Source organism: Neodiprion lecontei, chromosome 5 (genome assembly GCF_021901455.1).
Source record: "Neodiprion lecontei isolate iyNeoLeco1 chromosome 5, iyNeoLeco1.1, whole genome shotgun sequence".
Lineage (NCBI taxonomy): Eukaryota > Metazoa > Arthropoda > Insecta > Hymenoptera > Diprionidae > Neodiprion > Neodiprion lecontei.
Genome location: NC_060264.1, coordinates 18,546,099 through 18,690,277, shown reverse-complemented (window position 1 = coordinate 18,690,277; position 144,179 = coordinate 18,546,099). Strand labels below are relative to the sequence as shown.

The 144,179-nt window shown below is 37.5% G+C and overlaps 5 protein-coding genes and 1 long non-coding RNA gene across 7 annotated transcripts; 5 read left to right on the top strand and 1 right to left on the bottom strand.

The window, feature by feature from the left end:
* Positions 1 to 22,030: 22,030 nt before the first annotated feature.
* LOC107217387 (calpain-B) lies at positions 22,031 to 25,399 on the top strand. Its single transcript, XM_015654892.2, has 9 exons — positions 22,031 to 22,216; positions 22,363 to 22,453; positions 22,552 to 22,737; positions 22,825 to 23,012; positions 23,115 to 23,418; positions 23,930 to 24,093; positions 24,322 to 24,548; positions 24,664 to 24,824; positions 24,924 to 25,399. Exons 2-9 carry the CDS (start codon positions 22,403 to 22,405, stop codon positions 25,215 to 25,217), a joined length of 1,575 nt encoding a protein of 524 aa, XP_015510378.2. The 5' UTR covers positions 22,031 to 22,216; positions 22,363 to 22,402; the 3' UTR covers positions 25,218 to 25,399.
* Positions 25,400 to 36,206: 10,807 nt separating this feature from the next.
* On the top strand, positions 36,207 to 62,950 carry LOC107217382 (lysosomal thioesterase PPT2 homolog). 2 transcript variants are annotated; one of them, XM_046742195.1, is made up of 4 exons: positions 36,207 to 36,239; positions 58,495 to 58,744; positions 59,608 to 59,726; positions 59,834 to 62,950. In XM_046742195.1, exons 1-4 carry the CDS (start codon positions 36,222 to 36,224, stop codon positions 60,185 to 60,187), a joined length of 741 nt encoding a protein of 246 aa, XP_046598151.1. In that variant the 5' UTR covers positions 36,207 to 36,221; the 3' UTR covers positions 60,188 to 62,950. The 2 variants fall into 2 exon arrangements, with proteins under 2 accessions (XP_046598151.1, XP_015510373.1); XM_015654887.2 differs by lacking the exon at positions 36,207 to 36,239 and adding an exon at positions 55,282 to 55,886.
* LOC107217380 (venom serine carboxypeptidase) lies at positions 60,550 to 67,196 on the bottom strand. The gene is made up of 2 exons (XM_015654885.2): positions 66,714 to 67,196; positions 60,550 to 65,008 (listed from the first exon to the last, which is right to left on the bottom strand). The coding sequence occupies exons 1-2, from the start codon at positions 66,993 to 66,995 to the stop codon at positions 63,893 to 63,895; spliced, it is 1,398 nt and encodes a 465-aa protein (XP_015510371.2). The 5' UTR covers positions 66,996 to 67,196; the 3' UTR covers positions 60,550 to 63,892.
* A 1,835-nt stretch (positions 67,197 to 69,031) lies between these two features.
* Positions 69,032 to 75,797, top strand: LOC107217384 (leucine carboxyl methyltransferase 1). The gene is made up of 4 exons (XM_015654888.2): positions 69,032 to 69,368; positions 71,847 to 72,030; positions 72,118 to 72,469; positions 75,421 to 75,797. Exons 1-4 carry the CDS (start codon positions 69,159 to 69,161, stop codon positions 75,623 to 75,625), a joined length of 951 nt encoding a protein of 316 aa, XP_015510374.1. The 5' UTR covers positions 69,032 to 69,158; the 3' UTR covers positions 75,626 to 75,797.
* A 1,868-nt stretch (positions 75,798 to 77,665) lies between these two features.
* Positions 77,666 to 79,031, top strand: LOC124294828. Its single transcript, XR_006904765.1, has 3 exons — positions 77,666 to 77,914; positions 78,136 to 78,243; positions 78,311 to 79,031. It is a non-coding gene; the product is annotated as an uncharacterized LOC124294828 (long non-coding RNA).
* Positions 79,032 to 81,384: 2,353 nt separating this feature from the next.
* Positions 81,385 to 124,244, top strand: LOC107217386 (homeobox protein Nkx-2.4). Its single transcript, XM_015654890.2, has 4 exons — positions 81,385 to 82,952; positions 91,486 to 91,775; positions 109,499 to 109,585; positions 119,455 to 124,244. Exons 1-4 carry the CDS (start codon positions 82,292 to 82,294, stop codon positions 119,785 to 119,787), a joined length of 1,371 nt encoding a protein of 456 aa, XP_015510376.1. The 5' UTR covers positions 81,385 to 82,291; the 3' UTR covers positions 119,788 to 124,244.
* The last annotated feature ends 19,935 nt before the right edge of the window (positions 124,245 to 144,179 follow it).

The following is a 144,179-nucleotide window of genomic DNA, read 5'->3' as shown; positions in this document are numbered from 1 at the left end:
AGTGACGCGTCTACCGTTTTGTCGTCATTCTACTCGTCGATCCTCTCATGCTTGAAATCCTGGGCGCAACATTAAGTTTACATGCTGTAGCATGAAAAAAAAAGTAAAATAAAAAAACAACAACAAAAAAATACCCACGAACAAGTTTCATTGCAGATGATTTGGGAGTTACACCTCAGATGATTAGCATCGTGTTAACTTTGATTTATCTTCATCTAATTCTTTCCCCGTGTTTGTAAATGTACGGTTTTCCACATTTATGAATAACTTGTGCGCGTTCACTTCAATGTACTTGACACGGAGAGGATTTAGGGGGCCGGGAGATGTCTTTAAAACTATTCTTAACTGGCCACGATCGTAGCGTGCTTGAGACGGTACCCGTCAGATGGGGAGTACAAACCACATCAATCATAGTCACTGACTCACGCTGCACACAAGCTGACTTAATGCGGACACCCAAATTTTACCCAGGCCCGCGTCACTCGCTTTCCATTTTACTCCCACAATCAGCGCCGGAACTCCATCTCGGCATACTTTTATACAACCCCACATTTTCGATCTACAGCGACAAAAGACATAAACGCGTAACTGACTTGCACCCCCTTATATTCGGATAAGGAACTCGAAATTATGCGTGTCCAAAATTGTTTGAAAATTAATTTGAACGTATTACTTCCTTGGCTTTGTATACTCGAGGAGTCAATTAGCTCGCGGGAACGACTTTCGAGCCTTCGCCACCTGGCGGAGAATCCCGAACTAAGACGTGCCAGCTGCATAACGCCTGCAATCTCTTCAATCACTTTTTTATCGGCACCTAAACGATTGAACAACTTTAGTTCATACCTCGGGTGACACTAATGTAGAGATGGTACAGAAGTTTCTCAAAAATTTATCCAGCAGTTTTTAAGATCATCGACAATAAACAATCAAGTAGTAATTGTAAATATTGTAAATCCGTCTATTACTTAAACGAATAAATTGATTTGAAAAATTTCATTCAAGCTCTACCCGGAAAAACGATCTACTTGAACACGAATCTAATATTACAAAAAATTTCCTATATATAAACAAAAGAATCATGTTTCCGTTGCGACAAATAAAACTCACCTGCTCATATGTGCAATAAATAAAAAGAAAGATCAATCTTCGTTTCAAAGAATGTTATACATCTTTTTTAAAATCTCGGTATCGTTGTTGTTGTTGTTTTTTTTTTTTCACCCATCCGCTATCCGTCGGCCCTTTTTATTCGCGAGTTTAAAAAAAAACTGGACGCAGAGTACGGGCCTGGTAATATTTGTTTGCATGACAATGCGGCAGACGTGATTTACAGGCTGTGAGATAGCCTAATCCCTCGTCGCTTATACGCGAGAGGTGAGCGGACGTATTGCGATAGCCCTGCACCTCACACGAGCAGCATTCGGGCAGAATCTCCGCGCCTCTCTATCGTTCTGACGAGGAGGAATTCTCGCCTGTGTAAATGGGTGAGAGCTGAGCGGCTGTATCGTCGGCTTGGTTAGGAACCGCATCCCCCGCTCGCTCCCTCGCAGCCTGCCTTGCGCCATAAATCGGGGCTCTCAAATATGTACCGATAACGGTCTGTGATATCCGAGCTTTCCGATTCCCTCTCACGCAATCCAGACCCGCGTATCGCGCTTCGGTATCAAACGTGTCAGGAAGGAAATATTTTGTTGTGTGCTGTTATTTTTTTTTGTTTGCTCTTTCATACTTGTTACGGGGAATTACAAGAACATCCGATAAAGTTACTAGAAAATTCTGCAAAATACAAATTGAGATCCGTACGTTTGGTTGATTACGTATTTTCAGTCTAATCCAAGCGTCCGGATCGGTTTATTACTGTACCGACACCAAATTATCGCAATTGTTATAAAGAAAATATAGTTACAATTACCATGATCAATGGTAATCGTACCTGCGGTAATACATTTTTCGGTTACGGTAAAAATGAAAGCAGTTGAGAAATGTACAGTAACGTCGACTGGAAATTTCGATGAAAATCGAAAGATAAATATTGGACTGGAACGAATTTTTATGTATATACATATACATATGAACAAAATAAAATCCTGATAAGCCGAGTCGAAAAATTTTATTTTAAGAATATATGAATATATTTCGATGCATTTTATTTGGAATGTTTTCACCCGATGCCAATCTTGATTCGGGATATATATCGGTAAAATTTATCGAAATTGAGATCGACGGATCCAAAATCAATTCATATCAAAATATACAATTATATCCCGTAATTCGTGGAATACGCTTTTTTCCGTCTTTGCATATTACTAGGAGCTTTCTTTCGTTCGTTATTGTATTTTCAAATTTATGCCAATAATGATTTAACGATTTCAATTACCTTCGGAATTTATCTTTTTCCGTTCACGAATCGTGGAATAATGTGAATAAAAAAATGAAATAAAATATTGCGTAGATCGGAGCAGATCTGAAACAGCATCAACCGTTCACGAATAAATGGAATCAAGGTTATGAAATTGAACAACAATTTGTTTGTAATTAACAACGGCCTACTTATGATTTCCCGCTGACCTTACAGTATAACATAACACGTATTGCGATGATGTATTTTTTTTCACCGCGACAACGAGAGACACCAAAATAAACGACAAATTTTCAAACACGATTTTTGTTTATTCATCACATTATACGCGAAGAAAACAAAAGGATAAAACGGCCGGATCGTGAGCCAGCAATAGATTAAATTATCAAATAGTCTATCCGGGATTAGGGTACTAATCAAAAACGAAACGGTGAAATCCATCTTCGTTTCTCGTGTGTGCTTAAATGTGAGTGTTCGCTGTCACGGCTATAAACGATATTATCTCCTCTACCGGTTTCGATTATATCGACCATAGTACCTACATGTATGGTATATGTACACATATATGGCTACACGGTTTCACCCTTCCCTTTACGCACACAAGCGAACGACATTCCGTTATCGAACACTTCGCTATGAATAAGATTTCCTTTTTTTTTCTATCATATATCCGCATGTCTTTAAAATTTCTGTAATTGGAATGTCAGGATTAAAACAAGCGATTATTAATTGTATCAATTTCTTATTTTAATATACTTGCATTTCTTGGATTTTCAATTTTTCATTTGTTATGCCATTGCCAAGGTGTTCACCTTTATCTCTAATTTATTCTTGTAATTTCATGTCTACTGAAAAATACATTTCTTCAAGCAAGTGTCTTATTTGGAATTATTGAATATATCTAATTCTGATTTATGACAATTAGTTGCTGTCATATTTTGATGGTAGGAAATCAAATGAGATCTCAATTGAAGAGTGAACGGAGAAGAGTCGTTAAAATACATTTTTATCGTTGGAATTCGTTTGTTGTTGTTGCTTTTTCTCGCATCCGAATCAAATAAAATACATTTTTTTTACAAACATTTCTCTGATGGTTTCACCGCGTAATTACACATGTTTAATTCGTAAGAAAAAAGTTGAACTGTTAGTGGAACAATCGTGGCATAATTTTTGGAAGACTGAAAACACCTCCTGCAACTGTATATCGCATAACAAAGAGGCAAACTTGTTCTTTTCGGGCCGAGCCTAAGCTTGTAATATGAGTTGTACGAAGACGAATATTGCAAATACGCGAGGTGATAAAAACGTCGGCTCCATGTTTCACACGATTCTTTGTACCTACGTCAAGAGCATATTACGCGTTTTTCACGAAGCACAAAATTGAGGTTAAGATCGCGTAATGTCAGATTTGTCGCGACAGCGCATGCGCGCCGTATAGAAAAGACTACTTTTAACTCCTAGGACTGGAAAGTGGCCTTTTCGATACTCCGCGCATGCGCATTCCCGGAGTTACTCGACCGTAATAGAAACGGTTACTTTGTGCACGGAAAACACGCATGGAAGAACTGAATCGTGTAGTCGAAAACAGGTGACCCTCGATACTTGCGCGACCCTAGAAATTGACGGGAGGGGAATCGTTCGATGCCGGATGCTCGAGGTTAGTTGTTTGAGGTTTAAGGCTCATTGTTGTGGCGCCAGAAATTTAATAAACTTGTCCCTCGGTGGCGATGAACGTCTGCAACGGAGAAGAGAGAGAGTGGGCCGTCCGGGAGACCGGGAGTGAGTCACTCTCAATCAAGAAGCAACTTATTAGTGATTGTCTCTTTACCAATTGTCATGTGGGTGATGGAATTATTGCGTAGGAAACGGGGATATGATACGGCCGCTTCGCCCCTGTAAACACAGGCACACTGGGTGATTCGAAAGAGCGAATAAATCCATAAAAGAACCGGAGGTTTTTTTTTCTTTTTTCTTTTTTTTTTTTTCTTTCTCTGTTTCTCTTTCGTTAGCCAATTCGAGGACCTCAGAATCGAGACGTTTCAGAAGCAGAATAATTTCTGAACTATCTGACAAGTCTGCGGACGTCGTGGATGGGAGTGAAAAAAAAATGTCAAAGTGTTAGAAAATAGATGTATCGCTGTATCAAATTTTCAAAGAAAAGCAATTTTTTTTTCTTACGACAATTTTTAAATGTAGCAAGTTACTTTATGCTATTATTTTGACTTTCACGTATTTCAACTGGTTAAATTTCCAAATTCTAGGAAATAGATTTACGCCTCTTTAAAAATACCGTATTGTCACCTTTCTACTTTCTGATCGTTCTACATCCCTGCATTTTCACTTGGACTTATTAATGGGGTAAATGACACCGTGTCGGAAATGGGTTTGAATTTTGTGTTACCTCAGGCGGTTGAAATTTGTAGGAATTAGTTTAGAATTTTACACCCTGTATACCAATGCACGCTGCAAGTATATTCATTCAGGCTCGATAAGCTCATACGGTGCGTTAAACGGTGTGTATTTTACGTTTCTAAACGCAGTGTAAGCGCGGGAAGTGAGCTGCGGATGGACCCCTGCGGGTTCAGAGACAACATTGAGGAGGTTCGCTGACCGAAAATCGATGCTTCTTATTCATTTTATTACGAGACAGTCGCACGTTGAGTATTCGTCAGATCGTTGCGTTTGGAAGCTCTAAGAATCTTTCTAAAAACAAAAACATGAAAAATACCGAAATTAAAAATAAAATCTGACATATCCGTGTTTTGTTTCGAATCACTCATATATTGCCGAAACTCTAGTAGATTTGTTCGATTTTATCTACGACCGATTATTTTGTACACATGCACAGAAACAAATTTTTCTTCAATATATTTCTACGGTGATTATTATTATTATTATTATTGTTGTTGTTATTGTCATTGTCATTGTCATTGTCATTGTCATTGTCATTGTCCTTGTCCTTGTCCTTGTCGTTGTCGTTGTTGTTGTTATTGTTTTATTATTATTATTATTATTATGTTGGCATCGTTGAATATTTAATATTACAATGTTGCATTTATAACGAATGGATTGAAAACGGTACAATACAATGAATGTCTTTCTCATATTACAATTTTTTATTGTCAAAAATAAAAAAATAAAAAAAAACTAGTTCTTACGATTAATCCATTTCGCACTGTGCGCAAATTTTTTCCAACTGAAATTTGACCGCATTTCTCCAGATTTCCTCAACAATTGGATGTTCTGGATCATGCAACAAATAATTTATTTCAGGAATTATACGAATCGAATCAGTATTTTTTATTTATTTTTTTTTTTTCATCAAAACCAAATACCGCCGAACGACTCTCATTGCCGAACATTTTCTACATAACGTCGAACCCGTCAAAGCCTGCAAGATTGGAATGAAAAATAATTGTCGTCAGTGTGTGCGGATCCATTGGCCCCGCGAATAAGATCGTTAAAAAGCTCGGTGGAAAATTGATTTTCTGTTCTCCGAAGCGGACGATGTAGTCGACAAAAATGTTTTTCATTATTGGTGTAAATCGCGAAGGGCGCGCCCTTCCGGGTTGCGAGAAAGGGCGGCCTGCAACTTGACACATGGCGATTCGAAGGCGGCCGGGCGAAATCGACGCAAATATTTTCGCGACCTCTGGGAGCTGACATATGGCTCTGCAGCCCTCAGGTCCCGCAGCCCTTGCTCCTTTCCGTCGGGCGAAAATTAGAGCGTGACTGTCGGCCAAGCGGCAGGTCACTCACTGTTCGTCTCTCCGCCACTGAAGATGAGGTGGGGGATTTCGTCAGAGTTCATACGTGGCACATGTGCATGGGACATTCCGTGCCAAATCGCTCAGCCTGCAATCCTCACCGTCACGATTTATTTTTTGTTCATGTTTCTCATACGACAGTCCTGACTTCAAAAAGTACGCACCGCAATGAGAAAAACTTCATTTGTCACAGTAACTAGAAAAATTCAGTAAAATAGGTGTCGTTAAAAAAACTGTTTGATTGTCGTTGGAATTACGAAAAACGAGGTAAGCGTAACCATTTTGCGCTGTTGTCGATCTCGTTTTGGTAATTGCAACGAAAAATCATTTTGTGAGGTTTACTGTACTTTTTTGTATCTAAACAAGGCTTTAACGTCAAGTTATCGTTGCGCAAGCATTAAATTTTCGCAACGGTTACAAGAAAATATAGTAACAGTGAGCATGGTGAGAAAGAATAGTAACGGATACTAGACTTTCTGGTAACAGGTATAAAACTAATTTTTATTTTTTACCTGGAACTATATTTTTCGATTGTGATAAAAAATGAAAAATGTTAAGGACTGAGCGGTAACCGGAACTAAAAATTTCTCTCAGTGTAGAGAAATAAAAAGAAATTTCGGTTTTATGTGCGGTTTTTTTTTTTATTCTCTTCCAATCATCTCAATCATTTCAAAAACCTTACAACGATTCAAATATTTGAGACAATTTACACAAATTTTATCAAGCGAAATGACGCGGGTTTTACGATCAAAAACGAATGTGGGATTCTGTTTTTATATAATATTTGTTTTTTTGTTTAAATTGCTACCGGAAAGTTCTTACTTCAAAAACTGCACGAGGGCATTTTGAAAATGGGAAGAAATTGTTTTTAGTCATATTTTTTTTTTTTTAACTTATTTAAGCTGTCTAAAAACGACGGTAGTGATTCAATTTATAAGATTTAAGTTACACTCACTTTATCACGGGAACATCGATGATTTTTAAGGTAAAAAACGAAAATCAAATTCTATTGTTTGCCTATTCTTTCTTTCTTCAATGATTCAACTTTTATCATCTCCACAATTGTGGGCTCAGTAATCATAAGTCTGGAATTTTTTTTTTTTTTGTTTTTTTTTTTTGCGATCATTTTTCTCAGGATTTCGCAAAATTGAATAATAATATATCACAAAACAGAAATCGGTTTATTATAATTTATTATGTCAAAATTATTATTGAGATGTAAAATTCAAAACCCGCTGAAAATAATAGCAAATATTCAGGATCCCACTTCTGTTTTGATCTTAAAATCGTCGCTTCATGGCATAACGTTTATGTAAATTTTCTCAAAAACGACGTCATGATCGTTTCTGAAACGATCTGAGTAATCTGTACGAAAAAAAGATGGATACAATTTTTTAGAAAATTTACACTATTTTTGCAACGAAAAATGGGTAATCTCGAGCTGGCCAAGAACGGAAGTGGAATTTTAGTTTCTTTCATCATTTTTTTCTTTTTTCTTGTTTACCCGATGAATCCAAATTTCACATCACCAGAATTTCGACTCGATAATGGGGGTTTTTGAAAATTTAATAATGATACACCACAAAACAAGAAGAGAAACTAATCTGTTGTATGCAATTACGACGTAAATTATTGATACGAGAAATTTAAACCCCTCGTGAGAAGAAAAAAGACAAGAGAAAAACAGAGTCTCAGTCCCGTTCGGTACTTAGAATCACCATTTCACCTCATAAAATTTGAATAAATTTATTCCAAAACGAAATCATTCAAGTTTTGGGGTACCTTAATACCTCATAATGTGTTAAAAAATGGTTGTAAAAATATTCTCTCCTTACGTATTTGTGCAGTTTTTGGAACGAGAACTGGCATGTGAAAAAAGAAAGGAAAATCCAAACGGTTAGGGTCGCAGGCTGAGTGATTTGGCAGGGAATGCCCCATGTATACCCACCTTCTAACTGCCTAGGGGAAGCAGCAGTGTGTAATCCGTCGTAACGCGCCGACATATGCACCCCGCTGACTCCCTGAGGACTGATATTTAGGGCTGATATTCATTAGCAGCTTCGCCGAGGGTGGTCAACGGTCAATCGACCGTTCAACGAGCCGCTCGCGTTTCTTACCCTTCGTTCAATGCAATCTAATCCAGGGTTACCCTTTCGAAATATCTACCCAGCTTCAAACCTCACTGCAGTAAAAGACGTGTTAATTATTACATTTTTTTTCCCAGGATTGCAACACTTATCTCCAGATTATTTTCAAAAATTTGCCCAGTCAATATCTGGTATATTGATTCGTAATTTAGATAACAATTTACTCTCGCACGATTCGATCCATACTGTCATGTCAAAGTTCACTAATTAGCTTGATGAAAAATCATCATTTCTATACTGATATCGATTTCTCAAAAGCAATATTGCATGCTTTCGGTATATTAAAAACTGTTCCAGTCTCTTTATTTGTTATTTTGTACTCGTTAGCCCGCATAATGTTGTCAAATTTATGACAAAACCATTCTTACGAAGGTATAACACCGTAATAAACAGAAGAAAGCTTGAGCCAAATACAAAACACGGATAGACCTTGACTTTGTGTTACATATTTGGAGATAGGGATTTTACGACTAGCAAGTATATTTGAATACCTTAAGAAATTTCAAACTCAAGCTGAGACAATTTATCCACTCTTAAACGGATTGGCAGAGACTAATTAAGGAATTGTTACGGTCTGAAGAAATTTCATTTCTAAGCGGAAGTTTCACCGTAGAAGAATATTAGAAACATAGTTGAATTGGATACTTGACATAACCCAGTATTGTGAAGCAACTACCGATGTGGGATCGATTTTAAGCTTAATTACCTGCTGTAAAGCTGTTTTTGAGCAGTTATTATATGTATAATTAGCTGTTGACGCTTCATTCTCAGTCAGTATTGAGTCGGGAGAAAAACGCTGTGGAGGTAGAAAAGCTTATTTGACAATCGCGTGCTTCGTCGTTCAAGGCTTCAGAGGATAAGGATTACACTTTGCAATATTTTAACATACTTGAAATCTTGCTACCGTAAGCTTAAGTTGTTGAGACGTAACACGAACCGAGATTGAAGAGACTCCCGGAGACATCAGGACAGCAGTAAAGTCAACCACCGCAGCAATAAACTCAAAGTTGGAAGCGTTATGAAGAAGAATCTGTTCCAGTACCGCAGCATTGTCATGATTTTAAAGTAATTTATCATCAAGAAGCAACACTTCGAGTTCAAGTGTAGTCAAGAGCCGAATTGATCATTGGTCTGAGAACCGAGGATGAACGGACTGCTTGCCATCGGTATACCAGTACAATTATCCGCCACAAAATATAAATTCAAAGTTCGAAGCGTTGTGAAGAAGAGTCAATTCCATTACTACAGCATTTTCATGATTTTAAAGTAATTTATCATCAAGAAGCAACACTTCGAGTTCAAGTCTAGTCAAGAGCCGAATTGATCATTGGTCTGAGAACCGAGGATGAACGGACTGCTTGCCATCGGTATACCAGTACAATTATCCGCCACAAAATATAAATTCAAAGTTCGAAGCGTTGTGAAGAAGAGTCTGTCTAACTATTCCAGTACTGTTATGATTTCAAAACGGTGTATCCATAAGAAAAGACGCCCCGACATGCGACACCGTGAAAACTCAAGAGCTGAATTGATCTTCCGATCTGGGCACTTGATTAGGTGAGTAACGTGCGGTTGGCCAACGGAAAGGATGTCGCGCAAAGGGAATGTCGATGAAGGGTAGCTGGGCTGGATTATATAAAAATTAATCGTTTTGCCCAGTTTCCTAATTTCTGCTTAACAAGCGGTCGTAAAATTAGTTTGTATGCATCAGGGTCTGTTAGCTCATGGCTCTGGGTGGCAGCCGCTCAGATGCGGGCTGAGCTAACTGATCCGCCACGCACTCCACGCACTCAACGCACGCCACTATACAAGCTACCATCAAGGCTCGCACAGCGTTAACCCATCTAACGTAATAATCGTTTAATTCCGGACCTCGGACGCCCCTGTGCTTGGCGCCAAGTCAATCTAGCGCATCCCGTCAACCGGATATGCCCTGCCACCGACTGCTTTGTCCCATTGTGACTGCAGACCGTGGTGACGCAATCGAGGAGCTCCGGCTGAACCTCTTCCTCAAAACGTTATTCATCGGTTTGGTATCTAACGAGGATGCATTTTTACTCTTTACGGTACCGGCGAAGAAGGTTGGAAAGAGGAAGTTCCATGAAGATGCTAAGAAGGGGACGCACTTCGCTTTGAAAGGACTCCTTGACATATACTTTCTGAGGAGAACACAGAGTGCAATTTATATCTGACTTATAGTGCCAGTAACATATGAAGTCAACTGACCTACGACACGTTATTTTACATAGAAAAACGTGTTCAACGTCAATAGCCGACACCGCATGCCATGTATAAGTTCGCGAAAGTCTTCTAGATCCTCGATTTATAGCCGATAATATGAAATTTTATTGTCAATTGACTTGTCCTCATCAAATCGTAGTCGGGAAGAACTTTGATTATAACAGTATTTGTGCATCCTGTAGGAGGCACCATAACAACTCGTACTATTCGATATTTATTTTTCGATTCAAGTTTGTGTTGATTTTAAGTTTTAAAAAGTATTTGCAAGCTGATGGTCAGTATAGCGAAAGCCAACTTCATTATTTTTACTCTTTACAGTATCTGCGAAGGTAAATCGAAAGAAGAAGTAAAAAGACGTCGGTAACAGGCCGACGTACTTAACTCCAAAATCAGTCTCTTATATTTTCTTTCCAAGTAATAGAGTGCAATAATTGTCATAAAAAAAGACATTTTCGAAGTCAATAGTTGACATCTCATGCTAATCGTCTAAGTTTATGAATGTCTTTTAGATTGACGATTCGCAGTCGATAGTATACAAAGTGATTATCCATTGACAAAATGGTCTTTCGTCTGCGCTAGTTTAACGCGCATGCGCTAAAATTCGAGAACAATTATTTGTCAGGGCGGACAACCGTCATAAATTCAGATGACAGATCGTCATGATGGATGTAACCTCAAAAATGATAACAACAGTTGCAGTTTTTGAGGTTAGGTTCATGAAGGTTGGTCGCCCTGGCAAACAATTGCTTTCGGATTGTAGCGCATGCGCATTAAACCATATCAGATGATGAACCATTCTATCGATACATAATCAATCTGTCAAAGTTGAGATGTGAATCGACTTTTCCTCATCAAATAGTTATAGTCAAAATGAACTTTTAGACTTTGATGATAACAAGAATTTGTTCGTTTTGTAATACGCACTATAGCAACAGACAACTACTATCCAACGTTTATTTATTGGTCTAGTTTTATCTTGATCTTGACATTGTCAAAGACTTTTGTGTACATATGGTCAACATATCCAAGGCCAAATGGAATCAATAATTTATATACGAGGTCTAAAACCTCTGTAACGTCTCGGTAATAATTCCTGAATTCTATAAATTTTCTGAACCACGTGTAAAAATGCAACCGTCTTGTATGAATAATTGAAAAGAAAAGAACTATTCCAAGTCATTCACCAAATCTTGGCCGCGAACGAACTTTGCCAGTGAGCGAGTACACGCGTGAAATATACGGAAGGTTTGTGTGTTGTTAATTTGTCCCGTTATCGCTGAGAAATGGGTGAAAAACGGACAGGCGAATTGGTTAAGCGAAATCTTGATAAGCCCGCAATTCCGTTCCTCTTTAAACGGAGCGGGTAGCAGATTCCTCGAATTGTAACAATTCCAGGCCGCAGTGTATCATCGGCGGCATGATGACGAGCCCACGCGAGGGCGCCTGCGGCGTAGGTTGCACGGAGCAAAGCGCAGATCAAAGTAGTTTTACCAACCGACTGCGCGCCGCGGTCTCATCTGAATTGATAATTTCCCCGTCAGCATATCAAAGACTCTTGTGCTGAACCCATTTCCCTCCCTTCCTTCCTCTTGCTTCCACCGTAGGTACCTACCATATCAACTTTGCACACCGAAGTCTTCAGATTCCAAGGCTGCTTTTGACTCACGTTGATACAACTGCTCACCCACACATTTCGAACTCGTGAGAAACGTCACGCTGGTTCCTAGGACAGTATCGAACTCTCGAGATGACGGTACATATTTAACTTTGCCTTTGACTTGCGAGCTTGCGAGTCTGCGGTCGGTTGAGAGAAAAAAAAACCTGCGTTATTCAACCGTGAAATTTATAGCCACTATGGATACCCAGATTCGGTGGGTGAATGGACCGCTGAAAAACAATTGGGCATCGCACGTATGTTTACTGTTTTTCAAATGTGCCAGTTCTTTAAAGTAAACTTCTTAACGCGGTCCAAAAGGACTGGTTTCGTTTCCGGAATTTATGTATCGACAGCCGATTTTTCAACTCAAGTGAAGTTTGCTTTACTCAAAAGTACGTAGATCCAATTTCAACTGCATATTTTTTTTTATCAGAATAAATTAACATCAAGCATTGTTAATAACAAAAACGTAAACCATTTCGTCCAGTGACATGTTTTGAAAACTGCTTAACTGGTTTACTTTAAACTTAGAAACCCTACTCTTGGATAGTTCATCCTCTTTGCCGCCATTGTAATCGTTGTTTATTTTTATTTCTGGAACAAAATGACGATCTTTTCAAGTTGAAACTCAATTTATCGTTAAAAATTTACGCCGCCTCATTTAATCGTCAGAAAAATGTGATGAATAAAGAAATGGAAAATCAACTATACAAGAATATTGTCTCCAAGTTTGAAGTAAGTAGGTTGAGCGGTTTTGGAGTTATCGTAGGCATCGCAAGATATATCCGCGAGCGAAATGGTTGACGTTATTATCAATAACAATGTTTCCTGTTAATTGATTCCGTTAAAAAAAAATATTTCAACGATTCGTACACTTTTAAATAAAATAAACCCCAAAAGAATTGAGCAATTGTTTGTAGAAATATAAATAGCCAAAATTCATCCACTTTTTTAAACGTCAACTCGTATATTTACGTTTGTTTTAGTTTTTGAATAGTAAAGTAGAACAGGTCTTATAATACTTTGAGCATTTGACTTGTGTAACAATAAAGCATTGGTTTCAATTCCGCTTTGAGTCACGATTTGACGAGTTGGCATTCTACTTTTTAATCAAACCTAATTATTTAACGGTTTCTCCAGCTCAAAGTGTTGTAAATTAGGGTATTAAGTACCCGGAGTAAGCCTGGGGGATTTCGACAATCACACACCTGATTGATATATCTCTCTCACAGATTATCCCTATCGGAGATCATATTTCCATTCAGGATCATAACTACGGTAAATCCATTACGCGCAAAATAAAAATGGACGGAGAGGAAGAGAAAAGAGTATTAAGGATCAAAAATTAACCTGACCTAACAATCTGTCTTCAATTACGAAAACACCTTGGATCGATCTATCATCACTTCCATTGATTCACTACCGTCGACAACTGCGGTGGATCAATCTGCTAGGAGTTGCGTTCTTTGGTGATAACAATTCGTTTTACTACATTATGCGCCATTGCCTCTATCAGTCGGCACTGAAAAAGTTGCATTTTATACCAGAACAAGTCAACGTCGAGAAAAGAAAATAAAGAATACCGTTTCAGCACTTTCAACAGTGTTAAATGTCCGAAAAGTGGGCCTTTGATTGAAACAGATATGGAGAAAGTCTTCGAAACCTTGAACAATCACACTTGTGATCAGTGTAGACACCGTTATAAAATATCGTTTTAACAATCAAATTTATCATATTAGACCAACCCAAGAGAATCGACTATTTTTTTTTCAAAGTCATGCGTTTAATAGTTGTAGGAAGAGTGAATAAGACGCCTAGGCGCCTGTGAAAATTTGATCCCTTAATGTTGACATTTAGCGCTCCCTGAACGCTATTTTTCATTTTCCATTCGATTAATACGCGAAAACAGTTTTAGTTTCATTCTGAATTTTGTAGCTCAGCGAAGTTGGCAACGTACATGAATGTCCGATAGATATTTTTGTGCCATATATATATATATATATATATATATATATATATAAAATTATACAGGCTTTGTTCAATTAAATTACAGGTATTTATACTTACAATATTTATCAACACGCGTTGTTAATTAATCGGAAGATTGTTGTTTTCGCAGGATATAATTTTGAACTCATACCACAGCACAGCAGCAGCTGAGAAAATGAGAGAAACGTAACTACGCGTGGTTCAAAAAGTCCAAGAATTCGGAGGCTCAGATTAAAATTCTATAACTCGGTGATACTGGCAATAACCGAAGTGCTTTCAAGTAATGAAAATTCACGAAAGCACAGGATCACTGTGCATACCCGAATACTCGAGAAATCCGGTGCCAATCAGTGCGGTCTTTTACTCGGCTGGATATTGCGACATATCGCTTGTGCGCGATAATGCCGAGCATAACCCTTTAAACGGGACAATGCCACCTGAGACGCTAAAAGCTCACACGACATAGAGCGCTTCTCTCTACCCACTCACACTCTCACACATACGTACACGAAGCGTAAAGAGGAAGGGCAAGATTTAGAGCTGATGGACCCTTAAGAGTCCATGCCGACGTACGTACACTATGAAGCAACTAACGATGATCTGATACTTGTTGTACCAGCAACTAAGGATTGACATTTTCGATTCAGAGTACCCGTATAAGTATCGCGTTCAGAAACGTACGATACAAATGATGCGTTGATTCTTGTCATATATTGAACTCTTTCTCGCCAATTCTTGAATGTAAAAGATCGCCGATGACATCGTTAGTTTCACCGTTCAGACAAAAGTTTGCCAAAATTGAGCTGCTTTGAATATATTCCACTCCTGAATTTTGAACTTTCTAGATGATCAACAAAATTCAGTAATGCTTGCCAACTGTGTAATTGCTTGGCAATTGTATGTAAGCCTTGTGTGATAGGCTTGTGAGATTGAATAAAAACGAAACAGTCTTCAATTTATGTGATGTGTAATTCAGAAATGGTAAGAATTTGTAAGTATGAAGCACATGGTATAAAGGGTTTTTTACAGTTCATCAATCGGATCATGATAAATTTGAAGTACAGTTCGTCTATTCGGAAAACATTGAACTTGATTCTTGATGCACTCATGGTCAGGTAAGTAGAAAATCCAATTTTTCAAGATGTCAATTCTTACAAGAAGTTTGCCGATACTCGGTAGACTTTCTAGTTTAAAAATTAGCGTTCATGCACGTAGATAAAAGCACCTCTGTGCCATTTTCAACTATATAACTTGAGATCAAACGTATAATGAATATGGTCTACTGGCACTTATCTTCGAGCCGAAGATAACAGTCATCAACGAAGAAAAATGGAGAAGAAGAAGAAGAATGAACATGACCGTGAACAATTGGTAATAAGGTGAACGAAACTGACACGTCTACTCTGTGCCATAACTTTCTATGATTCAGGGTATGACTGACCCGAATGAAGGAACTGCGTTAGGACGAACTTGACGTCCTTCGGAATGGAATACGGATGACGGGTGACATCAGCGTGCAGTGATTTTGATACGACAGAATTGAAAGTGCGCGTGTTCAGGTTCAGCGTTAAATCCGTGATGGGCATAACGAGTATGATGAATTGTATTAATGAAGGATCAATGGGCTGCTGCCGCTGGCCACTTGCAGGGCCATCGAGGTCAAGTTGACCCGGTTAAGACGACTTCCTCCTCGAGTTGACCCACGGCCACGCTCAATCTCGACTCGGCGTGACTCACCGCGTGATCAGTGCCTTGGGTTCTTGGGCCTTCCGACGTACCGTCGACGAGCAGCCTCGTCCGACAAAGAAGAGTCTCCGCGACCGAGTGGCTTGGCTCGCCCATGTTTGTGGAACAATCAAGCCCAATCATTAACCCCCTGAACGCCACCGCGTGGCTCGACTACTGTGCACACACGAAACGCGCTCCGTGGCACCAGCCCTGTGTGACCTGGGCAACCACACTGGGTCGACTCGTGGACAGGAAGTCGAGCTAATCAGGGGTAGTGAGTGGCAAACAGGGGCGCAGTTGGCTCCGGTGGTCGAGCGAAAGGCGAACTTTCGACCTTTGCGTTTCAATTTTTACTCTGTTTGGAAAGATGCTTCGCGGTTTGTTTGTCGAATTAGGTAAAGCGCGAAGTATCGCGGAGGTAAATTTATGGCTTTGGTTACCGTTGCACGGTCCTTGACGTTTGTTTTTGTAACCGATAGACATTCTACAGTGCTGGGTAAAAAATTTAAATCAGTATTGTAACTCTGCCTAACCAGACGATCTGGTACAAGGGTATCTGGTACTTCAGTTAAGAAAGTCATAAGTTCACCGGATATGGGAATTGAATTGTATGAATTGGGGGAACTCAAATGGCTTGAATTTTCTTTGACGTCACGAGATATCAATTGAGATCACTGATGTTATTGCGAAGTCACTTGCGATCGCGTAATTTGACCGAGGAACGGTTTTCATTCGATTCGATGTCTCAAGGGTTTTTCTTTACACTTCATTTTCTACCTTTTGTCGTTGATTTCTAGTTTACCAAATGATTTCCACTGTCTTCTAATGATTTTCCAGCGCTATGGGCGATTTCCAATAACTTCCAGTAATTTGTTGTAATTTCATGTCGTTCCGACAATCGCTAAAAATTGCCCATAACGGTTATAAGTAATAATTACTAGACAGAGGTAACCTTTGTCAAATCGGTATAAAATAACAATAAGCACATGATATGGTAAAAAACGATGGTAATCACTCGAAATCAATGTTCATGAATTGAAATATCGCATTTGATTTCCAAGTGAATAGCCTCTGGGTTTTGTGTAAAGAAACAAAAACCGGATTGGTTACAGTCTTCGGAGGCCTTGCTAAAGCATATTACGTAATGTTATAACAGTCGAGCCCAACTGCACGATTCGTTCGTCGCACATATGTAATACACTACGCATTCAACTCCGTAGCCTTATATTTTGACTGCACGCTTTAATAGCCGCCCGGACCGTTAACGACTTTGAACGTGTGAACGCGAAAACCCGAGCTCGGCTAATTAGCACGGAATTGGCAAAATGAACTGAATTGCGTGCATCCCGTTGTTCGCAGATGTTTTCCTGTGCCGTAAACGGGCGAACAAAAATGTCACAAACTTGCGCCGGAGCTTTTCCTCAACGGTTGATTCATTGTGTTGTAATTGAAAATGTGTGGCTCGAAAAATAAATGAACAATCTTTTAAACTGTTTTAGTAATTATAAACCAAACCAGTGATAAATAAAATCACAAACACACGGTGTTGATATAGTTTATGCGGAAGCAGAATTTTGGAAATTATACCTGTGTGGTTTTCATCCGATTGTTTCAATATTCATCACTCATGTGGACAATTCTATTTCAAATCGGACAGGAATTGACTTCGTATTTTTCGAATCGATTTAAAGTTTTTTTTTTTTTGCCACAGGATATACGTAAAAAGTTACGCGTTTGTTCCTTCGTCTAAGATATTTCGTTTCCGACAATCACAAAATATGCAATTTTGGGAAAAGTCAACGTACTGTCTGATTTAACAGTTAATATCTTCGGTTCCGAAATCGCATTTCGAGGCAAAGAGAAATGATGATCGTAGAAAAAAGAAATACAAATCACTGAAATAGTAAAGATTTCGAATTATTATGAACAATTGAAACGTTTCAACACTTCTTCACCAACTATGCATTTTAGAAAAATGAACACAGAATATTTATTGAAATCTGTCGGATATGGATATTTTTTTAGGATGAAATTTCAATGGATTACGTATCCAAAATATGCGCCTTCCCTTTTCACGTATTGCTTGAATGAAAAAAGTTTTTATCGATTCAAAAAATACGAGGTTAAAAAGCTTAGAAATGTAATTGATGCGATAAGGCATTGCTTGTATAAATTATAACACATATCATTCCGGATTTCAGATGAACATATGACTATTACCATACAAGAGGAGTAAATTGGCGCATTTGATATATTATGACAATCATGCTAATTTTTTTCCTCGGCATATTTGATCACTCGAAGCTTTCGGAGCTAAAATAAATGCGACTAAATAATTGTTTAAACCAAATTCCTGCGCTCTGTAACTTTGCAGCGTCACTGCCACACTGTATTTTGATTTCACATTAGAGTGCAGGAATGAGTCACCAATAACACTTGACCCGTCAATAAGGAACAGTAGTGTCCTCACGTTTCATCTGGAGAATGTTTAAACGGGCTCACCGTGAACATCTGAATTAATATACGTTTTGATTATGGGATACAAAAAAATTTTAACTGATCTTACTTGCCGAGCCGTCCGATGAAAAATATCCCAGGAGATATAACGAATTAAATCAAGTAGTTGAACTGTGTTTTTATTCATGGTTGTAATGATGTTTCAATTAATTACCGGCATGGTCGATATTCCATCAGACCTAAAATCTTGTGTTTCTTTTTTCTATCCCGCTTTGCAATTCTTACTTGACGATCCCCAAAATTTATGTTAATTGCATTTAATTTTTCATCGCGTCAGTGTCATCGCGGACTTGGCGATGGGTTTAAATTTGATCGTGAATAGTTTATGCAAACCAATGAGATATTTTGTCTTCGACAATTATACAGACTCGATTAGTTAGAACTTCTTGCACGTAAATCGAGTCAGGAATTGCAGAAAATTTCGTTCCCTCCGGGGAAACTCAAATCATCCGTCACAAGACTTCATGTACAAGGGTAACAATTACGTTTACCAATTTGACAGAGGAGTCTTGTTCACTGAAATATACTGAAAAAATTTCAAGGTATTGATTGTGGGATTAAAATCTTGATGCGTCAGATAATCAGTGACAAAAATTTCACAGTCTTTTGTTTTTCATAATAAATGCGCATGTTTCTGTAACGAATTTGTTGAGATACGTGTTGGTGTCTTTTGGTGGTTTTTCCAAACTAAAAACTGATTAGATTTTGGCTTCGATTGGTATATTACTCTTTCAATTTATATAACAAAATTCCAAATCATAAAATGAGAATGATATTTTGAGAATGAATGAATGGATTTGAATGAAAATTAGTACCGTATCATTTTTTGAATCGCTGACTACGAATCTGAAGTCAGATTGCAAAATTTAAATTTGGCGTATTCGATAGGCTGAAAAAAAAAATAAGAACATTTCAATTTTTATAAAAATTGGTACTTGAGGATTTGTTGTTGGGTGACAGATCACGAATCCGAGGTCAGATTTGCGAAATTCGAAAGGGCGAGTCCAATATGGTGGGAAGAAATACAAAAATATTCGGATCTTGTCAGAAATTAGTATGCGGAGGTTTTTTGAGTTACCGATAACGAATTCAAGGTCAGAGTTCCAAAATTTGTAATGATGGATCTAATATAATAGTTTAAATTAAAAAAATGTTCATATTTTAATGTAATATGATGCCTAAGGGCTTTTAAATTGTTAATCACAAATCTGAATTTGCGTTTCGAAATTGTAATTGAATACTAATATTTTATTTTTTCTCGGAAATTCGAATCTGCACTGTAAAAATTGGAAGCTCGAAGGTTGGCTCACAGCCAGTCTAAAGCCTCCTGTTCTCGGTTAAATCTTTCAGCAGAACCTTGCCACGTATTTTGGGAATGCAAATATCAGGTACAGTCAAATATGAATTTTCGAAACTATACAAGACAAATGCAATAAACAAATGAGCAGTACTTTTTTAGCAAAATCGTCTTCACCGGATAATAATCTTGCGATCTTTTGTGACAAGAATTCCCAGCTGCTTGGATCATCTTCTGACGATGGGTCAAGATTACAGTCAGAAAATATCTATACATGAATACATAAATATTTTCGAGGTACGATTGATCGATAAATATTAGAAATGACTTTCGCAAATGTTGACATTTTGCCATGTTAATATTCTTGTGTCACAATTATAACATCTTTTAAGTCGATCTGACATCTTCTGAATCATTAAAAATCGCAAATTCAAGTAGAATACAGATGAATGTAAAGTACGAAGTGATTGTGTGCAAAGTATTCGGGAATAATTTTTTTCATATTCGCAGAAACCTTGTCTGAAAGTCTCCAATATCGCGTAATACAGGAGAATTCAGATCAAGGGGATCAAAAGTGGAAAATAATTGTGGCATTGCTGCAAACAAAGGAAAAATTGAAGGAAGAAACGATTCAAAAATCGGAAGCGCGAAATCCAGGAACTTGTTTATAACAATGAATTCAAACGCACTAGAATCGGAGACTCGTTACACGAAATTTTATCAATTGTTAAAAATTCGTATAATCTGAAAAATGTTTGGAAAATTTGAGACAATGGATCAGCTATTTGTTCAAACGTAAAATAGACGAACACTTTTACTGGGAATAGAGAAGTATAAATGATCACGATTCTCCTGAGAGAGCAGTTGACTACTGTGCAGTGCATATTTTTAACACTAGAAGAATTCACAAATCGTAATTAGACTGTCAAAAGTATGAAAGTTGCCAGTTTTATTTTGATATCAACTATAAAGTTAAACCTCGAACCTTGATTCGACCATTTCAGACCAAGAAACAAATTTCCAGAACTCGCGTTGTTTCTCTGCGGTTATTCGAATGCTATAATAAGCCGCAATCAGAACAGCGAACAATGATTATAGCGCGTGATACAAAGCCTAATTAACCGGCCAATAATAATTTTATTACAACGAGAAACCGCAACATACGCAGAAATTTATTGCCAATCTAATCTAATCGACGGCGGAAAATTTAATCTAATAAAGAAATGAACATTGCTGGAAAGTTCCGTAATCGTCAACGTTAATCGCAAGGACTAGAGGTCAGTGATTGATGGGAATTCTGATACTTGAATGCACGCAATGACGTATCAAAATTGTAGCTAAATCCAAATTTCGACACCTGATTACTTTATGAAGATATTTGTGGTGGTTGGCTATCATCGGTGAAGTTTTTTTTACAAATTTCAGTTTTCTATATTTCGTTTTTTTATTTATAAAAAACGGTGCATAAAAAATCTTTCCAGCAATTTTCATTATCACGAACATACTAGGTTGTATAAAATATACTATACTCAGAGTTTGATTTGGGAAATCCTCACAAGAGAAGACATAAAAAAAATACTTTCCCTTCGTACGTGAATAAACTGACCGATGGAAAGTACTGTAATAAATAAAAATTGGATGTGATCTCTTATTTTTATAATTACAAGTGTAATAAGTGCAATACGGATAAAATAAAAGTTATGAAATCATTTGAAAGCTGTTTGTTTTTTTCATTCACCTGGTGTCCGTACGCACTTTATTTATATTATATGAGTGCGTGTGTGTATATATATATTTACATCACGTGACCTCCATTTTCCGTATTGTGATTTGGAAAGATCGCAACGCGTTTATATCGAAATGTACAAACTTTAATTTCGCTCTTTGCAAAGCTCTGTACTAATTTTTGTTATTCGAGTCCATTACAGATTTTAATATGAAAATTTACATACGCTGTAATTCTTTTAACGTAAGATTCTAATAATTTTATAAATTATTCTAAAAAGACAAATCAACTCTGGAGTTTCATAGTCACTATATATGCGAATTTTTGTAACAGTACCTCGATTATCCCTAAATTCATATATTTTATGTCAATTTTGCATACGCAATAAAACAAATATTCGTACTTAAAGTCTCTCCGTGTATTTAAAAGAGTCGAAGTGAGTATAATTATTATAATTAGAGGCCAAAAAGTGGCCGTATCGAATCCCCTACTTATCCAAAGATTGCGGTTCTTGATTTCCCGAATTTCTTAGTTATCGGTCGAGTTTCCGGTTGTAAATTCTTTATAAACCTCGCTCGCACCGAGTTCCTACAGTTCGGTGTTACCTTGCAATCCAATAGACTCGTCCATACTTGTTTGTTTAAATTTGCTGGAAGTTATTCTGGGTGATTATTCGACAAAAGCAAAGATAAAAATATAAAATGAAATAATAATTGAACATTGCGAATTTGACTATTTACATTAAAGAAATATTTCTGCTGAATTACAGTGAAGCGGACCCGAAAATCTAGGTGAGTTTAAAATGATGCTTCGAGTCGTAGCCCGAATCGCTGTTTACTGAGATTCATGTATGAAAAATAGGCCGCAAAATCTAACGATGTGTAATTTCTTGCACTTCACGTTCGTAAATTATAAATATTTCGTTCTTTCTTTACAGAAGCATCAAGTTACCCGAATCGACTTTTCGGTCAATTTCTATGTCTGGAAAAATGAACACTGATCGCAAATCAAATGAAAAAATTCCGAAGGTACGTTCCCTCATTTAATTAGCTTATTCTTCAGCGGCGTCTTTTTTTTCTTGCCATTTTTCTCTGTCTTTAAAAAACTGGAATTGATTCCGAAATAGAATGAAGCCGGTGAAGATTTTTATAAACTCAGAAAAGAATGGTTGGCAAAGAAAACAGACGAAAATGATACGACAAATTTGTTTGTCGACTTATCATTCCCGGCGCAGGATTCTTCCTTATTTCCGAACGGGATACCAAATGACAAAAAGAAATTCCCTGAGAAGATCGTATGGAAACGTCCGTGGGTAAGTTGCACTTTTTAATGCGCGTAAAGAACTACACAAAATTTATTCCCTGCCACGTATGTGAATTTGAATACGTTTTTCTCCTAGCAAATAGTAAAAAACCCGCAATTCTTTGTCGACGGAATTTCACGATTCGACGCTCAGCAACGTGCGTTCGATAATTGTTGGGTAATCGCTAGTTTGCCAATTTTAACAACAAACCCCAAATTATTCTATCAAGTTGTACCGGAGGATCAAAGCTTCCAGGAGAACTATGCCGGAATATTTCACTTCAGGTACTCAACGCATAAAGAATTTATTAGCGAGGAAATACCGGGTAATAATTCAATCTGGCTGTTCGAATCGCCTGATTGTGATTTTTTTTTGTGTATAAACAGATTTTGGCATTACGGGAAATGGGTGGAGATTATGATTGACGATTTTTTGCCGACTGATTCGAGAGGCTTGTTATGTTCACGCTCACCAGAAACTAACGAATTCTGGATTTCCCTGGTTGTCAAAGCTTACGCGAAACTCTATGGATCCTGGGAGGCCTTGGAAGATGGTCGAGCTTCCGAAGCATTGGAAGATTTTACCGGAGGACTAGCGTTGTTCTACCCTTTGGATGAAACCAGCCAGCTTTCTTTCGACACTTTGCTGAAAGCTCATGAGAATCATGCCCTCATGGTGTGCGGCTCAAAGGTGAGTAATCGTAAACCTGACCGATGTTGTTTTTCTTCACCTTACTCGTCTTTCACACCATTGTCAAAGTAAATTGAGTAATTCAAGTTTCCCTGTAAGCTTTTGCTTCCGAACGATTTGTCCGTACATCGCAAGAAAAATCCAATTGTCATGACCCCTTTAATTTCTTGACCACTGAACATCATCGGCACATACAGAGCATAGTACTTCCTCGTTATAAGAGAATATGAGAGCGGTCAGAGGAATAAGATTCCAAGAAATTAGTCGCCGAAGCGTTCCTTCGTTACTGCCTGGAATATATGTGTGAGTGTGTCGATGATCATCACCACTCCTCGTTGTAAGAGAATGACACTTGTGTAAACTAATTCGGTGTCTCAGCAAGTAAGATTCAACGCAATCGCTCGTTCGTTTATGAGGAGAAGTCCGCGACAAGGTTGGGAGATCTCAGGAACGAAGAGGAAATTCTCTTATAACGAAGCAGTACCGTACCTGAGTGTGATAATTCTTGCAGTGCTTCGAACGGAAGAAAAAGTCATGCGGAGGCTTCTACAAGAGCATTTGGCCGCAACACGGTTACAGTATCACCGGAGTCGTGAATTACAAGGGACAACAGTTACTGCGGATGAGAAACCCGTGGGGTGATCACCGGGAATGGAGTGGACCATTTGGGGACAAGTAGGCATATTTCAGAAAAATTTCCCACACCCAATTGTGACAATACGTGGTAGTGAAGCACTTATGATTGAAGATTTTCTTTCATGATTCCGATTCTTAAGACATTAACACGAAGGTTTGAATCTTAAAGGATATTACCTGAACCATTGAAATTCCTCTTAACGGTTGTTCTGTACGGCCAATCCACAGCTGATGAGTAAATCGTTGGATAAAACAATTTTTCGACAGGGACGCAGTTTGGACTGTTGATGCTGATATGAGAAAGGCACTTGATTTTAAGCCTGACGCTGACGGTGAATTTTTCATACCTTACGAAATGGTTCCTCAATATTTCGCCAGAATCGAGATTTGCCACTTGCCCTTTCTTGGCGAAGGTAACGAGAATCGTAAGTCAAAGGTGTTTGAAGGAAAATGGATACGTCGCACACAGGCACTCGAAAGCACTAATTATTTGGGTACGGTATCTCGAAGCATTCGTACGATTGTGAATTTTGTTTTCCAACCCGCTTGAATCGTCTAAGACCATAATTCATCGTTATTGAATCTTGTGGTTTGCTTCACCATATTCAGACGCAGCATCAAAGATATTGAGCCAAAACACGCAGTATCGTATTACCTTGAAAAATCCGGACACGGAGGAGGGTAAATGCGCAGTCATAGTTGCACTGATGCAGAAGAATCGAAGAATAAAACGAGCTACTGATCTCACAGTTGGACTGGAAATTTATCACGTATGTTTGCAATTTCAATTACTATGAAGAAACCCGAAAAAATAGAATCTAAAGAATCCGACAAGTGAAAACTAAGCACTGTGAAATATTTTCGAACAGCTGAGGTATCCGAATAAATTACCGGAGCCATTGACTGCCAATTTCTTCAAGAAAAACCAGCCGATTTCAGGATCCGGAGCAGGAGCACCACTCCGTGAAGTCTACAATTTGTTTAAATTGAAACCCGGAACTTATTGCATTATTCCCTGTATTTACAACCTCGAAGGTGAAGAATACGAACTCAGTACCAATGAAGAAGAAGAATTCTTACTCAGGGTTTTTTTCGGGAACATACCCAATGTAAACGAAGCGTTGATGACCAGTAATTTAGCACCGCGAAGAAAGTATGAATGAATCTTATTCATTTCCGTTATACCAACTCCAACGTCTGGGATTTCCTACTTTGCAAGGGCTATGATTCAGGTTACTGAAATCGATCGTAAGCACAGGACGCATACGGAAAATAATAAGTTTAACCTTCTAAAATGAGACTATTCATTCGTTAAAATAAACTTTATCAGATTGAATAATTTTCACACTGAAAGTTCATTTTGCAATCCTTTCATCTTCTACGACTCGCTGATTTACTCGGTTGATGTGATGATCGAACAACGAGCAAAGCAAAGTAAATGAGAATTCTGCACCCTACATCAACTCGCCATCGCAATTCGCAACACTTTGTCTGTATCTTTAAAACCGTTCTAGTTTAACAGTTTACTGATATAAAACCGCACTGGTAAAAATGGGGAAAGTGCCATCAACCTCGCTTCGAAAAACGTTTTTAGCAGCTGAGCTATTAACGACAGCAAAAATTGGAATGACAAAATTTTTAGAGAACTCAATTTCTACAAATTGCTTTACATTAACCTCTTTTCGGCCGAATTTTGCACGTATCCCTTCCAAATATGGAACGATGGCCGGGAAGAGGTTAAGTTCATATCGTGTACTTTGTTCGACTGGTAGGAATTTTTTGAAAAAAGTTATAACCTCCTTATGTCAGGGTAGATATGCCGTTTGTGACCATTGCGCCATTTTTGAATAATCTTGTAAAGAGTTCCATTGTTTCTGGTACTAAAAATCTACTCACTAAGCGATTGGACGACAAGACTATATTCTACAGTAAATATCAGTGCAGCTGTCGACTACTCAATTGTTAAGAAATCAATTTTACAACGCTGAGAGCCAGCCAAACACCATTGTGCCACTTGTGACTAGAAATTTTTGAAATGGTACGACTGATGGTACTGTATACGGTACCTACTAAGGTGGGCAAAAATGACACTCCCGCCCTGTTAAAGCGGACCTTTTCTAGTTCCATCTCGAATTCAAGGGACATCGTTCTTTTCTTCTTTTCTACCGTATACAACAAGTTCCTCACATGTAAGGGAGAGAAAGAAATGCCTCTTCGAAACGAAACACCCTAATGTACCCTCTCGTCGCTGCGACCGGCGGCTCGACGATCTCGGAGAGGCTGTTACCTCCACGAATGTACCGCCACGTGGAAGGCCAGGACTGCTGGTACCTCCGAATGAGCTTCTCGTGGGATCGAAAGACGCACGCCATCAAAGACGCACGGCGATGGCGTGCGTGCCGGCAGTTCGTCGGGCATCCGCTGACGGGAGGCCCGTCGAGGGCCACTAGAGCCGGCTAGTAACCCGGGGCTCGAGAAGCCGTCCGTCCGTATTTCCGAGCTCACGCTCGTCTCCGGGGAATCCCGGGCGGCGCGCCCATCCACCCCTTGGGAGCCGCACACCCACCTTCGTAATTGTTTAAAATCTGACCACGACGCGCGGTCACTAATTAACTGATAGCGTTATTCGGAACGCGGACTGTCTGATTTACGCGCCACTATCGTCCAGGGACCTCCTCTCCTCCTCTCCTCCTTTTCCTCTTTGTTGTCCTCTTCCTCCATCAACGAATTAGGTTCACGGTCAAACGATACGGTGTAAGTCGTAAGAGAACGAAATATAGAATGGATGTTCAGCGGTTTTTGTCAGGTCAACTGTATACCAGTTTTGGACGTCGTTTGATGTCCGGTTATTGCCATATTATTATATTCGAAACTAATTGATGTAATATGGCCGGTACGCGGAATGTTCAAATGATACAAGTGTTCCATTAAAAACGAGGGGTTACCCTGGTGAAAATAATCTGTACGCCAAACTATACAATAAAGTGCGGTTCGTTGAAAATTGTAGGAAATATTCGAGAATCATAGAAAATCGTCAAAAAGTGTAGAACATTGTAGAAAATCGTAGAAAATGATGGTATTTTGCATAGAAAAATACGAATTTCGACGAAAAATTATAAAAATCTATAATTTTCTATAAAGGATCATGACAATTCCCGATAACGAACAAAATAGATTTTCTTCGAAGAAACTAGTGGAGTTTCATAAAAAAAACTACGAGTTTTTTACATAAAGTTATTAAAATCTACAATTTTCTATGAAAGTAATTAGAATTTTGGACCCAAGCAACAGGATTTTTTTTGCTTTTACCGTTCTTAGAATTCCGTTAAAAAGTACAACTTTTCATGAACTCCATGGATCCTTATAAAAGAGTACGAATTAAAAAAAAAAATTGCGAGATCGACGATTTTAGAATTCGATTTAGATCGATGAGAAATACGAATATACGTATGAAAAAATTTGAAGTTCTACTTTTGAACCACCGCTGGATGTTATATCTTTGTCACAAGGAAAACTTATTGCAGACAAATCAAGTACCTGGCAGAATTTGGGTCTACATCCGAAGACTGATTTTCGAATCTTCCGAGTATGATCTAGACGGATATAGAGAATCCGCCGTATACTTTTGAACTCACCTTATCTTAATAAGTGAGTCTTGTGAAAAAACCAACATTCGATATTTCACTAGACCAGGAATTCTACGATATTTTACCAAAAATCATATCCGTTTCAACATTTGATATACAAAAAAATAATCGCATAATGCAAGCCACTCTACACTTGTATATTAAAAACGTCGATAATACGTCAATAACTACGCGGGAGTAAAATATATTCAAAAAAGTACGATAATTTACAAAAATCCTATACCAAAACTACGACAGCGTTAAATCAAATTTGTAGTCAGGCGTAAAAATTATTTCCACCAGAGTAACAATCCGTTACTTTATGTATACACCAGATTTCAAGATTACACGATTTCAAAAGATTTTACGTAATTTCAAATATTTCACAGAATCCAAATCATTCCATAGAGATTTTAGAGGATTTGGGGAATTGACAAGGTTTCGATTGATTTAAAAAAATTTCAAAAAATTTCATAGCGTTCCAGGGATCGGATGGTTTTAAAGATTCCAAGTGACATTTTCATGATTTCCGAAAATTTCAAATGATTTCAACAAATTTCGGTAGATTTCAAGGGTTAGAAGTGATTTCACAGGAAAACGTGAGTAATGTTGACCAGACTTCAAGGGTGGTCAACTTCTAGTTTGATCGGAAATCAATATTTTGTAAAAGTATGCAATAAAAATTAACTATAAAACATAAGAATACGAAAAACAAATCACTCTAATACAAGAGTTCTTATAATTTTATTTCTTACGCACACAGGCTATTTATTTTCACCAAAACTCATCTGACTAAAATTTTTTCCGCTAAATTTTAAACACTCGAAGATCATTTCGAAAACAAATTTACATATTTTAATAATTGATGACTCGATCAATGATGTTTTTTCTGACTTACTGCTGATAAGACTTTGAGCAAAATCGGTTAATTTTATCTCGAGTTCGTCTCAAAAATTTGTATTTTCTTATTCGACCATAAATCAAAAACCGTTTTACCGACTTGCCTTAGATAAAACTTGGTTCATTGGATTGCATTTATTCAGCTTCCAACAGCTCAGATGTTAACCAGAATTGGTCGAACCACCTGCCAGTTATTTAAGAAATCAAAAACTTTTCGGTTGAAAAACCATACTTTCATAAATAACCGAAATATCGGATTTTCTTGTTCCCATTTTTGTTTCCGCTTGTTTGTTTTCTTACTTGTGATTTCTGCTCTCCAAAGTTGAAGTATGTTATACACAGACCTAGCAGTGGGACGTCGTCGATGATTTACTTCTTTATTACCTGCAGATGCGAAGTCTTGTAGCTCGGAATGAAATTTCACTGCAAACGGTGGGGGCGGCTGCCATCCGTATATGATATAGAGACAGAAGTGGGGAACCAGGGGAATCAGCCGGGAACGGATAGAAGCGGAAGCGGCGATGAAAATGGGATTGAAAACCGCCAGACTTAATCTCTGGTACACTCGACGCACTCCATGAGACTGAAGAAGCTTTAAAGGGTGTGTTCAGCCTCCAGTGTTGCCAATTTCTATTTTCACTATCTGACTGGAGGATTTCACACACCCCGCAAAAGGCCGCTTACGTAGACTCTTTCATATATATTCTTCATGCACCTATATTTGTTGAAAAGTATTAAGTCGTAAAAACAACGGTTCTTGAATTATTTTTCACAACCAAACGATTGCCAGTAATCGATGTTCTCAGTGTGAGCCACGCACGTAATTTAATATTAGTGAAAATGTTAAATAAACAAAGTCAGAAAACTTTTCGCTAAAAACACGGAATTATTTTAAAATCACTAAATTTTCCACCACAAACGACAAATTGTCGTTTTCAAATCGAGAAAGTACCTTTTCGCCTCATTTCGATTTTCTTCAGTCCTCTTTGTGACAAACACATTGCACACGACCTTGTCCCGCACAATATTATTCGACACGCATTTTTTTCTACACGGATATTATTCGACCCAAATGTGTTCTACACGATTTTTCTCTCACACGAATACTATATTATAAGTCACTATTCGACGCGACTAATTTTATTGTGCCAAGTATTATTCGACACAGATTTATTCTATGCGAATTTTATTCGATACGGACTTATTCTACATGGGTGATACTTGACATGACGTTATTCTACTGGGACATAATTGCACACTAGGTTTGAATAACTTGTGTTATTTGGACATGCGATATAAACAGAACTTACGTGATAATGAGCTAGTGAAGTAACACGATGTCAAGTATCACGCGTGTAAAATAAATGCACGTCATATCATATTAGTTATAAATTCGTGTCAAACAAAACCTTTGCAGAATACGTTTCTGTCAAATAAAGTCTGTATCGAATAAGATCCGTGTATATAATGTGAATCCGTGTGAATAACATCCTGTCGCATAGTACCATATAAAATATAATATTTGTGTGATCGGACCTATTTCCTTCAGATCATTTGTATATTTCCTGCTGAAAATACCGATTTATACCTTAGGATCACTAGATTTCTCGCTGATCGCTGAACAAATAAATCTCCCCCGCCAACAACAATCCAAATTCACCAAATTCAACGAAAAAACCATAGAGACTAGAGTAAAGGAGTGGACACAGGGTGCTTCAGAAATGTACACGAAATCCCGGCCTAAAACGGCGGTGCTGCGATCAAAAAGATCGTAGTCATATCGTAGTCATATAGATCAGACACACTGTTACTACTTATTTCCTAACCTCAATGTGGCAAAATTCGTGCAGTGTCTATGTTTACATGTGTAAAACTGTTTGTTATTAATGTGCGGTTTAATTAATTTATTATGTTTATTAAAACGGGTGTATCAAATTTCGTTGAATAAAAATAAGCCGAAACATTAGGATAAACATCGATGTAACGCTCCCAGACAACAAACGAAAAGAACATACGAACACAAAAAAATAGTCTCCTTAACCTCCAATATACTATCGTTTAGGTGCGTCACTTTTCATCCTACCGCGGATCGGTCACTTTCATCGTATGGACTAATTTTATTACTATATTTACGATCCTTTCGACCCATGCGATGCTAGTGGCAGAGCGAAGAACTAATTGAAGGACGAGTTTTTGAGGACGCCGTTACTACTTACTCCTATGCTGTATCCACTCCTTTACATTAGTCTTCGTGGAAAAAACTATCAAGTTGGCAACACTGGCTTACCCCGGATCGTTTCGACGAACCACCGCAGCGCTGCGCGCACCTGCAGCGTGCGCATCTCGCTCCCTTTTTCTTCTCTCTCTCTTTCCCACTCACTCGCTCATCTTCCCATACGCCGTGCGCGTTGCGTGTTTTCGCGTATAAGGCGTGAGTATAGAGGAATCCTCGACGTTGCAAAACGAACGTACAGCAAGGAGCCGCCGAGTGGAAGGCTGCCATTTAAATAAATGTTTAATCTCATCCTCCGCAGCCCGCTGTGCGATACGTATGCATGTGTGTGTGTGTGTGTGTGTGTGTGTTTATGTACATCCATCGACTTCTCCGAGAGAGTAAGAGAGAGAGAGAGAGAGAGAGAGAGTGGGAGGGGAAAATGGGGAAAAGAGGGGACAGGGAGGGAGAGTAAGCTGCCTTGGAGAGTAAAAAACCAATCGGGTCCGTGCATGCGCCCCCCAGGGTATCCCAGCCCCTCGCCGAGCCATTTAACCTCTGCATTGCAAATGCCACCCCCTCGTAGTGGTGTAAGCGTGCGGGAAGGGGGGCCTTCAACTCCGCCGCTGAGTCGGGACTGTTATTTTAACGAAATATCTTTAAACGCGGGGGCGAGGATCGGGCAACCGGAGATGAAAGGATAGCCGCACCTAGTTATACGAAATAAAGGCTCGTTTAAGGGATTACCTACCATTCCCCCATTATTTAAATGTATGCTAAATTTCAACGGATGTGATATAACCTCCCATAATACTTGCATATATATGTATACTAACTTATCTATGTAACATATATATATATATATATATATATTATATATGTGTTACGTGTACATATATATACGTATGCACATCGGAAGAGTCGGTATTTTCTATCATTGGTTTTAAGCTTTCGAAGTACTCCACGGGGATAAGAGGCACCTGATTACCTATATATTCGGGGTATAGATCAAGTTTAGCAATGGGTAAGAGCTGGGCAAAATGGGAGCCCCCTGTACAATCTAATGGGATTTCAAAAAATGTCGATAACGCTTGAAATGTATTTTCAAGGCAAAGACAAAAAATTACGTTGCCGAAATTGGTCTAACGTTATTCCTCCCTTGAGGTACCCATTTTGTCCGCCTCTCCCTTATACATCTTCAAGGGATTAAGCTTTCACTCCCGGGAGAGAAAACATTTAGGCGTTTCATACGAACCTGGTAAATTTGTATTTACCCGTACACAAATTGTTTGATTCGGAAACAGAACAAATTGTACCTTGAATCAAGTAAAGGGTTCAACTTTATCCTGGTTTTTGGTCGTATTATCAAAATATTTTGTCAGCCAGTGTCCTTCCGAGAGGAAATCATCAAACAGTGATTTCATTCAAATCATTTATTCCCAAAAAAAAAGAAATGCAAAGCAGAGGACCTTTTCATCGTAGGTTGAAATGTACGACACACGACTGAACATCTTTTCACAGGAAGATTCGTAAAACGAATAACTAAATTGGGAAAATATCCACCGCTCATGGATCATTCAAGGCTTGGGAAAACAAACAAATGCAACAACGTAATCAGAAATCAGTGTCTATTACGGAAATCAGCTCTTTCAGGTTTTATGGCTACAATTACGTTTCTACAATGCTTAGAGTTGAAGTGAGGTTAACCGTTCACGTGTAAAATTCCAGTCACATCATTGAAACTCTACACTGCATGAAACTCTCTGCTATATGTAAACTGTTCCAATGTACATCAATGTCTTTGGTCTCGGAATGTAGTGCTATTTGTAAAGAAATTTTATTATACTTATAGCCATGTCAGTATCAGGATATCACATAGTTATGTGTAACCATTGTGATAATAGAAGCTCTTTGCAATATTTCACAACCCCAAGGAAAGAACCAGTGAAAAGCTAATACCAAACTTTCCACGTTCTATTTGAACGTGAAGACTTGTCACTATCTCGCCACTCTTGAAAAGAGAATATTTCACTGGAAGCTTTGAAGTTCAATGTTCGAGGAGCTTTTCGGAGAATACCAATATTTGAAGTTATTCAAACCACTATCTGTAGGAATGTACTGAATACAATTCATCAAAAACAAAAAAGGAAAATAATTCTAATGCCTTAAACTACTTTGATATTGAAAGTGTGATGTCATTATGAAATGTTTCAATTTATACTGTCACGTCCTGACCTGTTAATAACATTCTTCAACATGAATCCTCCAGATCATTCCAATACCAGTACGCTAATCAACTGTAAACAGACGATGATCTGTGTTCTCATTCCATCAAATAGAGTTTGACTGACTTCCGGTAGTGTTTCCTTACCATCAGATGGTATTAGGTATCTTCTCTATAAGTCTAAACCGAACTTGTTCTCACATTGTACAAGGATTTTTCGTATCCGATCTGTGGGAAACTGAGTTGCGAGAAAAAAATGCTTCCAAATTTCTCGGGGTATATTTCGCCCGACGCTTTTAACCGCGCGATGAAAATTGCGGGGGATATTCGGAGTTTCGAGAGTCGCTGCAGAGCATCCCGTGTAACGCGTAGCATCGTCGGTACACTGGTCAAGCGGTCATCTATCTCGGTATCCTTGTGCCGAGCTTAATTAAAACGAGAAACCCTTACCGGGGTGGCCAGCGGAGCCATGGCCCTGCGGTATTTGGTAGCCGAGTATAACACCATGTTTCCATACTCGACCGCATGTATATCCGGAGCTCCGGTCGACGTTATTAACCAACCAGGACGAACGAGACACGCGGGACTCGAAATTTCCACTACGTTGCGCACGGTATTAACGGTCAGAGAATTCCACGGTGCCGGGAAAGGATCTGCCCTTCCACGGAACTCACCGCGGTCAGCTTTTACGAGTTTCTCTTGCTGGCCAAGACATGATTTGGTTTGTTCCGATTCAGCTTTCCCTATAATTAAACCCTCCGGACTTTTTTGTTTCACTTTTTTTCATCATTTGCAATCCCTTCGTCGCTTCTTCGAGAGAGACTCGCGAGAAAAGTAACCGTGGTGTAACTCTCCGATTTTCTTGAATCTGTAATATGTAGTAGTACATAAAAAAAAAATAAATAAATAAAAATGAGACACGAATTATTCTCACCCGCAAATCCAGTCGTTTGAGAGGTGAAAACTAGACTTGCAGCTTACCTCTGAAACGCGGATGCAGCCCGTGAGGATAAAAATACTGCGGAAACTATCAAAAAATATTACGTCATTATAGAGAAGTCCTATGAAAATGGATTTTTGGGGGTTAACTTGAAGGGTAGATTTTATACCTTTAACTGCCGTATTGTCACGTAATAAAAAATATGTATCTAACGTGTTTTAATTTAATACAACATATTGCAGAATGAAGAGAATTGGTGCAGAGATACACTTCGGGTACTTTTCTCGTCAGAAACTTAAACATCCACATGCAGACCGCGTGGAAGAAGAAACAAATGATAAAGTTTTTGATGACTGTATACGGTAGAGGTCTCTCACTTTAGTGGCAATAGTTTTTCGTTCGTGTCACTTTTGATTCGATAATTTTTTTCCTTCTTGGCAATTGATGGCAACTTAGAAATCAAAAAGTCTTCGAAATATTCCTTTCGCATCGTGCATTGTCGTCATACACTCAGAGGAAAATTCTAGTTGTGGTTACTGCATGGTTCTTAGCTGTTTTTATTTTTTTGCCCATAGTTAAAAAATCTACCTAGTTCTGGATAAAAAAAAAAAAGAAAAATAGAATTTGTAGCTTTAACCGGGAAATATATTATGGGTTCCTATTTTTTTGCAAATATGGTCACTCGTACTATATTTTTTTCTAATTATTGAAATAATTTGACGCGTGCGAAACGATGAATTGATTTCACGGCTTTAATCGGTAGAAGAAAAAATAAAATAAATAAATAAATGAACTGGACAAATTTTGTGCGGCAATAACTAGAAAGTAGTGTAACGTGACAATTATAATTACATCAAATATAGTTACTTTTATCACATTTTCTTGTGGCGGATCCGGAATCGTAGATTTGATCAAAATTCGGAAAATAGTTGGATTTCATGAAAAATGCAAGGTATTTTGCAATTTTTGAGGCAACTGAATCCGAATCTGAATTGAGACATTCAGAATTAAGTAGGTAGCGTATCAGACTGAAATTCGAAAAATAGTTCAATTTCGACTAACGTGGGTACTTCGTGATTTTCGAGGTCACTGTATCGGAATCCAAAGTCAGATTTTTGGAATTTAAAATGGGCGATCCACAATAATATCGAACGACAATTAGAAAAAAATCTTCGGTCTTCAATGAGAATATGCAAATCGAATTATCATTTGTAGGGTGATTCTAAAGACCTTGGTGACGCTCTTTCCGGAATACGAAAAAAAGTAACATCTCTAAAATACAGGTATAGAAAAGGTGCAACAACTGAAAAAGGGTAGTAAAGTAGTAAGCCTCACTTGCACAGCTTGCACAGCTTGCACAGTTACACCAGAAGTAAGAAGAACAAATGAGACTAAAAACGAATAGGAAGATAGGAGTCAAAGTGCGCTCATAGAATTTGACCGAAGCAAGCAGAGAACGGGAGTCGGAGTGCTCGAGTAGGTGATCTCGTGACCTTTTTACTTTTGTAAATGTCAGAATGACGAGAGGTTGAGAAATGCACAACCGCTGACCGCGGGCTGGACACGCGAAAAAGTGAAGAACGGATCGCGGTGATTAAGCAGTGAGCGATTTAACGAGGATGACCTCACGCGAGTCTTGGACCAGGGATGGCAGACGATGGATGAGGTATAGAGGGGGAGAGGCGTGTGTTTTTGTGGCTCAGAGTCAGCAGCGAGGCTTCGTTATCTCGAAGTTATATACGCGCACTAAACGGATTCTCACGACAATTGGTAGCCGCGAGTCAAGTGGCGGGAATTGTCGGCAATTGTTTCCGAAATCCCTAACAGTCGCGAGAAGAGAGCTCTCCGCCAGCTCTATAGCATCGTGGCATGCGCGGTAATGCGGCGTTACACGTACGTTACGTACGTTACGTACGTGTATGTAAGTCGTACGTACGTACGTACGCCTGTAACGCGAATAAGATACATGTATGCAACTACTCACGCAGTTGCCGTCAGCAGCGCGCGGCTGCACAACGACTCGACGTGTGAATCACTCGACACAATTACGGCAATTACCGCAGCGGTCGCAAGTCACCGCTATCACCGGCCTTTACTACACTACACAGTAACGCCACGCCGTTCCCACGCCCTCTTCCCTGCACGACCATCCTTCTCCGGGGCCAACCCTTCGCGGCGAAGACTCCGAGGATACACCTAGCAATAACCTCGGTCACTTTACGTATCGGGATTGTCACTTTGCAGCGCGCCATCTGGTGGAGAAAGATGCTCATGCATCTCAAGGTGCGAGTGACTGCAATTTATTAGAAGTAAGGTGTGCGTATTTAGATGTTATATTTGTATCTCACAGAAATTTTAAGAAGTTTGCGATGTTGACATTTTAAAATAACTATGAACGTTGACTGCACTTGTGTAAATAAACCAAATTTAAGTAAGTACGGCAAAATTATACACCACTATCAATGATTAGTAAATCGAATTGAATTTTACTGTTCAATTCGTGTCGAAATATCCACGCACCTCTGGAATAAGTAAACAATTTTGTCAACCACGGGTTTTTGACGGTATTGTAAACATTATTTTGCCAGTGAGGAAAGAAGATACAATTTATTATAATGTAGTACAGGGAAGTAAAATCAGTATCTGCCGATAACCGGTGAACTTGAAATCCGAACGTTACCGAGCCGAAATTGGACTCGACGTAAAATCGTTGATCTCGTATACTTCCACGATATATTTATATAAATCCATTGTCCATATCTCGCATGCGAATCGCGTCACGGGCTCAGGATATCACCGCAATCCTGGGGCTTTATTTTGCCGATTGAAATACTGCAGCACAGGCTTCGAGTTCCCGGCGGTAAAATTGGATCAGGATTCCCTAAGGAGCTGACATTCGACACCTTGCGAATGCCGTGGGGTATTTTCACCCCATTCTTGATTGGCTGATTATGATCTCTCGCTAATCTAACAAGTCGGATTCACTACGCATCGAGGGTGACCGCCGACGTTCAGCTCTTCTGCAAATAACAAACACACGGAGCCGAATGCCGAGCGAACATTTACACATATGGTTGCAGAAAGGGATACATATCGGAGTCATTCAGTTGCTACTTTGAGAATATATTTTTTATATAGTTATATTGAATCGCAAAATCTCTTTGTTTATAAGTTACCTGATTTTTTTTCAGCGGCACTTGATACAATAGATATTGAAAATTCAATAAATAAAATTCAATCACTTGTCACTGAAGCTCCAAACTTTTTGCATTTATGTCAAATTTTAATTATGAATAAAGTACATTGAAGAAATTATTTCTCTGCCTCTGTGGACTGATTGTATTCAATAAGTTGCAGGATATTTGTTTGGTGTTCACCAAAAAGCTCCTTTCGTCGCAATTTTTTGCATGCAGATATTTGAAATAATTTCATTTACAGTGTGGAAAATAAAAGTTACTATCAAATTGGCAATTTGATGTTCATAACCATGAAATTGTATAACCAATTATAGTTCCAAATGAAAGTATTGTCATAAATTTTGCACTGAATAAAGTGTCAACCATCTGATTTCGGAAACAATTTTGACATTCAACCTCGACGTATTTTTATTAATTTATTGTACTTCCGTTTTTATTTCAAACTTTTTTGCTGATAGATCAAATAATTCAAATTATAATTGTGATCATCGGATTACAAATTGGATAATAACTTTTTTTTTTCGTCCTGTGTACTAAGATAACTTTGGAATTATATTTCAAATTCTTACTTATAATATCAGAAATATCGTGACCCAAAAAGCTTTTCGAAGATCACCATATTTTCAACGTTATTCGAACGAATATCTGTATACCAACATAGTGAACACAATAAATTCAAACAGTTAAGAGAATACTTGTTTCATAAAATTCGCTCGATATTCGTAAAATAAAATTATCAAATTACATGTTGGAGTTGTGATGTGTTCCCTTTAATTATAATGTAATTCAACAATAGTAGATCGAAAAAAATGAAGAAATTATAATAAAAGTTGCAATCATTGATGTGGAAAATAAAAAATTAAGTCCAACAGGAAACGATTAATCCCGACTAGTTTCCCTATTTCCTCATTCTCTTTTTCTCGAATTTCTCGACTTCAATTGCATCAGCGATCGGAATATCCAGAACTGGTAATGCCAAATTCTTGCGAAAGCTCGTTAATTGGAGCTGGCAAAGTTCTCGCAGTGCCGCAATCAAAATGCTAATACCCTGCAACAAGGTGTAAGTCCATAGAAATTGGATGTAAGGGGCGACGGAAGGGGGCGGATGGGGGGAAGCTCAGTGCGATGGATCTCTAAAGAGTATTAGACAGGATTAACCCCCGTTAAGTGGGACCCAAGCCACCAACGGAAGCCCGCGGTGCAGGAGTCTTGACAAAACGGCGGGGAGGGCGATACAGACCTTCTGTAAATATTGTTACTACCACCCCAACACTGCGACAGCCAATTTCATTTGCCATATGTGCGGAGAGCGCGATTCAGCGATGTTCTTTTCTCGCTGCTAACTTTCGGAACCGGTGATGGAGGGGGTGAAAATGATAGGAAGGTCGGAAATTGGTCGAGTCTTAAATAGTGACGGGGAGTTTTCAAAGACGATTATCTGTGCCGTAGAGTTTTGAAATGTAGAAAACCGAAGTATGCAAAAGTCAAAGTATAGAATCGTCAGAGTTCGCTCGCAAGAACGCCAAAATGTGAACAAGAGTAAGATATGGAAAATTAAAATATAGAATCATCAGAATTCTGTGTAATGGCGAAAGGTTTTGAAAAGATGGTGGTGAAAATGTAGAAAGATTAAAAAATAGAAGGGTTACAGTAACGAACTTCCAAAGCCGCGAATATCTGGTTCGAAGAATTTTAAACTGTAGAAAGTCAAAGTACGGAAATATGAAAATTTAAGAATGGTGAAGTGCAGGAAACCGATTCTGTATGTCAAGTTTCTACATTTAAAAACTCCAGCAAATTGATTTTCGCCCTTTTGAAAATTAAAAATTTTTTAGATTGTGTTATTCAAATTTGTTCAGAATCATTTCTATCGCACAGAAGAGATGTTACTTTATTCGTGTTCATGATCATTGGCATAAATTAAATTTCTTCTTGTTTTTTTTTTTTTTTTCGCTTCCTTAACCGGTAACGAGTCGCTTCCTGGATTCATATTCGCGTTTACGTGAAGAATATAACAAAGCGTAATTTCTAATATTGGAAGCCAAAAATGGCTATGGTTTTTCTAAAATGAAGTAATATGTTTGTGATTATTCTATGAACCGTTGGACAGAAAACTCCATCCACTGATCATGGTTGTATCTGATAAAAATCAAGCCTTCTCGTCCAGTTTCATAACCACAAGATGGGCATTGAAACGAGGTTTTATTCACTCACAAATCACGTGAGAACCGATTTGGAATAGGTTAAAACTGATAAAGTGATTTCAAGCAGTTTCGAAATAATTATGAACGGTTTGAGTTAATTCGAAAGTGGTTCGAAGCCATTTCAACTGGGTTTGAAATTATTACAAACTGTTCGAAACTAATTTGAACGTGCGTTCGTTTTTCAACGTGGTTTCACGTGATTTCTATGTAATTTCGACCGAGTTCAAGTGATTTCATGCGATTTTTGAGTATCGTCAATCAAAAATGGTTTGCAATTTCATCGAGTAAATAACCCTTCGTATCAAAGTATGTAAATTACGTCACGCAAGGGTACCGTTAAAATCATATACACGTATATAAATCGTCGGCGCTGCAGCAGGGGTGAAGAATTAGCATTGCTTTCAAGTCGCTTTCTAATCTTACTAACCGTACAAATTGGTATTGAATTGAATAGAGAATATAACGAATTAACGAGTGGACCAGCAAAGGCGGGAGCAGATTGCTCCCGGAAAGGGGGAGGAGTAACTGATGCGGTTGCAGCCTCCGGCACGTGGCCCGGATTACGTCCGTATTACACGGCCAATTTCGGACATCCGTTGGACGGAACCTGCTCCGGCGAACACGCTCCTCGTCCAAGCCTCTTCGCGAATGTTCGATCGGCGCGTGTGTTGCCGGTATTTTCCCCTTTGTCAAGCCGCCAAGGGGTGCAGGATTTAAATTTTTAAGTGTCGCCGATGTTCCTGTCACACCGCAGAGAGTGATTCATTCAACTGATTTGTTCGGGTCCGAGAGACTGATGGAACAAACTTGCATCTTGCATACCTACGGTAATGAATCGTTGAATTTTAGATCTAAGCTACGATTAAAGGTCTGAAAAATAAGAATTCCGTCGTGTAATGTACACTTGGGGACAATGAATCTGAGACGCTATTTTTTTACACTAGACAGTTGGCAACACAGAGAAACCTACCGCGCCACAGTCGGCCGAGCGCGAAACAAACTCAATCTCAATAAACGTAACACAACCCATGACCGTCGAATCTAACCTTAGAATATGTGTCAATCCAATCTAAGGTTAGATTCGACGGTCATGGGTTTATGTGACGTTTATTGCGATTGAGTTTGTTTCGCGCTCGGCCGACTGTGGCGCTGTAGGTTTATCTGTGTTGCCAACATAACTGTCTAGTGTAAAAAATTAGCCGTCTCAGATTCATTGTCCCCAAGTGTACACTTGTCCGTAGTGATTCTGAGAAGGTTGATGTTTTGGACAAGTCGGTTAAGTTGGCAACGCTGAATCAGACCGCAGCGTCACCACACCGACTGGCTGCGAAACAAACTCAAGCTTTGTAAACATAACATGTCTCATGACCGTAGAATTTTGTATTTTTTGGTTAGATTCGACGATCATGCGTTAAGTTATGTTTACTATGGACGGTAGAGGCAAGGAAGACTATTTCCATGTATAGAAAGTGTCGATAAAATAGAGTACAATTAAGATGGCGTTACTTTAGCAAAAGTTCCACATTTAAAAGAAAGCGCCGATCGGATTGAACACTGATTACTTCTTAGCGCCATTCTGGTGAATATTGTAAAATCACTATTTGTTGCTTTTAAGTCGCCAATTATTCAGTTGAAAACCCATAATATTTACAAAGATTGAGATTGTTTCACGGACAGCCGACGGCGGCGCTGCAGGCTGATTCTGCATTGCCAACGTAACTTCGACTCGTTGAATAAACTGGCCGTCTCAGAATAACTGCGGCCAACGATATATTGGTTGGAATTTTCAACTATAATTCTTTTAATAGTTTCATTGTTTCATTTTATACACCTACAATTCGATAAAAAAAATGTTAGCTTTTAACAAGCAAATTTGGCGATAGGTTCGTATTCGAACGTATCTTTTTTCTAGGTGCAAGGCTGCAATGTGGTAACGAGTAAAGATTTATTAAGCGTGAATTGGAGGGTGGTTAGAACATATTGGGGCGCATAGGGACAATGCCGTGTCGGAAAATGGATTGCCAGCGTGCGGCTCGCAACGTTAATGGAGAGCTGAAAAGAACAAGTGTGAAATCAGGTGCATTCGCAACAGGGGCTACAGCGGAGGGCGAGGAAAATAGAGCGATACGCATATGCATGACAAAATCCCGGGTGTGCCGACATGCAGGATATATACTGAAAACCCTCTGTCGGATACGGTTTAATCGCTGTGCTTGCAGTTAGTTGTACACGCGTATATATTTTTCTTTTTTTCGCGTAAAGGGTATCAGTTTACACTTTACATCCGTGAAAATCGTTTTTTTTTTTTTTTCAACAGAACTGATGTATCATGCGGACGATTCGTTCGCCACGGCACAACGCATGGGGAAAGAAAGTTCTTTCTCTGTAATTGTACAACATATGATTGCTATCACGGAGTGAAAGATAATATAGCAAAAAAAAATTGCCATTTTTTTTTCGTTGATTCAATGAAAGAACAGTCAAAATAGAAATTTATGTCATCGAATGAAACCATATTTTCCTCAATTCAAAGGGCATTTTTTTTTGTGTTCATAGTAATTGTCTTGATTAGGAAGATCTTTTTGCCAACCGTTCTTCTTTACGCAATACATAACTGACATAAAATTCGAATAAATTTTCAATTGAAAGATGTTTTGAATTTGACTACCTGCATAACTTCAGGACCGATTTGATGAGTTAATTGATTGCCAACTTCTGCAGGATTACTATTTTGAATTTTAATGCATTAAGTCATGACTGTACTCGAAATAATTAGAAATAATAATTGAAATTTCTTTCAATGCCGATCTGTAGAGGAACAAACAATGCATTTTCGAAACGAATTACGGGAAAGTTCTATGAAGAACTGACTGCAAATTATTTTCCTACACTGTTAATTGCAAAAAAAAATCCTATAACTAGAGGAAAATCAAATCATCGATTTTATTCTCGTGAAATATAGATCAATGAATGTTTTTGCGGGCAAAAATATCCAACGATTGATGATTTGATCAATAATTCAACCGATTATCACTGTTTTATTAATTGTACAACAATTGTAGAACAATAGTATCTATTCCAATAAACTCAATCTATTCTGAGGTTATTTTGATTGTCTTACAGTGACGTCAGCTGTCTTATAGTGTATCGTACATATGAGCAATAATTTATGGCTTACCACCGATAAAACGATTATTCTCGACACGGCTTTTCTTATCCAATTGCGAAATGTTCTGCACGTATAGAGTGACGATAAGTATAAATTACAGTCCATCACTCTGATTGATATTGGTCAATGCTAAGCGTCATAAATGTTGCAACACGAACTAAGTAATTTCCTTGAGCTCGAAAGCTCGGAAGATTATGTACCGAATTGTAAAACAATATATCCGATTTACTATATACTTACGTTTCGCCGCATATGGTCAGATGCCGATTTCACTGCTGTTCGACAGTTATTTTTTCAAATTTCTTCTGATTATATTTTTTTAGTTACTTAGTATTCCAAAGATCAAGTCATTGTCTCAAAAGGAGAATCCTGCACGTTTAGCTAGCCGAGATATTGACGAAAAATTCTGCAAGTCGTCTAAAAAAGAATTCCGAAATCTTGCATCATTAATTACGTAAAGAAGATAAAATTTGAAAAAATTTAATTCTTGTTTAACGAATCCAAAACGATGATCAAAGCTGATTCGGAGTGACAATGAAATGAAAAAAATTGAGTCAACAATTGATTATACTTACAGAGCCATACATGGAGTTTTTAGTTTGCATAATACCAATATAAAATTAATCGGAATTAACATTATCTATCGAATCAAATCATGTTGATAAAATATTTGTGTACAAGGACTAGCGATATAATCCGATAGAAATCAGAAAATTAGATACTTTGATCCCGATAACGATAGAACAATAAATAACATCCGAAATAAAGACGAGGTTGAGTTATAGTTACAGCATAACGTTAATATGTAGCAAAAAATTGATAGAAAAATTATCGGCTTTTATTTTTACAATGCAAACTTTAAAGAAGTTGAGTGTTTAAAATTTGATCATATACGTAACGTCTCTTCCTATTTATCACATTGCTACCTAACCGATTTGACTTTACGACACCTTTTTTGTTTACATTTCTTCTGAAAACAGAAATCCAGCGTAGCATCAAAGTTACAAAAATTTGGTACCGCACAAAAAAAATGTTTAATTATCTTCTATACATTGGTGTACATAGAAGAATGTAGATCTGTGCATTGTTTCCATCGTCAAAAAATTCATGAAATAGCATAAAAAAGTATAAATGAATCAATGTACTGCAGTTAAACAAAAATGCATCTCGATTTGTCAGTTTATTGCGTTATATTATTGCAAGTGTATCGCCTCGCATAGAAGCGGAAAACAATTAGAAAACTGGCAGCACTGCTGCAGTCGGGTCCCCTATCAACTTGTCCACGCCCCGACTATTAGTATAATCGCTTGGGGTTGGTAGCCTTGCGATGCTCACTCCCTTCAACCTCCGGCAATTCGGTTTAATTCTTGCCAAGTCACGAGTTCCATCCCTTTCCTCTCCCCTAACTTCATCCTATTTTGTACTTTGTTTAACTCGCATGAAATTTCAGAGTATATATTCTTTGAGCTAAATTCTTACATTGTAAGAATTCTTTTTGATTTTTTTTTTTTTTTTCGCTGAATATAATAAATCAATCAAGCAGGCTGGTCATTCGAAATTCGATAAGTTTTCGTTTATTTCTGCATATTACGAGAAATAGTTAATCATTCAAGATTTGGCAAATTTGTGTATTCATAGGTTGAGATGGTTTTCTAACAATTAAAGATATACAGATACTACGATTGTAAAAAGAGCTTAGGTGTCGATTTTTCTCTACGAGCAGCTCTTGAATGATTGTAATTCTAGAAGATTCTTAAAAGTTCACCCTACGGTGAGAAATTATTTTGTTTGAAATAGTAGTTTTCACAAGTTTACTGGAGTAGATTTTTTCCTGCGATAAGAAGTTTTATGTATTTGTTTCTGTAAACGAAATCAATATCACTGTAAGGTTGAGGGATTTTAAATCTTTTTTAAAGCGATTGGAAATTAAAAATCGATATCTATGAGCTTTAGTTTATAATTTTAGTGTTTTACTTGTTCCTACAATGGTAGAAAAATCTTTGCAGGGATCACGAATGTATTGAATTAAATAAATCCTCAATATAAAATATAAATGAAAAAAACCTCATTGAAATAGTAACCAAAAAAAAAAGAAACAAGAAAAAATCAATCTCTCAATTTTCAGCACCGTACAGAATTAACATGTTTTACAATCGTGTGTATAACTATTCGTTTTCAATTGTGAAAACTTACATTCAAGCGAGATCATCTACTGACAAAAATTTTGTACGATATTTATGACGTAGAAACAAAATGTAGACACGTCACTTACACAATGTGAAGAAAAATGTTCACCGTTTTCAAATTCTGATAACGAATCTTAGCTTTAGTCATTTTTATTAATCAGAGAATTTTTATCTGGCTAGTTACGTTTTTTCACAAGTTATTCTTGAATTTTTATTTTTGTTCCGTGTATATTGAACATGAATATTAAGAGACCAGCTAATTGAGGTGGGGGGAGCAATCAAACGTGTCCACAATATATAACATAGTATACTATATCTACGTACCCACGTGAAATAGACAGGCGCAATTATAGTTATATAAAAATAAACCCCGGAAAAGGATTTTTCAATTTAATTAAACACAGCGGAAACAGTATCGATAGATTCAACTAAAAAGCGATCAAAACAGCAATTTCAAGTTTATTATGTTTTTTACACAATTATTGGGATTATAAACAATATTAGTTTCATCAGATTTGGTGAATTCGGTTCGGAACTTGAAGTTTTTATTTCGTTTTGTCGTTGCATGTACTCAAAGCGTTATTACAATTTACCGTGAAATAGTTAGATACATGTTTAAAACTTTGCGGGGTTCAAATGAAAAGTTATTTAGCCATGCTTGAGCCTCGAGCGCGAGTGAATAATATCAGCGATTGTAACTGCAGTAAGTTTATTAATACTTTGTTCAATCGGTTTTTATTTAATGAAAACTAGAAATTTATATATTATCATTCTACTTCAATATTCTACAAAATTCATGATTGAATAAGAAAAAATATTTTGATGTCGAAACATTTCCAACCACAATTTGTACGAAAAATAAGTTTTTCTCTTCATCCATAGTGCTCTCGCTTTTTTTTTAAATATATAGGTAAGTAAATTCTCAAAGTTCCAACATTATTATAGAGTAAGGCGAATGAATAATGTTCAAATTCTCGGAATGCCTATAATTGATGAAAATTAATGTTTTTTGTTTTCGTACAAATCTGTGAACACAAGTCTTTCGGCTAATCTATCGTCGGAAACTTGGCAGAAAACCGAAATCATATTGAATTGAAACTGGTTATTATTCACTGCTCTAAATAGTTACTTACAAAATTTTCAAGTGCTATGACAAGATGGATTAGTTATACTATAGATTTTTGATAAACATATATATTTTTATGTAAAATGCGCTATTATAAATAAAATCTGCAGCTTTCTACTAGAGGTGAAAAATGTTGTTCAATATTTTACTGTTTTTTTTTTCTTAATCTGGGAGCTGAAAAAATTGCCACATTCGAAAGAGCTAATTTCATCACGTATCTAAGATGGTATAAGTTATAAAATATGGTTCGAAATTAAGAGTTCATTTCTCGACAGGTGCTTTCAAAAAAGAAAATTGGAGAAATTGTAAAAATATAGATCTGAAACAGACACGGAAAAAAATTTCTATAGTTTTGGTTAATACACAATCCTTAACTGTTTTATCATTTTACTAAACCGAAAAGTTCAGTTCTGTGAACAAAATGAAAATAAGTTTACAGCTGTAAGCAGAAAATTTAATACGATATGTTACTTGATTATCATGGTCATTCGTCTTACATTTTCATGTAACTATTACGATTGTTGATTCGTGCAATAAACAACGCTGAGGCTCTATTTGTCTAAAAAAAAAAATTGTCGGAAACTGAACGAACTGACTGAATGTTGCTGAATGATGAGAAAACGTATCATTGAATATTATAATAACAATAAGCAGTAACGTCAAGTAAATTTTTTTCTGTAATCCAAGCGATACGTAAGCCGTTATCCATACGATGCAAATTTTACTACAACTTTCTAGCGCAGTCTAAACGTCCAATGAAATTTCCCCGAATGTTATAACCGTCCGATCTTGATCGCGACTCGTGGTGAGAATCCCCGAAAAATAGAATGAGTGAACGAAGACAGAAGATGCGAGGAGCAATAAATGAGAGGCCGAAAACAGTTTGAATAAAAAAACAGAACTGCCCGGGCGGAAGCGGATGGATCAACGTTTGCGGTGCGACGTCGATGATGTGGAATAAACTCGGCGAGAGCTGGACGCTGGGATACACAGGAGCGTAGGAGTGAACAATGGCGTTTGCCTTGGCAGGTTGATCCGTGTTGAGTAATGTTGAAATCTGGGGCGAGCCTGGGAACGGGCAGCTGACCTCCACCTCCGCCTCCACCTCCGCCCCCTTTAACCCCAGAGGCTCGTAGATCCGCAGGGCCGATACAACGGGCATAATAATAATTACCACTGCAAATGTCATTTCTCGGCTGCTATTCGGCTGCGATACATTCTGTACGGTTCTGTTAAGGTATATATGATATACACACGTCAATTGTAATTCAAATTTGGCGCCAGAATCTAGTTCCTTTCAGTTCGATCTAGTTCTTTTTATGTTACTATAGGTATACTACAGCGCCGCTCACACTCTAACTCGTCGCAAAAAGGAAAACGGGTCTTGTAACAAAAAGATAAAAATTTACGTAAAGTTTAATTGATTAATTGGTACCAATACCAATGTTCATTTATTATTACCTGCTGACTCGTATTATATAGAATAACAGGTTCGTATAGTGTAAAAAATTTTGTGTTCAAATTGGCCAGTGTGAACTACTGAGAAACAATTTTTGGGGCAGATTCGGAAATTTGACACCACATAGTAGTAAATTAACACTAAATCGTATGTGTATAAAAGTCCAAGCAGAAACGATTTTTGCAGTCTATAGCCACCAGTTTTTGACTGGTTTTAAGGTTGGGAATTTCGATCTGGCTGCAATTTGGATTTATTACATGGTGCACATTCAAATGCGAAAACCCTCGCATTTTCGGGACGTTTGAAGTATTTGAAAGTGGAATTAAAATGGCGTCATAATTGAATCAATATAAATATTTCAAGGATAAAAAATCTATTTAAAAATTCGAGTTCCATTCTACAAATTTCGAGATATACTAAAAAATGTCTATATTTTTCGCACAAGAAGTATGGGAACAATTTTTTGAGCAGTTCCAAAGTTGTTATTACCGTTAGAATTAATATCATATTTGAAAAGACCATACTTTTTTACGTCCAAAACACATGAGGTGATATTTTTTTCGATTTATCCAAACAAAATTTTACCGTATTCAACAAGACAATTTCCGACTACGTAGATGAATTTTTCTGACATAGTATACAGCATATCGATGGATGTAGACATGTAAATACTTACACCAACAAAAATTTCCAGTTGTGGTCACTGTGCAGTCCTTCAACAGTTTGAAGTTTGATTTTTAGTTTTTAAAGATATTTAAACATACACAACTCCCAGTTTAAGTTTGCAGTGTTCTGAGCATGTTTTATGGATTCTCAATTGCATCAGTTCAATTTCTTCCCAACCGACAACAAAAATTTGCTATAAGCGTGTTGGATCACACTGTGTGTTTGACTAACTATTTTTCTTTGACTAACAATAACTCAAAACTGGGTGGAATAATTTAATCAACATTTGGTCCATTTGTTCCGTTTCGTTTAGTTTGAAACTGATCAGATATTAAACGAACTCGGTGGAGCTACATCTGATTTTGTATTTTATTTTTTTGAAAGTTAGAATATCGTAGTCCAATATTCAGCTTTTCCGTTACACTTCACAGCTACAGGTTCGGTTGACTATAACGTGTCTTAGATGGATTCGATAATTGATGGTTATCAATAACAGGTACTCGTGTATATCTTAGTCCATATGATTTCACGTTGATGTAAATACAAAATTATACTTCCCGGGATATGGTATACATTGGAGGGATTAGGATAAATAAAAATAAATAATAATGCGCGCTATTGGGGCACTGTCGAAGTGGTAATTGAAAATGGTAAAAATTTAGTATGCAGGGTTGAGTTTATTTGAATTTTATTGGGGAGTGAGTTGTCACGTGAGGAGGGAACAGACCTTTCCACTTTATCGGATCGGAAGACGTTTCCCCGGATCCCGTGGGGACACTTCCGCCCGACCAATATCGCCTTTCCTGGCCGGTTCCAATATCTTTCTAAGTTCTAACCGTCCATGAATAAACTATTGCCGACTTTGAATATGCGATCGCTTTCGTTCGCCACGCGGCACCCGCCGCACTTCTATAACGGGGAAAGTGCCACATACAACCGAATACGAAATGATTGATCGGGGAGAGATATTCCCATCCATTTCCTCCCGACCCCCAACTTACCGTCAATTTTTTCCCCCTGCCGATGAAAAGTCTCGCTGTTTAAGTTTGTAATCTCAATATTTCCTCTTTAATATAATTATACGTATACATATAAAATCTAAGTTCACCCCATCTGCTTATTATAGGTATACATGACATATGCTGTATTTTTGTTTCAATTCGAACAAAAATCGGAAAAATGATTGCGAAATAATTGAAAATTTTTTTTCTTAATCTCACACCTTGAAAACCGTAAGATTTTCTTATTCTTTCTACGTCTTCCTTGGGTTAATAGTATTCAAACCTTTATATAATTCCACCTTTTTCAAATTTCTGAAAAATTGCAGTTATTGTTACGATTATTTCAAGACGGGTCTCAAATAATATAGTCATCTTATTGCTATTTTTTTTCAGCATTCAGAAAGTTTCAGTCTCACAGAAATGAGACATTTTAAATGTATGGGTTACGTGTCTTAATGCAGTTTGAATGAAATTTAAGCAATTGTTTCAGGAGTTATGAAAGGCAAATGTGAACATGTTAAACTTTCAAAACCCCAAACTCTTGTTTTAAAAAAAAAAAATCGAGAAAACACTTTCCGAGGTTCGAAATATTCAAACTTTTCAATATTGTTCCACCTTTCTCAGAATTAAAAAAAATTTCATCTACAGTTTCAATCATCTCAATACAGGTCCTATATATATATAACAGAGACATTTTATCGCCATTCTTTGCAGCACTGAGAAAATTTTGCGTATCAAAAATGATAAACATATGCCCAAGTCCTTTTTGACTCTGCAATAACGAATAAGTTTGAAGATTAAGTAGAAGCTGAAATTGCAGTTTTCAATAACATCTTTTGGAAAGACGATAAAAAGTAATGTAAAACTTAATTCGAAGTTCGAAAATCGGTTTCCAATGGTGGCCGGGAGTTGCGTTGACAATTGACACGATTCACCAAATTAAGTATATGTATAGCAAGACTCCGCAAATGTGTCTCTAAAGTACAATTATACCTATGCATAAACAAGGCTGCACATTCACAGTCAGGTATTAATATACCGATCCGGTTGATTAATTTTTCTTCATCGTCTTGTCAGCCTGATGAAATCAAGCTGCGGGGATACCGAGCAGCTCGTCTACCTCGCAATTCATTGGACGCTGGGAGGGTTATTAATATTCAGAAGCGGGCGCGCGACTTGAGCCTCGCCGAGTGACAAATACCTCACTTCATCCCAACCCCGACTCAACTCTGTAATTAACACTAATCTCCGGCGTGTTCTCCGACACCTCTCCAGCCTCTTCCTCCGCCTCCTCCACAGAGTCTCTGGCTCACCCTTTCGCTTCCGCTTTGTCTTCTTCTTTTCACCCTTCTCCGTCTCGCCTCCATCCCCCGCAAAGACAGCTCCTGCACACTGAAAAATTATGCTTTAGTATTGTTGAAGAAAATCTACTTGTAGTTGAAAGTTGTCTAATTGTGTAGTACGGAATTTTTTTTTGGATCAGATTCGTATTTCCTGGGTGGACAAAAGACTGATTATTTTATTCTTATACTCGCGAGGAATGTTTTTGTAAGATCGAGTGAATAGAAAAGTATACTTGCGCGTGAAATAAATTGATACTATACTTCTGGTAAAAAATTAATCCTTCAATTTTTTGCGCTCAATGCTTCATACAGCGGGAGGAAAATGTGAGAAAGCAACGACAAGAAAAACGCAGGTTCGCAACCACTCGACTACTCATTTCACCAATTTTCCCTGTAAGCGCAAGTTCACGCGACATTGAATTTTATCTTCGGGCCTAACTCCTAATACATAAGCAAGGAAGCTGCGCTCATTTTAGTAGCTGCGGGTTTCCGTCCCCATTAGACAGATGAGCAACAGATCCAGTGTTGTTTTCGGTCTCTCGTCTTCTGTATCTTATAATAGACGTGTACAGGGTGTTCAGTAACTCGCGAATAATAAGTTTATACACAAGCGTATTATGCATGAAATTTGAGGGCAGTTAAGTACGAGTGAAATTTTTTTAGCGCGCATATTGGCAAAGCTTGTATGACGATGCAAAAACGCTGGTTATTTACTTTATCTGAACAGACTGACGAAAAATTTGAAAATGCCGAGTCCTCGAGGATTACGAATAAAGAATTTAACCTCAAAATTCTAGAATTTAAAATGGGGGATCCATTGCAGTGGACAATAATGGAACAAGTCGATTGATTTGTATGAAACTTAGTACCCGAGGATTTCTAAAATCGCTGATTGCGAATCTGAAGTCAAAATTGAGCAATTAAAAATGGCTGACTCTTTGAATCCTCTATTTCGATCATTCCAATTTCTAGTTCCAACACGTATTCAACGACTTAAAAAAAAAACCTGGATTCTCAAACTTCAACTCGTTCAGAGGTGAGAAGAAACGCAGCTCAAAATGGGCAGATACCACAGCTGTTTGGCATCATTAATATGTCACTATGCAGCCGGGTAGGAAAATTTTCCTCATAAACTTGGCAACTGTGCTTATTTCCCGTGGAAAACAACGCTGCTACTGACTTACTATTCGCGAGTTACCGGACACCTTGTATAGCTATATACATATATACCTCCAACTACATACCGTTAAACAGTGGATGTTACCTTTGCCGTCTTGCGCCCGCCTCCCGTCCCCCCCTTTTCCGTCTCTTGCGGATGGCCACTGCCTTAGTTGCCTTACTTACTTCGGTTGGCTAGAATACGACTGCCAAGCCACCCGACCGCACGAATACCCTTGATTAAACGCAAAAACAGCAAGGCGAGTTTCTCCGGCCCATATGCCCTAGGTAAATTGTATATCTATGTGGTGTATAGCTTGTACTCGTGAGCGGCATCGTGGTATACGTATATTATATACCTAAAAGCTACAGCACGTTTTTCTAGCCTCTTTTTTTGCGACGGCTCTAACTCTGTCGCACAGAGAAATTAAATTACCTTTCGTGCTCGGCTGAGATGCGGGGAGCAAAAGTAAAAAAGAAAAAAGACCGCAAGACGATGTTTAATCACGAGTCGGTGTAACACCGTAATGAATTCTTCCCACAGACCACGTACTCGAAATAACAAAGTATTTGCGAAACGATGGTTTTTGCGTTTTGAACCTACTCGATTACTGTTCTTTAGAAATTTCGTCTGTACCTGCTGATCGAAGTTGCATCATTGGACAGAGCTTAAAATTTTTGATCTTAGCTCCAGAATTTTGGGTCTTTTTCTCTCAAGACATTCGAATGGCTTAAACTTTAAAATTTTTTTTTGGATTTTCAAGGTGAGAATGGATTAAGGTAGAAATATTGAAAAAATCACAAATATTATTTTGTATACAAAGAACTTAAATACCTAGAAATGGTAACTGTTTAACATGATTCTAGTTGTAATCTGTTTGCTCAGTTTGTCACATTTTTTCAGTTATATCAGGTCTGATCGACATAATTTCATTCTTGCACCAGCATCAAATAATTGCACTCATAGTTAGAAGAAAATATATTATATGTAGTCCAAACGACTATATGTCCAAAAAGAATGGTGTCATTGAAAGATCGATTTTCTGTTTACACCTACCCAACTCATTTTCAATTTTTACCCAGAAACACCATGTAAGAGATAAGCAAACGGACCTTGACTCTTTTATTGTTACAAAAATAACGAATGTAACTGCAATTATAAAAAACTTGATTATATTATAGTAAATTTTAACCTTGACAATCAAAGATTGATAGATGTCGTTTAGTTATTGTAATATTTCGTAGTTACTTAAACTATGACCCAATACGAACAACTTGTTTTGCTTATGGTCAAAAATTAAAATGGTATGTGACATGTTTACAAGGACTGCATAGTGACCACTACTAAACCTTTTGTCGTTGCAGGTGTGCCAACTTTTCATCCGCGTTTTTAACTAGGCAGACCGAGCGCCGCGTCCTTCCCACAGGATTTCGCTTGCAATGTTGTTTAAAACTGGGGAAATTTCTCTCACGATCACTGCGGCCAGTTTGGCTCTAGGGGAATAATGTGTGTATAGGTAATTTACGAGTGAAAATAAAAAGTAAAGTTGAAAAGATTAAGGAGGTTGGATTAAGACGTGTCATCCGTACCATTGTTCGAATAAACAAGCGGCAATAATACGCGGGCGGCCCCAATGCACGGGGGACGGGGAGAGACCGTGATAATCGGGGATGACGGCGCCCGAAACAATGCGCTAGGTATTCGCTCGGCTGGGGCGTGCATGCGTAAAGGCGCGAGGAGAGCCTTGGCACTGGGGGTTTCGATGTCAGACCCCCGTGATGTATGGCGCCCGGCGCACGGGAAATGCCACGTGCCTTCCTCTCCTGCAGCAGAGCCCGAGAGTTTGGGGTGCGCGGTGACGGTTTCCCGGATGACAACTGCCTGCCGCCTTTCCGTTTCGCCGACAACTCTGCGGCTCGATATACCGATTATCGCCCCATTCTCTACCGCGATTCCTTACTCAGCAATTAAACTTGCCTCCAAGATCATTGACCATCTTTCATTTTCCCTACAGATCTTGCGTTTACTCGATTTACGAGTACGTAATTGTCCGCCCCTAGATAGCGATATCTTTCTGTTTTTTTTTTTTTTTTTGTAGGTTATGAAATGGTTTTAATTGGAAACTTTTCATGACCCATATATTTACGATGATCGTACACAGTGAGATTATCTAAGCGAGAGAGTCTATAGTACAATCAAAATTGTATTTATGTAACATTAACTTCATTGGTTAAGAGGGCGCTCTGGTCGATTTCGACGTTGACGTTTATATCTCCAAACATCGAAGTCCAAGTATCTCAAACGCGAAAAACGATTAACAGCCCCATTCAATACGCAATTCTCAAACAAACACTCCAACGTATTTTCATTTGACGCAGAAATAAAGAAATGGCATGGATTCTACGTATTTACTGTTGCGATTTCGTAGATCGCTGCTATTTCTTTATTTCGTCGTCAAATGAAAATGAGTTGGAGTGTTTTTGTTCAGAATTGTATACAGATTGAGGCTGTTAAGCTCTTTTTCGCATTTGCGACACGTGGACTACAACATTCAGAGATGTATACGTCACCGTCGAATCAACCAGGGCACCCCCTTAAGGTGCTTGACCTTATTGACTGATTTAAGGTTATTTACGGGATTCAATCACATTTTTTTTGTAAAACTTCATTTCGATTTAAAATTTTTTGTTACATGATCATTCAGATGTTAAGAACTGCACTCTGGTCAGCTGTGAACGATAAATTATCATATGAAATGATGAATTAATAATCGAATAATTTCCAAAATATAACCTCGATGCCTGTCTCGCACCAGAGCGCACTTTCTGACAATAGCACGACCATTTTACATGCAAGAAATTCCAGATCGATCCGAAGTTATCCACGAAACACACGCTTTCAAAAGGCCATTTTTATCTAAAACATTTTATTTTATCTTTATATCACTTTTGAAGACGTTGGAAGAGATTATTAGAAATGGAACTATCTGTAGATTTGACGATTACGCTAAATTTCAGGAGTCTACAATTAGCAACTTACATAATTTTCACACCTCGTACAGATCTGATAACACTTTGTCGTGATGTTCTTTGCATCGAATTGAATGATGGATAACTTATACGATGAAATAAATACTGCTAATTATATATTGGACCAGCCAAACGCGTTATACCAAGTTCAAATCGCAGTCCATACTAAAGTCTGGAAATTTGGAAAACATATTTGTGCAGTAACCCAACGTAAACTGCTATAGATATATAGAGAAATGTAGCAGATTCCGAACGCTTACGAATGCTCGACTACGTACGACTCATGACCATGATCGTGATTGACTTTGACCATGTACCCTTAATCAAAAAGCTTCCGACTTCTGTTCATAAAGACCACAGATTTTCAAGGAACTAAGGAAAATTGCGTATTCCTATGTGATTTACTATAAATGACCATCATTAACATAAATCCTATATGCATTTCAGCAATGCAGAAACCTAAGATTATCCTCGGGAGCCACCGAAATTCATCACACGTTTTAACCCAGGATTGGTAACCTTAGTGTACTCTCAGTCAGTATTCCAGAGAAAACCTTTTTTACCGACCATTGACCGTCGGTAACAAGTCATCCGTTGGCGGATAATCTCCAGCTTCTACACTGGGTAACAAACTGTTCTTGGAGTAGCTCCTAGTTTACCGACAGAGCAACCCTTATCAACAACTGACAACACGAAAGGTGTAATATAAAATAAGCAGTAAGATGAGGTTGGGTTAGGTTAGATAAACTAGATGACATTCCGAGTAAAACCGTGACAAAGGTGGGTTATAATCAAAGATCAGTGTGATGTAAACAACTCGGAAAAGAAGCTAGTACTAGATAATTTATCAATCTTCCGTACGATTAGAATGATAGTAAAAGATAGTGTTCTCCGAAACAGTCTTTGTTCATTTATACTGAATCAGTATTCAATAGTGGTGTATTTTTTATACATATATACATACAAGGCCCGGTAATTGAACTTGAACTGATTGTGAGAACAAAGAACGGTCAGTTTCAGTTTATTGTATCGCACAGAAGTGCTCTGGCAAATATGAAAGCACTGCTGACGGATGTTTAATGGCAGTTGTGTGTTTATTTATCATATCCAAAGACAGCTGACAATGTATTAGACTTGTGTAGCAGAGCCTGATATTGGCAACAACATCCTGCACATTTCCCTGACGCAATCGCAGAATGCTGCATATTCATTCAAGTTCCAAAGCGCGAAGGAACACGATGTGCTACCGCAGCATTTGCTCCGTTCTCATTTTTGCTACTCTGTTAGCCGCTCCTAATTATGCGGCCAAAAAGTACAGAGCTGTTGTACTCATTCATGGAGTCCTCACTGGAAGTGAGAGCATGGAGTTGATAAGCAAACGAATACAAGAGGTATGTTATCTTTCACGTGTCGACACGAGTTTGACGATTGTCGCGTTAAACAAATATTTACGAATCAAGTGGTTGATTTCGCTCATCATGACTAACCAGCCTACAAATTCCACGTTCGGATACGTTTAACGTTGAGAAAACGACGTTATATATATATGTATATATATAAAAAAAAAATTCTTTATTATTTTGTTATTCAAATAAATCGAACAATACCGACCCGATCAAACGTAGAATTTCATTAGTTCTAAGTTGAAAAGAGTCGCGTCGATTGAGGCCATAATCATTAAAATCCGTTCATCCGTTCTCAAGATGTCATTTGAATTATTTTCCTAATTTTGTTACTTGAATAACTCGAAAAATACTGGACTGATCAGATTGGAAATTTACTCAGTTATAAATTGAAAACAGCTGCGTCTATTCAAATGAAAATTATCAGAATCCATTGACCTATTTTCCAGATGAGTATCATTAAATTTTTTTTGTAATTCATTATTCGAATAACTTCGACACTAGTAGACCAAGCGAATCAAAAATTTCATCAGTTCTAATTTGAGAAAATGGTCAGAGGTGATTCTCGACATCCCAAATCGTAGAAATCTAGCAAAAATTAAGTTTTTACATTATCGAGGTGATTATAATAACTTTCTCTCTTAAAATTCAGAGAATTTAAAAAATTGATGACTGACATTCGCAACGTTATTACAATGATGCGTTCTCAAAAACCATCATTTCGCTACTTTAGAACAGTCTGAAATTCAGCAAACGACAATAGAGCAAAATACTCTCATATTCGAAGCATTCAACTCCTTGAAAATGTCATTCTAAAGTTACAACATAATGATTGTCTTGCTATTATCCATTACGTTAAAGTCAATGCTGTAAAGTATCTAGGTACTTTCCTCAGCAAATATCTTGTGGTGGTACCCAGGTACATTTTAGAATTACCTATATCTTTTTATAGGTACAATGTAAGGTAGGTACTTTATTTGCGTAAAAATTTCCCAGTAGAGCGTGCGTTCAATGCTGGTGGGCAATACTAAAGGAGGTTTCTACTTTGTTGGTCCGAAAACGTTCGATTTTTTATCAATCTTCTATGCAAAAATTATGAAATATCGAATGTTGATATTTGGTATGTTTAATAAGCGATCTTTATTGAACATGATAATACTTTTTAAAGTTTGATAAAACATGGTACTGAGCTCGGGAGGAGCCGGTGATATTCTTTGCTTGCGGAAGTGCTCCTACACATCCTAGATAAGCAATCGTCATGAAATTTGGCAGGCACGTATACAATAGTCTTCATTACTTGACCCAGAATGAATAAGAAATATTGAAAAATAAAAAAATAGAGAGCTATCGAAGGGGAGATTAGTTTTATGTCAAAATTTGTGCAGTTTTTTGTTCATAAAATAAAAATTTTTGAATACTTTTGGATAATTCTGGTTCAACTAATGAAGACGTTTGTTGTACACGTGCCTGCCAAATTTCACAACGATTGCTCATCTAGGGTGTGCAGAAGCACTTCCGTAAGTGAAGAAAAAATATTATCACGTTCAATAAAGACCGCTTAGTAAACATCCCAAATATCAACATTCTATATTTCATGTTTTTTTGAACAAAATATTGATAAAAAATCGACTAGTTTTCGGCTCAACAAAGTAGAAACCTCCCGTAACTCCTCCGAGAGATAAATTATATGATGACATTTTGGAATGTCTACTTTTTCATAAATATAATAAATTTCATAACTCATAACTCGCATAAGACAGATAAGTGCAGTACTGTATAAGTATATAACTGCTTCATATCACTCTTACATATGGAGAAAATAAAAATAGATTCTACTCGAAGTTGCATCAACAGAGGGTCACATCAGGTTGTTCGGTTAAATATACTTCGTAAAATGCCGAATTTACTTTAAAAACAGTAAAAACTACTGTGTACAGAAACTGCTGTGTGCAGACTAAAATCTGCTCCATTTATAATAAAAAATACAGTCGACATTTGTATTTTTTTTTATCAAAAACCTTCATGTGTCCCTCTCTTCTTGCGATTTTCAGTAAAATTGGCTGTTTTATTCTCTCCGTGCACTTAACGTAAATAAAGTACCTAAATACCTATACCATAGTAGCCGTTTAAGTTTTTCGCCATTTCCTTGCACCACACACAGTTAAAGTATTTAGCTTCATATTCGTATTTTACTGAATCAGTTTCATAAATTCGACATCATTCCAAGGATTCATCGATTTACTGTAAACTTCAACAATTTTCGTTCGTACGGCCTTTTGACTTTCCTGTAACGCAGAAAGATTTTGTTGTAACAATATATTCATTCATATGAAATGATGTATAAAATCCATGCTTAAAATTAAAGCTCATTATTTTGAAACTCCACGGACTTGCGGTGTCTATTATATTTCGTGATAATGGAGGACGCTAAATATGTAGAACAATTCGTGATCTACAAAAATTATACGATTTGGGATTTTCGTCTGTATATTTTCGACAGGGTATAATGAAAATTTTCACATCGCCATTTTCACTCACTCATACAGAAAAGGAATTGAAATTCTAGGGTTTTTCCCAAGGTTTCCTGTAATTTCAGATGCACCCTGGCACTCAGGTATTTAATACCGTAAGGTACGCTGGATGGAGTAGCCTGGAGCCTATGTGGCGTCAAGTGGAAGAGATCGGAGGTGATATCATTGCAATTGGCGCCGCGTTCCCCGAAGGAATAAATCTGCTCGGATACAGTCAGGGCGGTCTCTTGGCCAGGGCCATCCTGCAGAAATTTCCGGACCACAATGTCAGAAATTTCATTTCGTTAAGCTCTCCGCAAGCTGGGCAGTTTGGAAGTGAGCTCTCATTTCACTGAAAACCTTTACAACCCGCAACCTTGGCTTTACACTCCTTCACAATTATCGAGCAATGCACCATAGAAACTATAGTTCTCTCTTTATAGGTATGACAAGTACAGGAATTTCCAAACACAAAAATTACCAATGCAATTGACGAAAGATACGAGACGATAAAAAAAATACAAATTATACATTTGAGATTTGTATTTAAAAAGAATGAATTATAAATTGCATTTGTTAATTTGTAATTCGAACGAAATCAAATACAAATCACAATTATGTTTTGTAATTGAGGCTAAATAGATACTAATTACTTGCGAAATTTGTAATGCGACTGAAATTAACCACTAATTACAAATGCAATTTGCATTTCATTTCATTCTATTACTAAATCTAAATTTAATTTGTATCTCATTTCACCTTAATTGCAAAATACAAACATAATTTACATTCTATTTCACCCTAATCACTCCATTTTTTCCAATCACAAGATTCAAATGTAACTTCCATCTTTTCCTGCCCCATTAACACAATAAAAAAGTGTTTTGATGTCTAGAAGGTCGAGACATCAAAACACTTTTTTATTGTGTTAATACATTTAACGTTAACACAATAAAAAATACATTTAACGTTAACACAATAAAAAAGTGTTTTGATGTCTAGAAGGTCGAGACATCAAAACACTTTTTTATTGTGTTAATACATTTAACGTTAACACAATAAAAAAGTGTTTTGATGTCTAGACCTTCATATCCAAGAATAATATTATTCAACAATTCACCATGGTCAAGAAAAAAATCGTCTTCAACTTTATTATCTTATATTGAAACAAAACTAAAAACTTTCATGTTATCCAACAGCTCGATTTCTGCACCTGTTCTTCCCAGATTTGGTACGCGAAACTGCCTACGAACTCTTCTACTCAAAAGTAGGACAGCGGACTAGTGTTGGCAACTATTGGAACGACCCTCATCATCAGGTAATTAAGCTGTTCTAAGTTATTCATTAATTAGAAGAAAATAAATTTCAATTAGGTAAACAGACGATTATAGTTGGTTTTCATCCCAAATGTTTTCAATTTCGCAGGGATTGTACTATAACTACAGCAGATTTTTGCCGTACGTGAATAATGAAAAAACCACTTCATTGACTGACGATTTCAAAGTTGGCATCACAAAGTTACGCAAGATGATTTTAATCGGGGGACCTAATGATGGGGTTATCACTCCTTGGCAGAGCAGCCAGTTCGGATATTATAATGCCAATGAAACCGTGGTTGAAATGAGAGATAGGGATATTTACGTGAAGGATATGATAGGATTAAAGACTCTCGATAAACACGGGAAATTGAAGACACACGTAGTGCCCGGAATTTCGCACTTTGAATGGCATAAAAACACGTCCATTGTAGATGATTATATATTACCGTACCTTGATTAAAATCGTTGAAATAATAGCTCAATTAGAAATTTAATGGAATACTTTCGATTAAAAAATGTTATTATGTAAGGAAATACTCTTTCAACGTGAACAGGGTTAAATGCGAGTTAGATTTATCTAGAAATATCGAAGGCCGTGGAAAATGGTACATAAATAAAAATCTATTTTTTTAGTAATGAACGGGTATCAATAACTCTCATAGTTTTTAACGAATTGCCGTAATATCTAATATCAGCATGATCACGTGGTTCCGAGTGTTTGCGGAATAGCCTGTGTTCACAATTCAATATGGTGGCTATTCGCATGGGTTTGATTGCAGAATGTCTTTTATCGCATTTTTGTAGTAGTTTTTTTAAACGACGTACTGCGAGGTTTTAAAGTTTTTATTGATATAGGCATGTGTCCTGTAATACGTGATCAACTGAATTTAGAATCTTGAAACACTCACTAGCATTGTACATAATGCTGCTGTTATAAAAGTGTAAAGTAACAATCTCACACGTGAGTTTAGCGAATGTATGAAATGTATCCAAATTATACAATTCTGATATTGTAGAGGCTTATAAGAGTTCATACACAGTTGCTCATTGTTATGAATTATAGCATCAAACATTTATGTACAATAATTATAGCGTAATTATTAAGTATAACACCAAAATATGTAAACAAATAATTGTTTATTCTCATATAAGTGAATCGATCGAATAAAAATGCGAAAAATGAATACAACATGTGAACCAAGCACTGTTTTGTCACGAAAACAGAAAAAAAACCGTAAAAATTATCAAATGTTAATTTTCCATGTTTAGGAGTTACTTGATTGTAAAACCATAATCCACTTACTCTTATCGTAATTTTCTTAGACGTAACAGACCGCTTGGCGTCTACCGAGTGCCAAAAACAATCGTTGAGCTAAAACGATATTCCAAGTGTTCCAACGGCAGCCATATTGGTTTTATTACAAATCCTCAATTCAAAGGTAAAATCTCATCATCAAACACATCGGGAGTCTCTGGTGAAACTGCCGACTCCGAGCCACTCGGTCACCACCAGCACTAACACATGTAAAAGTCTTCGTTCGCAGCATTTGTCCGCTACGCTCGGTTCACGTAAACGTTGTGCGTGTGTTGACGCTGGCGGTGATCGCGTGGCTCGGAGTCGGCACTTTCACCAGAAACCCTCGATATACAGATTATACATAATGAATTGCTAACAATTGCATGGACCCTCGTCTGCGTACATCTAATGTGTATGCCCTAAAATCTGGAAGCAGTTGTTTGCCAGGGCGGCCAATCGTCATAAATTTAAACAGTTCCACACGGTGTGCGTAACCTCAAAAATTTTAACGTCTGTTGGTGACAGTAGTGGCAGCTATAGCCCGATAAATTCAACGTTAATCGAAGTTTAAACCAAGTTCAGCCTATTTCTAAACTATGCAGAAAAAATTAAACACCGTTTAAACCGTGTCGGAGGAAACGGGCGTATGTTCAACTCAAAATTGTTAAAATTTTTGAGGTTACGTACATCGCGGACGGTTGGTTGCCCTGGCAAACAACTGCTCTCGAATTTTAACGCGTGCAGGTTGCAGACGAGGGTCCATCCATGCAGTCGTTAATAATTCAGTCTGCATACGAATAACAACAAAAACACATATTAACATACACTAATAGAGATTAATGATAAACATAACATGAACGTGACCGCACCTATCTTCAATTTGACCTTTCACTTTGCAAGCTATGAAAGTGAGCAGGAGAGAGCGAAATCTATCTTTGTGCTCAGGTCACATGATACGAGAACAGCAGCACAATGTCGTTCTCTCAGGTTTTGTAATGAAAAACATTATTGTGCTGATTCAGTAGGTGGAATAATAAAATTTCATTAAATCAAACAAGTACAGAAGAATCTGGATAAAAATTACAAGATTCCCATTTAATGCCTGTGTTGAATACCACTCAAATGTACGAATGTAGAAAAATATACATCAAAGAACTATCGAAATCAAAAAATTTCATTTCAGTCACATCGTAACGATACGTAGCAATCTCTGTACAAATATCACAGGTAAAATATCCCTATTTGCGTTGAATGACCTATCACAATCTAAGTAAGAGAAAACGCAAAAGAATCTTTACTGAATGCATCGAAATAGTTAACGAATTCTTAGACTGCATTGAAGTCTCGAGCAACCTCAACATGTACAAGTACGAATACGACATTGTCACTCAGTCAATTCCAGTCAACATTGAATTAGGCACGCAGTTAAAAAAAGTATTAATCTTAACGCCATCTTCCAGGAGTTCCTAAACGAAAATAAAGTCTGGTCAATCTTTACCGATGGCAGCAAAACGACAATTTACTCGTAGGCGCTGCTTGCTCCTGCCCGATAAAAACGTAGAAATACAAAAAAGTTTGATTAAACATGCCTTAGCTTACACCGCTGAATGCACTGCCCTAAACTAAGCAATGGATATACCACTCTCTTGCACAGATGATAACGCTTTCATTTCCTGTGATTCCCTCAGTGCTCTTTAAAGTATCGCAAGTTCCAAATCTTCTACTTCAACACACCCTCTAATGTTCAAAATCAAGTATAAATACAACTTATTTGTTTCTCAAAACGCCCACAAAACGTTAAATTTTTTTGGATTCCTTGTCACATCAGAAGCGAAGGAAATTAAAACGTTGACACGCTAGCTAAAACTGCAAAAAACAAAACACTTGTAAATTTCTCACAAATTCCCCACACCTACTTCTTTGAAACCTTCAAAAAAAAATGCTTATACACAAACAAATAAAGTTATAAAAAAACAAGGTCAAACTAGACACACAATACTTCACACACTACTTTCGTGAAAATTGTAAACCTTGGTTCCACAACAAAGACCTTTAAAGAGAATGTGTAGTCACGATAAATCATTGCAAAGCGCATCACTACCCCCTAGGCGCCTCTCTTTTTCACATAAATGTTATGGACAACCCGACACGCGATTGTGGCGAATTTGAACAAAACATTAATCGTGTACTATGGCAATGCGTATTGCTTGACCAACAAAAAACATAATTTTAGAGCAATCTATCGAAGTGTAACTTACGCCCGCCATTGAATATTGAATCGTTAATTTGTGAACCAAACTTAAGAGCTTGAAGCTATATCCAGTTCTTTCTAAGTAAATGTAACCTAAAAGTATGAACTGGCATACCTCAGTACAAATATGTAAAACAACTACACCAACCATTGTAAAACTATTGTAAACTGAATCAATGTATGCAGATATAAACTCTTATATGGGTTTCAAATGCTTATATAAAAAAAAAAAAAATATCCTTCGGCTTCTACACACTGACAAAAAGACTCTACAAAAGCGAGTAGAATCATTTTGTCAATGTTTGCTCACAACAATTGATCGCTATCAATCCTGTCTCCCATCCAAAATCTCAGAGTCCGGTGGAGCATCATTATATTCTTGCTGTTGGGACTGTGACAGGACTGTAATAGTCATCCCTACTCCTTGCTGTTGCACGGCTAGTGCGGTCTCGAGCGAGCTCCCACCACGGCAATGCTATAGCAGTTACACTAGCTGTTTCAACCACGTTGGTGAGAGAAGACCGGTGATGCACATGGTGGGGAAATGTCAGGGGCTTCTAATGATAAGGCTTATATTGCCGCTCCACTATATATTGGGATGCTGAGATATTTAAGATTTAGAATGATTTGTTTCTGATAAATCTAGTGATCAAATCAAGGGCCCAACGAGGCTGATCGGATGGAACCATGTGACCGGCATTACGAACCAGAACTTCAGTTAAACTCCCAGCAGTTTTTGAATATCCAGCGAGTTCCTTGCCCACCCACCACTGCTTCCTGACAGCCTTTTTGTATACCTCAGCACCGGGCCAATTAAGATTCTTGAGGTAATTTTCGGTCGTCGGATAAGCAACTATGACGTCCAATTGCCCGTTGTAGAGCAAAACGCGATAGTGTTGTGTCAAGTCCGCTATGAGTACTGCTAATGACTGCATTACATCGCTTTTCAAGTGCATTTCGACTGTCTTATCCTCCGTGTGAAAAGAATTGTTCCCCACATGAATGGCTCGACGAACGTCAACTCGTTGCACCCATTCCGACATCCAGTCGGATTCCTTGCTATCTGCGATGTGCAAGTAGTTGAAGTAGAAGTCGAAGCCGGTCAGATTGTGAAACAAGGAACCGCCATGCAGGTCACCGTTCAGCAGCTGGTCAAATACGTCAAAAGCTTCGTCGAACTTCTTGGCCTGAATCAATTTGCGCCCTTTGTCCTCAAGCTGGTGGAACAAATCCCTGCCGTGCGAATCAATCAGTCCAATCTGGTATAAGTAATCTCCGTAGACTAGCTGGTTCTCTGGATCAGTGAGGCCGTTCCCGATGGCCAATCCCTTCAGGTTTATCTTCAGTTTTGCCTTGATATTGAAGTCTTTTATGGCATGCGAAACTGCTGGGACGTATTTCCCTCCATAGGATTCTCCCGTAACGAAGAAATCATTCTCCTGTAACTCGGGGAATAAGGTGAAAAACTGGACCAGCGCTGTGTGAACATCTCTGCCAACGTGAGTCTCATTTGTCGCGTATCCTTTGTCATTCTTCGTGAAACTGTAACCTGTCCCAACAGGATTGTCGACGTACAATACGCTATGCGCTTTTGTCCACGAATATTTGCGTAGCTCCAAAGTCTTGTTACTCGTCACTCGGAACGGACCGTTTTCCGTGAACAAACCAAACAGTGATGTTGCTCCTGGACCACCCTGCAGCCATAACACTACTGGAGCAGATTTTGGGTTGATCTATAATAGAGAGCTTGATCAGCAATTGTTACTTCGAGAAGAATGATAAGGTGAAGTTCTACTGTTGTTAAGATTCACACTTTCCTGAGTTTTAAATTCACTTTTCATTCAGACTGAATTTTGAATAAGCAAATTGTCGGCTGAGTAATCCAAAATCTTTATTAGAAAATTCCACATTTTTCGGAGCCTAAAGGAAATTTTTCCGTAGTCAAACAAGTAATATTTTGTAGAGCAATCAGTTTACAATATTAAATCTATCGCAATTGCCTCAAATTACATTGATAATGACATGAATCATCTTTACAAGCCATTTATATCAACAAAAATTCAAGAGGATTGGTCCCTTATTAGAAAACAGATAAGATTGAAATTGGTGATGTTATTATACTGATGCATGTGCGAAAAAAATCGTTGTTTTGCAACTTTATGATTGTCTGGAATTCGGTAAAGCCATGATAAAGCAAAACATACTCATATTTTGAGGGCTCAGTTCCATCAGTCGTTCTAAAATAGCAAAAGATGGTTATTCTTAATGTTCGGTTACATTGATGTGAGTATCTCCAACCACAGAATATCTAGTTTAGTGCAATGTGTTGCTCAACGGTAAAATTACTCAAAGTCTGTAACTTTATATATTTCGAGTCTGATATATCCTATAATATACATTCAATTCCAAACGCATCAGAACTTTTACTCTGAGATACTGTCCGATACTCGATAGAATTACCCTTGCATATCAGAAATGAGTCGAAGTATAATTATGACTTAAAATACACCCAGTATGTGATAAGGGATTGTGATAAGAAAGCACAGATAAATATATCAAAACATGAAATAACAATTTTGTCATCACTGTATGAAAACATGTAATGGAATTACGAAGCATTATAGTCTAATAAAGTAGGTTGAAGAGATGGAAAATACATTTAATAATATATGAGGCTGGAGTGATGCTGACATAATTTGATTTTTTGGTTTTGCATTTTGCACTTAATGGAAGAATTACTTTGCCGGATTTGAATTTAAGAAATATCTTTCTTTTGCTATATTACAGTTTACTGAATTTCAAACAATTTTGAAGTAGCGAAATAATAATTTTTTTCAAAACTACATCCTTGTCTAAACATTCCTAATTTTGACCTTGTAACAATTTTATGGATGAATTAATAAGAAGCAGATGAAAGGATATCCCTACTATGTGATAAAGATAAATCTACAGAACAAATTCGAGTAACACTAACTGGTGTATTAACAATTTGAGAACAGATTTCAGAATTTTAGAATTACAACATTCGAAATGATTAAAATTTGGTATTTTCGATCTATTTCTAATGTTTTGGGTTCATTTTGCTGGCTTCCAAGCACCCATAAATTTTGTGACAGAAATTCAAGATATTTTACATAATAGCACATTTATGATGTACAAAAATAACTGTTGAAGAATATCTGTGACACCGTGCTAACAAAATTTTAATTCCAACTTTTTCAGGCAATCTCAGATCCAAAAACACCAGAATTGTTTCAATTGTATTTGCTACCATTGTCGCAAAATAACTTTTCGGAAGATTTTTTTGTATAGTTTTTTTTTTGGCTTCTTTACGTTTTGTTTCAGATAGTGGGCGCATTCTGAAGGATCATTCATTCTCGAATTCGTACGGTTTGGTCGAAAAAAAAACAAGTCGACTGTACACGGTTAAAATTTTACCTGCGACGGGAAGAACCAAAAGAAGGTATTTGATTGGTACTCCTTATTGACAGTAAAATACCCGGAGTAGCTCGGAACGTCGAGCATTTCATCATGCCGAACTGTTGCTAATTTTCTGGCCTCGTCAATTTTCCCGGCTTCTATTAGAGGCGTTAGAAACAACGGTTCGCCGGCATCATCTCCTTCTTTCAACGGGTAACTGGCCAGTTTTGGATACGGATTAATAAAGGCGTACACATTGTGTACAAGGAAAACCGTCAATAATAACTTCTGACAAATCATTGTCAAAGCACACTGCCGGATTATAAAGGATATCGAAAAATTAGACTGCTCTGATCCACAATTGGTCTTTTTCTCAGCACCCGGCTGACAAATCTTGACCAAATAATACAATTCTTCGTATCTCGATTTGGCATATCATTGTAGTGTTTGTCGTGATCGCCGATGTAGCAGCACCAGCAACAGTTTTTCGACCAGGTTTTCCCCTATGTGACGTCCTAACAGATCACTAGTAGAGATCAGTGGTATACCGGGTCAGTCTCCTGAAACTTGAAAATCAATTGCGCATGCGCCAAATAATTCAATCTCATTGGTCAGCGAAATCTTCCCGCAGCGATATTTGTAGTGATATTTTTGTCTGCGATGCAGGAGGCTAGCCTACAAAAAATGTGTACGTTTGAATTTTTAAAGAACATAAGTATTAAATTCCGACCGCTATTTGAAGAATGAATTTTCCAACCCAATAACAAACGCTTCCCAATTTCGGAGTCACTACCTCAATTATTTAAGATTCTAATATTGAAAATTCGTATCAACTACATCGGGTGCTTTCCATTTACTGACTCAAGTCGACTTGTGTCGCTATGTCTGGTGTATTCCTTTGCCCAGATTGGCCGGTTACACCAGAAATAGCGACACAAGTCGATTTGAGTCAGTAAATGGAAAGCACCCATCGCCGCCAGAAGCAGTTTGAGAGCTGAAATTCGGGATGGCTAGCCTGCACCATTTGGCCTGCACGAAAAGCCGACAAAACTCGCGTATGCGCAGTTGATTTTCAAGTTTCAAAAGGTTGTCCCGATAAATGGGTTCTGCATTCTGCATATGGCTTCTGAAGTTTTATGTGCTTCAGCCTTTAAATGTAAATTACGTCATATAGGGGCATATTCTCAATAGCCAAAGCGGCAGTGGATGCGCAAGCCATTGAAACAAGAACTGCTCGGAACCATCCTACAGGCAAGAAAAAGGCAACATATAGATGGATATTCGTTGACTGCACATTGCATATTAAAGTTGTCGGTTTGGCTAATAAATGAGTTCAGCCGACAAACCATGAATATAATATAATATGATTAATGAAATCGTTTGCAGTTCGTCTGTAGATGATTGTAGTGCAATTAGAATTGTTTGATAGTGAACCGATTTTTTTAAAGAAAATAACAAAAAATTGTACATGAATTTAGCCGAGAATCGTATACAAAGTTCAATATTTCCAATAAATTCCGTCACATATTGATAGAGAATCATTTGTAGGGCAATAATTTCTTGTTGCAATTGTTCGATAGTTAACTGCTTATTCTGATTAATTAAAATTATAAAATTGCATTAAAGTTGAGGTTATGACGTCATCATTGGACGACAGCTACCTACCGCGTTTTTCGTACGCGATGATGTGTTGTTTCGGTTATGCCCCTGGGGCCGAACTTATTTTAACTTTTGAGCTGTGTATAATAACGTACACGGCATGTCCGTAACGCGGGAGGTGGGCTGTCACAACCCAAAGGTTAGAATAAATTCGGTCTACGCATGACAGGAGCATAACCGAAACCACACATACAATCCCGTATGAAAATCGCGGAAGGTGCCTCTTGCCCAATGACGTTATAACCCCAATTTTAATGCAATTTTATAATTTTAGTGAATCAGATGAAGAGGTCAACTATCAAACAATTGCAAAAATAAATTATTGCGCCACAAGCGTTGCTTTATCGATATGTAAGGGAATTTATTAAAAATATTGAACCTTATGTTATGATTATCGATTAGATACATGTAGAACTTTTCATTTTCTCGAAAAATTATAACTGCACTATAATCATCTACAGACCAATTGCAAACGATTTCATTAATTATATTATATTATATTGATAGTTTGTTGTCTAAACTCGTATTAATGGTTTGGCCAGAAAGACAACTTTTGTCTACGAACGCCACCTGACAGACAACCACTAGACGACATCGCGTTTCTGGGGCGAGTCGCGTGCCCAAGGACGTAAGAAATGTGCACTCAAGCGCCAGGGGAAAAACGGTACCGGCAGGTATCAATATTCACTAATATGGCTGATTCTGCGGTCGGTTGCAGTTGGTCATAAGCGTTTGCTCTTGCAACTGAGAAAGAGCGCCATATAATGTGTCGTTGATTAGAAGTTTTGAACAACCCCAGCAGTGATGATAAACGAAATAACAGACGAAGATGCTGTCCAAGCGACAAACGACGACGCGAGTGAGTGCAAAAGGTGCGCCGTACAGCTCGGCTACTGGACGGATCCATTCATTTCGCTTTTCGTTAAGCAGACTAACCGCAAAGCGCCTGAAATAAATCGTGGCTACTTTGCAAGGGTCAAGGGGATCGAAGTATTCATCAATAAGTTTCTCAAGGTCGGTAAAAAAACAATCACTGTCCAATAATTTCACCCAACCGTCACCCATTTTTGACAGTTCGTCAGTTGACATGTCAATACTGCATCCATTATAACCTAGAAACTTATAGAGGTATGTATTGCACATACAGCTGATCGTCGGTGCTGCGCAATTCGAATATTCACCGCGCAGCGTTTGTCACGTCTGTCCCAATTTCACGCTGCGCCACTTTCGTGGGAATATATGGGACAGTCAGAATTAAAGTAAACAAACTTTACCCTTGGCTTGGCCTTGGCAGAATTCGTTGCCAATTTCTTCCCCCTCGCGACCGCATCAAATTATCACCCAGGATCTTTTGTTTCACATTTTTCCGTAAATTCCACCGAAAGAATACTCAGAAACCATTGCGATTTTCAGTAAATGCTATACTCTTAGAAAATAAAAACTGTTTTCTGCAGTTTCCGTTGCAAACAACTGAACAAGTGTTCCTAAAGTACATGGATCCTCTTTTGTGTAGAACAAGTTGGATAAAATAAAATGATAAAAATCTTAAACCAATTATAGATAATTATTCTATAACGCGGAGAAAAAAAAAAAAACGCTTGACAACCGAATCAATTTGGAAATTTGGCAAGAACTCCTAACTTTTTTTTCTTTTTCACTTGAAACGCCATTCCTGAAACATTAAATTTCCACAAACCTAAATCACTTGACTAATGTCTGACACTGATCATTCCATATCTGAACCATGTTTGTTGGTAACATTGCTTTCACTGATAATTGTTCAGGATCTAGAAATTGAACAAATTTTAGTAATACCGTGAAGAATCCATCACGCATTGACTTGAATCTCAATGAAAATGTGAATTTTAAACAACTTATATAATTGCTAAATCACATAAAAAGTCACATTAGCAATTCAATTGTTCTCATTATGTCACATAAATTTTTATTCCTAGAATCTATAACGAGTAATGTCTTGCAAGAAACAGGATGGAAAACAATTGTTTATTTCATTTATATTCAAGTCATAAACTACCGATGAAAATGGAAATTGGTTTGTGTTATGCTCATCTTTTTTCAAGCATCTTAATAAGAGTTGCTTACATCGCTCATGTTGGTTATTCTTCAATTTCAAACACTGTTTTCATTTTTTTAGTATTTTCTTCATCAGCACTCACAAAGTTTTTCTGACTGTCATTAGAAGAAGTTTATTTCTTTTATTCCATTCCAAAAGCCATCTCCACTATTTACACTTTATGATGGACATCAATTTTTCAATATATACAGCAGTAGAAACAAATTCATTTCAAAAAGATTCCAATAAAGAGCCTCCGCAAGACTAAGGCACACTTATTGCCCATATTCAGGTTCGAGCGAATGTTTACAAAACAAGGGCCAAATAATACCTTATGATATCCTTATGTTCAGGAACAAATTTCAGTCTGAGTATACAAATGCTTCCGTAGATATGGGGGAGCAAAGTTGTTAAATTTCCATGTATTCGGCAAAGCAGTCATAACAAAAAAATTCAGATTGAAAAAGCGACCTTGATATTATCATGTATTTTTTAATGCTGAATTCTAATCTGATGTAAAAAATATCCATATACTCCTAAAATGATTCAATTTTATTTTAGGCGATGTCTTTGGCTTTATTGAAGTATTTTGTGGGTATACGGATATGTTTGGCGTGAGATTAGGATTCAACATCGAAAAATACATGAGAATATCATAGTTGCTCTTCCAAATCTGACTTTTTTTTTTGCGTAGCTGTCTTACCAAATATATGGAGATTTCACAAACTTAGCGCCCCCACGTCTTCCTGTATAAAAATTTTTCCTGAGTATTAGAGTATTATAAGGTATCATTTGGCCCTTGTTCCAGAAAATTTGGAGCAGAGCTCAAAATGGGAAATTGTTACAGATGCTCTTTGATCAAAGCATCACGCAAAATGTCCATTCAATAATTGTTTGATAGTTATCTTTTGCAACTACATTATATTGCAGTTCCCTTATCCAGTTCTATTACCAGACAGTGTTTCGAATTTCCTATTATAAAAGTTGTTTGTTGAACGTTCATTTTAAGTATCCAAATACTCATGTCACTCAATTTATCTGAATAACAAGTATTTCACTGTACGAATAATATTTTTTTATATCTTTGTTGGCGTTGAAGTTCGTAACGCTGATGTAACGATGCATTTTTCAAAAAGTCGTTCTTTCAGTGCTTTGGAATTGTTTTAAATTCTGTGAACAATAATAGAGGAACACATAATCATATTTTGCAATTTTATCTTTTTCAAAGTAATTCTAGATTTGCTAACTTGAACTTCGTTGTTTTTATGTACCTACTTTTATTCCAGATAATTTATCAAACTTATAATTAGAAAAAAGAACTAATTAATCGTTGAATATTTGGTCGAAGAATATCACAGTACACTATAAAATTAGCAATGATGAAAATGCAACCATAAATTTTTACAATTGTTGGACAGATGTCTGGAGAGAAGAGTCAAATAATTAATTTGGGTTCTGGATTTGATACGCTCTACTGGAAACTGAGAGACGCCGAAAATAGTCCGCAGAATTTTATAGAACTTGATTTTCCGAGCGTCACATCGAGAAAATGTTACCACATCAAGAGACATAAGCAGCTCATAGATAGACTCAATACTGAAGGTATGTAATAAAAAACTTGTTCAGCAACAAGTTAATAAGTTACTAACACTAAAGTGCTAATAATAATTTACTTGTTTATTTTTTCAGATGGTGAAATAAGTTTCTCAGCAACAGATTTGCATGCAGCTAATTATCACCTGATGGGTATCGATTTGAGAAACATATCGGAGCTGGAAAACAAGCTTGCTCAAGCCGAAGTGGACTTCAGTTTGCCGACGTTGTTTCTCGCTGAGTGTGTGCTTGTTTATGTTGACAAAAACGCAACATCTACTTTGCTCCAATGGATAGGAAAAAAGTTTGCCGATGCACTGTTCATCAATTATGAACAAGTCAATATGAAGGATAAATTTGGAGAAGTTATGCTCTCAAACCTACGAGGTCGCGGTTGTCTTCTGGCTGGAGTCGAGGACTGCGAAAGCTTAGAAAGTCAGCAAAAAAGGTGAATAAAAGATTCTAGCGTAGCTGAAAGGCGAAAAGGTTGATGTCTTTATTAAATGTTCAGTCGATATTTGTTTGGAGAGCTAGATATTAATAGTGGAGAAAAGACTGGAATCAGTGAGCAAGAGGATAATTAAAGATTCCTCATGATTGATAAAACAGTGATACAATGTACTTTAATCAAGAAAGCGATACGATCTGTATCATGAGAGATCAGTACAACAACTGAGGCTTTACATAATCGAAAGAATACATAGATGATATGTATAGATGATACAATATACCTGAAATATTTAGCTGAACTGTTTCAAGGTGTAACACAGGCAAGCTGCTAGCTCTGAGGTAGAGAAGAGCAGGTAAACAATGCACACTAATGTGTATAAATATGGAGGACGATTCTAAATAGCGATTGAAATGAGAATGTAATGGGTACAAGACAATACTGTGACATGAATTGTCGCGACTTTGCCGAAATAATATGTCTTAATAATTCAGAGTATCCAGCGTCATGAAATTTCTATGAATCGAAATGATAACATGTGCTGTTTTCGAACAAATTCTTCAACTTTTCGTACATTTTTCTTCACTGCCATTATTATTAGGTTTTGGGCAAATTCATATTCCCCATAGTCCGACTGTGCAATCTCCATTTGTTAGCTTTAATTTTTTCAGCTGGAGAAATCTGATCAATCGGTCAGGTCTCTCCCTTACACTTGGTCGGTTCTTTTTGTATGTATCATTGATAGATAAACAACATTATTTTCACGGTAAATATGTTTGGCGTGAAATAACGTCCGACAATGTTAGTTTGCATTATCGAGGAAAACATTGATTTTTACGATATTCCTGAAGCGGCCTCGAACTTAGGTGGAAAATCAAAATAGCCTCTGGTAGACACACTTGAAATTTCATTTCGTCTCTAGACAGACTTTCAGAGGTCGTTGGATATCCAATGTCATTCCACGCCAAACAAAATGATTGCAAAAGCTGCTGAAATATAAACTCCTCATCTTCATATAAATTCTAATAACCGAGAATTTAGCCTACGCATATATGTGGGTGTGTACGTGTACTGCAAAACGAAACTGATGTAGTATGCTGTGAAAACGAAAATTGTGACAACTATAACGGCGGGATAATTTGTATAATCAGCCACTAATTCCTCAACTAATCGATATGCGAATAAAGGTCTATGCAATCAATAAATAATAATCCGTCAAAGTTAAAAAATTTCAGCTAATAACCATGGCCATCTTCAGATCAATTGCAAAGCAATTCCGCAAATAAATCTCATAACTTTATTGTTCTGCAGTGTTAGCTTTGATTTTTAATAACATTTTTAGGAGTGTGTTCACTGTGTTCTTCATTAAAATCAATTTTTTTTTTTATTTATGTATCAATCAATGTTGATTATTCTTATTTTGCATAATTCAAACTCGTTAAATATTATTATTTCAAAGTGTTTTTTTTTTTAAATGAAAATTGCTCCTACTATTCCTATTACATGGTCTAGTCGAGTTATGTATTATTTCTACTCACAAATAATCATTTCTTCTCGCATTTAAGATGATTACAGTTGGGTTTCTTGTGGAGAAGTGACTAATTTGGATATTTTGGCGGCCGAAAACGGTGATAATGTGTCGTCAACATAAATGCTAACCGGTGATTTTTGAATTGGACAACAATTTGTAAGTAGCAGAGCAATAAAAGTTTACTCTTAACCCTGTCATTCGATTAGGGATAGTAATTCATGAAAATTTGAATGAAATGAAAACACGACACGTTTGGCGAATGTAGAAACAAGAAACACTAACGAGTGCCAAAAACTAACTACAGAATGGGCAGAGATATCAGTAACAATCTATTCGAGCATATTGACTAGCACCAAAACATAAATATTGTAAAATTCAGTTCTGAATTATTTTGCAAAAGACCTCCGAAGATGGATGTTGTACTTATAGTTAGCCAAAACATAATGAAACTATTAATGTACATCGAAATAGCTGAACTACTGCATATATGAGGTATTCTCTGTTGAAACGCGAATCTTTTGTTTGTACCATTCGTAAGTCAATATTAATACTATTTCTTGGAAACCCAACTATTATTATTCATGTTCAATGCTGACTTGAACTCCAACAACCATAATTCGCTCCCTTAAATCTAAATTTGCATCAACTTTGCTTTATACACTTTACATATTACGAGTGTATGCTCAATCATTAATGATGAACTGATGACATATCACGCTTGAAATGTGTGATTTAATATAAAAAAAAAAAAATGATTAGATATTAAGGAATACCATAAAATAGGAATCAAAAACACAAATAAGTGATGCACAAATAGTAAAGTAGTGTGGCGAAATTTAGTGCAAGTGCAAGTAATTGTCACAGATGAATTATTGCCATACTGAATGACTGAGTTGAGTAAGAAATAATGGATGATGAAGCGATGATGGATCTAGGCTGTCTAGAATGGTGATAGCCAGTAACGAAAGCAGCTGCGCGATACAATGGAAGGAGATACGCAACCTAATGGCTTCTCAAGATGAAGCAAAAGACCCTGTGATTATTGGCGAGTATAATTTATGCGAGAAGTGAAGAAAGATGCGACGTACGCTTGAAGTTTTGAACGTTCATTTTAAATATGAACCGGCTCATACTATGCTACTTATTTTCTGATCGAATGCTTTCCAATTTTCCGTCCTTATGGAGCTCCTGTATTGAATTTGTTGACACATCCTTGACGTGATGGCAGAGTTGTGCCCTTTTGGTGACTCGCTCTTGGTGTGTGTACCTATTATCTCCCATCTATAGTTGAGTAATCAAATATCAATTTCATTGTGCAATTTCGATACTATTCCCTAAAATAAATTTTGCCATTCATTGGCAGTTTCAAATTATCAAAATATGATATACTCCAAATAACCGACGAAATGCTTGATTACAGATTTACAATAAACGGTTGGGAAGGTTCCAACGCCTGGACGATGGTTGAAGTTTATGATTCTCTGCTATCTTCGGAGCGAACACGGATAGAGCGAATAGAAATGTTGGATGAACAAGAACTCCTCGTTCAATTGTTGCAGCATTACTGTATCGCAGTTGCTTGGAAAGGTCCAACTTTTAAAAATATTTCTATAGCTCAGGGCTAGTCCCATCTTTTATTCTTAAGTTTCATATTTGTCTGTCGCAAGGGTCGTGTTACACCAGGTATTTAAGTATTCGAACTGAATCGTGTAAGATGTGTATATAAAATAACATGTAAAATTAAAGAGAATTCGAAGGAATAATAATAATAATGATAGTAACGATGAATGAACAAAACGATGCGTAATGGTTTTTCACATCCTGGATAATTTTCTCCGGTTCGGCCAATGAAAAACGGTGACTTATCTGTTTCAATCAAAAGGTTTGAAGTTGTAGTTTAAGTTAGTTTCCTATATTGAGTCATTTCGTCCAATGGTTTTACTGGAAACGAAATAAGTATCATGGATAAGCAATATGATGCTAAGAGTTTGGCAGTCAGCAGTAAGTTTCCATTAAATTATGCAAATATAGGTAGATAGTTTATTCTAGGAGTAAAATACAAATACATATAAATATGAGATATCCATATGTCCTGTTGACACATTTATCTGTGAACAGGCCTAGAAATGTTTCAAAAGCAGTAACGGTACAATAATTCTCTTGAAGATATATACGTTTCATCTTAGAAATATACAAAAATACAGTATCTCAATAGTTTCTTATTAATTTTCATGTCTTCGCTCAGTAATGCTTCTAATTAGCTTCTAATGGCAGGCTGTTGAAAAGTTTCATTGCACAATAAGTATGTGTCTTATGTCCTTTGTTGAGGTCCGTTAATTAAAAATATAAAGGTATAGACGATCCAGTGCAAGTTACGAGACTTTGGTTTTATTATGTAGAATTGACGCATTACGAAGATGAAAGAGGTCTTTTGAAACTAAATATGGCTTACTTGGCAAATATGGACAGGCTGATTGACTGACTACGCATATGCAAATCGATTGAACTCCATTGATTGGCATGATTTAGAGTACCTTTAATAAGGCTGGATTTTTATAGACACCGAACACAGCAGCAACAATTTGTCGCTCATGAAAATGCACATCAATGCGACAGCAGAATGTTGCGCATCAACACATGTCGTCGAATCAATGCATTCTATTTATGCTTACATTCGGGGAAATTGAAAATCTAGTATTATAAGAAAAGTTTTATTTCATATAATGCATATTAATTGTTATATGCGTCGTTGACTGAAGTGTGTTAATTACTTTACGTCATCTCCAACCGTGTTTCAAATAGCGCACCCAACATTCGATAAGTAATGACAACGTATTGGCACAACTTTTTTCAACGTAACTAGTTTGCTTCAATTTCAGCTGAAAAGAAGTCTTCGGGGCATGTCTGGAATAATCCACAAGTTCAAATCAATTGCTTTTCTATGCACTGTAAGGACCGGTGCATCACACCGGCACCTGCCTCGTTTACACGGAGTAACCGAAATTATCCGAATCCGACCGAAGCGGCGAGACAGGGAAACCACAGATTTAAGGTAGGATTTCATGCATAGCAAAAATCAGGAGCAGTTTAGTAACTTACTAGATATTACTAACATCTGTCTAGTGATTTGACGCAGCACTAGCGCTGCTCGTATGTTTTGTGCTTGCGTCTCTGCTATTCGGATGAATGAACTTCAATCAGCAAAAAACTGCTGTCACATGTACTAAAATTGCAGAACGACGGAACGGTGCAGGTTTCATTTGTCCCATTAGATAAAGCTTTTATGGTAACTATAGTTAATTATTTTATAAAATAAAAGTCGACCCTCCGGCACTCCGTTCCGGAATTTGAGTACATGGGAGTCAGGGAGATGCAAATATACAACGAAACAGAACATGGAACTTGTTATATACACCTATGTATACAAGTATAATCGTAAAAATACTTATGGGACGGCATTCGTTGGCACTCATGATTAATAATCGGACTGTGTATAACCTCTTCTTTCGTATTTATCTATACTACTCCTGTAGACGCCGTTAATAGAGCGTTATAATATGCGGATACCGGACGGTTCCACCATTCCGTAAAAATACGACAATGAATTAGTGGAACACGGATTGTAGTGACTTTTTCGTCCATTTCATTCGGTCATTCCGGATTTCAGTGATTCGGCCCTACATGGGATGACACCTTGACTTCGCGGAGTCAGAGACAGTACAAGCGACGAATCGACGCCGCAGTCGAACGGAGGAATGGTAACGCGGCTTACTTCTGGGGATATTTTTCTACCTTCCGTTGATCTGGGGATATGAAAGTTTCCCGCAATTACCAATTAATCCCTACAAAAAGTCGTACCGTATCAAACGAACCAATGACTGTAGGTAACTCCTCGCCCGACAAGATCCCATAAGGTACATGGAACTCACTATTACTTGCCACTAATATTTCCAGCCTTCCAATGGTATTCATCTGCGCAAATCAATGAGAATTCGCTGATGATACCAACAAATTTCTATTGATTTATACTCACAGAGCTTAAGTCCGGTACAATTGAACTTATTTATCCGCTTTAAATTGAACCTTTTTTCAAATATCAATAAATCGAGTTTTGTCTTGAATCTAATTCCGATAGTATATCATGCAGATGGATTGACGTAATTGAGAAGAATATTGTGACTGTAGCCAAGAGATTATAAAATGAACCCAAATAAATGGAGCTGCTTATTTTTGAGATTGAAAAGTAAGTAAACATGCAAAATTACTTTACGGTAAATAATATACAACATACACACTAACTGTATTTTCAGGATACAGATAGTGGTCGGCGAGGTAATACGGGGGCGGGGGCAAAACAGGACAGACGTCAAATTACGTAAGACAATGCATCAATAATGAAAGAGTAAGCTACGTTTAGTGTCTTTCACCGGCCGCCACAAATCGCCGAGTCGCATTATAAATCATGGACACGCTCCTGCCGTTACACAAAATTACGAAAATTTATCGTTTTTTCTATAATGTTCCCTCTAAATAGTTTATGTAACATTGATGTAATATTTTAACATAATAATTTGAACATAGGTGTTAATGTCAGCAGAAATTAGTGCATCAGCAAGTGAGAACATGATTTTTCAATTACCGCGTATATTTCTGTCACAATTCTTGTTTTTATTTTAAATTAGCTGCTGGGGCAAGTCGGGACAATGCTATAACCGATACCCCATCTTGAACCATGCCATATTCGTAGACCAAATGCAGAGATACCGTGAATTTGTATCCATTTGTCTGTATGTCACTGTATACTAAATATTATACTAAATATTGAATACCTCTTGTTTTAGGATGGTGAGAAACTATCCCCACTAGCGTTTCCCATATTGCCCTACAGAGCCAGTCTAGTCGGGTTAAACCATGTATATGTCCTTTTTCGATTTTTTAATTTTTAGAATGAATATTGATCTAACCTTGAATGCCAATTGTAGGACTGATTGCCAAAGATAACATATCTAATTAATACAATATTTAAATTGTAAAAATAATGTGATTTATTTATGTTCAAAGCTTCCCTATTACTTTGACATGGTAGACTCGACAACCTGAAATGACTCGAGCAGTTGTTTGTTTTGAAGCAAAATTTTAAAGCCACGGTCATGGGATTTATTTTCAAATGAGAGTCACTGTTGTGAACTATCACTTCGAATCGCTTCGATGTGGCAAATCGAACAAATAGGTTGACGATATTGCCAAAAAAAGATAAAAAGAAATCAGGGAGTCCGCACGAAGGACAAATATTGGAAATGAAAGTACGTTTACTTATATTATATGTATACCGAAACGTCGCCCGGCAAACCTTTCGGTTCAATCCGCCTTCGCGTGAGCCATTACGTCTATACAAGTTCATATTTACATCGTTTCAATAAGAGCAATTCTGCATCTACTGGATATTTGAATATTCTATTATGTTAAAGAGGAGAAAAAATAGTTCGAACTAGGACGCTTTTGATCCCTAAATACTTAATTTCAGCTTGACCCGAATTTCTAGTAAATAACATTCGAAATTCTTGTTTTGTACACACCATACAATGATATTGTGACTTGTGTAGTAATAGATTTTCTATGGATAATAACAATATATTTGATGGAAATTGGATTGTACAGGCTGCTAATATGTTTCACATTATAACTAAATTCATTAAATATGGAATGTCGAATATCTTTCCACGTGAATTCTTTTTCCGTGTAACAAAGCTATAATAATCCTCATGTGCATTGAAATTCTAAATTTTTCCTTTGTACAGTTTTATAGTACTAAATCAGGTCATGCAGTGCTTCTTAGGTACAACGCTGCAAACAAAGTTTGAAAATACGCAATGTATATCATACGATTTTTGGTCGTTATGAATTCACCCCCATTGGTGTACCTATATTACTTTGCACATAGGTATTAATACATATTACGCAGAATTAGAAATGGTGTGCATAAAATATCTTTCTCTTTGTTTGCGAAATGCAGAATGTTTTGAAAACATCTTCTGAATCGTTAAGATGAATGGGCCACGAAGTCTGAATCAAAAGTTCGAAAATCAAAATAAACCGTTTACAAAATTTCCATCATTATTTTATAAGTGCCATGCAATGATAGTCAACTTGGATGAAACAATATCCCACTTGTTATTCGAATAAGGATTCTGAACAAGGTCGTATAAGACCAGCTGAAGGTATCAACATTTTAAAAAACTGTTTCACAAATAAAATATTAAAAATGATTGAACTTTGGTATTTTTGATTCGATTGTATGATGTTTATGAGCTTATTTTGTTCACCATAGACTCTAGGTAGGTATATGGCATAGAAGCCTCCGGAGATTACCATTAAAATCAGATAAAAATACTAGAGTTTAATCACTTTGAACGATCTAATTATAAAACCTTTTTCTTTAATTGTGAATAGTGTCTTGGCCTGGGTTAATAGAATTTCCTCATACTAACATTCATTTCAGTTACATGATATGAAGATGCTGTTTCATTCGTGTTCACAATCATTGTAGCAATTCGCGTTACCGGAGATTCTGCAAACGGATTGCCCTATTTTCATAACTTTTGATTCGCACAGTGGAGCACATTCGTCCTTAAGCCACACAGGTAATTTCCCGTCGCTCCTCCCTGAAATCCATAATCCTGATTCTCTGCCACAGACTGTGCACATTGTCATTACGCATTCGAATTCCAAAACGTATTACCACACAACCTCAAGTTACGGGCATGTAGGTGCGTGGGTCAGGGTCAGAACGCCTGCATAGAACTCCTAGCACCGTTACGAGGCTCGCGGTATAATCGGCGAAGGGTGGGTACAGTCTGGCCAAAGACTCCGGCACCACCGCGTCGCGAAGCGTCCACCCGTAAATTTCCCATAATCCCCGGGAGCGCGCTGCGCGAGTCAAGCATCGCTGCAGCAGTCAAACCTCGAGGGTATCGGCAGGGGGATCCAGCGGCGGGAGAGAGTCGATTTCGGCGCGCCTCGTTCCGCGCAGCCAGTAATTTTGCAGTGGGCTGCACTCCGGCGTCCGGGCCAAGCAGAGCCGTGGGTGGCCATGGCGATCGGCTGCAAACCCCGCCCCCTAAGGGCGGAGCTTCTCGCCCATTGGCTGCCACCCGGCCGCAGGGAGTTCCGTCCGCCTATGGAGAGCGGCGAGCCGAGAAGCGGAGCGTGGCGTCACTCACCACCAGCCAATGCCATCGGCCGACGGGCGGGATTGGCGGTGGTGGGAATGGTGGGAATCCCGGGGGCACCTCTCGAACGAGAAGGACCTCTCCCGAGTCCCGGCGTCGCGCGGAAGGGGGAAGAACTCGACTCTTGGTACCAGGGGCACTTCTCGGTAGTGGGTACTCATCGCATCATCTACTGGTTCCCGAAGCGCCTGGGCCGGGCCGCCGAGCGACGACGACCTTATACGAGACGGTCGAGTGGTTTCTATAAGCGGTTGTGAGAGGAGTCGTGAGGACCTCTCCACCGCGGAGAGTGCAAGCCCAACAGTCCTCCATTCATCTATCCATCCGACCATAGGACCATCCATCCATAGCCCTCAGCTTCTCTGGCCAACGTGTATATCCTCCGCTGAGAGCAAAGTTGGGTCTACTACATCTCTACCACTGCACGGCCCCCGAACCGCGAGTCCAAGGACTAAAAGACTCCACAGGAGTTTTCAGTCGGCCGCCGGCCGGCCGCCGGCCACTCCTCATCACCTCCACCAATTAACCCCGTCTGACCGTTGTCTATACCTACAATTGTTTTTACTTTCGTTGACCTTCTCCGATCATGTCGTCGCTTAATTCCGGATGTCGGTCCTCCTCGAACGCGAGACTCGATCTACTTCGAAACTGCAGTGAATTCCGGGATTAACCGAAGATCAACGTACACGCTGGTGTGGAGTTTAAGTGCGCGGTTTCGACTTCAGCAGCTGTGAACAAAGTGATCTCGAAGTGTCTGTAACCTACTGTCATCAAATTATATAAATTAACTTGTATAAGTACTAGTGCGCGGTATTTGACGTGAATTCCTGAAGGTTCTGCCAAACCGTCACAGTGTTAGAAATGTGGAAAGTTGATCACGACTCGGTGATACGAACGTGAGATAGGTCGAAAGCCAGGCGTGCAGCTTGGGCGATGCGTCGGGAATTGAGTATTTAGCCGGAGCCAGTGTCCGTACTTATTCGTGTTTTGGAATTGTGAGGTGTGAGCTCGGATTTGCGGGGTCGCTGGTAAACAGTTGAACGAGCGGAACGAGTCTCGGAAATGAGCGGTAGTGGAGGTGGTGGTGGCGGTGGCCAAGGGAACAACAACGCGGCTTCTTACCACCAGCACCATCAGCAGCAGACGCAGCTGGAGCAGGCCGGCCTGCTGCCGGACCTGAACGGTGTCGATCTGGCTATGAGTTTGTCCCCAAAACAGCACCAGTCCCACGTTCAGACAGGCGGTGGCGCGCACACGACACCATTCAGCGTAACCGACATTCTCAGCCCGATCGAGGAGTCCTACAGGAAGCTGGAACTTGCTGCGGCGGCAGCGGCAGTCGGCGTCGGGGTCGTCACCCACCCTCAGAGTTCACCCTACACAAACGCCTGCGGCGGCCGCGTCGCCGGAAACGCCGGAAGCTCCAGCGCTAGCAGCGGAAGTCCGCCGCTCCACGGCGGATCCACTCCCGGCGGATCGACGCCCGGTCCTCCGTTGGGGGGTGCTGGTGGTAACGGTGGTATGGGAGCAATGGGCAATCCTTACGCGACCATGCAGCTCACTTCGCAATATCAGTACTGTGCCGCAGAATTATCACCCTATCATCACGCCGGACCCGGCGGCGTTGGCGGAGGCGCCACCGCCTCTGACCCCATGAGGTCTTCTCATCATCATCCATGGTACGCGCCCGCGCCACCGGCCACTAACGACCCCCGATTTGCCAGTGAGTACCGATAATAGATTTCTTATCTGTAATCTATCTAATTGCCCTCAACTCGTACCCCATGTAATGCTGCCGTATGGATTCGATTTTGTTGAGTGATCCTCGTGATCTCGTAACCTTCGTACTAATTCCATTGGCTACAAAAGCGACCAAGGAAAAAATGGGTAGATGTTGTTCTACAAAAGTTCCGCATACATAGGTATATCTATGGTATGGTAAGCAGATCATAGATTTATCGCAGAAATATGCCCATTACTATTCCAATTGTCTGAAACAATCCTTATGCTCTGATTATAGTCATATAGCACTCCAATAAACAGAGATATGAACTGTTCACTAATCCTTTTGCCGTGACGGCAGGTTCATCTTTTAGGTACACCTTACGTGAATCTTAGCACACCCTTTTCATTGTGAGAAAACAGGTCTCGTGTAGAAATTTTAAATAGGCACTGGCCAGAACCTGTCAAATTTTCCTTGTTTCGAGCCAGATAATGGACACGAAAACTATCGAGCTCGAATGACGAATGTAACGTAACGTTCTAACATGAACCTGACCCGGCAGTGATCAAAATCTTTGAATAAGTCCTGATCGGGCGTTTACCAGTAGGGCTTGTGAAGCCCCACCTAATCAGACTTTGGAAAACGATTCATCGGAATAGATTTTTAAATTACGTAACAAATTTCTCAGGTTTGATGCAGGTGGAAAGAGAATGCTACTACAAATGGGTAACTTAAATCTGTAGCCAGATATCCATAGAAATAATATACTGTGAAATAATATTTCGTACGAGTTTAGAACTGGATGATCTCACCTTATCAGAAATCATCTGATGCTTTTATCACAAGAACGCCAACGATTTCAATGACTTTTGGTAACTGCTCTTGGTACTTGTAATGTGTCATGTTAGTCAAAATCAGATAAACATGGCCGATGCCAAAAGTCAGGCTTTGTCTAGTTTGCCTTGGTAAGTAGATTCAAGAGAAATTTGGCTTGTGACAAGTCAGGCTTTCCCTACTTCGCCCTAATCAGAAGTTCTAACTAAAACCTGACCAGTGCCAAGTTGAGATTTGACGAACTCGAGACTTTGACGAACTTTGACGAGATTTGGCTACTTTACCCGGATGAAATTTGACCAGCATCAGGTCCGTCTTTGCCGATTTCGATCCGGCCAATCAATACTCATCGAACTTTGTCTAGAAGTCAAGAAGACTGGTTCAATTTCTGCACGGAGTGTGGACTACTACACCAGAATAATTTTTCACGTCAATTCGAAAGTTCAACATCAGACTGCATTTATTTTTCAGCTTGTACGAGGAATTCCATGTACGGTTTCACCATAACCGTCGGACAGTCAATGTTAACCTATTTTATTGTGACTTTGGTATGATCTAGAGTTGGTACTCTCAAATACTAACAGTTTTTTTTCGGTCATGATACTTTTTTTTACGCAAAAGTAAAAAAAAATGGGACCTTAGACATAGCGGTAATTTTATGGACTTGGAAGTTGTGAGTTATTTTCTGTTCTAAGGACTCGATTTATCTTGTTGCAGATTTTTCGGATTACTACAAAAACTATGAAAACAAATTCTAAACTTTACTATAGTATTAATCAAGCGAAGCTAATTTTATTGGATTTTTAATATAAATACATGCGTTAATCCTAGTTGATATTGGTTAAACGTATTTTTCAAGTCACATAACGTTGAACAATTTATAACTTTTCAACCAATGAAATAGGTAATTATTACCACTTCTGCGGGGCTTTAAAATATCTGTATTATTACCTAAAATTCTCTGTAATTATATCAGATTTTCAAAGTGGCACGAAAATTCAGAAGTTAACGGCTCCTGATTTCGGAACATCGAATGATATAAAGAACCAGAAAACTGCAGGTAGTTTTCTGTACAACATATTTGACAATAGATGAAGTTACAACAAAATTGGGAATGGTGACCATCCGACACTATAAGGTGAAACCGTATAGAATTTCTCACATCTGATTGAGTACAATAAAATGATTGATTGCTTTATAGCGGTTTTCTGTCTAATATTGTTGACTTCTTGCAAGGTGTTTCGAACTTTCCAATCATCAAAGAATCAGAAGTTTATAATTTTTACACATAATACATGGAGTATAATATACGAATATCCATGCAGCTGCGGGTTACTGAATGCAATGCAGAATATGAAAAGTTTCCCATCTTTTCTGTGCTTCCACCAAAACATACATACCTACTATTGCAAATAAAAATATAAGTGTTACTGCAAACGATTCACTCTATCCGTTGTTAATAGTTTAACTAATCATGATTCATTGTAAAAGTTGAATAACTGCAATATTATTGAGTATAAAAAATGTGACAGCACTATAATAAAGAACGATTGCGGAAAATGATATGATAATTCTTCGGAAGTGGATTTTTCGCGCCCGATTTGATAATATAATTGCCCGATATTCGTAGAATGCATGGATGTCAATTTTTGTTGAATCGTTCATTATATATTGTGGGTACTTGGGTTACTTTTCACCAGAGAAACACCGTTCGTGCTTTTTGCTTTATATGTAATACTTGCTTGATAATTTCTCTGCATTTAAGTGACACACATGAGCTTTCACGGAATCTTTATATATTTACCAAAGTCCCATATATTACAATTTTTTTCTAGATCATCACGTCTTACTTTTCTTATAGCGCTATCTGAATACGACTAAGTGATGATATATTATATTGATATCGGTAAATATAACCATCGGTTTCCGTTTGCAAATATAGCTCTGATTTTTAGTAAAAATTAGAGACTGTAAGTCATGAGACCTCATTCACTTGCTTAGAAAATTATATTCAAAGTGAACGGCGGTTATTTCGTTAACCTGAAAACCTACTTTTCAAAATGATTTAAATGATAGTCGAATTACTCTCATTAGTTATATTTATGAGATCTCAATCCGTATAAACGAGTAGAAAGTGGCTCGAAAATTGCAAGCGATGAAGCCAAATATGATTCTCTGTATAATTGTTTACCTTATCATATAGTTGTGAAATCTTTTCAAATTTTGAACGTCTCCATGATTGTGTCAGTTTCAAAATAGTCAGAAATTACGATATCGAATACCTAATGACGTCAGAACGTTTATTTTTTCATGTGTTTCATTTGTAAGATGAATAATTTCAATGACCTTCACATTTTATGTATCAATTGCGTTTGTTAATTAAAAGGAAAATTTCGTTTAAAACGATCATAATTTTTGAATAAGATAGTGGAGAAAGTTTGATGTATAATTATGGGAAAAAAGTATTCCAAACAAGTGTATGGTACGGAGAAACCACGTGACACTTACATTCCGTCTCGCAAAAGTATAAGATCAGACTTCAGCCACAGACCTAAGTTTAGAATTCCTTACATGGAACTCCAAAAGTTCTTGGAATTCTAGCTAAATTCCAAGCAAGCGTCGGTTTCCCACCGAGTAGGGTCTTTCAAGTTTATATACATACCTATATGTATAAATACTCTCTCGTCAGCAAAGTAATACGATAAGTCTGGTTGTTTTGAATCCATCGAACGCAGTAAAAAAATTAAATTTACTTGGTCATTAATTCAGTTGACAATCTGAAATAAATTGTACGAGCATCTATATTGAATATATTGCAGCGATATTGAATATTTATGTTATTAAATCCCCGGTGAAAAAGTGATGAATCAAAATTCCAATTTATTAAAATCATCAAAGATCTGCAGCTGATGCAATATTTTTATAATCTAAACGATATTGCGATTTATTCCTCAATATCATTATGTTACTATAAACATCCTATACCTAAGCCTTGAAGAGGCCGTTGCCGTAAATTACAGATTCAAAACCTGCTTTCTACAAATAAAAACTGTTTTGTAATCCAGGCAGTATGTTTAATAAGTTATACTTATTTGACAATTTTTGTTTATGCTATTTATATTTATATATTTATTTCTTTGTTTGCAATGGATTGAAATAATGTGCACGCAACGTCTTGTAAATGTCAAACTTCATTTGTAAACTTACCGCAACGAATGTTACGTCACTTCACTGCTACTGAATCAGCTGCTACCGCCGTGCCGTAGAGTGGTTATTCAAAATTCTACAAACACGTCGAGGCTGATGATTTGAATTACGTCAAAACTAGATGTCGGGTTCCCTACATGCCAGCCGCTAATGTACAGTCGAATTAGACAGATGCATAACTTATACAGTGCCTAGATATATTCCATTACGAACTTCAAACAGAAAACAATCTCAAGTATGTCATGTCTTGACGTCAGTCTTCTTACTATGTATGCCACAACATGTGATTTACCTTCTCTTATCCATGCGAGAGACGTTTCATTTAATGAGAATGCATGTACGCGCCGTACCGTTTGAGATAAAAGTTGGGAGAACCGCGTTCAAAAAAAAATCCACCAGTGTTGTGAACCAATGATTGTGAAGAAGCATAAAACAGCAGTACTTACCTCTACTTTACGTACGATAGAATTTATAAATGACTCTTGGCTAATTCGAACGGCACAAACTGGGAAATCAACGATTTAAGAATTTCAAGTACCACTTTTTACAAGTTCATTTAACAAGTTTCGAATGCGGTAGAGAGAGTTTGTTAAGTTGCTATCGATTATATCAAAAACAAGATCACCGACTATCACTTAAGTGACATAGGAGCTATAGATCAAAGTTATCTAATTAAGGAGCCGAGTAATAAGACATGGGACTAACTTTCAACGGCGTAAGAATAATTGAAGGCGTTCTGTGTCTGGCGCGCGTCAGTCCGGAATTATCCGCCAGGTGGCGGGAGCTGAAAAGCCGTTCCCGTGATCGAATCAACTCGTCGAATATATTAATCTAGGAAAGTTGGACCGACGAGCACATTCCGTCTAAATGTCGGGCATGTTTAAATCCGGATTCCGTATCTCCAAATATAAAAGTAAGAGACAAGGGATGTGAGTTCACTGTATTTTCAAGGTCACATAAGCTGTTTGTTTCCTGTAGGCTTTAATCCTTTGTCTTTCTAAAATTACGAACGACTCCAGGTTTTAGATTACCTAAGGACGTGACGCGACTGCAGTGAGTCGAACGTGCAGCTAGTCGGCGGTGCAGATTATATATATATGTATATATATATATATAGTGTGCGGAGAGAAAATATAGGGCGAGAGTTGTTTACGATTGAATTTTCAAGATGTGCCTCGGACACGGTATCCGCGCATTATTCCGCTTCTCGCCCCTCATCTTTTTTCCACCGCTCTTCGTCTACGACACAAGAAAGTCGCTCGAGTTTTTATTTGCTTGACTAAAATCCATCCCGATGTCCAGTCCCACGCGTCGTCACATCCTCACGTCTCCAGGATATAATATTCTCACCCTCGTCCTCAAGAGCCGTCGGCTTAAGCGGGTATCCGGGACAACAGGAGAACCCGTGTATTACTGCTGAAAATTTTCCTCTACATTTTGTGTGATTCGAAGATTTGGTTTTTTGAAAATTGACACAAATTTCACATTGAATAAGAAAATTTGAAATTGAATATGTAAAACATAAAATTCCTGGAATCGTATGAAATATTTTGGAATCCTTTAAATTGTTTTCAAAACTTTGAAAGCAATAAAGCATGTGAAATGTCATGAAATCTCTGGAATCCTTGAAATCTTATGAAATCCTATGAAATCAATTGAAATTGCATCATGAAATTCCTGAAATCCTATGAAGTCTTGTGCGACGATCTGAAGTGATCTGTGATCTCAAAATTAAACTAAGTTATTATACGTTCTTATAATTCTGATTGAGGTAACAAATTTGGGTACATTCGTACGCTATTTTGTCTCTCTCTCTCTCTTCACCTGATTTAATCACGTATCAATCAATCAATCAATCTCTCTCTCTCTCTCTCCTCTCTTTTTTCTTCTACTTGATTATTTTTTATTTACTTTATGCGTATTTTTACTTTTATTTTTAAGCTGCTTTCCGATCTGTATTTGATCTGCATCATCCTGTACTTGCCTTCAAGCTTACTAAGGCATACCAAATATATCTATCTACCTACCTGTCTCTCTCTTTCATACAAGATGCTTCGGGCAATCTTCACGTTCTACTCCTGATACATTTCACATCCTGTTTTTTAGAACGCAAACTTATCGCAGCTCTTACCATTTATTAGCAATGTACTTCCGGGTCACTCTTTCCCCCTGACAGTAGTGTCAGCTTCCTCCGTTCAACTTCTTAATGCTCGGCTCTACTCCCATTTCTCTGAACTTCTGATCATTGTCTCGAGTTTGGAGGCCAGTGTCAACTAAAACTAAAAGACACTTTATAATTTTAAATTTTCATCTTTTACTTCTCATTTTATATCTTTACCTTATACTTTATACTTTATTATTTGTTTACATAATCTTATATTTATGTTTCGGTGTGACTTGATCCTCGGTTGTTAGTCAGAGTCAACATGACGTACCTAATAGATGCCCACTTCTTGTCAGTTGACTCCCAGATCATCTAAGTGCATAATTCTAGATCGATCACACTCAATCCGCTTGTTATTTTATCCCATTGGTTACTATAATATCAGTGTAGTTACGCACAAATTTTGGAAAATTTGTATTGTTTCTACTATTGTTATTTTACCATTTACCCCATAGCATTGCTAGGGGATAATAAAAAATCACGTTACATCGCATCTCTATCTTCCCTTCTCTCTTTTTCTCTCTCTCTCTCTCTCTCTCTCTCTCTCTCTCTCTCTCTCGACGAAGAGAGTCAGAACGAGACTGAAGAGCGCGCAGTAGCGAAGCTCACGGTTAACGAGCTCGACCCTACCTACACATTCTGACAGGAATTTCACCGGATTGTATCGTGTTAGCGATTGTTACGTCATAACTCGATCCCATACAAATGTCAATCAAGCACCACCTCCGAGTGTCTGTTGTATTATGTACATGTATATAATATGTATAATACAGACGATGACGTAATTAATTTAGGTATATATATATATACTCGTATATATATATATATATCCCCGTGAAAGTGTTCAACACCCCTTGCGATTGTATTTCAAACTATAACTCATAGGTATCGATATCGGAGAAAATTGCAATATTTGATCAATTAGAAATATCCTAGCTAAAAATTATATTCGAAGGATATTTTTGATCTATTAAAACAATTCAAATTTTACTGAGAAGCTTTTCAATTACTGACAGAACCCTGTAGATGTACAATATTATTTCGACCTATAGTTTATATCATATAACAGAGAAAAATATATGTTGCGTTTGAAAAAAAAAAAAGAAAGAAAAACATTTACCCTGTTGGTAAAACAGACGTTTCGCGATCTAGCCGAAGACAAAATATGAAAATAGAATTATAAGAAGCGAAGATTTTTTCATACAACTTAAATAAAGTTTATTGTGAGTTGAATCCGATTAGTACCTATAATATAATAACGTTATATCCGATCTGCGTAAAAATTTACCGCCATGATGCAGCGGTTCCGAATTCCATGACCCTCAGAGAATGGAACGCCTTATTATTCGTGTCCATTCTGACCGTCGAGGTTTTTTAATTTTTATTTTGAAACCGTTAACGGGCTGCAGACCTCCCGGGCAGCGCCGGTCGTGACGCAGCGTCCCTTCTCAATCCATCCAGCATCCCTAAATGAACCCTTTGTCCGCCTGTCTCTCAGTTAAATCTCGATTCTCTCAGGTCTATCGGGGGCAAGAGGCTCCCGGGACTCACCCGTCGGCACTTTTAAACCGCACTTAAACACCGCAACGCCTTAGATCCGGTAGCTCAAGGTGGTTGGCTGGACGAAAATCGATTTTTTTTCGGTCAATTTTATTGAATATTAATTGAGTATTTAGCAAGCTGTTGTATTCGTAAGCTGCGAAGATCTCTCTAAAAGTACAAAAATGGAATCGATGCCTTATTTCCGATCACTTCAAAATTCTTAAAAATTCAGTTATAGATTTGTTCGGTTTCACTCTACGATGACTCATTTTGTTCGGAAAACTGTTTTCCATAAATTCACTGAAACACTTTTCTTTATCGTATTCGCATCGTTGAGTATTTCAGCTTTACAATATAATGGCATCGGTAAATGGCAACGTTGAAATGACTAACTACTGAAAAAAAAAGAACATTTGTTTCAGCGACTGTTTATAAAATCTTTTTAACAGATTTTTAACAATTTTGAATCGATTTGAAACGAAGCATCTCGGACATTTTTAGGATTACTGCTGTAATGCAGAAAATGAATGTATTTTCAATTTTGATGTTCAGGATTTGAGATTACAGAAAATAATTTTTCTGTATTCCATCGCTCTGCTACAGAAATTCTCATGAAAATCTTCTTGCGGGAAAATATACGAAACATGCAGTCCTCAATATTATCGCGGGATCTCCATTGAATTCCATCATTTCTAGAAATCAAAATTTTTTATCTAGGATAAACCTTGCAGTTTGTTTTCAAAATTTCATTTCGGGTTAAACTGACATGTTTTTATTTCATCGCAGTTTCACGTTTGATGGGAGCTGCGGCAGCGGGTGCCGGTTCTAACATGGCGGGCTGTTCCGTCGGGCAGTCCATGGGTGACATGGGCAAGTCTTCGGGGATGGGCGTCGGCGTCGGCGTCGGCATGGGCGTCGGTGCGATGCAGTTTCCTCTTGCGCAGCGACGAAAACGCCGCGTACTTTTTACCCAGGCTCAAGTATACGAGCTTGAGAGAAGATTTAAGCAACAAAAATACCTCAGCGCACCTGAAAGGGAACATCTCGCCTCGCTAATTCATCTCACCCCAACCCAGGTAAGTTCAATATATGCTCTACATATAATACCGCACAGAGGAAGACTTTGTTGAGTTTACCAAATGTATCGGAAGAAATGTTCTTTCGATTCAATGAAATGAATTATTTGATTTAACAAAAAAGTATTCAAAACAATAATTTTTATGTTGTTACGCAAAGCTAAATTCATTTTAATTAAGAAAACATTTCTTTCGTTGTATTTGATCGCCATATTTTGTAAATTCGATTTTTATTTCTTTTTGTTGCACGTTATTCATACACGATTGTATGAAATCCTAAAACTAAAATCGATACTCATATCGGTATCATTTCGGGGTGTACAATTGTGCACATCAATTGCTTATACTAACATGTTTGTCCAGATTCAGATTCAGATTCAAAATAAATACAAAAAAGATGTGATGAATTTGCCAAATATGTCAATTCAAATCATACAACAATGTCATTTTATTAATCTCGGTTTCACTTAATATCCCAAATCATTACTCAGGTATATAATCCTAGCTTTTTTGTCGAATCTGACATGACCATTTCGTTTGCCATATTCGGTTGAGTGAGCAATTTTTTTTTTTGCTGTACAACTAATTATTTTCATGCAAATCGTCTAGCTTTAGTAATAAATGTAGTATAATCTCATATTCAGCGGTCTTTGCATTGAATGCGACGGAATGTGACCAAACGATAGAATTTATGTTGATTGAAATAACAAATCTACAACCCATTCGAGATTTGAGTTTGTACTGGTAACGGATAAGTTAACTAAAATAAGGTGACTAAAATAGTTGTTGTTATAATACAAGTGATCCACCTCTCGTCCAATGACCCTGGTCATATGGCGCGTAACGTGTTCCCATGTGATGCGTCAGGGACGAGCCTTTCATTGGAACAATTAATCAGGAACGAGCTCTGATTGGAAAAATTCATTTTACGAATCACAGTCCGCCGCGTGATTAAATTCGGACTGGGCGGAGGAAACAATTATGCAGCCTAATTGAGGGGAGACTGTCGATCATGATGATCAAAAGTTAAGCGTCTTTGAACGAATGTTTTTTCGGAATTTTGATCATTCGTTTAAAACCCTGAAATTAGAATTGGATACAAATATTAACTTAATGAGTTAAGTGATCGGAAAGCTATGAATATTTTTATGAGATTTCTTCTTAACGTTCCAGCTATAATTGCGCATTTATAACTTCAATCATCGAAGGCTAAAACTTTTTGCCATCGCATTTACTACCAGAGATCGAAAGTTGCCGCAAAGATTTTTTGGATTGAATTTTTCTAAGTCATTTAATTTATCACCTTCTCTCTTAAGAAAGACGGATAATTTGGAACTAGATTTCCTTTTTACATCGTTTAGATATTATTTTGACAAGTGTAAGAGCATCCAAAATTATGTTCCATTTATATTATAATCACCAGGCAATAAAGTTTTATACTATGCTGTGCAATTGCTGAATACATAATGACTGTCACTATAACCACATCACATTATAGGTGTAGAACAATTATTGTCATTATCCTGGAATAGTTTAAAAACCCAGATATTATATCTTATTAGTAATAAGTATAGGTATAATAATTACACAATTGTATTTGATACCTACGACAGTATAGTTTGGTGGATACTCTGGCAACATGAACGCAGTTGTCTGACAACAATAAATAATTGTTGTCGCCTTCATTGCTGGCATCCTGTACTCCCGGCATTCCCTTCTCCCCTGTCTGCCTGTGGTTTCGACACACAACATTCCCATGTGCTTCCTTCCCCTTTTACCCGTTATCTCTTTCTCTCTTTGCAATCATCGTATAATTGGTGCTACGTATATTTTTTATTGTTCATAGTCTGAAAAAACTGTCGTATAGTAATCGTTTTCTTCGTTAAAAAGCGACGTATAGTGATCCTTTGTTTTGGAACAAGTGATTCAGGTAGATAATTTTATTCATTAACTCTGAAAAACTTTTAAACTCAACACTTTCTTTTACTGCAAAATCCGAAACCAAAACATTCTAACTTCTCAAGTGAACTTTGATATGTCAATTATAAATGCGTCTTATTTGAGGTTACAGTAATTGTTGTTGCCTTAAAGACGGAATAACATTTCAATATTTGGTTAAAACCCATTTCCCTAGTCCTGAAACATAACTTGCACCATTGTAAAACTCCTCACACCAATTTTCCTTCCACTATCGAATCATATTTTCTTCCTAGGGTGGATACGGTGATTGTTGAAACTACTTTTCTCCCGCATTGGTATTGCCAACCCCGCAATTCCCATCAACGTGATCTTGCACAACTTTTCACATCGCAATTACAGGATATGCGCTATTTTCCGTCACTACACTAACCCATTCTCAGGATCAGCTTTTGTTTTTATCGCTCTACCTACTCCTCCTGTACCTATTTAAAACCGCCGATTGCGCTCTCTAATTCATGATTGTAGAAAATTTTATAAAGAACCGAGTAAAGACGGTTTATCGGCGAACTTTTTCCGCCCCGATTGATTTGTCGTCGGGAAATCGAGCGGGTTCGTCTGTCTTAAGTTTTCCCAGCTCCGTCGGTAAGGCAGTGCGCGGTTACTGGATTGTCTTTGCAGTATGGAGTGAAGGCTCTCTGCAGTACGGCTGCAAAGCTGGTCTATTCGAAAGAAGAAGCGAGTTTGATTACTGCAATCAACCGCACCGACGACTTCCGCGACGGTAACAAAAGCTCAACTGCAGCGTCGCGCGCGCGTCTCTCTAATTTTGAATAACGATTCGTCGGATGCGGCACTCGCGTTTCACCGATTCGTCCCTGGACTTCTGCCCACAAAAGCCTCCAACTCTTGACGACAAATAATCCCAAACGAGCTCTTCGCGACGAAACTATGCGTGCTTGTCTCATTCGGTTCCTGTATTACACCGACAGAAAACGACGAAACTTTGCAGATCGGGCTTCCTGCTGCGCATGCGCAATATTGCTGAATTTTCAGTCAGGCTGGCCAACTCAAGCTTTAGCTATCAAACGCGGCTTACGGAGGTCATGTAAGTAATGCGAAGTTTTTCAATTTAAACATATCTCAAATCTTTGATTTAGTAATTCGGAAATGCTGGGTGAACTGTTATTATTTGCCGACTGATAATTTATTACTGATCATCGTAACAACGTAACCTTATTCTTTACTTGACGCGGGAAAATTTGACATCTCGTGCCTTGTTTCAAGTAAGTTGGCTGTCCTGCCTAGCAGACGAAAATATTGCCGCGATACGATCTTGCCGACCAACAGCGTTCAATTATTTTGAGCATCCGTAGTCGGTCACGCGGTTTGATAAGTTTCATCATTTTTTCTCGATATGCATGATGCAACGATCGTATGTCATAGATATCAAGTATTCCATGTGAATCTAGTAAAACTCATTCGTCCGTTAACTTTCCGGAATTTTTTGAAACTTGTTGTACACAGAACGGTTTTTACCTTTGCAACCTGAATTTGGATATCCCGTTTTTTCAAACAGGGATTTACGATGAAATAAAGAGATTCTCAAAGCTGTTTGCCTGTGTGAATTAAGATTTTTGAAAAGTTGAATAATTTCGAAGAACCGAATATTTCTCATATCAAAAATCTTTCAAGCTATAACTGCGTAGTAAAAATAATCAACCATCACAACAATTAACATTTTTTTTTAAACGTTCATCACAGACTCTGGTTGACTTGAAAAAACTTCAAGTATGTACAAGCTGTTTTCCACTTCGAATCATTGTCATTTGATCAATTTCTGAGGTATTGTATAAACTGTGATATTTGCAAGTATCATTAATTTGCAGGTAATCGCAGCTTTCGGCAATCTCGAATCTAACCTCAATGTATGTTTAAAAAAATATGTCACCCAATCCATAGGTTAAAAGGACAAGAACATCCCTTGTTAATCGATAAATTCCAATACTAGTTTAAAAGTGATGCACAATGTGTACGTATAATCTACGTATTTTACAGATTATCTGAAAATAGGTACGTACTACGTACATAGATGCATCTGACAACGCGTAGAGTAAAGCGCACGCGCGATTCGTAAAAGGGACACTGCAGATGCGACCCTTCATTTCATTATGTTCACATATTGTCACTTTGAGTGTGCAGCAGCTCGACCCATTGTGAATACCTGTTCTGTTCACTTCGGCATTGCAGTTATCGCCATTGATGTTGTTGTCCTTGTTGGTATTGTTCTTGGTGTTATTGTTTCTGTTACTGTTGCTCCAGGCCATGCAGCCAGCTGCCGCTCTGGACTTTTCTGTTAGGTTATACATGTACGTAAGGGGGTGGAGGTAAAAATGTAGAAAGATTAGAAAATAAACGGGTCCTAACATAGAGATTTAAAAAAGGCGATAATCTGTTTCGTCGAATTTTAAACTAAACGATATCGGTTCGAATGGTATTGGAATTACATGAAAATTACATTTTTTGGATATAACAACGTTAGATCTGTTTGTTTAGTTAACTAACTTTGCTCAACTGAACAAGGCCCTAACATCAATTTATTATTGAAAAAAATCGATTAGTTATAAAAGAAAATATAGTATAAATAATAATAATTAATAAAATGAAAAACAGTTTCACAGACCAGATTTTCTGTTCACTGCAGTTACAAAACTCATTTCGTTTCATTTCGTATCTAAAACGAAATATTGTGTGTACATTTTTCGTTTATGGTTAAAAAAAAATTAAAACAATCAATGCACATAACAAGAAATTTCTCTTGACGTGTATAGTTTCGTTTCGACCTTTAAAGTGCGTCGCGTATAATGTTATACGCATAAACGATGAATATGCATCGGCGGTGGATGAGGAAAAATACACACTGCATAACACGAAAAGAAAAAGATATTCGGTATATTGAAACGGGCAAAGCGTCGTGATTGGTAAACAGTATTAAAGCTTCAATCTTTGTTCACGCGTCTAAACTTGAAATGAATGGTATAAAGAGACTGTGTGTGAGAGAGAGAGAGAGAGAGAGAGAGAGAGAGAAAGGCCGGGGTGAGCCGAGGTATGTTTGCGCAGGAAGGGAGGAGCTTGGGTAAGCGCGTCATCGTGCTGGGACTGGCTGAGTACACAAAGTTATTTTGGCACGTTGCTTTCGCATATTTCGTACGCCATATAGGGACGATGCACACAACTTGCAGAAATGAAATGCGACGCGGCGCGGTCTCGAGAGTTCAACTCCTGCTGGTCGTGGAGGAACGCCACTGAATTCCAGAATCGCGGTGTCTTCATCTCCAGTTCCGCTAATAATCACAATAATTGGCTTGCGCAAAAAGCTTTCGTTCGTATGAAAACAAGGTAATCAACTCCAAATTGAATAAAAAATTATTATTTTGATGTATACTTGGTGACAATGAATCTGAGACGGCTAATTTCTTACACTAGGCTGTTATGTTGGCAACACAGAGAAACCTACAGCGCCACAGTCGGCTGAGCGTGAAACAAACTCAATCTCAACAAACGTAACATAACCCGTGAACGTCGAATCTAACCTTGGAATACGTGTCAATCCAACAAGTCACCATCGCCGCGGTATTTTAAGGTTAGATTCCACGGTCATGGATTATGTTACGTTTGTTGAGATTGAGTGTGTTGCGCGCTCGGCCGACTGTGGCGCTGTAGGTTGATCTGTGTTGCCAACATAACTGTCTAGTGTAAAAAATAAGCCGTCTCAGATTCATCGTCCAATGTGTACATTATACAGACGTGCATATATATTGCAGAGAAAACGGGCATATTTTTGTTAAAAATTTCAGGACTGAACGAAAATCTTGTCTTCTTTAAGTCCTTTAGTACCAACCTGCAGGATTATTTATTTATCTGATAATTTTTTTTTAATGTGTTCATCAATTTCGAGGAAAATATTCTCTAAGAATTCTCGACACTTAGCTTTCGGGCATTTTGAGGAAAATTTTCACACCAGAAATTCAACGGAAAGTTTAGTTATCGGTCTTGCTGCAAAAATGAAAAAACCAACCAGCTAGGTATACAAAAGTCTCTGTTCTTGCATGAAATCATCAAATCGAGCCAAGGACTTTACGTTATTTTACGTAATTTATGTACACAGTGATCCAAACGATAATACATACATATTATAGTTTTTTCGTCATGGCTTGACAATTACAATTTCTCATCCGAAGCTGCAAAAATACTGAAAAAAGGTCCAAGTCTGCCGTGTGAAAAATCTTTCCGGCGAGGCTCGTCGCATACAGGAGTGGAAAAAAGCAGCGGGCAGCGGTTAGATCTGCACGGGGAAATGCAATGAGCGTGCGTGAAAAGGGAAGCGGACGAATATGCATATACCGGAACCTCTTTGCATCTTGAGCAATGTATGCACCCTTGGGTTCTGAAAAGTGTGCAGAGCCCTGAAGAGGAGAAATTCAACGGTGCATCAGCCACCTGTAATCTGCATATACACGCCCCCAGCCTCTGGAGGATGTAATTATCGCTGGCCACATGCCGGCGAAACTGCGCACGCGTTCTTCAATCTACGTGTCGTGTCGTGCCTTATTATGCGTATGCAGATATGCAATATTCTGAACAGCGCGAGTCGCTCGGTGCGAAAATTACCCTCTGTAGCTATAAAAATCCTTCAGACTCTCATCGAAAAATTCATACGTCTGGAATATTCACAGGCATGTGTGGTATTAAAAGTTTAGCCTTCTAATTTGGCATCTCGCGTGAAAATTTCTTCGGAATCGGTTGAGACATTCCTGAGAAAATGAAAATTCTTTATTCAAAAGTGGCTAAACTGTGTGAGAAATAAACGAAGGTTCAGTTCAAGCTACAATCAGCAAACATGGCTTAATTCATGGCAAATTTATCATCTTTAGATTTCGTTGGCTTTCATTATTGATGAATGAACTTGTCAAACTGAAGATGGTGATGGGTAAATCTTCAAAGTGCTCACAATTTTTCACTGCATTAAAAAACGTAATGATTAAAGATCTTAGAAAAGATCAGTTGATTAAAAGATTTGACAATATGGCACGGCTTCATAAGCAGCATGGGCAGTTGTATAAGTGCCAATTCCGTCACTTCGCAATCAATTGGCACAGAATGCAGAAGATTAGATAATAATCGTAACGAGCAAAAATATTAACAGTATCAACGATGATACCGTTTGGGTATCTTGATTTTACTTGCACCTGAGTGAAAACGGTGCTTCATAAATGCGTCGAATACTGAGAGAAATTTTTAGTTCCATTTACCGCTCAGTCCTTAACTGTTTTCATTTTTCACCACATTCGAAAAATATAGTTCTAGGTAGAAAATGAAAATTAGTTTTCTAGCTGTTACCGGAAAGTCTAGTATCCGTTACTCTTCTTTCTCATTACGATCACTGTTACTATATTTTCTTGCTACTGTTGTGAAAATTTAATGCTTGTGCAATAATAAATTGACGTTAAAGCCTCGTTTAACTAAAGAAGTAGAGTAAATCGAACAAACTGATTTTGCGTTGCAATTACCAAAAAAAGGATCGACAATAGCGCAAAATGGTTACGCGTACCTCGTTTTTCGTAATCCCAACAATATTCAAACAGTTTTTTCAACGATACCTGTTTTACCGAATTTTTCTAGCTACCATAACAAATGACATTTTCCTCAGTAAGCCTCATTGAGTGAAATAAAGATTTATTCGCATGGCACATGTCGATGTATCGAGTTTTTGATTGAAAAAGCATAAAGATATCACCGAAATTTTTGTAAATTATACAATCGGATTTTAAACCCGAAAAACGGAGTGACTGACTGCATACTGTGAGTAAATATATTATGTACACTAGCAATAAAAGTGCCAAACACAGGCCAGTTACAGCCCGGATTGTTTGTCATAGGGTGTCCACTGTATAAGAATTAGTGGGGCGAGTAAAGTTACGTCCAACTAATAGGTGAGTGGGACCGGTTGTGGACACCGCTAACAGCACGTCTTGGCTAACTGCGGGTCCATATAATTACGACCATCGGTCCTGACAGTCAAAGGATGGCCCCTCAAAAATAACACACCGTATCGGCCCTGAGTAGTCGCGATAAAAGCGACAGCTTCTTCTGTTATATCCAAAAATTTGCAAGGAATGCTCAAATCATCTGTATATATTCTCATCACTTGTATTCCCGTAAAGTGCTGAACTTGATCATAAACTTCTCACATCGAGAGAAGTTTCTAGCTGTTGTTGCTACAATAGAGTCCTTCGTTGTTTACACTTTTTAACCGTAACCAAAAAATATGGTTCTTTACATAAGGAAAGTAAGTTTTGGAACTGTAAACAGAAAATGTAGTTTTTTTTATTATAGTCACTCGTACTATATTTTTCTACTAACTATTGCTGTAATTTCACGTTGGGGAAGATTAAGTTAATGTCAAGGCCTTGTTTGATTAAAAAACATTAGTCTACTAATAATCAAATAGATTTAATGTTGCAGTGACCAGAAAATTCAGTAATGTCAACTTTAACAATAGTATGTATAGTTGCTTGGACCCTATTTTTATATTCATTCAGTATCAAACCTGACGCAGAAAAGATCGAAAAGTACTTACAAATAGAAACTATGTCATTCCCGATACTTATAAATCTTGAGAAAAACGAGACCAGTTCTGAATGATCTTACAATCAGTCACAACTGGAAAGTTTCTCTCCGCTTCATCTATTGATGAAGAAGAAAAACAGAATTTTTATGAGTATCACTCTGTCAAAAGAGAATAAAATTTACATGATCACAAGATTATGCAAGAAATGGATCTGACTTCAAAAACACATCCTTCATCGTGTCAAGAATGACGAAAAAATTTATTTCGTCACCAAAAAAACGATGGCTTTCATAATCCTCCCTTGTATAACATTCACAGCTTACTGTGTAATATGGTCATGGAGGAGTAGCTGAATTTTCAGCGTATATAGATTTTTTCAATCAGACTACACTGCTTCAAGAGCTATCTTTCCGAAATTTGTATTTTTTGCGTATGAGTTTCGATCTTGAATATTTTTTCGTAAAAGTTCATTACATGGAATATAAATTCAGAATTTCAAGCTGGTTTGGAGATCCGTGTAACTTTTTGTTACAGTGGTTTATTTATTTATCATTTTCTCATTCTTTACCAAATTTCCGTGGGGTATGAAATTAGGGAAACCGTGAGTGTATTTGATTTTATCATGAACAACTGCAGGACAACGTTTTTCGAACTCGAATAATGCACAGGATGAGAAAATCAACATTCGATGATATTGTTATCAGGCAATGAGCGCGCGTATCGCTTTCGTCCATAGCTTTATAATACAAGTCGCGGCTTGTGGCCACACACACACACACACACACACATAATCGGCAAGTCATCATCGGCTCTGTGACGTTCTGCTAAAATAACACGAGGGGCTTTGGCATTGGGGGTTTCCCCTCTGGCGTACCACTTAGCAGGGTCAACACGCGCCAATTAACAGCCCCTAATCATAATTTGATATTTCAACCGCAACGTAATTATTCTGCGATCTAACACCGAGTAACGCCGCAGACGTTCATATTATACATACATATGTACAATATTTATACATGAAAATTCGGTTACATCCTGAAAATCAACTAAAGGGCGTCTGGACTCAATTTATAATTCTATAATTCCATGTAGTTGGTACAGTAGCTGCATAGAATCATTAAGAAAAATTGCTAAGGCGATTTGTCTAAGATGATTTCAATAATTACGAATAAATTAATCTACGAATCATTGAAATTGAGTGTACTTTTTTCCTCAGTAGTAATATCAATTGATATTTCAGCTCTTTTAGTGCCGAAGCGTTAATGTTTTTTTTATTTATTTATCTATTTATTTTGTATTCTCTATATTGACGCGACACTGTTTTGATCTAACTCACCTTAATTAACCCCGCAATTGCACTTGTTGAGTATTGATTCCACAATTTTTTTGACCAGAAATTGTCTTGAATGAAATGTAGAGATTGACGGCTTCTGACATTTTTTTTTTTTTGCATGCGTATAAAAAAGTTGAACGGTGTTCGCGATTAAACTTTTTCATGATCTAAAGGCAATCGATTCCTTGGCATTAGATAAGGCATTTGTATAGTTGCAGTCGAGATTTTAACCTGCAACACAGTAAGTTATTTCGAGCCAGCTATAACGTAGGGTAAACGATTAACTTCGAATGGCTGGATTGCCTCGATCAGATAGATAGATAGACTCTATAATTTCTGACAATCAGCGGTTCCAAATTCACCCTACCAATTGCTCCCGCCTAACTCAATCAATTGCTCGCCCTTCCACCCTACCGCCTTGCACAAACCCCTTGTCGGACACAGAACTAGAGCCTGGAGTATCCCTCACCCCTGCGGTACAGATAGGTATCCGAGAGATTCATTGCGTTTTGATAGAGAGACGTATAATAATCACCATTCGAATACCAAGTTCAATCGAAAACCGCAAGTCACGCAAACACCTTTCAAGACTGCGGTATAATAGAAGAGGCACAGACAGCACGGAACTTGACGTCCCCAGAACGATCGCTGAATGATGACTTGTGACCTCATCTTTCGGACGTAAAGATGTCTTTTTGACGACTTTTAGTTTTGTACTAACGGGGAGGTTTCACGGTACACTGAGAAAAATTTCATTTGTTACAGTAGGTAACTAGAAAAATTCGGTAAAACAGGTGTCGTTGAAAATAAAACTGTTTGAATATTGTTGGAATTACGAAAAACGAGGTACGCCTAACCATTTTGCGCTATTGTCGATTCGTTTTTGGTAATTGCAAGGCAAAATCAGTTTTTTCGATTTACTCTACTTTTTTAGTTAAACAAGGCTTTAACGTCAATTTATTCTTCCACAAGTATTAAATTTTCGCAACAGTTACAAGGAAATATAGTAACAGCGATTGTAGTGAGAAAGAATAGCAACAGATACTAGACTTTCAGGTAACAGCTACAAAACAAAGCTATACTTTTCGATTGTGGTAAAAAATGAAAATAGTTAAGGACTGAGCGGTAACCGGAACTAAAAATTTCTCTCAGTCTATAATAAAATTATGTAAGGACCGGGATGAGAAATTTCATTAAGAGTGTTACAATTCCTCGAAAACACCTGCATGTAATAATTTATAAGACGTTCACGACCTTTGCAATTTGAGGGTAATGAAAATAACTTAACTAACTTGTGCGCAACACTCATTTATAATTATCAATTCGGTTAAGTTACATGAACTGAACAAACCGCGACTGTATTCGTCGATGACACAAAGTGGCCAGAAACCGTTACATCGCCGAGTAGGTATATTACGTAGATCTAAGAGCTACAGATAGAGGTTAGAATGGCTGTATAACAGCGTCCAAAAAAAGGAACAACTCCAAACTAATGACTTATCTATTCACGCGAGTTGGCAATACGATAATTATGATATTAGGTACGCTCATGGTTCCTTGATCATTCGATTATGACTGTTGTGATAAATTGGCGTTGGTAAATGAATGATATAGACTGGGATCTCATAAAGCTTTATCGACTTGTAGATAGAAAACTGAACATGGTCATATAAAGTTGCTCAGTCCAAGTTACGCACATTCGAAGCTGAGACAGTTCTTTGACACTTGATTTCGGCGAAGAACGACCTGAAACGAAAGGAGTCATGGCAAGTCAATTACCAGCGTTCCGCCTATCAGAAGTACCTAATCCTCGACTTACGGTTGAGTAAACGCGGGAGTCCGACTCGTCCCTCATCCTCCGGGTTCCACGGGCTCAATGCTCCAGGGTAAACAGTTGGGCTCCCGGAGACGGTGCAGCGTCAGCTACCTGCAGCAGGCTGCACTAGTAGAGGATGAAATTCCCCGAGTCTCCGGATCGGCTGTCACCGCAGCTCGAGCCGCGTAGTTCGACTCTCCTTGCAGAGCTTTCATCGAGATCAGAAACGGGCGCGTATTTACACACCGCATTGCTGGGCTGCTGCTGCTGCTGCTGCTGCTGTTGGTGCTCCTCTGCTCCTGCAGTGATGGACAAACGGACGAACGGACGAATGGTCCCTGGCTTGAAATAACACGCGGCAAGCAGTCAGGCGGGCGTTTCTCTCCTCGTCATCTTCTCTCCTGCAGACCCAGACTCCCACTTTGACTACGCGTATTCACCCCAGCTCTGCTCCCAAATATTGTGCCGAGCCTTGTCCAGTCTTTTCAATTCTTCTATACATACACACGGGATGCTGATGCTGTGGAGAAAGAGAGAGTTTGAAATGTTCATGGTTTTCAATGTTGATTTAACGCTCTCGCAGTTTTCGCCCTTCGCATCCCCCCCCCCCCCCCCCCCCCCATAACCAATGCTGCCGTTCCGATGCTCTAGAACAGTGTGTATAGACTATCGATAATCCATTTTTTTTGGGACGAACAAGTCGACGACGGTATGGAAGAACGTGATATCTCAAATTGTGCTACAAGAACGTGACGTCTCAGATTGTCCCAAAAAAGGAGACATCTCAAATTTTCCTAAAATAACGTGACATCTCGATCGCGTTCAAATTTTTCATTGATACGGCACTAGAATTTTGGGTATATGAATTATACGAAGCATTTTTTCCCAGTAGATTCAATAATTGTTTCAGTCATTTTCTCATTTATTTAATCTTCATAATGAGGAACCAGAAACTTTCACGTAAAATCGAACAAACAAATATTCTTCAATTCTAATATGTTAATTACATTGAATTTTTCAATTTATGAAATGAAGACAAAAATTATATACATTACGGAATTGGAATGATATTTATACAGAACACTACATTGGGCTTACAGAATGGTCAGAAACTTTCACATACAATCGAAATCGTTATGAAGGCTAAATAAATGTAAAACTGACTGAAAGTGTAAGACTCTTGGACTTGAAATGTTTGTGGTCTAAGGACACTTTGGACTCCGACAAGACATGACGTTGACAATTTATTTTCTTGGTCCAGGTTGATTACAAAGTAGCTAAATAAACTCCGACCAACATATGGGCGAAAGTTCTCGGCTGCGTATCGCTGAAGGGAGGGTCTAGGGCTTCCATTGTGGTTCTCGCCAGGCGGAAGTTATCTCACCCCGGGGTTAATATTCTGCGAATTACACGCTCAGAGCCGCTCACTTGTCTTACGGACCGATAAACTGCGCCCCGAGCTGTTGCTACGTGCCTTGTACCCTCTGCACATTGTCAAACGTGCATGCCCAACACGCGAACGATTGATGCGTAGTTGAATTTCGGACTGAAGTGGATCGTCGGCATTCTGCATCAGGGATTCTGAGTTGAGCCCAACGCAACGAGCGACTAGTTGCAGGATGAGAACTGTGGTGTGCTGTGTGTGGGAATTGGCGGCTTATGTGTGGCCACTTGACCATTTTATAAACTGATGCGTTCTCCGTTATTGTGTTCAAGTTGTGCGTTGTAATTGTAGTACAGTACACCGCAGATAAACATATGGGTTACCCATTGACGAAGATGGGTACTGGCAAGTTCGTCCAGTACAATAGTGCATTGAGAAGCACTAACAAATTTCATTTGTTACAGTAACTAGAAAAATTCGGTAAAACAGGTATCGTTAAAAAAACTGTTTGAATATTGTTGGTATTACGAGAAACGAGGTACGCGTAACCATTTTGCGCTATTTTCGATCCTTTTTTGGTAATTGCAACGCAAAATCAGTTTGTTCGATTTACTCTACTTTTTTAGTTAAATACGGCTTTAACGTCAATTTATCGTTGCACAAGCATTAAATTTTTGCAACAGTTGCAAGAAAATATAGTAACAGCGATCGTAATGAGAAAGAATAGTAACGAATACCAGACTTTCCGGTAACAGCTAGAAAACTAATTTTCATTTTCTACCTAGAACTATATTTTTCGATCGTGGTAAAAAATGAAAATAGTTAAGGACTGAGCGGTAACCGGAACTAAAAATTTCTCTCAGTGTGTAACATGTTGAGGGAACAATAAATTCCATTCGTGAGGGCGAAAGAATGCAGTCTTATGCGGAAAGGAAACGGTGATACTTGTCAGTCGTGAGTGACCGAGTGCGCTTGCGGAAAACAACTAAACTTTACTGGTTGGTGAGATACACGGAGTAGTAGGACGAAGTCAACATTGAAGCAGCGTTCGGCACAAAAGTTGGTCCAAGTGCGATTTAAGCGCCTCTTGCGGTGTAAGCCCGTATAACGCTCTCCCCCTTCCCCCTATGATCTTACGATTCACCGTTTGTCACCTTTTCCTCGGATTTATTGTCGGTTGAGATTGAATAGGCAATTAATCGGTTTTCACTCACTTCAAATGCGTACTTTACGAATTTACGGAGCATGTTTATGGCACGGAGGTTTATAGGTTAGGATCGCCGCTCTTCTTTTTTCACATTTTATAGCGGAAATTTCACTCTTTCCCGTAAGTGGCGCTCAAATCGCATTTAGACAATTCTTCTTAAGTTACTTCAAAACTGGGGTCAAGTTTTATCGCAGAGTGTTGTCTGCTTCCTACTACACTCCGTGGTGAGATCGTATCACGGCAATGTTTTCGCCCGCAAGGCAGAGAAGCCAACTTAGATGTCAAAATCTCCCGCGTCTAGTGGCGAATTTGAATAATATTTTTACGACCACTCATAATTAGCAGTCATCAGTAATCGGTCAGTTGGCAATAAAACTTTGCCAAGCCTTTCCGAACCACTACATCAACTATTTGCAATCTGGTTAACCTAAAGAAATTCACATCGCCTACATAACCTCCGTAAGTCATGTTTGACAGGTAAAGCTTGAGTTGGCCAGCCTGCACGAAAATACAGCGAGCGAAGTTCGCGCATCCGCAGTCAGGCGATCAATTTTCTAAGTTTCGTTGTTTTATCTCATTGTGTATAAACCTATTGGATATTTATTTACCAATACAATGTGTATTGTTCGGTTAGAAATGATTCTTGTGAAAGTTCACATTTATCGTTACAGAAGGAAAAAGTTTGCGTAGGATTTGTCAGATATCGCTATCAAATATTGCGAAAGAAATATGTTTTGTTTTCGTGAAATATAGAAATATCAATAATAGATTGGACAAGAAAGTCATCAGAAAATAATTTTTATAACTATCGAGTGAAACAAAATGTATTTGAATCATCGATGTATGTTTTTTTTTCTGCAGTGTTCGGTGAATGCAATAAATTTGTATTTTTTTATATATAGGTACTTCTGGCATCCACAATTTCACGAAAGTTGCGACTAGCTCCACCTAACGATATCTTTACACCTCATCATTGACACCCCGGAATCTTGCCCTTCACTTTTCTCTGCCGCGCAGAGTATAAGGTATTACATAAAAGAAGATGAGCACGCTTCTGGTGTCTATCCCATCACATTTAGGGACCAATGAGGTACTAAAAAAAACTTCCTCGCGGGTTTATACGTATAAACGGTGCGCAGGTATACGTGTATGTGTGACATAGTTGTATACACATATACCTGAACCTTGACGCAATATCCCTCGGCGCACTCGACACTCTGTAGTCTATTGTAGTTCATATATTCCGGGATTACGACACGCGGCTGTCAGAGGCAGATGCTGATCCAATCGAGTCGGAAACTCCCGACGCATCCAACCATCGGTATTCAATTGTCCGAAAAGCCTGATCCCATAAACGGTTCGCGTCTATCGAGATGATCGCAGGTAAATATAAAAGATATTGGCGGGTTCCACAATGCAAAAAGTATGATATTCAAGATGGCGTTAGACAATATAGACGTCAAATTGACTATCGGCACGTTAAATCATGGCAGGAAATTATGTGCGTGTAGTGAAATTTGAGCAAAAAAAGTCAGATCGGTAGGTGACAATGTCCACGAATGAAAATGTGAAAAATTATCGGTTTATAAAGTACGCTAATTTGTGCTTAAAATAGAAAAAAAAAACAACCAATAAGCTGAGGTATTAGTTTGTCGATAGTTTCACAATTCCAATTCAAGAACTAAACCATAATCGGTGTCAGGAAAGGTTTAAAAAGTGGAACGGATGCCAGTAATCAAATTAAATTACGTATCGACCAATATTGATGATTATTTTAAGTTCTGAAACTGAACGAATGTTAAAGCAGCGGAATATATGGTTTAAATTTCATCATTTCATGACTTTGAATAATTCACTAAGCTTCAGTTACTAACTAAGACATTATCATCGGAGTTTTCGATCAAGCTCCATCGATTAAAATTTCAAGTACCTACCTACGTGTTAAACTTAGCAAAAAAGTCCTCTGTGATCCAGAATGGAATGATGAAACAATAAATTTTAACTTCAAGCATCTGTTTATTAACACCGTCCGGGAAATAACGATATTCTACTACTTTTTCACTAAAAAAAAAAAACATTCGATACTTACAATCGTTATAATTTATAAATAATTAACTTGTGATTCAGTGAAAAATATATTATTGCTATCCAAAATCTGTTTTAGCTATACAATTTGGGGGGAATTCATTTTCTGTACTGGCGGGGGATTTTTTCAGTTTATAAATGTACCTAGATTAGGTTCGGTAACACCTTTTGAACCCTTGTTTCAACACTGCATGAAATTAATTACTGGAACTCCATTTTATTCTTGTTCCAACGGTGTATGCGTGCAATCTCGTATCGCCTCAACTTTCGCTGAAATTAAGAGCACACTGAGCAAACTGACCAAATAAAACGATGAAATAGCGACGCCTCCACTATTCAGGGTTTTATTTAGGCGTGCAGCCCTGTAACCTGGGCGTTATAGAGTGCCACTTGGAAAAATATAAAGAATAGTCGTGAAGCCCGGTGCAGGGACCCTTTAGCAAGGATTACGGGATTGGACCCTCTTAAGTCGTTACAAAAATTGTCAATCATTAAAATTGAATATTACCGCGCCTATGAAAACACCGTCTCGACTTGACGAAATTTTAGCAGCCTTCAGAAAACTTTTGGCAGCACAGGTTCGATCCATGCACGATACGTTTCAACTGCAAAATTAATGACTTCCTTTGTTTGAAAATTGCTGAGGGATGAAAACATCGGTTAAAGTCTGTTTCTTCAATGCAGCTTCAAGAATTTCAACATAAATATGCGGTTGTATGTATTAAGTTAATCAGAATTAAGGTTGTCAGTAATTTGTATGCAAAACAAAAAAAAAAAAAAAATTTATTCACAGGAACATTAAGAATAGTGTTTTATTATAGGTTTAATATCTCTTCATTCCTGGTTGCTTTTTAACTATGTAGCCAAATACCATTGTCAGGTATGATACAAGCACTGTAGAACCGAAAAAATTTAACATTTAAAGCCATACATTGAAAATTTTAGAGAAAAATCATTTTTGATGCTTCACTTTTCAACACGGAGTTACATCTTCTTTCAAAATTTCAATGAAATCACTGACATTTTCTCTGTTATGTCTTACAGTCCATTGTAATTCTGTTTCCGAAATCGGCATTGAACTTAATTTTCAACCTATCTGTAAAAGTATTAAAAAATGTTTAACAAAGCGTCGAAGAAATAAAATCCTTTCATCCAAAACTCGTTTTTCAAACTGTTACGAAACATTTTTAATTAATCGAAAGTGAAGTTCAGTACAATTTTTGTGAAAAAAAAAAAAGAAAAAAATTAAACTTGCAAAGAGGAATATATGAACCGAAGTACACGCGAATTGAAGTTTATAGTAAATTTTACTTTGTTCAAATGTATTACAGTACCGTTTTTGTGTTTCAGGTCAAAATCTGGTTTCAGAATCACCGGTACAAATGTAAACGACAGGCCAAAGAAAAAGCCATGGCAGAGCAGAATGCGCAAAATCAGGTAAGAAGAATCGATAGAAACGTCCGAGAAAAATTTACAGTATTGGTTAAGATACAGTTCTTGACTATTATCATTTTTTTCCATAACTGAAAAGTATGCATCTGGATACAGAATAAAAACAGGTTTCTTCCCTGCATTCAAACTTCTCAAACGCTGTTATTATAAAAGGTGAACGTTTGTCTGTTTGTTATCGATGATCTCAAAAACTGTCCAACCGATTTGGTTGATTATTTCCCCATTGGAGATGTTATTTCTTCTAGGTGATTCTGAGCTATTTTTTACAGAATTAATTGCTCAGGGAATGCAAGAAAATCTGTTGTATTGTTGTAAAGAACGAACGTTTCTTTATTAATTGATTATCGATGATCTCAAAAACTGCCCAACCGATTCCGAGGATTCCTCCACCATTGGAAAAAGTATTTCTCCCAAATAATAACAGGGTATACTTTATTGAACAACTGTTCAGAAAACGGAAAAAAGTCTTTAATGTTATTACGAAGAACGAACGTTTCTGTGTTTATTACCGATGATCTTAAAAACTGCTCAACCGATTTGCAGAATATTTCATTACTCGTACTCTTCAGGAAACGCGTAAAACTTTTTCTGTAATTTCCGAGTGACGGTAATATACTGAAGTAAAATTTCTCTCAGCGTACATTCAGTGAAATTCACATTCACGTATTCGCTGTCACAAAATTTGATGTATTTCACATCAGCCTGTGACGATCGTCATCCGCACCGTAGGTACAGTTACGCGAAATGGATTTCGAAAATGTTGTACGAGGAGAAGAAGACGCGGCGTAAAAAGCGGAGCGGACGAGGGTGAAGCGAGATATTAGAATTCAGAGCGTGCCGTATCTTGATCTACCGCTTCGCGTATGCATCGACGAATACATACGTACATCTGGATGAAATTGAAAAGTTTCTGGCAGCCCGTATGAGTGCTTGGATCGGTAGTTGTGTAAAAGACGCGTCTGTACAGATACCGTCGATAATATTACAATCTTCCTATGCAGGGTCACGTATAATCGCTCTTCTCGCAAATGCATTCGACATTAGTCCTAAACACGCGTTTACGCCATGGCCATATGTGTACGGTAATACGGACATTTTGCGTTGGCATCGTTTAAATAACAGTTTTACTTTTGAACTAGTTGCACGTATGTTCGATGGATTGTAAACAAATTGTAGAGACATTGTAGAGACATTGTAGAAATGAAAGAATAAAATATAAAATAAACTGCAACCGTGTGTTGCTGACTAGTGTTTGGAAATAGTTGAAAATCTCGTACAAACGTAAGTTAATTGTTGATTATTACAGATATTCTGTTCAAGATGATAATGAAAAAAGCCGCAACTACAATTGTTTCCGCTCGGTCGTTAGCTATTTTCATTTTTTACCACAATCGAAAAATATTGTTCTAGGTAGAAAATGAAAATTAGTTTTCTAGCTGTTACTGGAAAGTCTGGTATTCGTTACTATTCTTTCTCATTACGATCACCGTTACCATATTTTCTTGCAACTGTTGCGAAAATTTAACGCTTGTGCAAGAATGGATTGACGTTAAAGCCTTGTTTAACTAAAAAAGTAAAGTAAACCTAACAAAGTGATTTTGCGTTGCAATTACCAAAAAAGGATCGACAATAGCGCAAAATGGTTACGCGTACCTCGTTCTTCGTAATACCAACAATATTCAAGCAGTGTTTTTTAACGATACCTGTTTTACCGAATTTTTCTACTCACTGTAAGAAATGAAATTTTTCTCATTGTTCGGTGTTAAAAAAAAATCAAGGTAAACGTTGAAGGGTAAACAAGCGGTAGAAATCGTAACTCGGGGGTTCGTATCGGGGCCAAAAAGTGAATTGATGCTATGGCGGGGCTTTAATTTGGGGTTGCGAGGACTCCGTAGGAGAAATCGACTGGGGGAAGCAGCGAGGCGAGGGCGCGTTCTCGAATCGTGGGGGGGAAATTTCTTCCTTCCTCCGTCGGCTAACGAGGGAATTATGAACTGGTGCACCCGCCGGAGCGTGCGGGAATGGGAAGGCTCGATGGAGATGTAGATGATCGTTTCGGGTGGGTTGATATTATTGAATGCATGGTGTTTATACTGCCACCACCACCGCGAGGAGAGAGAGCTAGTCGTTCGCAAACACCGTTTGTTATGGGTGCTTCCATTGTTGCACGGAGAGTTTAGATCTTATCCTTAATCTCGACATCCATCCGCGCAGAGCTTGCAAAATCGTTGTTATATACATCGAGGAAATTGTCCGCCACTTATGGGACAATTATTTTGTTACAATATGTACCCGAGGGATCTCAGGGTTTGGGTTTCGGGCTCACGGATCGTCGAGATAACCGTTAACGTGTGCTTTTCATTGCGGGAAGGAAGGTTTTCTGCCGATCCTCTTGAGCGATCCTCGCCGATTTTCTTCATTCTGCGATTTGTTACAATACGTCAAAAAACATTAGGCACGTATTTCTAAGCGCACCAATTCGGCCATTTCAGGGGTAAGAACCAAGTTTAAAATTTGCCCCCGGAACATAATAAGGGATACAACTCCTGAGGGTAAAAACACTGCGCATATTATCGACTGGTTGTGAATTTATGGTCCGATTGGTTTCTTGGACAAATTTTACGCCGTTATCGAAAAATTGCGAAAAATCGATGTTTAGGGATAAACATCAGGGGTAGTTTCCGCATCTTGAATGCCCAAACTGGCACGGCAACAAACATGCGTGCCTAATATTTTTTGACGTTACTGCAACATATCACAAAATGAACAAAATTCGTGAAGTACTTTACTTGCCAGAGAAATTTCTAGTTGTGGTTAAATCACTGTATTGTACCTACGATTCTTGACTAAAAAAAAAAAGATTTCTCAACAAAATTGGCCATTTTTTTTTAGCGTCAAATTGAAATAAACACCAAAATGGTCATGAATAATATGGTTCAAACTCTGATTCACACGTTTTTACACCACATTCGTATGTACGACTTAGATATATCGAGACGATCTCTTGAAACTTGAAAATCAACTGCGCATGCGCGAGTTTTATCGGCTGTTCATGCAGGCTGGCCATCCCAAGTTTCAGCTGTCAAACTGTTTCTGTCGGCGATGTAGTTGATACGAATTTTTGAGGTTAGAATCTCAAATAATTGAGGTAGAGACTCGGAAAGGTTTGGGAAGCATTTGTTATTGGGTCGAAAAGTTGATTCTTCAATCAACGGTCGGAATTCAATGCTTATGCTCTTTGAAAATTCAAACGTACACATTTTGAGTACGTTGGCCGGCCTGAATCGCGGACAAGAATATCGCTGCGGGAATATTTCGCCGACCAATGAGATTGAATTATTTGGCGCATGCGCAGGTAATTTTCAAGTTTCAAGAGATTATCTACAATCTATATTATGAATGTTCATAAACGGTATCAGCAAAGCCGAATATTATACTTGTAGGCTGTGCACGGATTTTCTCTATTTCAGTTCCTCCTCTCGCGGACGTGTGTGTGCGTGTGTTTTTCTTTCATTGTGTTTTCGTTGTTTTTTTTTTTTATTTTATTTTTTTTTTTTTTTTGAATTCTCCTCGTTTCTTATTTATTTTTTTTCTTTTTCACATTTTTACTTTTATTTCTTTCATTTTCTTTTACTTCTTTTTACTTTTTACTCTTTACCGCTTTATTTTATTTCCCCCTCGTGCAGGCGGTAAAAAATCTCAAGTGCCGCGCGCGTAGCGAGCAAACGAACGAACGAACGAACGTTCGTTCCTCGTTCTCTCCCCTGATGCCCGCTTCGCCCCTCGGTGGCTGCTGCTGCTGCTGCTGCTGTTGCAGGAGAGACGAAGCTGGAGAGGGCAAGTCGCCATCTTGCTAGGAGTGTACAGTCATTCACAGCACCTGGTCCCGCCAAAGTACAGACCGGTGTTATATTTGCCGGCTTCACCGTCACACGTGACGGATTAGGTACCATTGAGTAGGTTGATGAGCCTAAGTTCGATACTTTTTATTAATTTTATTACGAGATTGAATTAATGTGCATAAATGGAATTGTGAAGAGAAACTCAGACTTAGATGCTTTGTTTGAAATTGCTTGGAAATGGTTGAAAATATACTAGATTTTATTTAGAAGACTATTTTCTACAAATTATAGACTGGAGCAATCCTTTCTCTCAGCAGCCAATTACCATATTGCCATTTTTTAAAGTGAAATCAATATCGGTGCAATGTTGTAAAATTGAATGTAGAACGATGCGATGATATGTTAAGTAAAAAGTTTTTCACAATTAACGTACGACTAGAAGATAATTGTAGTAAAATTAATAAAAGTGTTGATTTTTGGTTCTTTAAATTCCTTAAATATATCGCGATGCCGCGTTCACTCACCAAAGTCATGAATTTAACGATTGAAAATCCAATTGTAAATGAATGGAACTCAAACGACTTGAATGTTTCTTTAAACGCGAAGAATCAATCGAGCTAACGATAAGCGAAATCATTGGAGATGAATGGCAAGTCGCTGGAATTAATCATGGAATTAATGATAGTGCCGATGAAATTGCGTGGCGAGTGTTGGAAATTTTGAAAATCGCTGTTCAATATCTTGCGGTAAACGACAAGTGGTTTCGATTGATCATTTACACCGATTAGGATTTTTTTCAAATAACCCTTGAGAGAGATATGAAAAAAAATCAACTCCTGACACTTGTTATTGTTATATAGCAGAAAATTATAATCATACCCACCCTCAAATGTAGAATAAAGACATAGCATTTTAAAATTGAAATCATAACTAATCAGAGTTATAATTCAGTGCAGAATTTTTACAATTTATGATTTTCAACTCCTGATTGAAATTGACCCTTACTTTGGATTTTATCAGTTATAGCATTATTTTTTGTGTTTATCAATATCAAATGATCAATTTAAAATTCTGAACGTCTAACTTCTATGAAACCAATCACTCGGAATTTTTTATGAATTATTTATTTTACCTGTGAAATAAATCATTTTAGCTACATTTCTCGCCTGCATCAAATCCGCAATTTTTGTTCAAAGCAACGTTGATTATGCTTTACATCGCCATCGAATTAGTATTTATTTTCAATAAATATTCAATTCAAAAGTACTTAAGAAGCCGATAATTTTTCTGCCTCTGCGTATAATCGTCGTGTCAATCGGCAAAGAATTTTTTAATATCTTCACAATCTCTTTTATTTCGTGTATCATATATGCATAATATATTATGTAAGCTTGCGAACAGTTACGCCTATACATATAACTGCAGCCCCTGGACTTCGGATAAAACGACCCTTTAATGAATTAATTAGCTCAATTTGTGTGTAACAAAAATGTTTCTCCCTCCTCAGTCTTAAGTATTATTCACGTTACGAGAAAAGGTTTAAGAAATTAATATGCCCTAATTGACGAGTGAGACGTGGTTCCGTATATCCTACCTATACCTATAATTCACATTATGTGCGTATAATACAAATTGTCAGACAATTACGTTACAGCATTTCATTTTTATTTCACTTTTTTCTTTCGTTGTTGAATTTTTAATACTCGTAGCTCTCGAGCTCGTTTATACTGATCAAACTACAGGGCCGAATTATCTGGATCATCGGGTGAAGTTCGTTGGGTGTTTGTTTTATTCTTTTTCTTCTTTCTTAGTCCCTCTTTTTCGCCGGAAATTAGTTCAAAGTAGTGGTGTGATGCTGTAATATAACGCAGCGCGCGTGACTTGGAGCTGATTGTGAATGCATTGCTCCATGAATGTCGTCGAGCGTTTTTGCTGCCTGCATCGTGTAGGCTTGCAATCATCGCGCAACGCGGTTCTGAAGTGCATTGCATTTGCTCCACTTAATACGAAAGTCTATCTTGGCATACACGTCACTCAGCTGCCACTTACTACAAGTATTATACAATAAGTACGCGATATATGCTGCATGGTAATAATTCCGTGCGCGCGCGTACGCCGTCATGATCATTTCACCGTTATGTGTTTCCGGTACGGATTATTCGCCGAAAAGAGGAAAGGCGGAGTATACGAGCCGAATTTCAAAGCGTTATGAATCGGCTGTAAAGCCTCGATAAAAAATTGGGAACAGAGAAAATCCGGTTTCGAAAATCTCCAACAACGATATTTACACCGAAGATACAGTGAACGCTGATCAGATAACATCCTTACTGTGACTATATAATAGAAATGAATTTGAAGAAATTCGAGTGACGCTAACCAAGATATCAAGAATTTGATGAAAGTAGTAGGATCAAAAAGTTCGAAATGATTTTACTCTGGTATTTTCGATCCCATTCTAATGTTTTCGTGCTTACTTTGCTCATCATCAAGATCTCCAAAGACCCTCTGATCATATTTTTACAAATATTTATCTCCAGAATGTCTGATTTACTCGACTGATTATAATGCGTAGGAATCACCAAATAACGTATAAGCATCGACTATGCAGTGACGCTAAATATAAGTTACTTGCAACGGAATTTTTTCTCATTCCAACAATATTTGAACATTACTACAATAAAAAGATATTCATTTTATTGTACTTTTCTGGTTGTTCCACAATATGAAGTATCACTCACAAGGATATTTGTCAGGACTCAACTCAATTTTCTAGGGTCATTTCCTTGGTCTCAAATATAGATCATTTGATGTTTGCTTTTATCTAATGGGCCTCTTTTTACTTATGTTTCAATTCATTAGGCATGCATTTGCAGTTTAAAGAGTGAAATGCCGAGAAACAGAAAACTTGTCCTATACTTTTGCCGTAACTATGTATCAGTTTTCATTGACCTCTGAGGAAGTTTCAACGATAGAATTTTGCGCATTCGATTATTGTACAACGAATGTATTATTTCAAAGTATTAGCAAAGTAACTACGAATTTTCGATTATACCTGTTTTATTGTATGATAAATTAATTTTTAGTCGAAGAAGGTTCATTTACCAAAAAAAAAAAAAAAAACCCCTAGGAGTTCCAACACAATAAATGATCCTGAGGTCTTACAAGTACTTTCCTATTCACCATGATGATGTAGTATCTTAATTTCACCGATTATAGCGAAATAATACCGCAAACCATCACGTAGGTAAAATAAAGGATGTATACATATGCAAGACTACACATACGGCCAGTTTTCGCAAAAAATTGACGACAGCCGGAGCGTATGATTCATGAATTTGACTGGCCAGCAAGGTTGTTTTGTCCCAAAAGTCGAAAAGCATCATGCTTACGACGTGTATTGATGAAGCCAAGAGTATCGTGCGTCATGTACCGAGATTGACGAGAGCTGCATCGTAAGATTCGTGATATTGACTGGCCGACGCGAGTGTTTTCCCCAAAAAAACGTGAAGAGTAAAAGAAGATTCGGTGAAACGAGACTAGTATGCAGAAAATTTCGGCGACGATTGTAAGCCTACTTTCTGCGGGTCCGAAGCCGAGAGTGTATGGAATAATCAAGGCATGTTGAGAAAGATAGAAAAGGAATGTCATGTACCGAATGTTGATACAGCTGAGTGGTTGGCCAGGTAGCCGAAGCTTCTGTAAGGCATACCGATGAACGGAGATCGGTGAATGGACGATGGCGTCGCGACGGTAGCCGGGCATCAGCGCTTCTCTCGCTCTCTTCTCTCCTTGGCTCAGCTCCTTCGCCTCGGATAACACGGCTTGGAGTTTACTCGCCGCGGACTGGTTGCGTACAGAAATATTATATATATATATATATATAATGTATATATATATATATATACATATATATATAATATGTAGATATATATGCATGCACACATGCGAGTCGACGTGCTTGCGGAACTGTGGACAGAGAAGGTGGTCACGTCGCGATGCCGTGTTTGCTGGACACACATACCAGCACCAGTTGGACCGAGAAATGCATTTTCTAAAAAAGCCTTGTTTACCCTTGTTGCTTATCCATATTAAACTCCTTCGCTGCGGGGACGCTGCTCTGCCATGAATCCCAACCAGCGCACGGTTTGTTGGCAACGGCCGTGATCTTTATACCAAGAAATATATAATATAGGTTCGTTGTATGTACATACATACCTAACCTGAAGCCTCCCTTCTTCGTGTGCAGAGAAAAATTTGATACCCCTCTTAACACTTGACATTTTATTCTAATCATTGCTTAACTCGGCCCAACGCGTCGCTGAATACATGCATCCAAGCTTTTTGATCTTACACGTGGTTAATTTGAACTGGGTGTGTACCAAGCTTTATTGTGAGACGGGTACTTAGTTTTTTACTGTTTTTGGAATCATGGGCAACGGTATATTCTTAGAAATTGGCTCGGTTAGGTGGTGAACTTCAAAAGGCTTCTAGAACCACGTGACTTATCTCGTAACTATTGTATGTACCTAAAAAGTCGGAATCATTTCACGCATCTATCATTTCCGGTGTCTTGGAGAACAAGATAGTTTTTACTCAATTTACAAGCCAATAATTAATTAGCCAATTACGCCATTAATATAACAACAGAATACAATCAATGTATCGAAATGTAATGTTGAAGTTATTTCTTTATAAATTTGATTTTTTTTCAGACCAACTATATGTATAGTTACGTGTATATTATTGTGCCTACATTTTTTGTGCCTGTTGCGATAATTTTATGTTGGCGCGTCAGTAAAGTGCTGTTGAGGTCTTGTTTCGTTGAAAAAATTTATACCTATATACATATAAGCAATGACAGCTGTAATCATACCCTAAGTGTTTACGCATGTAACACACATCGCGGAAAGATTTGCTGACTTTGGTAAACATGGCATAAGAAATGTTTTTCGATTAATCGTTTTTCCGACTAATCATTTGATGGGTCCTTTTAATTAATCAATTAACGGACGCTTTCAATTAATTCTTTTCAGAGTAGTCGATTCATCATGCAGGCTTATAACAACACGCATATACTAAACTTACGCATTGCACGTCACCGATAGATATCAGAATCGGTGTTTTCTATTTCGCCCATTGCTTACACAGTCCATTATACTGAGAGAAAATGGTGAAAGTTAGCAGGGTGAGCAACAGATTGTACATGCGCAAAATAATCGAACTCTGTTGGTCTACAGAATTATGCCTCAACAATATTTTCATCCGCAAGACAGGGTAGCCAACTTCCTCGAAGCGAGGCATGAGCTGTCAAACTTCGGCATCAGGCGGCGAATTGAGGTTATGTTGTAACGATGACTCGTTGCAGTTATCAGTCGGTAATCAATCAGTCAACAGTAAAAGGTGTAGAAGCCTTCTTGACTTACTAACATCAATCATTTAAGATCCGTTTAACCTCCAAAAAAACTTGAATCTGCCACATAACCTCCATAAGCCGAGTTTGACAACTAAACTTTGGGTTGGTCAACCTGCACGAAAAGACGAATCATTTAGCCTGCTATCTCTCACCATTTCCTCTCCGAAGCCTCCGTTTTGTGGACAGAACCAACACTGAGAAAAATTTCATTTGTACAGTAACTAGAAATATTCAGTAAATCAGGTATCGTTGAAAAAACTGTTTAAATATTGTTGGAATTACAAAAAACAAAATCAGTTTGTTCGGTTTACTCTACTTTTTTAGTTAAACGAGACTTTAACGTCAATTTATTGTTGCACAAGCATTAAATTTTCGCAACGATTACAAGGAAATATAATAACAGTGATCGTAACGAGAAAGAATAGTTACGGATACCAGACTTTCCGGTAACAGTTAGAAAACTAATTATCATTTTCTACCTAGAACTATATTTTTCGATCGTGGTAAAAAATGAAAATAGTTAAGGACTGAGCGGTAACCGGAACTAAAAATTTCCTTCGGTGTAACTAATCAAAATGAACTTGTCTTTATCGTTCCAGAGCGCGAGTTCCCCTCGAAGGGTGGCCGTCCCGGTTCTGGTCAAGGACGGAAAGCCCTGCGGAAGCGGGGGCGGGAACGAGGGAAGCCGCGGCGGTCCCAGCGCCGCTCTGGCGAGCCCTGCGCCCCACATGACGGCCGCGTCGAGCCCCCACGGCTCGCACCACGCCGCGGTCGTCTCGCACCACTCGGTGGTCGGCGTGAGTCACGTGATGTCCTCGAGCCAGAGCCTGCAGCACTGTTCGTACACGAGGACGAACGCCCAGCAGAGCATGCAGCAGCAACAGCAGCCGCAGTGCGGTGCCTACCTGCCGCTGCAGGGCAGAGCCTGGTAGTGCGCACCATCCGCGGCGGGAGCTGCGTCCTACGCAAGTCCCCAGGTCGCTGGCCCTTGGGCCCTCGCCGCGGATCCAGCCACTTGGTACGCCATTCCCGACGACAGTCCTTAATAAAGTTTGCTTGCCTCCTGCGGCAGCTGCTTATCTCGCGTCGCGTCACGCCGGGAGAAAAGGGTGAAACTTACCAAATTCAGTGTCCGACCGCGCATGCGCGAGCGTCGTCGTCTTTTCGCGCAGGCTGGCCAACTCAAGCTTCAGGCGTCAAATGTGGATTGTGAAGACGACGTATGTAGGTGATGCGAATTTCTTTCGTTTTTTTTTTTTAGATAGACTAGGTCACTGATTGATCACTGATCACTGATTATTATTGCTAAAAGTCGTCGTAACAACGTAATTTCAATTCGCCACTTGACGCCGGAGAGTTTCACATCTCGTGCCTCGTTTCAAGTAAGTTGGCTACCCTGCTTTGCAAAAGTAAATATCGCTGCGGTACGATTCTCGCTGTCTAGTAGAGTTCAATCATTGTCCGCATGCGCAGTCGGTCACTCGGCCCGATAAGTTTTACCGTTTCCTCGCGGCATGAGTATACCGAGGAGCCATTCACTTGCAGATATCAAATTAATTATTCCGGTTCACTGTTTACATTGATTTCAAGTGATTTCTAGAGACTTCTATCTCGTGGTCTGATTTTCGTTTGTTTTCGGTACACCAATCGATTTCAATTGATTCCCAATGTCAACTCTGATTTTCATTGATTTCCTAGTGCTGTAAGCGGTTTCCAGTGATTTTTCTGCTACACAGAAACAGAGTCGTTAGAAAAAGGCCAGAAAGCTGGTAAATCATAAAATGTCAATGGAAATCAGTAGAAACAATTAACATCAGTGTTAAGAGTCAATTAAAACCGTTCAGCGTTTACCGCATGACTTGCAACAATTGTGTATCATGATTTCCAACGCTTACTGCGTGATTTCATCGCGACCTTATCGTCTTGTGATTTCAAGTGATTCCCAGTGATTTCGAATGATTTCAGTCATCTCGAATGATTCCTCGTCATTTCAAACAACATTTAAGTGATTTGAATTCGTTTCTTCTGACTTTTAGTTCCAACTGTAAAATGTATGACTTTCCTAAGTGAACGGCCCCTCGGGGTATTATAGGTACGAATTTATACGTCGATGCTGGATTACAGTGTGCGTCTGACAAGTGCGGGGTCAATGTTTGGTGAGTTTCGGACTAATGGAATATATTTCATTACAGTTTTGCGCAGGGGGAATTAGTTTGGCGTCTTTAACTGTGTGATAAAGTTGGACGCTTCGATATACGACCTTTCTGTATAAAGTGTGAAGTTTAAAAAATCGAGTTACTTTTTTTTTCTTCAAGTTAATTTTCATCTGTAGTGTAAAATAAAATCACGGTGTGGCGGGGTGTGCTTTCCATTATTTATATAGTTGATGATATGCCGTTACTCTGATCGCAATCGTAAATTTGCTAGGAAATCCACTCCTGGTCTCCGCTCTCATTCCTCGGAAATATGTAACCAATTTTGGTAACTTTATAACGGTTATCTTAATAAGCCAAGTCAAACAGAGTACCGCTTGTTTTAAAACCAACTCTCAAGATTTATTTTTCTCTGAAATCATATTTCTTCGATAAAATATAATGCAATTACAATTTGTCCAAAACCACACACCACGAATGAAAACGAATTTGACACAGCCTTAATTTATTTTCGGACAGTGAGGTAAAAACCAGAATTGAAAACGAATCCTATCGACGATTACCTTGACGATTGTAAGAATATTTGTCATTTTTTTTTAGCTGACAAAAATTTCATCAACTTTCGAGCCCATAAATTACGTTTTAATCATTATTTCGTAGCACAAGTGTCTTGAAGAAACTGACCAAATTTTTCTAAAAGCGGAGAAACAAAGTGAAATCGCGCCAGTTTTAGGTGTATTATTTTGGTACTGTGATCACTGATTAAATCTCGTGAACACTCAGTGGCCGCGAAGTCTAACGATTTCACCTCTAGTCAATACCCAAATTTCTAATACGTTCGTGTGGCGGGATTTATTGAAAAATGATTTTTGATTGATGTGGATAAATGGAGAATTTTTTTCTTAAATAGTCAGCATTAATGTCCGAAACAAACCGGTTGCCTCTCAATTTTCAGTTGTGAAATTGAATTACTCTTAAGTGTAACTCAGACGATCGTACCTGTAAATTCCTAATCCTCGCGAGAGTGACGAAAGTCGAACCAGGCTTTGAAGTGTGCTTAGTTATAAGGGGACCTTAATTAGGAAGAATGGGGAAATATCGTGAAACGTTAAACGTGCAGAAACATTGGCTGGTTTATAAACATAAATATGTATAGTGAACACGAAGTGAGTAGCGTTCTATTCAGACTGTCGAAAATAGCACTGCAGGAGCTGTAGTGACGTTGATTTTGAACAACTTTTCCAGTAACAATTCTGATTTTATCATCAGATTCGGATATTTGCAGAGACTGCAGAAGCGGTTTATTTCGTTGAAGTTTTTTATGTACCGAAAAAAATAACATGTCACACCAATGATTAACATACACGTTACGTTTATTACGGAAATGTTGTGCAGAATCGACTTATATATTTAGCGTGAAAATAATAATCGACCACACAGTCGCGTTAGACGATTTAATTACATATAACGACGTAAGTTGAATTTAACAAAGTAATTAGTCTCCAAGACTTTGTACATATTATATATTATAAACAATAGTATAAGACGCAAGATTTTGTTCAACAAGATTTTTCGACGCGAAGACAAGATCGTTTTGTTTCATTTATAATTCTATACATATTTGAATCTGAACATAATTATTACGGGAAATTAGAATATGTACAAGTTCATATAATATAGCATCGTACAGCCTCGCAGGAACCCGAGGTTCTCGTAGGTTTCGATAAAAAGTTTCAAATATTCCACTAAAATAAATAATAGGTCGTCGATTTGTAGCTAGATTCAGGTACCTAATTAATAAATGAGTAACATCGAATAGGTTTTCATGATGATGCACATGCAAAACTAGCCAATTGAATATTATATGTAGAAACAGAACACAAATCGGGATAAGCAGTGATTTTACAATTACTTTACTGCACTTGCTTTGGGCACAGCATAGGTGAAATTGAACGTTTCAATACGATTATAATACGGCAAGTTACTTTCAATTGGTCAGATTTTTGTGCATGGTCATCGATCATTTTTACTCCTCCTACGAAATTGTTTTCAACGACCAGTACATTCATAAACTATATGAATACAGATTGCAAAAATTATGCAAGGGGGAGACTCTCGAGTGTATAAAGTCAAATCCAGCCGATCTTTCCTTCTTCATTGGAAAAATAGTATATTATGTAACCAGGGAATAAAGTCGACTTTTATTCCTGTGTTATGAATAGAAATTTATTTCCGACTCAACTCTGTCCGCAATATTTATTCGAAAATTTGGAATTTTAAACTGGGCTCATATTTCACGCTGATTTGAAATATGAGCTCATATTTCCCGCAAATCCGTTTTAAGGAAAAATATGCCACTTTCGTCCCGCTTTTCAGGTCAAAAAAGTTAACTTTATGGTTCATTCGGGAATAAAATGTATTTTAGACACGGTTATAAATGTTGCCGAAATTTGAAAATACAATCCGAATTTTGAGATACTTTTATGTCCGTCAAACGATTTCTCATAAGTTCTAACCTGCAAATTTGTATCCTAGATCATGTTTTTTTCCTAATCAAGATAATTTATCCTTTACAAATTCAATGATTAACTCCCTGAAAGGGAATGAGAAAAGTGTAAAGCATAATGTAGATATTAATTTTCACCAGCTGTAGAAATTACGTCGCATTGCATCTTAACTAAGATTATAAATCCTGGATCTAGATCACTGTAGATTGAAGTAAATAAAAAAATTTGTTTGAGAAAACAAACAAACTCTTTTCTACGTCAATTCGTTTTGTATGATGCACACAAATATATTTAAAATAATATTATGTGCACATATAACATAGTGTTTAGTAATATATAAGATTATCTTGGATATTATGTACATAATGTCTTTAATTATCATTATATATATAGTTACTAACTATTTCGTTTCGAAAATATGAGAGAGCTCGCAGAGTCCTGACAGTCATCAGCATGTTTTACAGTATATGTAATATAATAACTTACAGGAATTCATTTCTACATTTTCCTATTCATTTTTTCTTCAGAGGGAAAGTTACTACATAAGAACAAATATACCGGGACAATTTCTTGAAATTTGAAAATCAACCGCGCATGCGTCAAATAGTTTAATGTCATTTGGTCGGCGAAATCTTCCCGCAGCGATATTCTTGTCTGCGATGCAGGCGGGCCAACGTACGCAAAATGTGTACTAGACTGGGCCAAAAAAATTTCAATTTTTTCTTCAATTTTAATTGAGAATAACTTTTGAAAAATTAAATTGAGGCAAAAATATTAAGAGATCTTTTTTGTAGAACATTAAATTTCCTTTAAGAATCTGTCATGATCTTTTTTATACATTCATTGATTCGTTAGTCACGAAATTCCAAATTAAAAAAGTCAAATCGAGAAATTATATCAATTTATTAAGCTTAATTACTCGGAAACGGCTTGTCTGACAAAAATCTATAATCAGACCTTTTTTGTAGGGAATTTAATTTTATAAAGGGATAAGTGAACATAAATTTTTTCACTTCAATATTTCGACAGTTCTGACGTAAAACATCAAATTATTACTAAAAATTAAAAATAGAGATGATAGACCTCTTAAAGTTAATATTAAGGGCTTAAAACTTCATGAAATTTTTTTTTTTGCCATACTGAATGTTGAATGATATTCTCAATATATTTTTCAAAAAAAAAATAGTCAATTTTTTTGGTCCAGTCTAATGTGTACGTTTGAATTTTCAAAGAGCATAAGCATTAAATTCCGACCGTTAATTCAAGAATCAACTTTCCGACCCAATAACAAATGCTTCCCAAACCTTTCCGAGTCTCTACCTCAATTATTTGAGATTCTAACCTCGAAAATTCGTATCAATTATATCGCTGCCAGAAAGAGTTTGATAGTTGAAAGCTCGGGATGGCCAGCCTGCACGAATAGCCGATAAAACTCGCGCATGCGCAGTTCATTTTCAAATTTCAATTATTCTTGCGTGAATCCGATGTTCAAGAATTGTTTTCCACTAGTAATAAAATCGAAAAATCTGGTGACCAATATAATATTCAGGAACCGGCTGCAGAATTAACTGATTTTGCAATATAAGTACGAGGTGTTTATCGAAAGAGCACGCATAATTTAACTCGAGAATCATTTTATTTTGTCATCAAGTTTTGCACCTTGAAGGTCGTCGAGAAATAGACACCGCAGGCAATTGTGCCAAAATTGTGAAGAGGCATTAAGACTGTTGATGAACAGTTGTTTTTTTGTGAAAGTGTCAGGGGTCTGCTCCAGCCTTATATATGATTATACATGTATTGCGTATTCCGCACTGCATATACAGTAACGCCTGCAGGGGTATCAAGTCACACGGACCACGTGTACTAATGTAAATAACGAGTAAATTTAAGAAATAGAAAGCATCGGTCTCTCCTTGTACCAAGAAATTTGTAATAATTGAAACGATGTTATATATTATATATATATATTATATATTATACATAACGTTAGAGAATTGATATTATTAATGTTAATATAATGATAAATATAGTAATAGTAGCATATACGTGTGTGACGGTGAAAAAAATACCTAGAGATATTATTATAAAGTTTTTTGTAAATAATAAAGAGATATTAATAAAATAATACCTAAAAGCCATTCGAAACGCCGTAAATCTACCGAAAGGAAACCGTGGAACTTACCAGATTTATGTCGTATTTTCATGCAGGTGGCCAATTTGAGCTTCGGTTGTGAAACTCAAATTACGGAGGTTATACGCATGTACGGGAGGCCAATTTTGTCGGGTTATAAGAGTGTTCTAATTGTTCATGCATAAACTGATCACTGTTAATATCAAATCGCAATTCGACACGGGAGAGTTTGGCGTGTCATGCCCCGTTTTGAGTGAGTTGGCACCCCTGCCCTGCAGACAAAAATATCACCGCGTCCCGATCTCACCGACCAGTACAGTTCGATCCTTTCGCGCATGCGCAGTCGGCAACTCAGCCTGCTAATTGTAAGTTTCGCCGTTTCCTCTCGACACGTTCGATCCGCGCTTCAAATTTCTATCTCCAAATACCTCCGAAGTGATTGTGGCGGGCTAGAAGAGCCGGGGAACATTTCACCACCTGAGCCCGCACAGGGACTTCAAAGGTAGTGCAGAACGGACGGACTCGGGCCTCTCACTCAGCCCGATGTATCTCTCGATGCCAATAAAACTGTGTAAGAACGTTTCATTACATGTCTCGTATTTTGATCATTGCTTCAGCCAATAAGTTTTACTGTCATGGCAACCCCTGCCTCACGCTGCTCAATGCAGCGAAACTGGCGAGCCGTACGACTCTATCTCCCCTCAACTCGGCTGCAGACCCCGATGCCAACAAATATTAAGGTAAGCCGATCTTCACTGCGAGCTTAATACTCGGCACAGGATACCCGGCGAACGTTCCCGTTCCCGTTTCTACATACATATATTTGCCTGCAGCGTGCGGATTTTACAGGCACCTGTTTATTGCCAGCTTCTTCATACGGTGTTGTATGTGCTCGACCTTTGTGTAGGCCCGATGTACCTGTGTTATACCGTGCGAGATAGGCGAGGGTAGTCGTTATAGGATTAAGGATCCTTCGACGTACAGTCAGCTCAAGAAAGTGTTGAAACAAAGGTTTGAAAAGTTTCACTGAACAAGTTGGTCTAGTTACATTTAACTACAAAAGTTCCTGTAATAGGTATTTTTTTTTTTTTTGAACAGTTAATTTTAATTGGAAAACTCTCATTACTTGTTTGTTCAAGATGAATCGACGTCTGAATCAAAGATTAGGTTAGGAAATGAGGAAAACCCGTTTAAAAGACTTTTAGCAATGTTGCTTGCGTCAATGACGGTGAACAGAAATGAAACAACAATGCTACGATCTGACAGAAATAATTCTGAGAAAATTCTAATGACACAAGCTGAGATATCGGCAATTAAAGAAAATGGTTTATTTTAAGATCGTTCACATTTTTTTTTATCCATTTTGCTAACCGTAGAGATCTCCAGAGATTGTCTGACATTTTTTTTTACATATCGGTCATCTCTAGAGTGTATAAAGATAGATTTTCGTAAATACGGTGCAGCAGATGCTTAACAAGAATTATACTTCAGCATTATAACCGTACTGTTATGTTAGATTCTTTGAATATTTTTCCGACAGTTATTTTGGGATCTGGCCAATGAGCAGAATAAACGCAAAAACACCAAAGTTTAGGAATTTGAAAGTTTCCGATTATCAAAGCTTTTCTCAAATTGTTGATTTTCTTCACGTCACGTTATTGTTTCGACGCATTTTCGTCCTGACTGTACGTCCCACACATCCTAAGGTATTTATTAACCGATGTTCCTAATTGCTGAGCTTGTATAACTGCATTGCAGTATTGATTGCGGAATATATCGGAATAATTCGTTGTTATGAAAATGCCGACGAAATTAAACCTTCGTTCGGAGGGTAACTTGTTGAGGGAAGGGGGCAACTAATCTTCTATTGGTACACATACAATAAGAGATTAATCCCTTTCTAATACGTATGTTCCTATTTTGATGTATAATATGGGGTTCCTAGAAGGAAAGCTCACGGGGTGAAATCATCGCGGAGGGGAAAAACGTGAGTAATTTTTTCTTCGTACCAACAATAACTGTTTCCATAATATTGTAACGATATTACATGCGAGTCACATAGAATATAAAGTAATTCGTATGTACGCGCCTTAAGCACATACAACGTTTCAAAATAAAGGGCAAACGCTTAACTCTAGGTGTCACGTCGGTCAAGATCACCTATCCGGTGAAATAAGTGTAACTCTCTCTCTCTGCGAGCCGGGGTCGAAGCGAACGGTCGATATAAAGTCTAGTCCTGTCATATTCACATTCTTATAATTTCGTTAACATTTGGGAAAACAAAACAAGTAAAAAAAAAAAAAAAAAAAAAAATTGAGACGACGATTCATACAAGAAGTGTAACCCAACGCAATCCCAATCTTTCGGAGCCTGTGAGCCTAAAGAACAAATCCAAATATCTGATCGACGAACGACCACGCAGTATAATCGGTGAAGACCGATTCTATAAAAGGAATATCAAAGAACTTCAACATCCATGATCATCTACGGAGCCGTTAGGCCACCTCTCTTCATCAGAGATATTCCGAGCTAAGTCATCTTTTCATTACTGATTTGTAGGTGGATTGTGCCACAAATCTGTAATAGCCTTCTTAAGTCAGTATTTTATATCTTCGTCTGTTAACTTTATTGTAATCTCACCATAATTTAGAGTCCTTTGTCAGTAGATTCATTCTTTCACTAGAATCATTTTTAAATTTGAAGCATAAAGGAAAAGAGAGCCAGTCTTTCGTTAATATGGTACAAAAATTTTACCTGAATAATTATATACAAAACGTCGGTAATCGCGTTGAGTAATTTTAACGTGTGAATGAAAGAGTGAATGAGATTTTCTATGATTGCCTGTTCTTTTAAAAGGTTATACCAAAACTCAATAAATCTGTGTTCTACATTGTTTCCTCCTGATTTAATGTATTTTGTTTATTGAATATATCTAGATTTCTAATATAACATAAAATCAAAACGTATCGGTTGAACCTCAAAAAAAAAAAAAACCGTTACAAAATGGCGCCCGAACATAAAGTTTAGACATAAAGAAAGTAAACATAGGATTAAATTTGAAACTTCGTCGTTGAATGTTTGTATGATTGACCTTAGGTAGTAATTGTAAGAAACATATATTACGCGATAAATAGAAATATAAGAATTTCAAAAGTACATGGCACCAACGATTAAAAGAACACCTGTTAAAACTAGGTCAAGGATCACAAATAAACCAAGGAGGTCAGAACCTGACATATCAAAAGCAGGCAATAGTCAAATACGAAATAATACAAGCGAGATGGAGGGAGAACTGGAGCGTTTGAAGGAGGAAATGGCGAGTTTCGCGGGTTTACGAAATGCGATTGAACAGCTACAGGCACAACAAGCAACTAACGCACAGCTGGCAAACGAAGTCGCATTGTTGAAGCTCCAGAACGAACAACAAAGACAGGCTCTTCAACAGATACAGAATCCAGTTCAACAACCAGTTACCAATAACGATCAAATATCGGTGAGTGAGTTAATAGTAAGTTTGCAACGAAGTCACATTGATGCCAAAGCTCCCGAGTTTACAGATGAAGAAGTTATAAATCCTATTGAATATTTGGAAAATTTGGAAAATTATTTCAGGTTAAAATGTGTGAAGGAAGAGTGTAAATTGTCGATAGTCGAAAGTAAATTATCAGGTAGAGCAAAAATATGGTGGGAAGCGAGTAAAGAAACTATCAACACGTATAATGATTTTAAAGAAGCCTTTAAAAATAAATTTTATTCCATTCCAATCCAAGTTAAAGTCAAAACAAAGTGGAGTTCAAGAAGGTATAATCAACAGGATGGTTCACTTCAAACATATTTTTTTAAACAGCTTAAGGAAGCAAAATACCTATTACCGAAACTAGACCAGTTCGAAATAAACTATACCATTATCCAACAATTACCATATAAAATTCGTGATACTCTAGCAACTGTGAATATGGCGGATACAAAAATAATAGAACAAGCTTTATCGCAATTAGATGTAAATTATGAAGAAAGAAACAATAATAAACACAAATATCAAAATCAAAGTAACAACAATCAAGTGAATAATGTAAACAACATGCAAATTCAACATAAACAACAGCAACAGATAAATAATACAAGTAGGCAACAAAATTATCCAAATGCTGCAAACAACTTTTATCAAAATCCTCAATTTGGTACAAACTTATCACCATGGCAATATCAACCGCAAGTTCAAGCATCAACAAGCAACCAAATGAATTTACCAAACGTCAATTATCCACCACCTTATTTCTCAGGAACCAATAATCAGATACAGTCATTACAAACTCAAATGCAAACTAACACCAATAATTTACAAACCAGTCCAAATAGAAATTTAAACTAATAAACAGCTCGATGTGTATAAGTCCGACATCGAGTTGGGATTATGCAAATTTAGTTGAGGACTTAATGCACGAAATTGGTAATGCTGAAGAAAAAATTGAAAGAGTAAAACAAAACTTATCGAAGGGTCCAAATGTAGTAATAAATGTGTTAAATTATCGAATGGTAGCTTTATTTGATTCAGGAAGCCAAGTAACATGTATGTCTGAAAAAGTATATAAATCTCTCAAAGGTAATCATAGTTTAAATGAACTACCAGTTACAAATGTAGTAGTTTTACCAGCAATTGGGAAAAAGCCCACAGCGGTTAAGCGACAAATTTTGGTTGATGTTCATATGGGATCGCAGAAAATCACAACAGCTTTTTTAATTATACCGCATCTGTCTAGTAGTGTGATTTTTGGTAACGATTGGCTTGATATTAATAAAGTAGTTTTAGATTACGGTCAGAAAACAATTAGTATTAAAGGTAAAGTAATAGCTCCACCACTTTTCTCATACGACCGGGAACCTGCGGAAAGGTTGAGCTCATTTGCACAAAACGCGAAAATATATATCAAAATTTTAAGAACTGAAGATTCAGAAAAAGAACATGAAAAAATAGGTAAAGAAATATTTAAAAAGAATTCAAAGAAAGAGAATAATAATGAAGAAAATAAAAATGATGATGAAGATATAAAAACAGTTTTTGAAAATATCACAACTAAAGATCCTGAATGTGATAATGATGATAAAATGTCAGAAACACATGAAAATGTGATGCAAATTGACAATGAATCTGATTGTGTAGAAGAGAATAAAATTGATGAAGAAACAGAAATAAATTTAAAATATATCTTTGTAGAAAATGATGAAATTGATAAAAATATTTTAGTAGATAAGGAAAATATATGTGTAGCAATAAGTGAATTTGATAAAATTGCATCGGTAGATCAAAGAGATAATCCGAGAAATAATGAATTAGAAAATCTAAATTTGATGTGTGTAAAAAATAATATAAAATGTAATGAATCTGTATTTCAAAATGTAAACGAACATGAACAAAATAACGCAGAAACAATAGAATCACAAGACCATAATTTTTACAAAAAGAATTTAGTTTGCCAGAAAACAGTAGAATCGGAAGATCACAATTTTTTTAAAGATAAATTGGATGAAAATATCGAATCAATTTTAATAGAACAAATTCAAGTAACAAGATCTCAAACAAATGATCAAAACTTTTTCGAATCTGTCCGGTCGATCGCGAATAATCTTATGGGTACAAGTGAAGAGCAAAAAGTTGAGCTGGAAAAATTGCTAATTAAATATGAAAAACTATTTTCAGAGAAAGCCGGATGTACAAACATTTATGAACACTCTATCAAATTACTAAAAGACAAGCCAATCGTTAAAAAATCATACCCGGTACCATTTAAACTTAGAGAAGCAGTAGATGCAGAGATAAAGAAAATGCTTCAAGCAGGAATTATAGAAAGATCAAATAGTCAATACTGCAATCCATTGCGAATAGTACAAAAGAGGGAGAATGGAGTGAGGTTATGTTTAGATGCCAGATATATAAATGACATAATTGAGTCTGATAACGAATGTCCACCACCAATAAATGAATTATTAAGAAAATATCATGGTGTAAAATACATGACATCTACTGATCTAACACATGGATATTGGCAAATCCCGCTAGAGAGAAATTCACGTCAATATACAGCTTTTTTACACGGTGGCACTTTATACCACTTTTGCAGAATTCCATTTGGTCTCAAGACGGCAGGAAGTGGATTCATACGTGCCCTAAATATGGCATTAGGTAATGAATTTACCTCCTTTCTGACTTGTTATATAGATGATCTTTTAATAACCTCAACTGATTTTGATTCTCATATGAAACACCTAAGCCTAATATTTGATCGTTTAATGAAACACAATTTTACACTTCGTCTAAATAAGTCACTTTTTTGTAAGAAGTCAATCGCATTTCTCGGATACGTTATAACACCTGAGGGAGTTAGTCCCAACCCAGACAAAATCAAGGTGATTAGAGAATTTCCAGTACCAACAAGTAAATTGATTTTACAACGATTTTTAGGAGCGTGTAACTTTTACCGGCAGTTTAGCATAAAATATTCGAACTATGTCACGCCCTTGAGAGATTTATTAACAGACAATACACCGTTTAGATGGACAGAGAAACATACGAAAGCATTTAAAGAGATAAAGGAAAGTTTTATAAACTGTGTAACCCTTAATCACTATTTACCTGGCGTCATATGTAGAGTACAAACAGACGCAAGCGATCTTGGAATAAGTGCGATTTTGTACCAAATTGATGAGGAAGATAACCATAAAATTATTTCACTTATAAGTAAATGTTTGTCGAAAGCAGAATTAAATTACACAACTACGGAAAAGGAATTACTGGCAATAATGTATGCATTAGATAAATTTAGAATTTGGTTAATTGGAAGTCCATTTGAAATAATAACAGATCATAAAGCATTAACTTTTATAAATACAGCACCGTTTTTAAGTCCACGATTATCACGATGGGTTGTAATCTTACAACAGTACACATTCACAGTCAAGCATTGCAAAGGAAAAGATAATGTGGTGGCAGATTTTTTCAGCCGAAATATCAACGGGAAACAAAGTACAAACGAACGTAACAAGTTACTAATAGCAAAAATAAACCAACTGCTAGTAGATAATGTAGAACTCGAACTAAACAAAATCGCATCTCAAACTATTAAAATGAATCCAACGTTGATAAGAAACCTGAAAAATTTAAAACAATTGCAAATAAAAGATGAGGAATTGAAAAATATCATAAATAAATGCAATACAGATTCATCTGATGGTTGTTACAAAGTACATGAAGACTTGTTGTTTTATAAAAGTAAATTCGATCAAAATTGGCGAGTAGTAATCCCACAAAGTATAGTAGATTTACTCGTAATTTCTGTACATGAAAAAATAGGTCATATGGGTGTATATAAAACATACCAATATATTAACAGATATTATTACTGGCGAAAAATGAGAGAAGGTATCAAAAAACGTATTCAAGCATGTGACACATGTCAAAGAACAAAGGCATTATCCTACAGCATGCAAGGAAAGTACAAGCAGGTAACAGCTGATCACCCGAACGAATTGACTACAATTGACTTCTATGGCCCTCTGCCGAGATCTATTGGGGGAGTCCAATATTTGTTAGTTGCAATAGATGCATTTTCAAAACTAGTTACGTTATACCCCATAAAACGAGCTACTACAACAATAGCATTAAATAAAATAATCAACGAGTACTTTAAAAACGTAGGAAAACCAAAAAGATTGCTATCCGACAATGGAACTCAATTCACAGCTGCTAGATGGAAAGTCGAATTAGAAAAACAAGGAGTAGAAGTTTGCTATTCATCAATTAGACACCCACAATCCAATCCTACTGAACGAGTGATGAGAGAACTGGGGAGATTTTTCCGTACCTTCTGCAATGATAAGCATACTAGATGGGCAAAATATGTCAAAGAAATCGAAAAATTATTAAATTTAACAACACACCATAGCACCGGTTTTATTCCATACGAACTTCATTTTAATAAAACAGCGCATGATGAATTAACAAAAATTGTAAAATTTCCAGACAGAATTGAAAATAGTCACGATATTAAAATATTGTTAGCCAAAGAAAACTTGAAGAAAAATTTTGAATATAGAAGCCGGAATCAAAAATCAATTTCAACTGTAATTTTAAATGAAGGAGATCTAGTTTTACTACGTGTACCATATCCATCCTCCGCTATCGATAAATTAACACACAAATTCTTCCATTTGTTTAAAGGTCCGTACAAAATAAACAAAAAAGTTAATGAAAATGCATATAATTTAATAGATACAAAAAATAAAAACAAAAACTTGGGAACTTTCAATCGTGTGAGTTTACGCAAATATTATCAGCCCACAAATCCAAGTGCTAAATAACAGATAATTTTTTGTAATGAAAATTCACGAAAAACTCGTCATGAATCCTTCAAATGTTCTAATAAGTCCAACATGCATAGATTATAGAATTTTTTAGATGTAAGTCCAGTTAAACAAAATGTTTGCTAAAAGAAAATGTGATTAGATTTTAAAATGATAATTTTAATGATGAATGATGAAGGATGAATGGATTGAATGATTGATAAGTAAGAAGTAATTTAAAGAGAGGTTTTTAGATTTTACTGCAAATATAGGATAACGAGTAATTTTCGATATTTTCGTTCTCACAACAATCTCGAAAATGGGGGGGGTGATGTAACGATATTACATGCGAGTCACATAGAATATAAAGTAATTCGTATGTACGCGCCTTAAGCACATACAACGTTTCAAAATAAAGGGCAAACGCTTAACTCTAGGTGTCACGTCGGTCAAGATCACCTATCCGGTGAAATAAGTGTAACTCTCTCTCTCTGCGAGCCGGGGTCGAAGCGAACGGTCGATATAAAGTCTAGTCCTGTCATATTCACATTCTTATAATTTCGTTAACATTTGGGAAAACAAAACAAGTAAAAAAAAAAAAAAAAAAAAAAATTGAGACGACGATTCATACAAGAAGTGTAACCCAACGCAATCCCAATCTTTCGGAGCCTGTGAGCCTAAAGAACAAATCCAAATATCTGATCGACGAACGACCACGCAGTATAATCGGTGAAGACCGATTCTATAAAAGGAATATCAAAGAACTTCAACATCCATGATCATCTACGGAGCCGTTAGGCCACCTCTCTTCATCAGAGATATTCCGAGCTAAGTCATCTTTTCATTACTGATTTGTAGGTGGATTGTGCCACAAATCTGTAATAGCCTTCTTAAGTCAGTATTTTATATCTTCGTCTGTTAACTTTATTGTAATCTCACCATAATTTAGAGTCCTTTGTCAGTAGATTCATTCTTTCACTAGAATCATTTTTAAATTTGAAGCATAAAGGAAAAGAGAGCCAGTCTTTCGTTAATATGGTACAAAAATTTTACCTGAATAATTATATACAAAACGTCGGTAATCGCGTTGAGTAATTTTAACGTGTGAATGAAAGAGTGAATGAGATTTTCTATGATTGCCTGTTCTTTTAAAAGGTTATACCAAAACTCAATAAATCTGTGTTCTACATTGTTTCCTCCTGATTTAATGTATTTTGTTTATTGAATATATCTAGATTTCTAATATAACATAAAATCAAAACGTATCGGTTGAACCTCAAAAAAAAAAAAAACCGTTACAATATTTTGCGTACTCACATTTTTGATTACTCAACCGGCGGTGTTGAAAATTTATTGTTACCTTATATACGGTGAAATTTGTGCAACCTCTTTGCGAAAACTCACAAGAACTTTCAATGTACTGGTATCTATAATTATAATTTCCATTATCGCATAACTGTTATATGGTGTAATGCATGTATGAATATTTTATTGGTATGAAATTTTATCTACTGGTAACTTTATTTCATTTTATACTTCCAATTAGACCGGTTTAGATTTTCAGTAAAATCAAAGATTTACATACTCTCAAGTAACTCTGGAATCGCGGGAAGTTCTATGATTGAATTTTTCAGGCAAGTGAATTTCTCCTGCTTGTTTCATTGATTAAGTAATAATGATTGTTCTATTTATCGATATTGGTATACAGTAAGAAAAATTTATGGTTGTGGTTACTGTGCAGTACTTGACTATTATTTTCATTTTTTATCAGAACCGAAAAAGTACGATTCCCAGTACAAAACGAAAATGAGTTTTATAACTGTAATCGAAAAACCTAGTCTGCGATTACTATTCTGTTTTCTATTCTATTCACTCGTACTATATTTTTTTGTTCCTATCGGCAATAAGTCGACATTGGTGGAATAATGAATTGATGTAAAACTGTCATTCGAGTGAAAAATGCAGTCTGTCAAACAGATCAAAGTTGCAATAATGAGAAAATGTATAAATATCGGCAACTACAATCACCCAGAATATTTACTTGTAACACAATTTCTTGTTATATTTAAACTGTTATTCTAACGACACCATTTTACTACGGAATTTTCTCGTAACTACGAAAAGTAAAATTTTTTCTCAGTACAGCGATAAAATTTTCTGCGCAGACATTGAAATCTATAATGAAATAATCGCGTGAGAATGCGGTGACGTGCAAATGCATCGTGCAGACTCGTGCAGCCTTAAGGATACGGCGTAATCGTATCAAACAACAAATCGGGGATGGCCACGTGCTGCTGTCATTGCCACGTTTCTACATGGGAACACATCTGCACGCGTATATATTTAAGCACACATATTCACGCCCGCGTTTATACAGTAGCGTAAGTACCTACAGAACAGCTTTCGTGACCAAGAAAAATTCTACTCTCGATTCGGTGAACCACCGGACAATTTTACAATAATACGCACCGCGAGAAGGATCTCTGGTGAAAATAACTGTCGTGTTCTGACCAGAAAGCTGACGACTAGTGACATTTCGTGACAACTATCTGAACTCTAAGTCTGGTCAACTATATCGATAGTAACCGTCACTTTATGGGTGCAAAGCACACAATATTTCCTGTACACAAAATGATGAACGTAAGTAGCTTCAATGATTAAATCAACTATGCGAATAGTCGAATCTACTACATTTGAATAGTAGGGTTCCCGAAATCGGTTCTCTGAGTGTAGGTATGGTTAGAATTACAACGATTTAAGTAGCTTTAAAACTGCAAAAAAAAAAAAAAAAAATGTAGTAAGATTAGTACAACTATTTCATGCGATTATTACAGTTGCCAGTATAGGAAATTGTTTTGCTGTCGTAGCAATGAGTTTGTTTATTATTTAATTGGTTACATGTTTTCAGTTACATAAGTTCTTAACATCAAACTATCGCAATAGTTGCGAGAAAGTATAGTATGTATGACTATAGCAAAAAGAATAGTAACAAATATTAGATCTTCTGTTTTACACTGTTACAAAACCAGTTTTCATTTTATATCCAAAACTATATTTCTCTTAGGTTATGGTAAAATGGTTGTGGTTATGAAAATAGTCACGGACAGTATAATAACCGCAAATATAAATCCTTCTCCGAGCGATCAAACGAGTACACGACGACACTGGGTCTTTGAACGAAAAGCATTTTGTGTTCGTATTAAGCGGAAAAAGACCATAAGTAATTATAAGTCATACTTTTTAATTTTTCCGATCAAACAAAAATTGAAGAAAATACCGCAGGTTTTCAAACCGCAACGATATGACGTCACCCAATGCTAATAGGTACATCTGTGCATTACGAAATCAGTGAAATTCAATTGCTTGTAACACCCGCAATTATCTTTTCTTACGAAGAACAACTGTCCATGACTTAATTATTGTGCGCATGCCATTTTTCCTAACCGAGTGCGGAAAATTCGATTTTGCGCACCCGAACGAGTGCGGAAAACAACAAATTCCCGCACTAGTGCGTTAAGAAATTGATTTTCTTTGCGAACCGCAACGGCACAAACGCGCCGTAAAACAGTCGAGGGGAAATCGATTTCGGCGTAAGAATTTGTCTCGCGGCAAAACTTGGTACGCTACTGAACTTCACGCCCGTCGGCGTTACGGTTTGCTGATATTTCCAGATCAGGCACGTGCTCCCTTGGTGTCGGTGGGTGGATGTTCTAGGTGTTAGCAGTTATACGGACGATGGATATGTATAAGCACCGCGTTACGGTGCGGCGGCAGTTAATAAATATGATAATAGAGGCTGCGACAGCGATAGGCCCGGGACGATGCAGGGGTGTATAAGAGTGACCGGTAGAGCTGGCTGACCTGTCACCAACAGACCGGCTCGTATGTCACTCGCCCAACCCGCCAACCGCATCGAGCGCCCCGCTCCGAAATTCCAGCTTTGCTCTCAACGAGGTGTCAGTCCTGCCCCGGGAACTCCCGACAATCCCTGGCTTTTTCTCCCGCAAGCTCGACACTCACCCTCCGCTAGTGTGCGACGGTATTTTTACGAGGCCACTGCGATAGATCGGTTTCGGTTTTGCAACTGAAGGCGTCTATTTAGTTTCAATTTCTTTTTGACGGGAGCCGTAAAGCACTTGCGGTAAATTAACACGGTCCGAAATCGATTTGTTTTCTTAACAGAAGTTTGTTTGACGTGAAAAACTTTGTTAAAGAAATAATAGCTGACGCAACTCGTAAGGAGACTTACTAGTTTTAAAAATACTGATCCGGTTCATCCTTGTAACGTATCGACTGATGCGGTGTACCTACCATTGTTTCGCTTCTTTTCAAAAACTCCGTTCAAGTAAGTTGCTGTTGCAAGTGTTATATATATTATTTTCATTTTGCATTTTATATCAGGTCCTAAGGGATCGCTTAAAAGTTCTTTCAATTGTCCAGAATTTTGTACAAATTATGGTATTGTAATTATTTTCTATACAATAAATCCCATAAAGTGGGTATGTTAATTTTATGCCGTAGGAACTTTTCTTAGCAAATATTCACGCGCTATCAGTGCTTCAATGATTTGTCCAGAAAGAAACTAGATTCGAGACTTTGACCCTGCAGCTTTAAAGCATATGTAACATATATATATATATATGTGTGTGTATACCTAATCAATTTTTGATGTGAAAGATCTTGAATACACCGGAAAATAAGTACCATACAATCATGAAAGTTCGTTGTAAGTTTTGCCAAAGTCTTCTGAATTTTGGGAAATTATTTCAAGAATTTCAATTCGATGACACACGTTAACTTTACTCAATCCCTTCAAATCTCTAACACTTTGAAGCTTGCAGGGGATGCTTTCCACAATTTACGATCATCTCCTCGGGTATTTAAGAAAAATGAACAATACTCCAGTTACAGGGGAAAAACTCATCGCACGAAATTTATTATGAAAATGAACTATTTTAGTCGATGATATTTCCATAAAAATCGAGCATTTTCTATGTTGTACTTTGAATCGATTGCGTTCGATACATTCCTCACAGATCGTACAAGTCAGAATGAAATTTCAGTCTGCGACCATTATAAATGATTTATTAGGATCAATTTTGCATTTTCATTTTACGTCTTGCTTTTAATAAAAAATACGGAACTATTGATAAATGTATGCTAATAATGATTTTTGGTAGCTAACCTACTTATAATTTTAATCGGAACGTATTCGTTCCGTTTACAAAATCTGAATGTATCAATGGATTAAAGTTGATGCTAGCTATTCAATTACAGAATTGCCGATTTCACAGAGCCATGAGATACGGAAATGAATATACAAAAAAAAAAGAAACAAAAAATTAAAAATACAAATTCACTCGAACCAAAGAACTGAAATAGTTAGTCAAACAGTTGTCGTCGTCCTTTGTAACCAGGAGGCTGTTACGAGTACTTTTGCGTGCACAAACATTACGAAACAAAATTTGGACCGTCAATTTTCGCGATTGTAAATTCATGGCCGAGTGTATAAAGGCGCCTCCATTCATTGAAGATTCATGAACTGATTCTCGCCGCTTCTCGACGTCGTGTAGGGGGTTGTTTTGAGGCGCGAGAGATCGTTGAGAGTTCTAAGAAGGCGCGTTCCAGAGCGTAAGGATCGAGTCACCGGCCCATCATGGGGATGCTAATGTCCTTTTCCTATACGTCGTAGCCAAGCAAACGCTGAGCAGCAAGGGTGGAGCGAAGCCCTTCTTCGATGCCTGTGTAATATATTGCAAGGGTTGTCTTGTTTGCGTTCGAGGAGCCAAGTTTGCATTTACCATTCATGGGGGTTATGCATTATCCAAACCCTATTACGCCCATCAATACGATCGCCGACGAATTCACTGCATTTATATCATTGCGTGCACGGGGGAATATTTCATTCGCTTTCGGTTACCTGCTAGAATATTTTTCATCAAATTGGTATCGCGACGATACCGAACAATTGAAATATTTGTTGAAATTTGCAAGGAAATTTGGTAATAGTAAATATTTAGTGTTGTTGTAATTGCCGACACTGTACATTTTCTGGTTGTTGCTACATCGAATCAGTTTGTTTAATCAACTACATTTTCTTAATCGAACGATGCCTTTACCGTCAATTACTCGCAACACCAATGTCAAATTATTGCAATAATTACATGAAAATATACCAAGAGTAACTATGATCAAAAAGAATAGCGGCATGTACTACATTTTATAGTTTCGGCGACAAAATGAATTTTTATTTCTTAGCCAGGGTTATATTTTTCGATTAGGTCAAAAATCAAAGTATTAAGTGTATATAAGAATCGTAACTACAGATATTTCCCTCTGTGTGAGACAATTTTTTACGTACAAGCATATAAGCTGTATGGGGTGAAAAAATCAGAAAGATAAATATCGAAGGCATTAGTAACGTTGGATTATGAAAGAGTGTGGAACGCTTCATATATTCTGCAATAACTGCATTTGCCTGGGACGAATATAATGTAAATTTACTATAAAAACTTGTGACGGAGAAAAGAGAAAATTCATTACGTTTTACCTTATCGAAGAAAATTTTTTTGTTGCTGTTGTTCTTATTCAAATTGAGCTGTTATGTTATGAGATTCTCCAAAGAGAATTTTTTTACAGATGCGATTTGGCTGTTTCTACATCAGTTCAATCGCATCCCATTTCATACTGCAGCTTTTAAAGCTCGTTCATGCAAACAAAAAATTAAAAAATAAGTTCATCTTTTAAATTTCCAGGCCATTTCCCCAATGGTCGAGGATTTTTCTCGCTACGTATCAAACGGTGCTTATCAAAGGGCTATTTACTCGTTGAAATCACAAACCAGTTTTGATCACAATCGGCCAGAAATTGCATGGAATCGCTGGAATCCGTTTAAATTTATTTAAACATTATTCGCAAACAGTTTTAAACCTTTGAGAATATCGCTTGAAACGACGTTGAAACCGTAACAGACTGACTGAAATTAGTTTGAAATCATTTGAAACTGCTCAAAAACTATTTGAATCCATTTACAAATCGTTTGAAAGTCCTTGAACTAGTTTAACACAGCTTGAAACCGCTGTCGTATCAGTTAGAAACTTTTGAAAATTAGTTTGAGACAGCTTGGAATCATTTTTAAACCGTTTTGAAATCATTTTGAAACCGTTCGACGTCGTTCGTCACTTGATTCGTCAGTGAATAATCCCTTGGTACTTGTAAATATACTGTGTAAACTGAGAAAGAATGTTGCGTCTGCTGCCGTTTATAATAACCGTCAGGCAACTTTAACGTTCTAATTCAATTACTGACACGCGATGTGTGGCCAACATACGTGTGAGGCTATAATTTCCCCAGAGATTGAAAATCGATTATTCAAACACAGTTTCTGCGATTATTGTGTCACAGTCCAATTGTTACACGATTACAAGACAGCCTGACAGACTTTTTTTTAATATTGTAAATATTGTGCAGATTATGTAAAAATTGATTTCTTAATACTACGTGTAATTAGTATAAAAATTAACATTCCAATACAGGATTGTATAATATTAATATACATAACTATATAATTTAAGAAGATTGTCTTTTTCATTTGGTCCGTTCCATTTGTTGTACAATCTACAAAGTTTGAAGCATTTGAGAAACGTCGAATCTGCAGGAACTTGGAATGTAACAAGTTATCGGAATAATTTTGGTTTATAACTGTATGATTAATAATTTTATTCAAGTATAAGGTACATATAAAAGTGATTCTATAAATAATACTGCGGAAAAAATAATCGACATGTCTACCGATCACCAAATCATTATCAACAACGACAAAAAATCAATCACTCATGCGCAAATGATTTTTTCAAGTGTATCTAATTCTGTTAGCATTGCGAAACGAATGTATAAAAGTGACAATTTTTAATTGAAAATCAATAAAAGAAAACTTGAGAACGCGAGAAATTTGAGAACACTCCGAGACGACTGTATAGTGCTGCAAATATAAAAAAAAAAAAAAAAAAAACAGTATACCAGTTTCAAAATCCTGAAACTCTTCTGAACGATCTTCACTTGTATTACATAACCATACTACAGCTCGTATAGGTGCGTAATAAAAATAATTCTTTCTTTGATTAAGAATCCTCAAAATATCCGATAAACCAAATATAACTAACGAATAAAAAATATGATTGATTAATCGACAACTAGACTAACAAAAAAAAAAAACAAAACCATCGATGCAGGTTGAAATTTCTAAATCGCTGAACAATACATTCCTGCACTGTATACACTGAAAAAAATTTCATTTGTTACAGTAGCTAGGAAAATTCAGTAAAATAGGTACCGTTGAAAGAACTGTTTGAATATTGTTGGAATTACGAAAAACGAGGTACGCCTAACCATTTTGCGCTATCGTCGATCCTTTTCTGGTAATTGCAACGCAAGATCAGTTTGTTCGATTTACGCTACTTTTTTAGTCAAACAAGGCAAGGCACGTCAATTTATTCTTGCACAAGCGTTAAATTTTCGCAACGGTTACAAGAAAATATAGCAACAGTGATCGTAATGATAAAGAATAGTAACGGATACTAGACTTTCCGGTAACAGCTAGAAAACTGATTTTCATTTCCCGATTGTGGTAAAAAATGAAACATAGTTAAGGACCGAGCGGTAACCGGAACTAAAAATTTCTCTCACAATCAGTGATATAATTCCGACGAAATGCGACGCATCTATACGCATAATTCCATAAGTAAAACGAATCCGAGGCAATTTTCAATATTGTAACAAAATAAACTCGCCGCCTGGGTGTCTGCGGTTGTGTGAGTGCACAACGTATATACGTAAATGTAATTTCCCGGCACGCCGTTGTTCCGAGCACTCGACGATAGCTGCACCCTCGGCTGTGCCGCGGGAACGTTTCAGTAATCCTCAAAGCATTCCGCACATGATAGTCGAATGGCGTGCTTCTCCATTCCCGATATTGCTACTCGATACCTGCGAGCCTTCGCAGTGCGCCGTTCGCTTTCCGGTTCTCTCACCCTACAGCAATTAATTACATAACAGGATACCTTTCGCGGCAATATTGTGTGCGATCTGCAGGATCAATTAAGTGACGCGACGTGGCAATGCGGGAAAATATTTCGGTTCGGTTCAAGTTGGCCTCTGTAATTTCTCTGCGTACCCTTTATTATTCATCCCGTCCACAAAGCATTTTGCAATGTTTTATGCCGGCGTAGTTTGGAGTTTGTTTGGCCAAATTCGAGGTTTTTTATTAATTTTGTCACGAGGTATAGTCGTTAGGTGAGCGTTGTTCGTAAAATTATCGTATCCGTGGACTACGGATTAGATCGCTTGTTTAAATACTACCAACAATTATGGAATACACTGGAATTATGAAAAACAAGATTAGTGATATCGATGATTCGTTTCAAACCGATTTAAAATTGTTAAAAATCTGGTCGCTTATTTCTAATTGATTATTATTATCATACAATGGCTTATTTTATGCGCAAGATTACTGTTTACTTTACTACACAAATTCAACGAAACTCGAATTTTTTAATCATATATAAATATGTTGCTATCGTTAAATATATCAATTTTTATAACTTCGCGCCGATATTGTTTTGCACTCGGGTTTATACGGTGAACAAATTATGGCAGTGTTGAATTGACTGCTGCGGGGAAAAAAAAAAAGAAATTCTGTTTCCGTCACTTGTTACGTTATTCCGAATGCTGCCGATTATTAAAGATCATAAAAACTGTACGAGGATTTTAATGGTCACAAGAAATTAACCAAAATACCAAATTCTATGAGAATTCATTTCACATTCTGAAAACAATTTATTCCTAAATAATTAGCCGTTTTTTCACTATCCGATGTCGAACGGTATAATCTAAAATTGAAAACTTTGATATAGCATACAAGTTAGAAAACTTATTCAAAATGATTTGTGAACAACAAAACGTTGTTCCGAATTAACGAATCTTTTTCTTCTTAAAATGACGCTTTGCACGTTTGTCAAATTATTTATGCGGCTGTAAATAAGAGACTGATAAAGTTAACGGTAAACGTGTACTCAAGTACGAATGTTTGCTGGGGTCAATTAGCCTTCGCAAAATTACATTTGCTGTTTGTAGAGCGAAATGGTGGAAAAATGGAATAAATCCTTTGTAAAATTTACCACCAATCGTTAACTCTGAAG

Excerpts from the sequence above, each read along its gene's own strand:
- LOC107217387 (XM_015654892.2), top strand. The coding sequence starts at position 22,403 with ATGTCTGGAAAAATGAACACTGATCGCAAATCAAATGAAAAAATTCCG. Across the intron at positions 22,738-22,824 it reads TCGTATGGAAACGTCCGTGG|CAAATAGTAAAAAACCCGCA; the intron begins GTAAGTTGCACT and ends TTTTTCTCCTAG. Across the intron at positions 23,419-23,929 it reads TCATGGTGTGCGGCTCAAAG|TGCTTCGAACGGAAGAAAAA; the intron begins GTGAGTAATCGT and ends TAATTCTTGCAG.
- LOC107217382 (XM_015654887.2), top strand. The coding sequence starts at position 55,692 with ATGCTGCATATTCATTCAAGTTCCAAAGCGCGAAGGAACACGATGTGC. Across the intron at positions 58,745-59,607 it reads GCAAGCTGGGCAGTTTGGAA|CTCGATTTCTGCACCTGTTC; the intron begins GTGAGCTCTCAT and ends GTTATCCAACAG. Across the intron at positions 59,727-59,833 it reads GGAACGACCCTCATCATCAG|GGATTGTACTATAACTACAG; the intron begins GTAATTAAGCTG and ends TCAATTTCGCAG.
- LOC107217380 (XM_015654885.2), bottom strand. The coding sequence starts at position 66,995 with ATGATTTGTCAGAAGTTATTATTGACGGTTTTCCTTGTACACAATGTG. Across the intron at positions 65,009-66,713 it reads TTTGGTTCTTCCCGTCGCAG|ATCAACCCAAAATCTGCTCC; the intron begins GTAAAATTTTAA and ends TCTCTATTATAG.
- LOC107217384 (XM_015654888.2), top strand. The coding sequence starts at position 69,159 with ATGATAAACGAAATAACAGACGAAGATGCTGTCCAAGCGACAAACGAC. Across the intron at positions 72,031-72,117 it reads AGATAGACTCAATACTGAAG|ATGGTGAAATAAGTTTCTCA; the intron begins GTATGTAATAAA and ends TTATTTTTTCAG. Across the intron at positions 72,470-75,420 it reads TTAGAAAGTCAGCAAAAAAG|ATTTACAATAAACGGTTGGG; the intron begins GTGAATAAAAGA and ends GCTTGATTACAG.
- LOC107217386 (XM_015654890.2), top strand. The coding sequence starts at position 82,292 with ATGAGCGGTAGTGGAGGTGGTGGTGGCGGTGGCCAAGGGAACAACAAC. Across the intron at positions 82,953-91,485 it reads TAACGACCCCCGATTTGCCA|TTTCACGTTTGATGGGAGCT; the intron begins GTGAGTACCGAT and ends ATTTCATCGCAG. Across the intron at positions 109,586-119,454 it reads AGCAGAATGCGCAAAATCAG|AGCGCGAGTTCCCCTCGAAG; the intron begins GTAAGAAGAATC and ends TTATCGTTCCAG.